This window comes from Podarcis filfolensis (genome assembly GCF_964270895.1).
Source record: "Podarcis filfolensis genome assembly, chromosome: 14".
In the NCBI taxonomy this organism is placed as follows: domain Eukaryota; kingdom Metazoa; phylum Chordata; class Lepidosauria; order Squamata; family Lacertidae; genus Podarcis; species Podarcis filfolensis.
Genome location: NC_139616.1, coordinates 30,476,626 through 30,593,168, shown reverse-complemented (window position 1 = coordinate 30,593,168; position 116,543 = coordinate 30,476,626). Strand labels below are relative to the sequence as shown.

Genomic DNA, 116,543 nt, shown 5'->3' with positions numbered 1-116,543 from the left:
CGGTGTGCCACGCCCCCGGGGTGTGCATCACGCCCACTGGAGGGGGTGCCAGCCACGCCCCTGCCTTCTCTCTGCCCCCAGTAGCAGAGCATGCACCTTCGCCATTGTCAGGAGGAAGAGGGGGAGGCGGTCTCCACTATTCCTCCTCAGTCCAGTCTGTTCCAGCTCTATAATTCTACGATTCAACGAACGTATAATAATAATAATAATTTAATAATTTATTATTTATACCCCGCCCATCTAGCTCAGTTTCCCCAGCCACTCTGGGCGGCTCCCAATCGAGTGTTAAAAGGTGCCTTAACCAGTCTGTCTAGCTTTACATGGTCTTACAGGGTTCTATCCAGGGTTGGCCAGAACGATAGCACCACCATGCCAATCTCCCAACAGAAGCGTGGCTGCCACTTAACAGGGTGGCAAGGTCAGAGTGGGTGTGGGGTCACCAGGGGACGCACCAGTTGGCCTTACTGGTGTCCCTGTGCTACCCTGGCCACCTTCCTCATCCTCCCCCTGCCCTATCCTGGTAAGTTACAGCAACACCACTGGACAGACAGTGGGACAGCCAACCGAGCAGGCACACAAGTCTTCTGTTCACCATCTTGTTCCCTCTTATGGTGAGATAGATTGGATTTCTATGGGTGCTTTCAGACATGGGGAATATTGTGTTAGTTTTCCTGATTATACGGTCAGGGCTTCTGTCCCGTTTCCTAATGTTCCTTCCATACTGCAGTGACTGCTGTGTTGTGGAACGGTGGCTTTTTGACCAAGATGCCAGCATTTTGTGCCAAATTTCATTCATACTAGTGGGCGTGGTGTGGCACAACAATAGCTGTCATTGACAAGATCGCTGCTTCCCCTCCCTTTCTGCACATGCCTACTTCTGTTTCCCCCTGATTCCCCCATGGACACAGCAAGAGACAACTGCATGCTGGTATATGGCCCCAAATTCCATCACTTCTACTAAGACAATTTTCTTAGTAGGGGCTGCAAATGGATTTTTTCTGGAATTAAAAAAATACACAGAAATGAGCTCCATATTCAGCTAGATCTCCAGAGGTTGCTTTGACACCATGTGAAAGCTCAGCTATAACATGGAAATTAGCGGCTAGGAAAACTTCAAAGAAACTGAATAAACTGTTGTGCAAATGCAGCCAATTTATATAAGATATACATATAGCAATTTGCTATACATATGCATCAGCATATGCCAAGTTTATGCAAGCCAGTGCCCTCCTTTGTACATTTGGGGGGCACTCCCTATTGCTCTGCGTCTTGATTGCCCCACTTCACTCACTCTGCTCTTGAAATCAGTGTGATCTGAAATGTCAGAATGGGCTGAATTGTGCTCCGTGGTTTTTTTTTACTTCTCTCTAAACAGAAGCTGAAAACTCAACCTGCAACATCCCCAAGAGGAATCAGCCCCGAAAGCACCAACCTGGGACTTGACAGCCTCCTTTCCTTTGGGGTTTGCCCACACCTCTTAACGGAACCTCCTTTCACAAGAGAAGAGCTGGTTTTGCCCAGGGCTTTCCCTGCACTTCTGCAAAGAAGTTCGGGCACAAAAGGCTCCCCATCCTTTGGGACACCGAGGAGAGGAGAGGCAGCTACTCTCTCCCTCTCTCTCTCCCTCTATCAAAATTTTAAGTCCTCCACTTCACCATTGAAATCCATGATTTGTTGCTTGTAAAACCGCAATGATTAACTGCGGTTCAGTCTCCCGGTTCCATGTCTTATCATGTTTCATCCTGCAACAAAGGAACATCCACCCTCTTATTTTTTTGGAGCGGGGGGGCACTTCAAAGCCAACGTCTGTTGCATGAGCAGCACTAAAACAAAGCAAATATTTAATCAAGGCCTGCACGGCATTAAACTCTCCTGATGACCCTCACTGGGTGAGGATGAATAGTCCCGGCCAGAAAGATATATATATTTTTGGGCCCTTTTATTGCTTTATAGACCATTGATTAATCTTTTACTTTCCCCATGCTATCAATTTGACACTCAGTATTGGGGTTTCTTTTTCTGTGCTCTCATCATCCTTTAAAAAGCCTGGCTTTTATGCTGTTCAATATAGGAGGTGTGACTTCAGATCTTATTGAATAGGGATGCTTCACCTGCATTCCTTAGAGAACTGAGCTCATCTTGAAGGTCTTTGAATCTCTGGGCTGGATTACCCAGCAGGCTAAGCTATCTACAAAGGAGGAGGCTGGCCTGGTCTGTGCCACTTTCTCTGGCATCATTATCTAGAAAGGCACTTGGCAATAGTTGACGCTGGACAACTTCCAAGGCTGCAAACTGTTGCTGGGGTAGGGGAAGTAATTTAGTGGTGGAGCATCTCCTTTGCATCCAGGTCGCTGTGATGGGAATTTTGAGGTCTTAGATATATGGTAATGTTCATAACCGCACATACATAGATCAGCACAGGAAGACCGACCTGAAGCCATTTTGATTCCTAAACTGAGCAAATGTTTTCTCTGCAAGGTCAAAGTGGAAAAGCCTCCCCATTGTCTTTTCCTTCACAAATCCTGTCTTAAGGGTATGTCTGTGTTTGAATAGGGTGTAAACCTGTGACCTGGTCCAGGAACTAAGTATTTATCATTACAAAAGATTGGCCAGGCTCCCCAGGCAATCCAATCAAGTAACCTGCCAGACAGGAGATAAACAAGGACAGGAGAAAAACAATATTCAAATTTCTGTTTAGACCGCCTTTTCTGTGATGTAGGTATGATGTATCTGAGGGGTGGTCTTAGGTTACACCCCTTCTGTGATATATGTATGATGTTTCTGGGTGTGGTCTTGATCTACAGGGTAGCAATTTCAAAAGTCTTTATAAAGGCCTTGTGCGCCATTTTTCTGGGTTCCTCCTCCTCTCCTGCGGGTGAGGGGAGCACCCTGTTGCAACAGATCAATAAAGATCAAGCTTACTAGCTGCTTTGCTTCTCAATATTCTCTGGTTGGACTCTGTTATTCTCTCCTACCAATAGGGAACCTATGTAAGGACTCTATATGGGCTCTTGGATACCCCATAAGGGAAAAGGGCAATTTTTGTTTACAACAGAGCCAAGGTCTCAGGTTCAATCCCCAGCATCTCCCAGTATGACCGAAGACCTGTTACTATTTCCACTGCAGGGTCCCAGCAGGGTCCCTGTCTCCAGTGTCCTAGAGCCTTCCAATAACAAAAAAAGAGGAGCTTTTTAGCCACTGGGAAGAAGTTGCTTTGGCCCTTTGTGTGGATTGGGGCCAATGAGAGTGAAAGGAGGTGATGCGCTCCGAGGGTCACTCTGGAGAAGGCACATGGGAAGAACACTGAGGAGGAGTTGTTGTGCATGCTCCAAACCTAAGCATTTAAGAACACTCAAAACACAAAGAGCTTCAGTTTCAAGAGGATGGTGCCCTAGTCATAGAATTTAACTTCGCACAACTTAAGTCGCTCTGAAAGGCGATACTGGAGCCCTCCAAATCATTTCCCCATGTATGTGCACAGATCTGGCTGAAAGGCAACACATGGAGATCTGCATTGATTGTTGCAATGCATCCCTACTTATTATTGTTGTTTAATTATAAGATCATTGTACGTTCTTAGAGAATTGCATCATCTTGGAAGGAATGTAGCTGTGGCTATGAGGGGCATGGCGGTGAATATTATGAAGGGACCCTGCACTTCTAAATTTGCCACTACATCACGGGGGTGTGCATGGGTGTGTTCAGATTTGGGAGTCTCTCCACTTGAGGCCATGGCCTCCATTTGCCAAATGGAAGAGCCAGTTCTATTCTCATATGTCTGTGGAACGATGGGTGAAGATGACTGAATTTTTCATGTTGACCCAAAATAACAAGCCCAGCTTTTTGTCTCCAAGTCTCTGAACTCATAATTCCCCTCACCCACCGCTAAACTGATATTGAATCTGTCTCCCACCGCCCCACCACCGCCATCTTCTGCTGTGGATCATGCATTACTCCCACACTGAGAGATAGCTCTGCGGCATCAATGACTCTGAAATAATATTGTGGCCTCCACTCCATAGGTTAAACCAAGTGGAATGTTTTTGATCATCACTGATGACATGACTTCATGTTTTGGGATTGCACTTAATTAAAAAACATCCCTCTGTAACTGACAGCAATCAAAGTGGAATACAGAAGAACGCCCCCTCTTCCATCACCCCCCGCGCTCTGTGGAGCAGTGGTAATAAGTAACCCAAGGTGGATCTGTTCCTTGCACCAACTGGTACCAACCGGATGCTTTCCAGACTAGAGAATAGGGTGTGTGTGTTTTTCGCGTGTGTAGTGCTGTTATATAAAACCATTTAGCACTAAAATGTCTGGGAGTGACATAACATGTGGGTAGCAATAAAACAAGCTGATTAAAATGAAAATCCATCTTCTCGGGATCTAAATTGTTCTGGCTAATTGCATGCTCACATTTGTCTCAAACTTCCTCCCCGATGGTCTGTTTTTGTAACTTCTCTCCTCCTTTTCACCCCATGGCAAATATTCTAAGTAAAGAGCCTGGGATTTAATTGTGCCTTCTTGCAAAGGGTTTCCAACTGCCGACAAGCAAGATTTGCCCCGTCGGGTTTCGTGCTGAAAGCAGGAGCTGTTCTGCCAGGGGGATTTCCATTCCACCTAGGAGTAATTTCTCAGATGGCAAACTTTCCTCACCTTCCCAAATTAAGAATGAAAACTTAAAACCAGCGGGCTAGTTGCAGGAGGAGCACAGAGCAAGATGGAAAGGGTTTGCTTGCACATTTCTGCCCCAGATACTTTGGTGCTTAGACAGGGGTGAAGCTAGGCTTTATTTCACCCAGGTCAAAGACCCAATTTGGCACCCCCCAAGCACATTTGTGTACACACACACACACACACACACACACACACACTGGCACCTATCTCAGGCTTCACCTGGGCAAAACACCTTGTGCCCCCCTACCGTAGCTCTGGCTCTGGCTTAGATCACCTATGTGAGGAGTAGCCAATCAGGTGCACTCCAGATGTTGGACTCTAACCAATATCGCCAATAATAGTACCTTGAGGACATCCAGACTATAACACCCAATAAAAGAAGTGTCCTCTCACACTTTCCAGGGCATTTCTCTGTCACTTTCCTTACTGCAAAATGTCTAGATTTGTTGTACAAAGCCTCCCAGTCAACTTGTATATTATTACGCAACCTGTATAAAATTATGCAACCTGAACTTGCCGGTATGTGATTGAATCCCACCCCCCCAAACAGTGACAGCTTGGAAGCTCCCTGTAAACACATCAGTAATAAATGTTAAACTTCCCAAGACCCAATTTTACAAGTCATGTTAGAGCCGCCTGCCTTCTTTCCTTCTTCTTCCTTCCTTCCTTCCTTCTTTCCTTCCTTCCTTCCTTCCTTCCTTCCTTCCTTCCTTCCTTCCTTCCTTTTACACATTTTGAGTACTTAAAAAAATAGTAATGAAAGAACAATGGCACTCTCATAAATGCTAGTAAATGTCAGGAATGAATTATCCTCTAATAGATGTAGTGACTGTACAGTACAGCAGTGTGACCTCCCTCCCCAAAGTCTGGGACATAAAGCAAGGAGAATATTGGGTAATATAACTCTCTGACATCCAATGGTGAAGATGCATTGCTAATGCTTTAATAAAGTAGAGGCTGGTGTCTAGTCGGTCCAAAGCTCTCTGAAGAGCCATAATTTCCAAACAAGATTTTGCAGGCAGGTTTGGTGATGGGACAGAAGTGTGAGGTGGGGCAGTGCAGGAGGGACAGTGTGTCTCCCACCCCACATACGGGACCTTCTAGACCGGTGGGTGGGGTTTCGGGTGTCTTCTGCGCTGGGTCATCAACTCAGTCAACTGCACTGACTGGCAGCAGTGTTCCTGGGTTTCAGACAGAGGACATTCCCAGGCCTCCCTGCAGATGCCAGGGATTGAACTTAGAACCTTTAAAGGCAAAGCTGGTGCATTGCTAGGGAACTATGGGCTTTCCCCAGTTCCAGAATCTGGAACTGCTATAGAAGGAAAGAATAGAAGACCTTTGCATTCTCTCTAGACCCTAGGACTAAACCTTCCCCTGGATTTCATTTCCACGACTGGAGATTAATTTTGTCGCTCCATTGAATGGCCAGGACAGGGCAGGTGGTGGAGAGGGTATTCCAAACTAGCCTTTATACATCTAATAACAACAAAATCTTTTCTGTTTCCTCCCTCCTGCAGCATGAGATCAAAGCATTGCATGTCAAGCCACATGAAAGCCTTTGTGGTTCTGATTTTCTGAAAAGCTGGGCAAATTAGCAGCTGATTAACAGTGAGCAGAGGCCGGCACATGTGGCGTCTCAGGATCACGCCAAGGATGGGGAAAGTACCTGCTTTTCACAGTAGGAAGCAAGAGCAAATGTTTCACTGTTATCATTGGCATGATTCGACCTTGCTTCCTACTGTGAAAAGCAGGTGCAGGTTGGTCCACCAGGGCGAGTGAGGCATTGCAACCACCATTCACTACCTGCCCTCAGCCAGCTGCCCCCCTCCTTACTTACAACCAGTCTAGAGGGTGGTAGTGGAGGTCAGCTTCCTCGTCCTCCTCCGTTTCAGTTGCCTTTGCAGCAGTTGGGTCTGGAGGAAGAGGATGGTTACAACACCAGATTGAGTTGGCTCCTCCTGCCATTGGCTCTGGCGCCACCTAGTGTTGGCCTCCCTGCCTTCCACCCCAGCAGTCCCACTGATAAAAGCTGCTTCTCACACACACACACACACACACACACACACACACAGGTACAAGGACTCAGTAGAATGTTCTTGGGCGCTATATGATGATCTCCAGCTCAATGATGTCAACACATCCAGCAGGTTGCTGCAGATTGTGGGAGAGTGTTTCCTACAAGTTGCAAAGATCTCTGAAGCCCATTCCCCAGTAACTGTGCAGGGCTTTTAGTATGGCTGCTCCTGTTCTGTGGAATAGCATCCCTATCAAGATACAACAGGCACCCACTGTTTTGTTTTTTAAAACGATGGTGCAAAAGTTTTGTTTGTTTTAAAGTACAGTTGCAACTTTTTTTTATTTTGTTGTTTCATATTCTTGCATGCAAGTAGCATACAAATGTTATGAAATAAATAAAAGTGGGCCACCCTAATAATCAGACAGGCCAGGGTGCATTCTGCTCAGTGATCAACCTTAGCTGACTGTTTGCATGCACTGCTAAGCTGAGCAATGACTGGAGCAGATGTAAATCTCCTGCTTTCAAATTCTCAAAAGTTGTCACTTGGCCAGGCAGGCCCCTGGTTGAATTGCAGGTCATAAATGGCCCAGCATACATGTTGCCCTTAATGCAAGACCTCAACATGTTTCTACTGCATAATGCCCTATTGTTTCCTGATTAAACACACTGTAAAAGGGCTTGTTGGGACTGCGAGAGTTTTCTGTTGCATATTCTCTGAAGGCCTTTGTTACCAGGAGGACTATCTCGATGTGCATCAGAAAAAGTTATCTTTTGTTTGTAGCAGAGAGGGTGCTTCCTCTTCCCTTGGAGAGTGGGGGGGGGGGTAAGTCCCCCACCCTCACACAGAGCAGAACTGTCTGTTAATGGAAGAAACAGCAACATCCTTCCTTATAGCAGCCGCAAGAGGAAACAAGCGTTAAGAATTCAATGGCCTTTTCTCACCCAACAGAGAAGAGACAGCAGGAAGCTCAAAACGTCTGAGTCCTGTCCACAGGTCTGTGTGATGTTAAGGACTTCAATAAATGAGAGTAACACTGAAATTAGTAGTTTGGTGTGTCTTTAGATGAATGGGCTAGGCTTGCAGGCTTCTGTATATAGAATCATAGAATTGTAGAGTTGGAAGGGACCCTGAGGATCATCTAGTCCAACCCCACTGCAGTGCAGGAATATGCAGCTGTAAATCGAATCTGCAACCTTGGCGTTATCAGCACCAAGCTCTAATCAACTGAGCTATCCAAGCTGAGGGACATAGGTTAAGCCTATGAATGCCTATGTAGGGCATGTGGATTCTAGTTTCTCATTTCTTCACTCTTATGTTCAATTCACCCCATAGCCACATGATTTTCCATTTTATTTATGCATTCATTCATGTTTTAGAAGGCCATGGAAAATTTTGCTCAGATTTCCATGCATTTTCTCCTAAGATATTTATCATTTGGCCAGTATACACATTTTTGCAAGCAAGTTCCCCTAATTTACTGGATTAACCCCCCCCACTAACATATGCATATATGTAGAGCGGATGAGCGGGATGTGTGTCTGTGTGTATGTTGTTGGCGGGTGGGTGTGTGCACATGCATGTGTGCGTGTGTACGTGCACGTGCATGTGAGAAAGTGCATATAGAGTATGAGGTGGTCATGCCCACTTTTAGCCATACCTGCCACTGGCATGTGGCCCTTGGAAGACCATCCAAGGGTTGGATGTGGCCCTCGCATCAAGAAAGTTAGTCACTCCTAGGGATGGATGAATCTGTCAACTTTCATTCTTCTCTGTTTCTCATTTTTTTCAGACTTAAATTCAGTTCTCCACATTTCTGCAGCAATTTTCAGTTTTTCTATTTAAAAAATCCTTGCAAAAATTTGTCAGCGTTATACCGCAAATTTCTCCTAATAGAAATATTTTTTGCATGCAGCTTTGAGTAACTACGATGTTTCTGCAAGCAAATTCCCTTTTTATAATGCATGGTTTTATGTAGCTTTTTTATGTGTGCATAGGCACAATTCAGCCTAAGATATGCATTTTTGAACACACTGTGTGGCTGGAGAATTGCAAAATTCAGAAAAGTGCGAATTTTGAAGAATGGCTATGTATGGTTTGTGTATTTTCTCCAAAAGTGCAGATTTCTTAAGTTTACCTTTAAACATGACCAGAATAGAAATTCTTGCCCATCCCCAGCTGCTCCCATCGTAAGAGAACCAAGCACCCATGCCCTTGTTCTTGAAATGGGCTGCATCTGAAATGGGCCACTACTGTCATTGTTTTGCTACGACGCAAGCTCTCTTTTCCTTGTAGAAAATTGTAGGGTCTTGCCAGTTTTTTAGGAAGAAGAAGGAAAGTGTCCAGGGGGATATGAATTATTCTCTGTCCTAAGACAGAGCTATCTTCTTGCCTGACTTGAAGGACCCAGAAAGGCCGTCCCTTCCTGCAAAGATCCTTGGAGGAATTTGATTTTCTACTTGTGTGATTAGATTCTGAGTTGTAAAGAAATGTCTGGTACTTCCCCATGTGCAAAAGAATGTCTTGAAGAGGGAGCCAGTTAAGAGCAAGAAAGAGGGTGGGTGGAGAAAGGGGGAAAGGGGGAATCTGGGTGGGGAGGGGGCAACAGAGAGCCTGCCAGAAGATGAAATCCATACAGCCAACAGTGCATCTTGATCCCATCTATCGAGGGTGCAGCTTGGAGTCTGCATGTGCATTAGTTTATCCCAGACTTCGTTCCGTGTCAGAAATTGTGGCATGAAATTGTATGGTGGCTGCCATGATGAATCGTACCCAGATGTTATCCCACGGGGTCCATGAGTGATTTCCCACACACACAAATGCAGGCATGCTCTCAAGAAACCTTAAGAGAGCAAAGGTTAAAAATGACCAGGCATGGGGGAGTTCAGATTAGCCTTTGGGTTGCAGCATATGCTTCCTGCCTTCCCTAGTTAAGGGGAGTGATTTCATTTGCTACACATAAATTTTTGCAAAATCTCGAGCCGGTAGCATTAGGTAAAGCAGGGGTGCCAAATGTGGCCCCCAAGCCTGGCCCTTGGGGGACTTTCCTCATCCCAATCCATCTAAGAATAGCATCTGAGAAGATCCAAAACAGGACTGTGTTGCAGAAAGCACATGTAACAGGAGCAGGCTAGAGGGAGGCTGCCAAGGAGGGCTGGTGGGTGGGGGAAATAATTCGTGGAGGGTGTGGGATAACAGCCCACATTTCCTCCTTGGAGGAAAAAGGTGGGATAGAAATGCAGTGAAATAAAATGAAAAATGAAAATGATCAGACATAACAACACTTACGGTATAATAATACTACTGCTCCCAATTCCACTCTTTCACACTGTGTCTGTTTGCAATGCTAAACCATGGTTCGGTGCCATCTGCATGAGCAGGAATGAATCTGAGCAAAAGCTGCCCTCCTGCAGGATTGGAAAAAGGGCCTAGCTAGTGTCTACAGTCATACCTCATGTTACGTCTGCTTCATGTTACGTTCTTTCAGGTTATGTCCTGCGGTGACCCGGAAGTACTGGAAAGGGTTACTTCCGGGTTTCGCCACTCGTGCATGCGCAGAAGCATGAAATGACATCACGTGCATACACAGAAGCAGCGAATCGCAGTGTGCAGACGCGCCGCTGCAGGTTGCGCTCTTTTTATGTTGCAAACTGGCCTCTGGAACAGATCCCGTTCGCAACCAGAGGTACCACTGTACTTTGATTTTCACCAAATCCCTTTTCCTAGCCACACAGAGCTCATTGCCCGCTGTATTTCATGGTGCCCTTCTCATTTTGAACACTAAATACAAAACATGCAGAAAACTGTGCTTAGCTTTAAGCTCTCAAGATCACACAACTTTGGATTGCCTCTCTAGGGTTAAAACTGAGGGCATTGTTTGAGAAGCTCAAAACTGAGGGAATTGTTGGTTTAGAGCACGGTGCTCACAACTCCAAGGTTGCAGGTTCAATCCCTGTATGGGCCACCTGAATATTCCTGCATTCCAGGAGGCTGGACTAGATGATCCTCAAGATCCCTTCCATTTCTATGATTCTATGATTTAAAAGCAAGCCCCAAACCCACAATTCTAATGAAATTCTCAACTTCCCTGAGAATAAGGAAGAAGGGTGGGAACTTCCTTTGCAGAGGAAGAAAACAACTGATGAAACCAGTTTTCATCATGGCGCTAGTTGAATTCTCTAGACTAATTTGAATCAGCCTGTCAGATCTAGGTCTGAAAGTCTGGAGTCTCCAGACACTATAAGTCCTGCAAACCATCTCCATAATCTGATGCTCTTTTCTCCTGCCACTAAATATTTGAGCCCAGGTTGAGGGAGATAATGTGCAAGGCAAGAGCCCCTATGAAGGATGTGGAGGCTGTCCGATGAGGAAGGGGAAAGGCGCTCACTGGCATACTGAACTCTTAATGGCACCCAGCCAGTTAAAAAATCCCCCCTCCACCCAAAATGCCTCTTTAGCTTTGATCTCACTGCTTTGGAATGCTTCTCAATGGGCTGGAAAGTTTAAGAGTCAGATAATAACCCCTTAATGCCGTCTCCTCGACATATCCCCCAGTCACAGGCCGACTGATCAAAACCACACAACCCAGCTCCCGACTTAATCCATCCTTTCCGCAGACAGAGATGGCTCGTCTTGAACTTGGAGGCAGAGGTGAGGCATCCCTGCATAGCAGATGGCCGAGAGGGTTTTGAATTAGTGGTGAGGAAGGTCAAAGAGGCACAGACCTCACAAGGGCTGAGAAATCAGGATCTTGCTGAACGCAAGCAGGCAAGGAAAACCTCTGGGTGCATTTGTCGTGTTCGGAGCCCTTTCTAAAAAGTCAGAGAGAACAGAAGTGTATAAAATTGTGCCAGGCAGAGAGGAAGTGGATAAAGAAAAGTTTTTCTCCCTCTCTCATAACACTAGAACTTGTGAACACGAAGATGAATGCTGGAAGATTCAGGAGAGACAAAAGAAATGACTTTTTCATGCAGCGTACAGTTAAATTGGGACGTGGGTGGCGCTGTGGGTTAAACCACAGAGCCTAGGACTTGCTGATCAGAAGGTCAGCGGTTTGAATCCCTGCGACATGGTGAGCTCCCGTTGCTCGGTCCCTGCTCCTGCCAACCTAGCAGTTCAAAAGCATGTCAAAGTGCAAGTAGATAAATAGGTACCGCTCCGGCGGGAAGGTAAACGTCATTTCCGTGCACTGCTGTGGTTCGCCAGAAGCGGCTTAGTCATGCTAGCCACATGACCCGGAAGCTGTACGCCGGCTCCTTCGGCCGATAAAGTGAGATGAGTGCTGCAACCCCAGAGTCGGCCACGACTGGACCCTTTACCTTTACCTTTACAGTTAAATTATGGAGCTTGTTCCCTCAGGGGGCAGCGATGGCCACCAACGTGGAAGGCTTTAAAAGAGGATTGGACAAATTCATGGACAGGAGGGCTATTGTGCTCAGGTTCTGCTTGCAGGATTCCCTCAGGCACCTGGTTGGCCACTGAGAGAACAGGAGTCTGGACTAGATGAGCCACTGGCCTTGTCCAAATGCTTTCTTAGGTTCCACCAACATTCCTCAGACAAAAATAGGGACATTTCTCACTCCCTGCCAACTGACCCTCCTCAATGCTCCATTTTTGTCATCCGTCTGTTCCCCCTGCTTAGGTCATTCCAAGCCTGGCTTGGAGACACCATAGAGGACTGAACCTGGGAGCTCTTGCATGCAAGCAGGTACTCTACCACTGAGGTGCAGCCAGCATGGTGTGGTGGTTAAGAGCTGTGGACTCATAATCTGGTGAAATAGGTTCGCTTCCCCGCTCCTCCACATGCAGCTGCTGGGTGACCTTGGGCCAGTCACTCTTCTCTGAAGTCTCTCAGCCCCACTCACCTCACAGAGTGTTTGTTGTGGGGGAGGAAGGGAAAGGAGATTGTTAGCCACTTTGAGACTCCTTAAAGTAAAGGTAAAGGTGACCCCTGACCATTAGGTCCAGTCATGCCCGACTCTGGGGTTGCGGCGCTCATCTCGCTTTATTGGCTGAAGTTGCTGGCATACAGCTTCCGGGTCATGTGGGGTAGTGATAAAGCGGGATATCAGATCCAAACTCCTCCTCCTCCTCCTCCTCCTCCTCCTCCTCCTCCTCCTCTTCTTCTTCTCCTCCTCCTCCTCCTCCATGAAAGGAGGAACCTCTGGGCCATGTCCCTGGCACATATGAGAAAGCCGCTGCCTGCATTCATCTGTGTTCCAAAAAAACAGATGTTAATGGCTGTTTCGCAGGTGAATCACTCAGTTAATGCCTATAAAGTAACAGCACAGGGATGCCCTCTGGGTGTGTGGGTAAGGGAGGGGTGAAATAAGTGGGGGGGGAGAGAGGAAGAACCTTAAACATTCTGTACTTTATTAACTCCGGCACTCTTGCTATTGATGGCCGTCCAGACAAGTGCCGGCAATCTCTCTCCTCCCCCCGCCCCCCACCACATCCCTTTTCTACATCCAACACCTGCCCTTGATCGGCGCAAAAGACAGAGCAGCCCCAGGGCTCAAGGAACCAAAATGTACTCTGCTCCCTCTCGTACCTGGAAAGGGTCCAAGGCTCTTTCTCGTGATTAATTTAGCATGTGCATCTCCTGGGATGGGAGCCATGAAACATCCTTCACTCTCTCTTTTTTGTTGTTTATTAAAAAAAATTAAATTAAAACAGGTACATGATCAACCCCTAAAGCGGTACACTGTTGCACACATGTGGAGCGTCCCTGCCCAGGGATTGCTTGGCAAGAGGTTGGCAGTCAATTTAGGGGAGAGGGAAGAAAAACTTGGAATATCACGTACGGTTCTGGCTGCTTAACTCAAAACGCTTTGGGATGGCTTCAAAGGAGGAAGAGGCAGATTCATGGAGGAGGAGGCTCTCAGAAGTTGCTGGCCATGATGGGAACCCATTACTGGGAAATACTGGTGGACAGAGTCCTGTTGCTCAGTTCCTACTTCGAGGTTTCCCACTGGCAGCTGTTTGGCCTCTGGGAGAACAGAATGCTGGACTCAGTGGGCCACTGGCCTGATTCAGCAGCTCTTTGTATGTTTTTTTTTTATATATAAAAAAAGAGAGATTGTAGAACTGGTAAAGTTACAGAAAGGGCCATTGTTAGTTAAACCTCGGAGTGTATGGATCAGGGCCTCAGCACTGGTCTCCATGAGATATTGCAGGCCCTGTTCCTGAACATTCAGGCCGTTGAAAATAAAGTCTCTGCCCATTTTCATTAGGGGAGCCTCACACCTGGAGCGGGGTCCAAATAAGGCCCTCCAATCCTCTTAACTGGCCCTTGGGGTTTTCTTCAGGCCACACCCCCTCTGTCCAGGCCATGCTCCTCACTTGCTCACGCTTCCCTCCTTCCTCAGATGTTTTGGGCCTGGCTAGAATGTGCCCTTGAACTCTGGTAATGGATTCTGCTTGCCTGTGTGGGTGTATTTATTTATTTTATTATTATTATTTATTGAATTTATATACCACCCTATACTCGGAGGTCTCAGGATGGTCCACAGAACAAAATCAAAATATAAAACCACAATATCATGTAGAAACTAGCTTACAGGACAAAGGTAAACTTTACATCCCTTGCAACATCCACTTTTGCCTCTGGCCCTCTTGGGCTGCAAAATGGCTTCCGGAAGGATCTAACTGGCCTCTCCTTCCAGAATTTCAGCCACTGGGATGGTAGACAAAGGAGTTTTCTCTTTTTAATTTGTGCTAAGCAAATGGGATAGACTAAAGCAATTTGGAGCAGGGCTTTGGAATAGCATTCCTGTTGAGATATGTCAGGCACCCCATATCTGCACTCTCTGGAAACATTTGGTGACATTTGGATAAACTAGTGACCACTTGTTAGGGATTTAATCTTGTTGTAAATGTATGTACAGGTTGTTTAGTGTGTTTAATTGTTTTAAATATCTTATTAGTAAATCACCTTGAAATGGTGCTTTAGAAGGCAATTAAGAAATCAAAGATGATGATGATGATGATGATGATGATGATGATAATAATAATAATAATGTATTTATTGTGTTTTTATCCCATCTTTTTCTCCAAGAAGCTCAAGGTGCTGTAAAAGGTTCTTCTCCCCACCCATATTTACATATTGAGCTTCTCAGGTAGAAAGTGGGATGAAGCTTGATTACCCTCTTCCTCCCAAGGTAAAGGGAAGTGACATCATGAAGCCTCACAAAACAGCTTACTCTATGGTATTAACCCCTTCGTGCATTAATTAAACTTAAGCATGTTGCTTATCCCACACTATTACTTCCTGCAACTGTGGAGGCCGAGCAATAGCCATCATGGCCTTTGATAGCCTAATCCTCCATGGATTTGTCCGATCTTCTTAAAGCCATCCAGGTTGGTGGCCATCACTGCCTCCTGTGGGAGTGAGTTCCACAGTTTAGCTCTGTGATGCGTGAAGAAGGACTTTCCTTTGTCAGTCCTGAATCTTCCAGCATTCAGCTTCACAGGATGTCTATGGGTTCCAGCATTATGGGTGAGGGAGAAAAAGCTTTCTCTATCCACTTTTTCCATTTCTCAGAGATGGGTGTTTGCACTAGAAGAAGCCACCATGAGCACGAGGGCCTCCCACCTTGTCCAGCTGCATCAGTTACATGCTGCAGTGGGCATCCCAGTCTTGAGAAGCTAATTCCCAGCTGCCAGGGAATCGTTTTGCCAATAATTCCAACTGCTCTGATTTAAGACCTTGCCACAAAGTATTCAACGATTCAGGGAAATTAGGATTTTTATCTAATTGCATTCATTACCTGCTTCATTATGTGTTCATTACCTGTTCTTAATGGGCCTTGTTTCCCCCCACCCACTCCATCGGTTGCAAAGTTGCATGAAGTGCATTTATTTATTTGTTTCTCCAAAGCCGAGAGTAGAATAGATGCAATCATTCATTCAGCCTTTTAAAGCCGGGCAGAAACTAACTTGAGAGCCCAGCTTCCAGCAATGAAGCAAAGTGTTCCATTGACTGCTAGTCCATGCTAAAAAGGTTAGATTCTCCTCAAAGATGAGCTGATTTTCACAAGCTGCTTAAATTGCCTGCATCAACTGGAGCTGAAACCCAGCAAAACAGAGCTAAGTGGTTCCCTTATCCAGGTAACTGATTATACAGCCTGCTCTAGATCAGGTTGCCCTCCCCCTGAAGGACCAGGTCTGATGCCAGGAGGTACTCCTGGCTCCAGCACAGTGACTTGAGATACAACAGGCCGCAGTGGCAAGGAGTGTCTATATAGTGCCAGGTAGGGCCATTTCTAAATTGGGGTATACTTGTCCTGCAATCATGACATCGTAATCTTAGGTTGAGACTACTGCAGTGTGCTCTACATTGGGCTGCCCTTGAAGGCTGTCGGAAATCGTATCTAGTGTGGAACATTGCTGCCCAGATAATAATGGGCACATCTGCACACTTTGATTATACAGTGGTACCTCGGGTTACAGATACTTCAGGTTACAGATGCTTCAGGTTACAGACTCTGCTAACCCAGAAATAGTATCTCGGGTTAAGAACTTTGCTTCAGGATGAGAACAGAAATTGTGTGACGGCGGTGCGGCAGCAGCGGGAGGCCCCATTAGCTAAAGTGGTACCTGAGGGTAAGAACAGTTTCAGGTTAAGAACGGACCTCCAGAATGAATTACCGTATTTTTTGCTCTGTAAGACACACCAGACCATAAGATGCACCTAGTTTTTGGAAGAGGAAAACAAGAAAAAAAAACTGAATCCCAGAAGCCAGGACAGCCAGCGGGATCGCAGCACAGCGATCCTGCTGGCTGTCCTGGCTTATGGGATAGCAGTGCTCAGCCTCTCCCGGGCAAGGGGAGCCTTCATCCCCTGCCCGGGAGAGGCTGCACGCGGCTAAGGCTCCCCCAAGAGCCGCGCTCCCTTTAAAGAGCGTGTGGAGTATGTGCCCTCCTTGGGGAAAAGCCCCCAAGAGCTGCACACACGCTCCACACGGCTCTTTAAAGGGAGCGCTGAGCAGAGCCTCCCGCTTGCATTTGCTCCATAAGACGCACACACATTTCCTCTTACTTTTTAGGAGGGGAAAAGTGCATCTTATAGAGCGAAAAATACGGTAAGTTCTTAACCCGAGGTACCACTGTAATACTGATTTTCCAGGCGCTATCCTGGCTGCATGTACTGTTGGGTCCAATTCAAGGTTGCAGTATGAGCGTTAAAGCCAAAGTGGAGTAGCTAGCCTTTCGGGCCACCCATGGGGTGGGGCAAGCCAGGGCAGGGTATGCTGCATGGAGCCAGAGGCTGCATGGAGTCCGCTCTGCCCCCCACCTCCCCCTCAGTTGCCACCCAAAAAGGCAATGTGGGACTCACACCCACTTCCCACCTCCCTCTCAGCTACAGGGCAGGCGGAAGAGAGCCCCATGCCACCTTTCTGGGTGATGCCTGCAGATGCCTGAACCGCCATGTCTCTTCCAGGAGAGACATGTGGCTCGGGAGCGCTGCAGGCACTGTGGTAAGTGCCGCCTCCGCAGTAAGTTGCTGCCCAGTATGCCCCCTGCCTCCTGGCTACGTCAGTACCCAGCTCTTTGTCAAAATGCCTGCTGCATGCCACCCCGATCTCCAAGCAGTGTTAGATTCCAGCTGCTTGCCTAGAGTTTGGTTTCCTTTGAATGAGGGGCAGCGTAGACTGTGGTGTCTTTATGATATATGGCTTCTTTACACATATATATATAAGCTGATCTTGCAATGGAGGGGCTCACAGCATTAACACCCAAAGAGGGTCTTGCTTCCCCATAGCCACAGTCTTGGATTCAAGCAGAAATCAGGCATGGTTATGCCTCTCCCAGCTGCCCAGTTTCCAACTTCAAGCGCACAGCATCCGACATCTGGCCTTTGTCTTTCTAACTACCAGCAAGGTGAGGGAGGGGACCCCACCCATTTGCTGTCTGGCACAGAGCCACTTCCTTTGTTTCCTTAATAGTCCATACTTAGAGGGCCATTACCTCACCAGGAAGCTAGCCTGGCTATGCCAGGAACTGGATTCGTGCGAGATCCAGGAATTAGAATGGGGCTCAGGCATACAGCCTACCTCCATCCATACTCATAACATGCCTCTCTCTGTGTTGTCCTTTTCAGGCTTTGGGGTCAACAGTTTCTGCTGATCAATCCTCTCCTCTCTGGCATTTGGAGTATATTAATAACCACTGTTTTGTCTTATGCTGTTGCTCTATTGCTTCTTTTTATATTTTTTTGTATTACTGTGCGTTCTTGGAAACTGTCCTGGGATTATGTTGTTATGTTGAAGGCTGTTCTACAAATTGGAGGAATTGAAGTATTTGCATGTGTTTGCATAACTTTATCTCTTTTCTGCATAACTCTGCATTCTCACAGTTTTGAGCGGTTTGAACAGCCAACAATTTGGATGGCTTTAAAAGAGGATTAGATAAATTCAAGGTGGATAACACTATCAATGGCTACAACAGCAATGGCTATGTTTATGCCTCCGCAGTTGAAACGCAATATCCTTCTGTTTATTAGTTGCTGAGTAGCAGATTATAGTGCCAATTCAGCCCTCATTTCCAAGTTATTTGCAAAGAGATATTGTTATTTGCAAATAGCAATATTTCACTATATTTCCAGAAGCGGAAAGTGAAAGCTTAAATATATTGCAGAAATTTGCAGTTAGGGAAACGTTGAGAAAATGGAATAAACTGGCATTTGAATGCAACCTAATTTTTGCAATGCGGTTCTTTTGACCCAAAGTGCATACAAAGATGCCTGCAGTAGTGCAAATGACACGCCAAACGACATTCCGCTAGTGAAAATTGCTTGCACGTTGCAGGCAACATCGTGTACAATGATGTGTACAAAAGCTGCGTGTGATTTTTTTGTGCAAACGTTTTTAAAGAAAAAATGGCAAAGGAAAAGGAAAGTACTCTCTTTGCGCAGGACTGAACAGAAGTCCCTTCATGTGGTCTTAACAGGCCAAAGGAGAGAGGGCTTCTCGCTTCCCCGAGACCCGGAGACAAAGCTTCTGTTGACACAACTGAAAACGATCTTGGGCCCATTGAGTGGAAAGGGTTGCGACTGGATTCAAACACAAATCCCGGGGATTTGGCTAAGCCTGTAAGTGGCAAAGGGAGCTGCAATTTTCTTAGCGTGGCAAAAGGGCAGAGGAGCCTGCCAACGTTAATGTTTAATCCTTTCACTATTCCATCCTTCCCACCACGCAAGCCCAATGACAACAAGCCTTCTTTCTTATTTCATCCCCCCCTCCCCCCCCCACCCGGCCTTGCAAAATAACCCAATAAATCAATAATAAACTGACATTTGGAACTCTGCCTTCTAACTGGCACCAGAAAGTGCTTTGAACTCTTGTCTTTCCCCCCACTTTTAACTTGGAAGGACAATCTTTGGAAGTGTGTGTGTGTGTGTGTGTCTGAATGTCAGGCTCAGGGCCAACGTTTAGATTGCGTGAACCCAGAGTCGGGCCACCCTCCACACCCTCCCTTCCAGTTGCATCTCCTTGCCTGGTGTACCATAGGCTGGATAGTCTCCCAGTGAGCAAATCAAAACCATCTTCCACAACGAATTAATACAAGGTGCTGAGTTGTTGGGTAAAGGCTGGAAAATGAGGCTCTTAAATACAGGTTTTGGCTAGGAGTTCAAGACGTGTGAAAGACAAGCATTGTCTTTCTACACACTTTCCCTTGCTTTGGCATTAGCAGAAATAGCCGAGAGTTTGAACATTTTCATCTGGTGCAGAGAGGTGAAACATCTCAATGTGCATTTTATTAACTTTTTTTTTTGTATTGTTGCCGTGCTCTTTTTCTTTTTTTTTAAAAAATGCTTTTTATATAAATAAATAAAATAAGTAAAAGTAACAAGCAGCAAAATTGAAACTAGTAATTAAGCCCCCACCACCTCAAAATAGGAACTGACTGAGGAGAACCAAGAATGCCACAACCCTGCAAGGGAACAGGAAGGAATTAATTAAAGGGGCAGAAGTGTTATGAAGGAAGCTATTAGTTAAAGGTACCATAGCCTCCCTGCTTTGCCAGTCCACACAGGGCAGTCTTCTTGGGAGTGACGAAGTGCGCACTGGCCCATAAATGCTGATGCCACCATACCTTTAAGGTGTTGTTTCACCCTGTAAAAATGGCAACAAATAAAGCTACTCCTTTACAAATCATTTTAATACAGTGGTACCTCAGGTTAAGTACTTAATTTGTTCTGGAGGTCCGTTCTTAACCTGAAACTGTTCTTAACCTGAAGCACCACTTTAGCTAATGGGGCCTGCTGCTGCTGCCGTGCCGCCGGAGCCCGATTTCTGTTCTCATCCTGAAGCAAAGTTCTTAACCTGAAGCACTATTTCTGGGCTAGCGGAGTCTATAACCTGAAGCGTATGTAACCTGAAGCGTATGTAACCCCAGGTACCACTGTATCAGCATCCCTAATGTTCACATCCCTAAATGCTTGTCAGAAAGAAGTATTCCATAGAATCATAGAATTGTAAAGTTGGAAAGGACCCAAAGAGTCATCTCGTCCAACGCCCTGCAATGCAGGAATCTCAGCTAAAGCATCCATTAAATATTATCTACTAGTTAAGCTTATTAGTCCCGTCCCTTTTTTTTTTTTTTTTTGCAAAAGCAGCTCAAAGCCACTTACAACAATAATTAAATAACATATACATTAAAACCAGCATAAAACAGAACAGATAAAAATCTAAAGCACATTTGTATTGTTATGAGGCAGGGTGAAAACACCTCACCCACTGAAAGAGGCCACAGATAATTAAATGCCAATAACCTGGCGGAAAAGAAATGTTTTGCCTGGCGCCTAAAGATATGTAATGGTGGCACCAGGTGAAGCTCCCTGGCAAGAGCATTCTGCAGGTGGGGAGCCACCTGTTCTCATGTTGGTACCCTCTGGACCTCCCGAGGACAGGGTGCATGGAGAAGGGTCTCTGATACTGATCACAAGTTCTGGGTCAATTTATACCGGGAGACGAGGTCCAGACTCCCCACTATTTATTGCCATATATATTTCAGACTCAACTCTTCTGTTTTCAAGAACCCCATTTTCAGGTTCTAATCGTGGATTCACAGCTGTCCTTGTGACTTTTACTTTGCTTCTCTGATGTGTGACAAATCCAGGGGTTCAGAGGTGCGCAATTGCATGCCAAAATCCCTTTACAACTTCCAGGAATCAGATTTGGATCTTTCTCGCCCTTGTAGTCTTCATATAGGATCCTTCTGCAGCTATTTTTCATTTATTCTTTGCAGAAGAGGGGAAGTGGATTTGGATTCTTCTCAGATTCCCCTCTGCGTTAATAGCATTTTCCATAGCGATTAAGCAAGGAGGTAAACCCGAGAGCAAAACCCCCCCAAAAACCCCTGAAAAATGCTTGCCCCCTGCTAATGTTCCTCGCTGATGTTGATTTATTCCTCGCCACGGGGCACAAAGTCTTTGTATAAAATAATGGAGTGTGTTTTACAGAGCCATTATTTTCTGGTTTTACCAATGGCCCAACAGCAGATGGTGTCTTTCAAAGACATCGTTTAAAAACATGACTGCTTGTGTTGAGAACTGGTTTCTTTCCATAGCCTCTTGGGACTTTGTAGTCTGTAACCCATTGCATTTGTTGCAATCCAGGGCCTGCTCTACCATTAGGTAAATGCTGGCAGGGAAAAGGGTGTAGAGCTCTTCCTCTGGCAGGAGATGCTATGGGGAAGGGAGAAGCTGGAAGCCAGAGCTGAGTGTGCCATCTGCTGTGCCCTGCACCCCTTCACGGGCAATGGAGGATGTTCTCCTGTTACTAGGAATGAAGGAATAAGATTCAACTGCCACGCTGGTCATCCTTAACAGGTCAAATTTCCCAAGAAGCCATGACAGTGATACTGCTTTAAATGTACAGTGGTACCTCGGGTTACATATGCTTCAGGTTACAGACACTTCAGGTTACAGACTCCGCTAACCCAGAAATAGTGCTTCAGGTTAAGAACTTTGCTTCAGGATGAGAACAGAAATCATGCGGTGGCGGCGCGGCAGCAGTGGGAGGCCTCATTAGCTAAAGTGGTGCTTCAGGTTAAGAAGAGTTTCAGGTTAAGAATGGACCTCTGGAACGAATTAAGTTCTTAACCCGAGGTACCACTGTATTTTACTTTTAAAAGACAACTTCCTGTTTAGGGAAGTTTTTAATGTCTGATGCTGTATTGTTTTTAATATTCGGTTGGAAGCTGCCCAGAGTGGCTGGGGAAACCCAGCCAGATGGGCGGGGTATAAATATATTATTATTATTATTATTATTATTATTATTATTATTATTGGCTACTGTGAGAATAGGATGCTGGACTGGATGAGCCACTGGCCTGATGCAACAGCTATGTCCTCCTGATACTCTCATGTGATGAAATTGTAGCACAGGGTAAGTTTTGCTAACCATTATGGAGAGGGGGATCTCAACATGGGTGGGGTGGGTTTGCCCTTCCTACCACAGTCTGGTATTATCTTGCCTGGTGGCAAGGGAACAAAGCAGCACAGCTAGCATAGCAACACACTCCCCAGTCTTTGGGGTTTCTGGCTTCCTGCTACCTCCTGGATCCAGCTTTCCATTATTCCACCCAGGCCTCATCCTTCCCACCCACCGAGGCAGCTTTGCAAAGGCATCAGCTTAAAAAAAAAGTGCATGTCTGTTTGCATCTGGAAGTCCAACTCTTTCTCCCCCCACCCGCTTTTATTAGTTTTTGTGGTTCGGCAATATTTCACCCAGCAAGACAGTCTGGCTACATTTTATTGCTCAGATTTCTTTGGGAAGGATGCTTTCTCAGCGGGAAACCCAACCTCCTCGCCTTGCAAGTGCCGTTATCAAGAGCTGGAGTCACTCCCTGAGGGTTTCCATCCATGCATGCGCACTCCTGGTCACGCACACACACAGAGAGATTCTGTGGCTGCTTGGAAATGGATGTCAGTGGATCTGAAAAGCAGGACTTCTCAGAAGACAGCATCTTGTGCAAATGGGCCCGGGGCCAAAGATTTGTGGAGCCCGGAGATCTGTGCCCACACCACGTCCCCCAAAATGCTGATGTGCCAGCAGGAGAAGACTTGCCTCCATCATGGGCTGAGAGAGATCCAGCTGTTCAGCCTCACTCCCTTGCTTCAGAGTGGTCATCAATGGCAGCTGCTGCCTAATGGGCAGAGACCAAAGGACAAGAGGTTACTTGATGGAAGTGTATGAAATTGTGCATGGCACAGGGGAGGCAGAGAAAAGTTCTTCTCCCTCTCTCATAACACTAGAATTTGTATACATCCATGTTGGAAGATTTGGGACAGATAAAAAGAAGTATTTCTTCCCATAGCGAATGATTAAACTCTATCCCGCAGGAGGCAGTGGTGGCCCCCAAGATAGCTGGATTTAAAAGAGGATTGGACATATTCATGGAGGAGGAGAAGGCTATCAGTGCCTCCTGGATGTAATGGTCATGTTCCACAGTTGGAGGCAGCAATGCTTCTGAATACCAGTTGATGGGAAGTGTAGTTTCCCACAGGCATCTGGGAACAAGATGCTAGACTAGATGGGCCATTGGCCTGATCCAGTAGGCTCTTCTGATGTTCCTATGTCAACATCAGTTGAGAAGTATGCGGGCAGGAAATGCTGCCCGAATAATCCTGGCACCATAGGAAGCTGCCATATACTGACTCCAACTATTGGTCCATTGAGCTCAGTATGGTCCACACACAGACTAGCAATGACTGTTTCTCCCAGCCGTAACTAAGGATGCCAGGAACTGAACCTGGGCCCTTCTGCATGCAGATGTTCTATCACTGAGCTACAGCATGCTCTCTCAAGGGAGGAAGTTCCATAGACTTCGGGCTACTGCTGAGAAGGTCTTGTCTCTCTTGCCTGCCAACCTGCTCTGCTGGGTCTTGGGACTCACAGGGGAAGATGAATCAAGAAACAAGTCCACCAAAAGATCAAAGCAAATCAGGACCCTGGTCAACTCCCTGTGAGTCCTGCTGGCAAAGGTTTGGAAGATGTTGTCTCAGCCAATGCCTTCTTCTCCTTGGATTTTAATGGCATTGCAGGACCGTAGGAGGGTTTCTATCCTGGCCACCTGATGGCTACATTTTTATTGCTTCTCAATTACAATCACTCCTCAAGTTTGGCTTCTTAATGATTTCCATAAAGCCACCAGAACAGCCACCTTCTCTTCATGCCCAGATATTTCTCAAGGTGCTGAGAAATATCAGACTATTCTCAACTGCCTCAATCCTCTGGGGCTAAGCATAATTGGGAAGATGCAAGGCAAGAGCGGTGCTTCGTACAGAGATGGTGTGACCACACTCCTCTGTGCATGGCTGCTTTCGGTTTCTCTTAGCACACCATTAAGGGAATGAGAGGCATGTACCCTGAGAAATCAGCGAATTGAGGAAAGGTTGCTGAAAACTCAAAGCAGCCATGCACGGAGGAGTATGCCCACTTCATCTCTGTACGAGTCACCGCTCTCACCTTGCCTCAACGTCTGGTAGTCTGGAAATGTCTGTCCATCCTGACCAGAAACGTTCCACTCCCCAAAGCAACCACAGCAGCTGATGTTTCTTCTATGAGAGAGACAGTTTAATCCACTTTCTCTGTCTTTGTGGTTAAAACCCTGCCTGTTAATATGGATCAAAGAGAAAGAACTCACATCCCAGAAACAGGTTTGAGCTCTCTGATGATTTCGTTTTACTTCTCACCACGTTCCTTTATAAAGCCATTTGTGATCTGACTCTGACAGATAGACCCACGAAATCCACAGGCGAGCATGGATGGCAGTTCTGCCCGTGAGGTTACAAAAGACTTCTCAGCATGGAATCTCTTGTTTGCACTTGCTCCAAACACATCTATCTCCAGAGGGCCAACGTCTTCCAGACTTCGCTGCTCCCTGAAGGGGGATTTCTCTGCTTTTATTTAAGAGACAAGATTTAAGTTCCCATCATCCACATTGTTTTGGGAATTCCAAGAGAGCATTGGTTTGACACAGAGCGTTTTCAACAGAAAGAAAATGGAAACGACAGCCATCAGTTTGGATGCCTTGAAAAATGGCTAGTAAAATTCAGGGAAGAGAAGGCTTTCAGCAGCTACTAGCTCTGATACCTTGACAGTCAGAGACACTAATATTGGGGCTCGCAGGTTGGGAGAGTGCTGTTGCACACATAGTGGGGCATGGCTGGAAGGGAAAGTGGAGTCTGTAAGCTTCATGAAGGAAGTTGATGAAGATTGAAAGGGAAGGGATAGGACATCATTCCAGCCTGAGGGCAACCTTCCTTTCTGGGCAACCTTCCATGGGCTACATGCCAGCGGTGGGCAGGGCTGGAGACAAAAGTGGGTGGAGCAACAAAGGCAGTTTTTCCTATGCATAGCAGTCTACATTCTTCACGTACCCCTTTTGTCAGGAGCAAGCCAACAGTATATTACACCGTGCTGCTTAATCTCCTCTCCAGGTCCCGTCCCCCCAACAATTGGAGACTGTGTCTGTGTGCAACTAATCTCTCCTCCACCCTTTTCAGGCCTCTTCTGGTTCTGGCAGACTAGAGGGGAGGGAAGTTTGTCGCAGCAGGAGGGAGAGACACTTGTGCCTCTTCAGCAGCCAGACTCATCTCTGTCTCTTGGCTTCCCTCCTCCCTCCTCTCCTGCTTCAGCCACTGCCTCTGATTTTGGGCTTCTCTCTATCACAGACTCTCCCAGCTCACTAAGCCCTGTTACCTCTTCTTCAGCTTCTGACACCACCTCCTCCCAGTCTTCTCCCTCTGAACACGCATTGTTGTCCTCCACCAATACCCAGGCAGCCGAAGCTTCTTCCCTTGGGAGTTCCCTAGCTCATTCCTCCCACCATGCCTCTGCATCCAACCAGTCCAGGACACCTCTCTATTGTACATCCAGGAAAGCAAGAGGCATGGTCAGGGTTTGTGGGCACATCCCAGGCAAAAACACTCAAGGACGGTACGAACCAAGGTCAGGGAGGGGTGGAGCCCTGGAAGAACCCTTGGGGCCTGGCAAAGAGGTCCAGAGAACTGCATTTTAGATTATTTCATCATTTATCAGCCTGCCGGGAGGAGCATCTTGTAATTACTGATCATATGGGAATTTTTTTTCAGCTGGAAAGTAAGATTCCTCTCCCCACAAATAAAACAAAGCAAAATAGGAATTGAGAGCAATGTTCACCTACGGCCAGGGAAGATGCAAGTTCAATTCACTTCTCCCATCACTGAAGCTCACTGGGAGGCCTGTGGCCAGTCACTATCTCCCAGGCCAGCCTACCTCACAGGGTTGTTGTGGAGACAGAATGGGAAAGAGTGAGGCTCTGTCAGCCAGCCTCAGGATGGTGGGAGTGGGCAACATTCTCCCACCCACCCACACTGCCCCTCCCCACACAATGCAACAGGTCTGTCCTTTTCACCATAGGCAATCTGTGTGGGTCTCTGGGATATCTCAGTTGGTAGAGCAGGGTTATGGGTTTGAGCCCCATGTTAGTCAAAATATTCCTACATTGCAGGGGGCTGGACTAGATTATACGCAACAAATCTATGATTCTATGATTCTGCTTGGACTCTCAGCATCATCAAAACACCCTCTGGATGCAGCAAAGATTGCTAATCGAATAAGGTAGTCTCCGTCCATTTCATTGATTAGGGGAGAGCTCTGGAGCCCATCTCTTTCATCCCCCACGTCAATGTGCAAGCCATATTTCCCCTTCTCACCTAATTGGATTGTTTGGAAAGAGCTGTTTGCCAATCAGCGGGAGAGCAGGGAGCTTCTTTGATCATAAAGTGCTTCTTTCCCTTGGGACCCCGACTCCTCTTTGCTCTACATAGAAAACATGACTTTAAAACAAAACACCCCAGAAAATCAAATGCTCCAGTGTGTCACCTCATCAGGCTGCAACTCGCAAAGGGAGTCTGCTCTGAAGGTGAATCCAGTGCAGGAGCCACAGGGAGAGGCATACTCTGGCTGGCTGGCTGGCTGGCTTTCATCTTCTTTATTGATTTCTAGTGGTCAAACATAAGGGAAGAAACAAACACTGAATTGTGGAAATCAGGGTACGGCATGGGACAACAGAGCTAAAGGTCTGCCCACCCACACCAGTTCCACTTCAGAACAAACTGTGCCTCACCTGAGACCCAGGAATGGAACTAGGGATGCTCAGGAAGGACCCAAGGGTGCTGTGCCTGAGAATGGCTTAACCTGTCCTTTTCAGTTTCATAGAATCATAGAGTTGTAGAGTTGGAAGGGATCTTAAGGGTCATCTAGTCCAACCCCTTGCAATGCAGGAATCTTTTGCCCAGCATGAGGCTTGAACCCACGACCCTGAGATTAAGAGTCTCGTGCTCCACCAGCTGAGCTGATAGGTAGGTTTCTCTTCATTTCCCCTTTCCCCCCAGTCCTAAGTTCGGTTCTCCACATCACTGCATCAGTTTGTGGTTTCCTTTTTAAATCATGAAAATTCATCTGCGTTTTAGTGGGAAAGGCTCAGTGAGTAGAGCACCTGCCTTGCATGCAGAAGTTCCCAGGTTCAGTCCCTGGCGTCACCAGGTAAGGCTGAGAGACCCTGCTTTTCTGAAACCCTGGAGAGCTGCTGCCAGTCAGTGTAGACAATACGTACTGAGCTAGATGAGCCAATGGTCTGACTCAGTATAAGGCCTGATACATTCATTTTTGCTACATAGTTCCATGAAACAAATGCATTTCTGCATGCTATTTTTCACTCATATGAACAGTTTTATCCACACACCCCAGCTTCTGCACTTCTGCACGCATCACTTGGCTGGAGAAATACACTGCAAAATTTGGAGAAATCTGTGAATTTTGAAGGGTGCCTGTCTTTCGCTTTGCAAAACACTGTTTCAGAAAGTGTGAATTAGGTAGATTCCTCTCTAAATGTGAACTGAATTGTGAATCCCCATTCACTAGACGCAAACTCTGGTAAATGTAGCACACAAGGTTCTCAGCACCTCTGCAGTTCCCAGCAATCCTCTTCAGGATTATGTAGATCATTGTCTTCATCTCTGATTAGTATTGTAAACATCACAGCTTCTGCTGGGGATTGGTGTGGGTGTTTAAGGTAGGATTTGGAGCTCTCAGGATCTGCAGACTAACTTCCTTTCCCCAATACTGTATTCCTTTTCTTCTCCTCAAGGCCCCAGTGAGCTGCGGACTTTAGCTAGTCCTGATGCAGTAGTTCCTATGTCTTCCTGTTGAAAACCTCCTGCGTACTTTTTTTTGCATTGTTAAGTCCCTCAGCAAATCCCAGCAGATAACTGGGTGTGTGTTCAAGCAAGCTTCTACTTGCCCACTGGGGGGAGCCGTTTCCCCCCTCTTCTCCCAGGACTGGGAAATGCAAGAGCTGTAAAAATGCCCTTTGGACGGATTGCCCAACGTACTGTTCCATATTTCTCAATCCTTGCTAATAATAATAATATCTCCACTTGGGTTTTATAATCTGCATTCCCAACCCAACGGACTCGCAAAGTGGCTAACGGCATGTAAAATCATGCCGTAAAATCAACACTGTCAATTAAACTAATGGAACAACAAGCCGAAGCATGAAGTTGCTGGAAAAGAAAGGAGAAGTCTGCCTCCAGTGAGTAGCCGGAAGACTTAAGCGCTCTCTTAAAAAAGTCCTGATGCAACTGGTCAGGTGGATTGGGAATTCAGGGGTGGGCAGGGCGAAGTAGTGCTGTAACTAGTAAGGCCTCGTCTCAACTCTTCCCTGCTCAGGAACTAGTACCAGGGTAAGTTCAGAATGGCTGTAGAGCAGGCATTTCCAAACTAGGGAATATCTTCCAACATTTCTTAGATGCAAACAGGGACATTCTCTTCCACATCAGGAGGCTTCTCCCACATTTGATCTACCCGTGCACATAGATGTCATTTACACATCTACATCTGTCACCTTGAGCCAACTGCAACCTCTCTGCCTAACCTACTTCACAGAATTGTTGAAAAGAAATAATGACCCTCAGCCATTTGCAAGTGGTCTGTTGAATGGCAGAAGTCTGGGAACCACAGTTGTAGGCTCCTAAGGTGCTGCCTCAAAAATCCCTAACTGCTCCTACAGATTATTCCTGCTCAGAAGCTGTTGCACAAAGCACACACACTTGTGCACCTGCTTGGTCACCTGCTGCCCAGTGGTCACCTGCTTTCCTTTCCCTCTTGTAGGATTTGGTTTCTGAATGCGCTTTGCTGCTTCAGGCTGTATGCACAGAGACCAGGGTGAAGCTGCCTGGCTGCCTTGCCTCACTAAGCCTTTTTGAGTGACAGAATGTTTATTCCTTTAATAACTGCAGTTTGCTAAGAGTGCTGGGAAGTGTAGTTCTGTGAGAGGTATACCACAGGTCCCAGGATTCTCTGGGAGAAGCCATGAGCTTTAACCATGCTTTAAATGTAGGGTGTGTGCGCACCCTTAAAGAGTATGATGTTGAGCATCTTCAAAGTATGAGATGGAAGCTGTCCAAGAACTACTTGGAAATAAAGTGGCCAAACAATCTGGGATCCAACTGCTTGAGGAATGGTATTAAAACACATTTTTAAAAAAGGACTTGGCAAAAAAAAGGGGCTGAAGACAGGAAGCATGGACAGTAGTGATTGATTTTTCAGAAACAGAATTTCTGAAGCCCCCTTTTGAGGTTGCAAGTAACCACATGGGAACTTTTAGGCCCCTTGTTCCTGTTTCTGATCCACCTCTGCCACAGACTCAATATTCAGGGAAGTTTTTAATGTGTGACATTTTAGTGTATTTTTGGTCTTTGTTGGAAGCCGCCGAGAGTGGCTGGGGAAACCCAGCCAGATGGGTGGGGTACAAATAATAAAATTATTATTATTATTATTATTATTATTATTATTATTATTAGTCCTTGGGCAAGTCACTTTCTCTTATTAAGATGGAGACATGCCAAAGATGAAGAGTTGTATCCAGCTAAATCCTACCAGATTGAATTCATGGGAATGAATGGGACAGCTTTTGTCACGTTCATTAATTTCAGTGGGTCTCTTCTAAGCATAGCCAGCAAGTGCTGAAGACAACCTAGAGAGCAAAGCAACCAGCTGACTTCAAAGTGCTTTACCGAAAAGTGAGACTGTTGTTGCCCCCTCCCCCCACATCCGCTCCATCTCTGGTCTCCATATTTGAAAGCACACTAGACTCTGCTCCCTTGCCATCTGCTGATAATGTCCGTTGCGGATCCTTTTACAGAGCTGTGGATTTGGAGCCAAGCAGCAAAACATAACTCTCCACCTACCATTAGGCAGAGTGAAGCAGTTGCTTCAGGCAGCAGATCAGGGTGGGGAGAGAGATGAATGGCAAGATGTTCCGTTCTGGTTGCCTCGCCTCAAAACAGATACTATTGTAGAGTTGGGAAAGGTTCAGAAAACGGCAGCCAAAATGATCAAGTTGGGTGGAGCAACTTCCCTATGTGAAAAGGTTGCAGCGTTTGGGACTTTTTCAGTTTAGAGAAAAGGGGAGTGAGAAGTGACATATGGAAGAAGTTTATATAAAATTATGCCTGGCATGGAGAAGGTAGAAAGAGAAAAGTTTTTCTGCCTCTCACCACTAGAACTCGTGGACATCCAATAAAGCCAAATGTTGGGATTCAGGGCAGAGAAAAGAGCATCCCTCTTCATGCAGCACTTAGTTGAAGGATGGAACTTGCAGCCAAAAGAGACAGGGATGGCCACCCACATGGGTGGTTTTAAAAGAGGATTAGATAAGTTCATGAAGGAGAAGTCTATCGGCAACTGCTAGCCGGGATGGCTACGCTCTGCCTTCAAGGTCAGAGGCAGGAATGCTTCTGAATCGCAGCTGCTCAGAAGTGCAGGAGGGGAGAGCGCTTTTGTGCCTGTGGGATTCCTTCAGGTATCTGGTTGGCCACTGTGACAACAGGATGCTGGACTAGATGCTGGTCTGATCCAGCAGCCAGGCTCTTCTTACTTTCTGAAGATATTTAAAGATGGAACTGTGTGTGCCATATGGCCTCGCCTATCTACACCCCTAAGCTAGTCTGCTCCCCTAAGGTATGGTGAATATACTGCCCCATTGCTGAGTGCCCCACTGGGTGGCTCATGTACAGTGGTACCTCGGGTTAAGAACTTAATTCGTTCTGGAGGTCTGTTCTTAACCTGAAACTGTTCTTAACCTGAGGTACCACTTTAGCTAATGGGGCCTCCCGCTGCTGCCGCTGTGCCACTGCTGCACAATTTCTGTTCTCATCCTGAAGCAAAGTTCTTAACCCGAGGTACTATTTCTGGGTTAGCGGAGTCTGTAACCTGAAGCGTATGTAACCCGAGGTACCACTGTACAAGCAATGAGAGCAGGCACCTCCTTCTCCTTCTCCTTCTCCTTCTCCTTCTCCTTCTCCTCCTTCCCCTTGAGTAGCCAAATGTTTTGGAACATCCCAGTCCTCCACATGAATAGACAAGATTCCCCTGAATGCCAGAGCTGGAGACTAACAGCAGACAACCATCACTCTCATATTTTGCTCCTGAGTGGCCAGAGTGCTGGGCTGGAAGGAACGTTTTCCAAACTGGCTCAGCAAGTCATCTGTTTTGGAATTGTTGCATAACATCAGAAGAGCCTGCTGGATCAGGTCCATCATAGTCCAGCATCTTGTTCCCCTGATACCCATGGCAAGCCTGCAAGCAGGACCTGTGTGCAGCAGCAACTCCCCCCTCTTGTGATTCTAGTGACTGCTTTGCAGAGGCCCCCTGCCTCCAACTGAGGAGGGAGAATGGATCCACTTGCTGCGTGGTGACAGAGACGCTCCCCTCCTCCCCCCCAAAGCCATACATCTTCTTCCCTCTATGCTATCACTTGGGAGGTTCAGAAGTCCTAATTATATTCAAAACAGATAATTATATTAATGGGCTAATTAACGCTTTTGCTGATTGTAGCTATAAAAAAGGACGGCACAAAATGGGGATTTGGTGCTGGGAAGCAGATGTACAGAAGCAAACAGATGCATTTCAATGAAGACGAGAGCGGACGGTGCTTTTGTAGAATATTGTTGCCCTCGTGTCCAGCTTGAAGGCTTTCCAGAAGAGGCATCTATCTGGTTGGCTCCTGGGAGAACATTCCTGGATGTTGAACTAGACAGCCTTTGGTCTGATCCAGCAGGCTCCTCTGGGATCTTTCTCAGACACAGAGACTTTCCGGACACAGTCCAGTGGGAATGTCTCGTGCACAAACCACAGTCATGATCTTGGTGTTGGACTTGTCCATGGGCATCTTCTACTGGATTTTACTCTCTGTACTCCACAGGCTTAAATTTCTAGTTTTGTGAAAGATAGAAATGGCTCCATGCTTCCATTCCCATGACTGGCGGGTTGTTTGGGGCAGCCTTTATTGGCTCAGTACCCTTCAGAAAAGGGAGTCCTGGAGACTCCTTGTGAAACACCAAGGTGTTTCAGATACGCAGCAGCAAGTGTACACCCTGCCAGTCCCACAACAATGTCAGCTGGATCCAGCTCCAACATTCCTGAGAGACCACCTCCTTCCCTACAGACCATCCCTGGTGTTAAAATCAGCTGAAGGAGACCCCTGGTTAGCTCCACCTCCCACAGAAGTTTGGAAAACCCAAGAGCATTCTCCCCTCCTGTGATTTCCAGCAACTGGTATTTAGAACTGAAATATACTCAGAGTCGAGTGTTGATTTCATGCTCTTTATTCAGCTCATAGTAGTGAAGAGGAATGGAAGTTCCCCCAAAATGTCTGCTTTATATACATTATTTACACAATGGGCCTCACGTGATTGGGTAATTCCGGGATTCTCCTGTAGGCCAATCAGGTTGCGGATTCACTTTCACCTGGAGTTGGATTGGGTGGCTCCTGTGGACCAATCAGACTGCTGCATTCTGAATCCTATTGTTCTAGGACCAATCAGACTGCTGCAGTTTGGATCCTATTCAACTCAGTACATAACAAGAACATAGCCATTGTGGCTAGCATTCTCCATGAATTGGTCCAGTCATCTTTTAAACCATCCAGGTTGGTAGCCATCACTGTTTCCTGCAAGAGTGAGTTCCATAGTTCAACTATATGCTGCATGCAGGACTTTATTCCCTTTGCTCTGAATATTCCAACATGCAGCTTCATTGGATGTGGACGACTTCTAGCAACATGAGGGAGAAAGAACTTTTCTCTAGCCACTGTCTCCAATCTTATGCACCATTTTAAAAAGCTTCTATCATGTTGCTTGTTACTTGCCTTTTCTCTAAGCTAAGAAGTCCCAGATGCTGCAACCTTTGCTCACAGGGTGGAACATTAGAGACTTGCGAAAGAACGTTTTTCTGACAGAATGTGTCCTTCCCCAGCAACTAACATTCTCCAGCTGAATGCCCCCCCACGAAACAAAAAATTGCTCCAGGTCAGCAGGCCTTTCCTTTAAACTCATTTTTAAATTGATGGTTGATAATGGAACTACACTCATTCAATCTGTATAATGCATGTATTTGTGTGTCTACGCGCACCTACACAAAAACTCCTGTACCTCTTTAATTAAAGCTGACATTTGTGAGGGCTAATTGTTAATTGCCCAGCATGTGGCTATCATCAAACTAATTGCTGTTTATTTATGACATGTTTCCCATCTTTGATTTAAAACTCGGCAGGGAAAAAGGCGGTCTTTTGTGGCAAATCACTTCCCATGAGGCAAGTGATTTGAAACAATAATTACAGTCCCCAAAATGTGGAGGTTGTTGTTGCTGGCGGTGGAAATCAGATGTGAAAATATTTGTTCATTGTATGTAGGCTGTAAAACATCCTCTCCCCCACCCCCTCTCAATTAACCTAGCAGTTCTTCTGCTCAAATCTTGTTTGATCTTCCTTTAATTCCAGTTTTGGGTGGGGGCAGGGAAGTCATAAAACTAGTAAAGACACATTTGTCTTTGATTTGTATCGTTCCCCATCCTGAAGGTTCAAGGCAGATTGTAAATTACATATTTTGTAACATGTTAAAATGATCACCTTTGTCTGTTCTCTAGAAATAGAAAACAACACACACACACAGAGTGGAGTTCCCCCTAAATTTTCAATGTGCTTTATGTTTACTTTCAGAGATCATGGGTCTTCATGGTATTGTGACAGATCATTCTGGAGACCTGCTGTTCGGTTGTTCTGCAAGATGGAAATAATATGGCAGTAGTCTCACCTTGACAGATGACTCCAGCCCCCAAACCTCAAAATTCACTTTGCAGTCCTCCGTGATCATAGAGAGCCATCTGGAGACTCCTAGACATACTAAAGGTCAGTAGGTGTTTAAATTTAAGAACATAAGATGCACCTCCTGGATCAGGCCAATGGCATCCTGTTTTCACGGTGGCCAACCAGATACACTAGTGGGAAACCTGCAAGCAGGAACTGAGCTGAACAGCACTCCAGCCTCCTGTGGTTTCCAGCAACTGGTATTGAGAAGCCTGACTGCCTCTGCCCATAGCGGCAGAGCATAGCCATTGCGGCTAGCAGCCACGGGTATCCCTCTCCTCCATGAATTTGTCCAATCCTCTTTTAACGCCATCCAAGTGGGTGGCCATCCTTGTCCCCTGCAGGACTAAGTTCCATAGCTGAACTATGTGCTGCCTGACACTGGAGCCAACTCCAGGGGGCCATGGGTGCTTTGGCACCCACAATAATATATTTGTGGGGCTGTGCCCCCCCAAGTCAACAGGCAACGTTGAAGCCCTTCATTGTGGGCACCCACAATCTTTGGTGCCAGATGGCACCTATGCTGCCTGAAGAAGTCTTTAATTTCTAGCTGATGGACCTGATACCAAAAGGCATCCAGGATACAGCTAAAGGCTGTGGAACCTGTGGCCCTCCAGATGTTGCTGGACTACAACTCCCATCATCCCCTGACCTTTGGCCATGGTGGCTGGGGTGGGGCTGTAGTCCAAAACATCCAGAGGGTTGAGGAAGACTGCACTGAGCTAGACTGTTGGTCTGTCTCAGGGCTGCAAAACCTGCGGTCCTTCAGATGTTGCTGGACTACAACTACAAACCCCATCATCCACTGACTTGGGCCATGCTGGGTGGGGTTGTCCAGCAATGTCTGGAGGGACCACACATCCACACCAACCTCAACTGAGCAAGAGGATAATTGTCATCAATCCTGAGCCTACATCCAGTTTCACTGAATGTCTAGTATCTGGGTCAAAGTAAGTGGGGAAGAGGGGGAAAGGCCCCTTCCCTAATTGGGGGTGGGGTGGTGGGTCAGTGGAGCTTTGCTTTATTGGCTTTTATTACTCCATCCTTCTCCAACCCGGTGCCCTCCAGATATTGCTGCACGACAACTCCCGTCACCCCAGTTCCAGTCCAACCCCATCTTGTGGCACCCCTAGTTAAGGAAGGTCGAGTTGTCCTCTTTAGCACCCTGCACGTCTCATGGTGATGCATTTTGAAATTATTCAACCCCACGAAAAATTTAAACAGTAAGTTCTTTCGCTGTGCTCTTTATGTTACAAATTTCCGATGTCGACGCTTCCGGACCACTCTCGGGGCTGCAAACCTGTATCTACTTGAGGGAAGGCGCCCCCATTGAAACCAACGAAGCCTGCCTCAGCTCGGGCTGAAACGCGCGTCTGTTTGGCGAGCTGACGAATTTGCAAAGTTTGAGGGGCCCGTTCCATACTTACTGGGAAGTAACCCCTCTTTAAAAATAGAATAAAAATCAGCGGTGTTTTATCCCCGCGCATGGAAACCCAGTCTCGCAGCACCCGATCCTGCGCGCGCGCGCGCACGCAGTTACTCAAGCAAGCGCCCAGGATCGCCCCTTTCAGCTCTTTGGGGTTCCCGGGGGGATGGCAGACGCTCCTGGCGCGCATCTCCGAGGGACTCTGGGCTAGTCCGTTTCCCGGCGCGGCGTCTTCCTCGGGAGCCGCACGAAGTGAAAGTGACCAGCCCTTCGAGGGGGCGGTGCCAGCGGTGGGTGTGAAAGTGACCGGAGCCTGCTGAATGGTGCCGGGAGGGAGAGAGGCGGGGGAGGGCGCAGCTGACTCTCCTCGCGGAGTAGGAGGGGGGGACTCCTCCGTTTGGTGAGGAAGGAGACGTGGGGGGGGGGAAGAAGAATTGGGGACCTTCTGGACGAGGACAGGCGGGCGCAGGCTCCACTTGGGCTGAGACTGAGAGCGAGAAGAAGGAGCCGGGGGAGCCGCGGGAGGGGGGACCTTTCCCGGGGCGGCGGCGGCGGCGGCTCCCCGAAGGAGCGATGTCCCCTCCGGGCCGCGCTCCTGCTCCTCCTGCTGCTGCCGCGGGTGGCGGCACCGTGGTCCCGCGTCCCCCGGGACCGGCCCCCCATGGGATGTAGCCGCGGCGGGCTTCTCCGGGCGCACGTCGGGGGGCTGCTGGGTGCGCGCGCCCCTCCCCGCGCCCCGCTGCTGCTCACCATGCTGCTGCTCTTCAGCTACTTCTTCTACTGCCTCACCGGCTCCTGCGAGTCCCTCCGTCCGGGGGGAGCGGGCCTGATCCGACAAGCGCAGCCGCACGACGAAGGGAACCCCCCGCACAAGCTCCTCTTGTTGCTCCCGGGACTGGTCGGGGACGCAGCCGCCGCCGCCGCCGCCGCCGCCGGGGAGGACGAGGAGTCGGCGGCCGGCGGGGCCAGGCTGGAAGAGGAGGACAACGACGGGGGGGACGGCCGGATCGGGAGCCCCTCGGCCGGAGGAGGCTTGCCCGTGGCCAATGGCTTTGGGAGTAAAAAGTTTCCGCAGGCCATCATCGTGGGCGTCAAGAAAGGCGGCACCCGAGCGCTGCTGGAGTTCCTGCGCATCCACCCGGACGTCCGAGCCGTCGGGGCCGAGCCGCATTTCTTCGACAGGTGCTACGAGAAAGGGCTGCTTTGGTACAGGTAAGGCAGGTGCCTCCGTCTCCACCTAATCCTTTCCCACGGTTTTAGGGGTCATCCGACACGTGCGTGCACAATTCACACACGAGGGTGCCAACTTGAATAAAATATTGGGGGCCCCAGGTATGTCACGCCCCATGTTTTATTTGGGGAGAGTGGCGAAGAAACCTCGGCCTCTAGGAGTTAGCTCCTATCGACACCCACACCAAGGGTGTCTCTCGGAGTCCCAGCACAGGCAGGCAGGCACATGTCCCTAAGCAGAGTCCGTTGCATTTCGTTTTTCTATCTATATATGAAGTCCTCTTTCCACTTTGCTACGACCAGATCAGAGTTTGTTCACAACTCTGGGGTGAGATGAAACAGACATTTTAAAGCAGCCCATTGTCTGGGGGGTGGAATAGATTGGCCTGAGTAACAGGATGGTCAGTTTCGCACCCTCTCAACCTCCCTCCTGAAATCAGAAAGAATGGAACCACAGAGTCAGGCCATCTAACTCAGAACTGTCTGCACTGACTGGCAGCAGTTGACCGTCGAGGGGCTCCAGGGAGGGAATGAACCGGAAGCTAGCTGTCATGGGTCAATCTTGAGTTCTGTCACTGAGCTACAGCCTCCCACCCAAAGGTCAGAAATGAATCTGAGCATGCTAGGCAGGCATCAACATTGGCACACCGGAAGCTGCCTTGCACTGAGTCAGACCGTTGGTCCACCTAGCTCAGTGCTGCCCACACTGGCAGGCAGCGGTTCTCCAATGTTTCAGACTGAAGTTTTTTTCCTAGCCCTACGTGGAGGGTTTAAACCCATGACCTTCTGCAAGCAAACTAGATGCTCTACCACTGAGCTACAGGTCTTCCCTTTATCTATTATTTCAGAATAGTGCATCAGTGTATTAATTAACTCGAAGTAATAGTCAGTCCTATTTCTGAGCTGGAAATGGCTACTTGGGGTTGATATTTCCTCTTTGCCAATAAGAATCATGGCTTGAATGGACATGGAATTTTGCCCCCAATTAACTAGATTGGAACACAAACTATTGATCTAACATTAGCCTTAAAAAAAAAAAATCTGCTTAAATCTCTGAGCTTTTGGGATGTGAGAGGCAGAAACTAAAAATAAATAAATATGGGATGTCCTTTTTTTGATCATTTGTTCCCCACCGTCACACAGAGCTTCCCCTGTTCAGCATACAAACTTATAAGTAGAAAGCAACCTCAAACAGACCCGAAGTGTTGTTTAACGATGGAGGTAAATTTTGGATCAACGTATTGGAGCTGGAAAACTGCTGGTACAATATGTATGTTAATCCAAATTAAAACACAACTGTTGTCCCCTCCCTCTAGGAATTCCGATAAATCCTTTCCATATTAGGGCTGCCTTTCCCGGATGGTGTACTCATCAAAATATTTCCCAAATGTTTGGGTCGCCATTGTCTCCAGAGTTTCCTTAAAAGCGTCTTCTTGTTCCGCGTAGTCAGTGCGCACAGGCCACAAATTTAACAGCCAACTGCACACTCCAAATTACGTGAGCAAGCCTCTTGTTTTTTACACCGGATGAACTCTCCGGTCTTTCTCCCTTCATGTTACCATCTCCCCACCTTTGTGCCTCTTTTATGAAACTTTCCATTATGGGATAAGGTATGAAAGACACTCTTAACTTTCCAAGTGGAAGGCTGTCTTCGTTTGAAGTCAATGGCGGAGACTCTGCCTTTATGGACTTCAAAGGGGTCTAGATTTCACAAAGACCAAGGTAACAAAAGCTGACCGACTATTGAAAATGCTTTTTTAAAAAAATCCCCAAAGCGATTTATCAGTGTTCAGGTGCTGCCCTTTCATGCAGGACTCCTGTGGGCTGGAAGGCAAATTGCAAACTTTAAAACAAATGAGCTGGGGTTTTTTCAGTGTCCTTAGACCAGGGTACCTGCCCAGCTCCCAAATGTTCAAATGTCTCTTTTGAATACGATGCAGAAAGTTTCTGTACTAGCTGATATTTCCCCCCTCAAACCGCAGTGAGACTGACATCACAAGCCCATCAAGGTTCCCCAGCTGACACTCTTTCTTCACCCCTCCTTCCTTTCTTCTCCTTCCTTTCTTCTTCTCTTTCCTCTTTCCCCCACTTTAAATTTTTGCATCTTTTGGGACTTTTGAGCAAAGCCTCCGATGGCAGCAACGGCATAGGAAACCACAGTTTAAGCTGAGTTTGGTGTCCCTCCTATCTTGAGAAAGACCATCACAATTAAGCAAATCTTCAAGATCTTTGGAGACGGGAGACTTAACAAAGCATCCTTTTTGGGAGACACAAGGATAGGACCTCCATGCTAGAATGAGCCTGATTAAAGTGTATCTAATTTTTCACATCCTTCCTTTGCACCCTCACTTTGTATATGTCTCTGGGGATAATAGGGTTTCCCACCCGCATTGCTTCCTCTTCACAGCCACTAAGATAGGCACAGAAACAGCCCATCTCCCAAGCAGAAAGTGAGTTCATGTGTGTAAAGGGGGCATCAGCTGCTTTTTGCATCCTCTGTGGTTAATGGCACTCTGACATGAGTCTTGCCAATGTACAAAGGCCATGATCCACTTTAAAATCTTCCAGCACAAGTCCCATTGATAAGGATTTCAAAAAAAATGGCATGCAAGAACGCATTAGTGGAATCACACAGTTCCTGGATCAAGTGGGGCATTTGCAAGAGACTGCCAAGAGAAGTGACTTGTTTCTGTTGTTTGGTATCCATTTGATTCTTTTTTTGCCAGCTGAGCTCCTTTCCTGTTGGGGTCGTGATGGGATCCCGGAGTTCATCTGGCTTTTTGGCAGGCTTGTGTTTCAAGAAATACAGATTAAAAATAGAAAATTAAATGCTGGGAGTTCTGTGTGTATGTGTTTAGCCTAGCTTTATTTATTTATGTATGTGTCCTGATCTATGTTGTCCATGGATGCTTGGAAGGGCAATGTTACACAACAAAGCAGGTCTCTGCCCCAAAGAGTCTACAATCTAAAGGCCAGCAAAAGGGGGTGGGTGGAAACAGTATGAAGGGGCAGATTTGGAAAGGGAAGCAAATGTGAGGCCATAAAGTTATGCTTCATTTTGGTTGGTGTGAGGGCTATGGGACTGCTATCCTGCCAGGCTGTTGGGAAGAAGCAATAATGATGCAGAAGCAGTTATCCTTGGGTGCTGCCCCCTCTACTTTAGCTTTGGAGTAGATGGCGAAGACCCTAATCTTTTGGGAGCATCCGCTGCACAAACCCCAAGAAAAGGACAATTGCATGCCCTTTCCTTTCAACGGAACACTGGGAGGCAACAATCTCATTTGACTTTACAGAAGGCCCTTGCAAAAAAACAAGAACCCTGGGTAATTCTGCGTTGAAATGCAGGTTTAACTGTTTACAGCTTTTTAATTTGTGGGGGGGGGGGGTTGGTAATGGTAAATGTAAGTGTTTTTTTTTAAAAAAAAGTGTCGCTTATTATTTTTATTTATTAAATATCTATTCCGCCCTATACCTGCAGATCTCAGGGCGGTTCACAACATAAAATGCCCAAGTCCATTTTGCCGGAGGTGCAAGATTTGCCTAAGTTACTGTGGACTAAAGACGCAGTCCTCATATTGTGTATTTGAAAGCAAGTTCCCTGGGACTCAATAGGTTGTGCCTCCTAGCAAACACGCAGCAGATCTTGCTGCAAGACATCTGGAGGGCGTGTAATGGAAAATTAACAAGATCTAAACTCTTCTCCTAAAAAAATTCTGACAACTAACCTTTGTAAAAAAACAAAACAAAAAAACCCTTCCCCACACGCAGTTCCCCCTGGTTTTGGTAAGCGTAACTATTATGTCATACTTGTGCATCTTATCAAGTGACATGAATGTGCATATGTTTTTCAAATTTATAGGAATTAATATAATTAGTGTCTGCATATGTTTGAACGGGTGCTCCAATACACATGGGGGGGTGTATTACTGGTTTTCATTTCTTAAGTATGAACCCTCAGTGTTTTAAAATATTTTTTAAAAGAAGTATTCCAAAACTTGGTATTTTCTAGCACCTGAAAACGTTAGTACAAGCCAGGAGATGGGCATTTTTCAAAATCTGAGTTGGGTCCCTTATGCAATTAAATTGCGATGAGGTGGAATTGATCCGGGAGATATAATGCTCTAATAGCACAAATGAACTCTCCTTAGGCAGCCCAGCTCTGAGAATGTCTGGCTACTGTTCATATGCTTAATATTAAACCTTCATCTCTTGGCCAGCTGGGTAAATGTCTGGAGCAGATTTATCTCTTCTTAGAAGTCAATTATTGTATCCGGTACATTATCTTAGAGGGGGCAGGGAATGGGGCAAAAAGCAAAGACTTTAAAATGGCTACCTTTTTAAGTGTCTGAACCCGTTTTCTTCCCAACCCGCCCAGTCTCCTCTGGAGCAAATCAGAGTAATGGGTCTGATCCATGTAAAGGCAATCGTTGACTAAATCCCGTGGGAAACAAGAGGTCTCATTTAAATTAGCTGTTAACTCAATCCCATTATTCCCAATCAAATATGCAGTAGCTAGATCCCCAAATTTACTCCAAGTAAGCCCCACTCATTTCAGTGGGACTCATCATTGCCAGCTAAGCATGTACGGCATGTAAGCCTTTAGCTGGTTAATGGCCAATATTTTTTTAATTGTACAAAACTAGGGTTTTAGTGTGATGACAGCTTACCCTAGGTCTTACAAATGGGTGGTGGTCTAATACCATCTGCAGGAATTGTTATTTTGAACATCTGTGGCTTTGCTGAGAAACTCTAACTTGGAAGTCAGTTGAACCATAGAGTTAAAGACACTTTCTGCACTACTCAGATTTTGCTTCTAAAAGTATCGCTGCAGTTTTCAAGGAAGTATAACTTGCATGCTTCTCTCTCCGCGTGTGTTCTAATGGATGGAACAAAAAATATTATGGTAATCTCTAATCTCACTCCTTAGATTTGTGCCTACCTGTAATGCTACAGGGACAAGTCTGATTAAAACAAAAACACAAATGACGAGGTTAATGTAATGGGCTTGGCTCATAATGATAATAGCATTTAATTAAAACCGCAGCATCATTTTAGTGCCTATGGGGCTATCCTAAGGTAAATGTTAAGAATGAGTATAAACCATTTGCTTGGCTTCTGGGTTGGCCTTATATTTTCATGGGCTATTGTTCATTGGGCCTAGCTGCACCTAGATCAATTAGACATGTAAGGTGGAGGTGGTGGTTGTGATGCAGCCAGCTGTTGCATTATTTTTGATGCAAAAGGCGGAGGGTTGAAAGGCAACAAACATTACCTACTTTTAAGGCTCCAGTCCTGTGTGTTCTGGGTATATGCCCTTTTTGAAACCAGTGGTCTTAGGACTGAGTAAGCATGCATAGGTCTGTGCTGAAAATCTGGCTGGTTTCATCAGGGAAAAGTTTAAGCAAAGACACGCTCAAATCTCTCGTTGAAATTGCTGAAAACTTCGGTTGGATTGAAATGTGTAGAAAGCAACCCCTTAAAAAAAAATAATAATAAGCAAAAATAGCCTTCCACATGATTATGCTTACTGAACTCCTGTTGTTTCACCCTTCTTCTTCCCCTCCTTTTTGGCAGAGAGAAAACAACATGTTTCTTAATTGGGGTGTATTTGAGATCACATATGATTGCAGGTGCTATTTAAATTTGGGGTGTGCGTGTGTATGTGTTGGGTGAAAGAACAAACGTTGAGCTCCTCTTTTTTGCTCCTGGGAATCTTTCGCAGCAGTGTCAACATTTCTGAAATAGTTGACTAAGCCAAGAAACCCCAAACCGGTGCCAATAGCTTTTAATTGCCAACATCTTGGGGCCCCGAGGCACCTGTGGAATTGTTCATCATCTTAAGTACATTTTTGTTTCTTCAAAAAAAGCGGGGAAATATGTCGAGCAACAAACTCCCTCTTTGCAATATAACCCTCTTTGTATTTTCTCATGCAGTGTTAATCCCAGTTGGAGTTTGGTGGCTCCGACTCTTAGATTTCGTATATCTTTGGCTTATGATTGGCACCTGGCATCCTTTCAAGCAGAAGTTATTTCAGTCGGTGAATATATAAAACCAACAAAAGCAAAATAGGAGCATCTCTTTTTTTTCTTCTGCGGACATGTTTTTGATTCCCGTTTCCCTGCCCTACCTCTACGGGAACTTGTGCTCTTTGTTAAATAACAAAAGAAACGGGTGGTTTAGAAAGCCAGAAGTAAATCTTCAGGTTGTGAAACCCTTTAACTCTTTAATGTAGAGGCAGGGGAAGAAGGAAGCTGGCTTTCAGGCAAAGGGTCATAGAGCATCTGCTTTGCATGTGGAAGGTCCCAGTCTCTCGAGATAGGGCTGGAAAGGGCCCTTGTCTGAAATCCCAGAAAACAGCTGCCAGTCAGTGTAGGCCATACTGAGCTTGGTGGACCAGTGGTTTGACTCTATATAAAGCAGCATCAAGGAAGGGCAGCAACTTGATGGAGAGCACATGGTTTGATTCATCCCTGGTATCTGCAGGTATGGCAGGGAATGTTGCCTGCCTGAAATCCTGCAGAGCTGGGGCCAGTCCATGCATAGGCAATATTGAGTCAGATAGACCATAAGGCAGCCTCTCATGTTCTTTTCTTTTCAATGCTTTAACAGGAATGACATAACTTAAGAATTTATACAAGAGAATTATTATTATTATCTCATTTCAAACTGCAGTTAAAGCAGTTAATGCAGCCCCAGTCATAACCCCCACAGCACATCGCAGGGGAGAAAGGAAACTCAATTCTTTAGAATTGTTTTCCAGGGTGAAGATGTGTGTCTCTCCAGCAGCTTTGAAAATATGGTGCCAGGAGCATCTCTGTGTGAAGAGAGCTTCTTGGGGCCATCATCAAGAAGGCACCCTCAAGAACCACCAGCTGTTTTGTAGCCCAAAACATCTGGAGGGCAGCAGGCTGGGTAAAGACTGGTGTAGGTGATCAATAATTGCATTTTAAAAATGGGTGGGGGTATAGTTGTTTGCCACTTGTACCCAGTTGAACAGGATGAAGCATATCTATTTATCATCTATCTATCTATCTATCTATCTATCTATCTATCATCTATCTATCTATCTATCTATCTATCTATCTATCTACCTATCTAAACTCACCTGCAACATAGGATTAAACTTGACCTTTGTGAAGTCTGAATTTTCTTTAACAAACATGCTGAGCTTTAATCATTGGTTCATCCAGCTCTGTATAGAGAACCTCAGAAGAGCCTGTTGGATCAGACCATTGGTCCGTCTAGTCCAGCATCCTCTATTCATAGCTGCCAACCAATAAAGTGGCATCACTTTGCCACCCTTGATAATTGGAAGAGCTTTCTCTAGTCCCGAGCTGCCATTTGATAAGTGAAGCAGCAGTGCATTGTGGGACCGTGATAAGAGTCTTCAGCTGCCATGCCCTGAACTAATCAATGATTGCTTTGTCTCCTTTGGCAAGGGCAAGGGACTCCCACCCAGGGGTGTGAACACTTGGATTTGGGCCAATGCATAGATTTCTATAGATACCAAGTCTTGGTATGCGCCGTTGAAATGTCATCAGCATTTAAGTTTTGCTCTTTGTACGCCATTGTCTGACGGTTGCCAGGATGTTTCTTTAGCAAACATATTAGGGCAACATTGCAAGGAAAGAGAACCAACTATCTTTAAACACACAATGCATTTGTCATCAAAATATCCTTGGAGGCTAGCCTTGGAGGCAATTGATGGAGGCTTGCCTCTTCCACGATGAGCATGAAAACTTTTCCAAGGGCTATCTTTTTTCCACCTTTTCTCAATCTCTTCAGCTGATGAACACAACACTGACATTCCATAATTGTTTTTCTTTTGTTTGAGTTTGGTGGCCGCTATCCTGGACATGTCCGTTTTATTTTAGAATCAACAAGTCCCATTTAAATCTGCTTGAGACCCCGCTGTTTGAATGAATATCTATTCATCTTGCACGGTGACACCACCTGTAGGGAAGGCCTTTGAAAATGGCCTGAGCCACTCGTATGCTGAAGTCATCTTCAAATGTGCTTCTGCATATCTCCCCATCACCTGCGATGAGGTAGGTGGCATTTAGGAAAGGGCCTTCTGTGCTGTAATACACAATTTATGAATTTCTCTCCCTAGATAGACTTGCCTGGTGCCGATATTAGTGCTGGATTATTATTTAAAATCCAGGTTTTTAACATCTGGTTTATTTGGGGTGGTTCATTGGCCCTGGCTCCACCTACTGCTGATCTCCCTGCCTTCATCCCTACCAATCACCATCAAACCTTTATTGGCATCACTTACAAACATTCAGAATGAATAGGCCAATGCAATCTCGTTGCCATTTCAACAGTACAGTCATTTGCCAAATGGAAGAAGAGGCGAGCTATCTATTTCACCTCTGTGGGACTCCAGCAAGGGCAGGGTCCTGTAGCGTACAGGAAATGTACAGGCGTACAGGCGGCAGAAAATCAAATAGAGGAACTTGGCTACTGTCTTGGTGAGCTCCTGGTCTCTCCCCTGTAATAAGAAGCGTATAACCTCTGTCTCTGGTTTCCATGTTGGGATACATAGGTGGTCTAAGAATTGTTGGTGGAGATCATATATTTTACTATTAAGGGCCATGTGAGCTAGAGTTTCCACCAGGTGGGCATCACATGGGCAGGTCCTATCTCCTTCTGCCATACCCACAAATCTACCCCAAAGGTGGGTTAGAAGGATTACAATTGAACCTAGCCAGCGAAAAAGCCCTTCTTTCTACCTACCATTGGCCCTAGGATATGAAAAATATTAAACGCAGGGCATGCCTGATTTCAGAGATATAGAGGTTTGGTTGTGCTTGACACTTCTACGTGAATTGAACCATGTGTGGTCTAAAAGTCTGCATAATCCTTTCCCAGCAGAACATAGCCCATTGCAAACTATCTTCACACCTGTGTGTGTATTTATTTTGTTTCACATAATAACTGTTTAAATATGTGATGCATACTGATGTGACCCTTAAGTTGATTCTCTGCTGGTGAAGAAACGAACACGTTCCCTCTCGAAACTCTTTCTCCAGCTTTCCTGGTATATGAGGTATCATAGTTTGCTTCTGTCCTTGGAGCCTTGGAGAACTTGTTTGTTTGTTTTGTAATTCCAAAGGAGGAGCGTGTTTTGCTTGTCTTTCCCTGCATGTCAGAGTTTGAACATCATTAGTCTGCAGAATGTTTCCTCTGCTATCATAAGGCATAAGCAAACAGCAGACAGGCCTTAACCTGTGCCATTTACCAGAAGCAGTTTCTCTCTCTAAAGCAAATCCAAAATTTGGATTTCTGTCTCAGGTGAAGCATATGTAGGATTTCTGGGGAGGTCTGAAGAATTTTGTAAGATTTAGCAAAAAAATAAAATAAAATATTTTAATTAAGTGGTTATTTGCATACCAACTTCATAATGAAGTCAGGAGTGAGCAGTGATGTAGCCAAATGTGTGAGTGCAGGTAGTGCCCATTTACTTAGGATACTGAAACCCAAAATGGACCAGCAAAATCTCTCCGAACTGAGCACACCAGCAGGAAAGTAGCAGATGAGAATTAATGTAACTGCAAAGTGGCACACCCTCAGAAAAATGAACCCTAACTTTTAGGGATGGGGGAGAAATTAAATTCAGTTTGCATTTTATGTTTAACCTACCTGATTCACACTTTCCAAAATGATACTTAAACCGACACACAGCCATCCTTTGAAATTTGCACTTCTCTGAATTTTGCAATTCAGTTCACCGGCAAAGTCATGTGTACAAAAATGCATATACTAGTGTAAAGTGTGCATGAAAAACTGCATATAATAGGGGAAATGATGCACAAAAGTGCACTATATTCAGGAAAATTGGTTTGCAAACATGTGTACGTTAGACAAAAATGCACTGAAAAATGGGTATATTGGGAGAAATTTGTGCTAAAATGTCGATGAATTTGCAAACTGATGTGGAAATGTGGAGAATGTAACACTGGGAAAGTGAGAAAATGAAACTGACAGATTCACCCTTCCCTATTCTGCATATTCATCAACAGTATCGGGTGTGCCTGGGGAAAAGAGATCGGGATTGTAGTAGCTGGCTCTCCCAAAAAGTCAATTCTTTGTGCAGTGGAAGGGATGAGGGGGAAAGCAACAAAACCATTAAGGCAGGGGGTTATAAATAAAACCTGGTGTTGTTGTGGGGTTTTTTAAACAAACAAACAAAAAAACCCACCCTGATGGGAGTTGTAGTCTAAAACATCTGGAGGGCATCTGGTTGGCAAAGGCTGATCTATTGTGTAGCCGAGTTTGGAATCCCATGTGCGTTGCTAGTGGCTCTGACTCAAAAAGGATATCTCAGAGCTAAGGGGGAAAGTGCAGAAAAGGGCAACCAAAATGATTAATGGGCTGGAACCCCTTCTGATGAGGGAAGGCCTTGCCAAACTTGGTGCGCCACCAGATGCTGCTGAACTACATCTCCCACAATCCCTGGCCACTGGCCATGCTGGCTGGGGCTGATGGGAGCTGTAGTCCAGCAGCAACTGGAAGACACCAGGGTTTTAGTTTTGGGGCAGGGATGGGAACATGGTAGGGGTTTTTATAAACATATGCTACGAGTGGATTGTGTGCATAGAGAAAGCTCTTTCTTCATCATGGCATTGCCCAGTTCAGTTCTCCTTGCTAAAGAACATAAGAACCTGCTTGACACCAACTCAGATCATTGGTTCATCTAGCTCAGTATTGTCTGCACTGGCTGGCAGTTGCTTTCCAAGATTTCAGGCAGGAGTCTCTCCCAGCCCTACCTGGAGATGGCAAGGGATCGAACCTAGGACCTTCTGCACACAAGGGTGATGCTGTACCACTGAGCTACGGCAGTTCCCCAAAGGAAGCACACACAGGGAAACTTGTGGAACACACAGTCATAGGTGGCATTGATTCCCACTTGTGTTAGAATGTGAAATTGTATCTCAATGGCTCTGGGTCATGATAGTGTGTTAGAACCTCCATGTGCCATGGCAGTGTACCTCTGAATACCAGATGCTGCTGGTGTGCAATGCTTGGTGTTTTTATGCCCTGCCTGTTTATTACTTCCTTGGAAGCATGTCAGTGGCTACTGTTGGAAGCAGGATATGATCCACCAGGGCTCTTTCCAGAGGCTCCCTGGGGTAACTGCCTGAGGCCGATCAGCAAATCCCCAACCCCCCCGCCGCCGTCAGTCAAGGTGCACAGTTGCCCTGAACTTGAACAGAATTGACTATAAAGTGTTTTATTTGTTGCATTTATATCTCACCTCCCCCCGCAGTCAAGATGGTGTCTGTGGTTCTTCCCCTCTGCCGTTAATCCCTACCACAACCCTGTGAGGTAGGCTACGCTGAGAGGTCATGACTGGCCCAAGGTGACCCAGCGCGCTTCATAACTGAGTGGGGATTACTGCCACAGAGTAATCACAGAGCCAGAGCATAGCCACAGTAGGCTAGTAGCCATGGGGGGGGGCGGGGAGCCAGGATTTTTGTTGGGGGAGAACAGGCCTTTTGTTATGGGGGCAGAACCAATGTGATTGGTCAGTTAGTTAAGTATTTCTATTGTCTTACTTGATATTGGGGGGGCAGTCTTTTCTTCCATGAATTTGTCTAGTCCAGGGGTCAGCAAACTTTTTCAGCAGGGGGCCGGTCCACTGTCCCTCAGACCTTGTGGGGGGCCGGACTATATTTTGGAGGGAAAAAATGAACGAATTCCTATGCCCCACAAATAACCCAGAGATGCATTTAAAATAAAAGGGCACATTCTACTCATGTAAAAACACGCTGATTCCCGGACCGTCCGTGGGCCAGATTTAGAAGACGATTGGGCCAGATCCAGCCCCCGGGCCTTAGTCTGCTTACCCATGGTCTAGTCCTCTTTTAAAGCCGTCCGAGTGGGTGGCCTTCGCTTCCTCCTGTGGGAGCGAGTTCCAGAGTTGAATTAGACATTGCATGAAGAAGTGCTTTCTCTTATGGAAGTCCATGAGTTGTAGTGTTATGGGAAAGGGAGAGGGGAGAGATGACTTCTGTCTATCCACTTCTCCAGGTTTCTGAAAAGCTGGGTCCATTTTCTCAGTGGGCTGATTGATTTCCCTATGGATGTGATGAAAGGATCTGGTCCTCTTGGCTGCGAGGACAGCACAATTGTCCAAACCCTGAGAGGTAGAAGAGGCACCTATTCATGTTCTGCTGCTTGGCTGATTCCTCTTCCCCCATCATCGCTTTCCCTCAAACCCTGGCAGCTTTGTAAGTTAAGAGATGTCAGGAGAGCAAGAGTCGCCGCTAATGGTGTTAGCTGCAGGCAAATGGGAAGCTCTTCCTGAAACATTTGTTCCAAACCTGCTGTGTGTGTGTGTGTGTGTGTGTGTGCGCGCGCGCATGCATGTGCGTTTAAATCATTATTTTAAAATAATAATTATGTCACATTTGCTCGGAGAAGGAAGTGGGTGACTTGGCGGAAGTTGGGCTGGGCCAGGGAGGCAGAAAAAGTTAATTGGAGAGGCGGCTTAAAAGCTTATGACTGACCTTTTGTCAAATGGGGAGGTGGGGGAGAGGGAGAGAGAACTTTTTTTTCAGTGTATTAAGCCTGGGTGGGGATTGAGAAGTTGGCTAATGAAAGGCTTGGTTTAATACCAGGATTTAAGCTCCTAAATGGCTTTTGAAAGCACTCTGGGAGAGCCCATCAGCAGTAGGTTGCGGTTGTCTGTTTCTTCCCCACCCACCTCCATTTCTGCCCCCTCCCCCAAACTGGAGGCCTCTCTCCAAATTTGAAACCAATTCGTTAAAGCCATCTTTGAAAGCAAGGTCACACTAGGGAGCCATCTCGTGTTCTCTTTCTATCTCCTCCTTCTCAAAGAATTTTAGAGACCCGATGGAAAGCGTAGCCATTTGCTTTTTGAGCTAAATGGGAGAGTTTGAGCTAAAAGAGATCAGAATAGCCTTGGTGGATGAGAGAATGTGCCCACCTGCCTAGAGTTAGGAAGGCCATGTCTGCATTGCTCCAAAAGCGGACACATGAAATCTGCAGCTCAAAAAGCAGCTGTCTATATTGACTGCTTCTTTATTGCCGCCTAATCTTCTTTCGTTCTCCTTTGGATACAAAATGTTTGGATATAACGGATGTTTATGTAATTGGGATTTTTAATGGGAAGTATGCCCCAATAACTTGGAGGTGGAGCGGACATTCAAAAATTTCCTTGAAAATGGATGCAGGTGGCGCTAGGGATGCGGATGGCACTGTGGGTTAAACCACAGAGCCTAGGACTTGCCGATCAGAAGGTCGGCGGTTCGAATCCCCGCTACAGGGTGAGCTCCCGTTGCTCGGTCCCTGCTCCTGCCAACCTAGCCGTTCGAAAGCATGTCAAAGTACAAGTAGATAAATAGGTACCGCTCTGGCGGGAAGGGAAATGGCGTTTCCGTGCGCTGCCCTGGTTCGCCAGAAGCGGCTTAGTCATGCTGGCCACATAACCTGGAAGCTGTACGCCGGCTCCCTCGGTCTATAGAGCAAGATGAGCGTCGCAACCCCAGAGTCGGCCACAACTGGGCATAATGGTCAGGGGTCCTTTACCTTTTTATGCCCCAATAACTTGGAGGTGGCGCGGACATTCAAAAATTTCCTTGAAAATGCTTATATTGAACCCACTTCCATTCTAATTTTAGAGTTCAACTCCAGGACAAACTGAACCCTGCATTTCTGCTAAAACTCTTGAACCCCCACGGTTTCAACAGCGAGGGATGAGGGGGTTGGCTTGTGTCAAAAAATTGTGGCCTTTATTGGAAAAGCTTTAGGGACAGCCCTTAAACTTTCCCTGGCATCCCCCTCCCCCAAAAAGAGCTGCAACTGTTCTACCAGAGCAAATTGATTACAAGCAAGAGGAGAATTACGTTAATATACTTGCTTGTCACTTGGGCCGTATTAGTAATCTCTTCTCATTAATCTGCGGAGAATACGGAGGTGACCTTGTTAAGCATCCTTGCAGATGGGGGAAGTCTGACCCGGCTGCTATTGATTTACTACCGTGAGACCCATAAATGCCCTCTTGGCGCTCCCTGCATTCCAGCCGCAGCAGGAGCATCTACAGCTATTTTGGGGGAAGAGCCAGGTCCTGACATGCCCCGCTTTGTGCTTGATGTGTGCAATTCAGACATCCCTTTTTGCACTTGCAGACTTTTTCTGCAACATTCAAACAGAGAAAAGAAAGTCCTTCCTCATGCAGAGCAAAGATCAACTGTGGAACTCTCTTCCACAGGAGGCAGTGATGGTCATCGACTTAGTGTTTTTTTTAAAAAAAATACTATCAAAATAAGTTTATTGTACTAGCCAAAGGCCACAACAATTCCATGCAATCACAATCAATTTAAAATATGACATCTGCAAATAAAAACAGTGACCATATAATGCAATGTATCCAATAACAAGGATGCCTCCATGTCTACATTGAGTTTTAATTTCTGCCCATTACAGTTTACAGCTATTTTATCCAGTTCCTGCTTCCTTATCTTTTCTTTTCTTTTTTGCCTCCAGAGCAAAAGGGCCCACCTTATGTGTCACTGAAGCCTCTCACTTGGGGAGAACCTGCTATTCTGTACAAATAGGGGTTTCAGAAAGCTCCTCCTAGGATCTGCACACAGGGGGACAAGTTAACATATAATGTGAAATACCTTCCACCTGGCGTTGCCAACAAATGCACAGCCTGCAACTTAGATGGCTTTTAAAGAGGAGTGGAAAATTCATGGAGAAGGCTTTCGACAGGGTCAGCCAGCCCATGAGGCAGACAGAAGCAGCTGCCTCGGGTGGCGGAATCCCATGGGGCTGCACTCTGGTGTGTGTTGGGGTCATGCGGCAGCAGCTTCCAATGATATATTGGTAAGCGAGACTTGCAGGGGGCAATGGCAGCAGTGGCACCATCCTGTATCTCCTTGGGCGGTGAAATGGGGCGGGCCATCCCTGGCTATCTATCCATGGCTACTAGCTATGATGGCTATGTTCTGCCTCCATAGTCAGAGGCAGTAATGTGTCTGAATAGCAATTGGTGGAAACCACAGGAAGGAAGGGTACTCTTGTGTCCAGGTTCTGCTTGAGGGTATCTTACAGGCATCTGGTTGGCCACTTTGAGAACAGGGTGCTGGGCCAGATGAACCACTGGCCTGATCCAGCAGGCTTTTCTTGTGTTTCACAATAGGCCCTGATGAGTGATATACTTGCTTCTCACTGGGCCAATACTTGGCACTTGGAAGAGATGGGATGGTTGAAAGCCAGCATGTACCCTCTTCCCTCCATCACCACCATCTTCTGAAGCTGTCTGATGCCAAGTCAGACCATTGGCTCATGAAGCTCAGTATGGTCTACACTGCCTGGCTGCAGAGTTCCAGGGTTTCAGACAGGCAGTCTTTTTCCAGCCCTAACTGGAAGTGCTGGGGATTGATCCTGGGAACGTCTGTATGCTGTGCAGTTGCCCTACATAGCCTAAAAATAAAGTAACATTCTAGTCCTCATGATTCTGAATCAGGGTAGAACTAAGTGACTGTAGAACACAGCAAGCTGCCTTCCACCAGCTCAGGCCACTGGTCTGTTTAACTCACTGCTGTTTATACTGACAATTCAGTATCTGACTACTCTGACCTTCTGCATGCATAGCAGCTGCACTATACCACTGAGCTACAGCCCCTGCCTGGCATATAAAATGATGGCAAACCTGCTTTTGAGTGTGAGGAGCTTGCTTTGGGAGCCCATCTCCCTTCCTTTCCCACTATGAAGCCTTATAGTCTAACTCTCTATTACCTCCCTCCCCAAAATGGAAATGTCTTGGGGAATGAAGGCGCCTGGGAGGGCTGGATTTAAAGCCACGGCCAAATGCTTTGCCGCTGAGCTCTTTTTGCAAGCTGAATTAGCCTTTCGTGCTGAGAACACAGTGCCTCTTCCAGCAAACTGCCAACGTTTGGGCTTTGAGCTAGAAGATGCTCCTGGGAAGTAGGAAAACAAGGAGAAAGCAGAACCCTTTTTCCCAATCAGGTGCTTTCCAGATGTTTTTGGACTGTGGCGCCCATCAAGCCCAGCCAGCTGTGGTCTACAACATCTGGTGGGCAAGACTCAAGTCTAGAGATCCTGGTTCATAGCCAGGCCCAGAAGTTTGAGTGATGGATGCAGAAAATTGGCATGGCTTCTTGTTCCATTAATTCCCAGTGGGATTTTCCCACAACGTGGCTTGGCTGGCTTTAAAAGAGGATTGGACAAATTCATGGAGGAAGAGAAGGCTATCAATGGCTACTAGTATGATGGCTATCCTCTGCCCCCACAGCTAGAGGCAGCAATGCTTCTGAATACCAATTGCTGGGAACCACAGAAGGGGAGAGAGTCCTCTTCTTCTCAGGTCCTGTTTGTGGGTTTCCCAACGGGACATCTGTTTGGCCCCTGTGACAACAGGATGCTGGACTAGATGGGCCGTTGACCCGATCCAGCAGGCCTCTTCTTATGTGATGCAGATGTGGAATCCAACTAGTCAATTCTGTGTGGCTCTCAGCCACCCTTGGTGATGCCCCACACTTGGTGATGCTCCTCCAAGCTCCTCGCCAGCCTCAGTCCTCAGCCAAGTGGCTTCTTAGATTGCAAGAGAGGAAGGGGAATAATATCTGCCGGATGGATCTGTAAGCATCCCCGTCTCATTGCCAAAGGGGACCCTTCTGCATTTAATTTGCACTGTAATTCTGAGTGACAAGTTGTCTTGGGTGACGTCCTGACAGAGTGAACATCAATAGCCCTGGAAATGAAATGAACCCCCCAATTACCGTCTCTCAAGGAGCAGGGTGGGGCCAGCCATCGGGGGATATGATGAGGGCTCAATAAACAACATTGATCCGAGCGTTGATGAGGCGTTCTCTGGGGGGTGTCAGCGTACCAACCCCCTCATTACTTACACTTGTCAATAGATCCTGGCTCAGATGCAGGAATTGGCAGCCGATTGACTCCCATGCCAATAGGACCACTGAGCTTCCTCTTTCTCTTTCTCTGTCTGGCTTGCTTCACAAGAAATGGCACACTCCACAGTTATCGATAGACAAGCAAGCCTTTGTGCCTCCGAGAGACCTCCTACCTCTTCCTGAAGTGACAGCTACTCCCTGGTTCAGATTTCTACTAAGCTCCATCATTTGGCTTCCCTTGAAATCTCCTGGTGCTTTGTCAGAGGAAAGCAATAGAGCATCACAGTTTGGGCAATGGAGCTGAAGAAGCTTGACTTAGAATCATGGAACTGTGGAGCTGGAAGGGGCCCAAGGGTCATCTAGTCCAACCCCAGCTTGTGATAGGTCAGTTCCAAGGATCAATGTTTTAAATGCCAACTCTCACTGTCATGCTGGATGGGGCTGATGGGTGTAGTTTGATGACTTTAAAGGAGGATAAGATAAATTCATGAGGCTTTCAGTGAGTACTAGCCAGGATGGCTCTGTTTTGTGTCCACTGAGTGAAGCAATATGCCTCCGAATAATAGTTTATGGGAATCACAGGTAGGCAGAGGGCACTTGTGCTGAGGTCCTGCTTGTGGGTTTTCCATGGGGGTATCTGCTTGGCCACTGTGAGAATAGGATGGTGGACTAGACAGGCCACTGGACTGATCCAAAAGCCAGGCTCTTCTTACAGTCAAACATTCTTACGTTCCAAAACATGGCCATGCTGGCTGGGGCTGATGGGAGTTGTAGTCCAAAACACCTGGAGGGCACCAGGTTGGCAAAGGGCAGGGCTTTTTTCAGCCAGAACTCCCTGGAGCTCAGTTCTGGCACCTCTCAAGTGGGCGCCATTTCCATTATAAGGGAACAAGGGAGGTATTTGTGTTGAGTTCCGGCACCTCTTTTTCTTGAAAAATAAGTAGATGATTTGGTCACCAAAGCCTAGCACAGCTTGTGCTCTCTGCAAGCCACTGGGGTTGATGAGCACATCCACCAACCATTTCTCTCAGCGCAAAATGGAGAGGGCTAAATTTGGCATGTTGACAGGTTGGTGGGCCGATCAAAGGAGAGGCATTTTCTGCATGTTGGGGTTATGCAAGCTGTTGACATCCCAATCCCCGGAGGGCGGCGTGTGAGTTGGTTACAGCTCAGCGAGAGGGAGGGAGGGAGGGAGGGAGGGAGGGAGGGAGGGAGGGAGGGAGAGGGAGTGCAGCTGGTTTGGTTCTTGTGAACACCTTGGGGAACAATCAAGTAGGGACCTATCCCGGCTGCGCCTCTTGTGCAAGTGTGCCAATGTGGTGAGATTGCCCATTGGCCTGACCCAACATTGGGCTTTTGATCTTGAACCAAGCAGGGAAAGAGAAGCGTAGCAGAGGCGGAGGCTGGTGGAGCTGCTCCCCTCCATTAAAGACCTGGGATAGAGGAATTACGAAGCCAGTTTGCTGTTCCATATTATTATTAGATTTATTACCCACCCCTCAACAGATGGTCCCAGGTTACAGCAATATAAAATGCAGCATTAAAAACACTTTACAACATATGTAGCCTCTTTGCTCTGCTTTTGTGACATTGGAGATACAGTGGTACCTCGGGTTACGTACGCTTCAGGTTACATACGCTTCAGGTTACAGACTCCGGCTAACCCAGAAATAGTGCTTCAGGATGAGAACAGAAATCGTGTTCCGGCGGCACGGCAGCAGCAAGAGGCCCCATTAGCTAAAGTGGTACTTCAGGTTAAGAACAGTTTCAGGTTAAGTACGGACCTCCGGAACGAATTAAGTACTTAACCCGAGGTACCACTGTATCTATCTATCTATCTGTCTATCTATCTTATCTGTCTATCTATCTATCTATCTATCTATCATCTATCTATCTATCATTTATCTATCTATCTATCATCTATCATCTATCATCTATCATCTATCATCTATCATCTATCATCTATCATCTATCATCTATCATCTATCATCTATCATCTATCTATTTTCCAAGGTTGCATACAAAACATATATTTAAAGCAGATTTAAAGCACTTCTACCTGCTTCTCCAAAGAATTATGGGCAGAGCTACAATTCCCAGCACCCCTAACAAACTACAGTTCCCAGAATTCTTTTTTAGGGGGAAACGGTCTCTAAATGTATGGTGTGTATGCAGCTTAGGAATGCAGAGGGTGAGTTCTTGGTCAAGATCGGTGACTCCAGCTTGCATCTCCCCCCACTTCCCAGTCTCCTCTGTATCATTTTCTTCCCCTTCCTTGTCTCTCTCCAGCCCCATAATGAGAGACACCTGAAGCACATTAGCCTGTGATGGAGATGGAGGGTTGTGTGTGTGTGTGTGTGTGTCCTTTTCAGAGCCAACCTGGAGTGCGCATGTGAGCTCCCATTTCCAAAGTTGTCTTCCCAGCAGGAAGGGAACTTGCCCTCGTGAGCTCCAAGCGGTGTCAGGGAAGGAGAACCCGGCCAAAGCATTTCAAAGGCCTCCGATAGGCGATTCCGCCCCAGCGAGAAGCGATGATGATTTATGGTGTGATTAAAAGGTCACAGGAGGAGAAAGGGGGAGTGAGAATGGTATAACATCAGTATCTAAAGTTCTTGGCATTGAACCGGTGGGGTGGGGGGGTGACCTGCAAAAGGGCCCAACAGGGACCAAGGCAGGTAGATGGCTCTGACAGAGCTCCCTGCCTCTCTTGCCCCCGGTCCGGCATCTGGCAACACTTGTCCTGAAACTTAAGACTCTGCTGATGAGGCCCCATTAAATGTTACCAGCAACCCAGCCCTGTCGGGAGACTTCCTCAGCTGCCTGTTGTCTTTTCGGAATATCCTGCAGAAGGTAGAAAGATCAGCCCAGCCGGTTCAAGTAACTGGTGAAAAGCTACTGGCTACGGTTTACTGTGGGCCTGGAAAATACAAGACCAGGTAGCACCAGGAGGACTAGCTACTTAGCTGCAGCATGTGAATTTCAGGAGGTATATGCACACACACACGCACAGAATGCGTCCTTGAATTCTGATCCTGCCTCTTGCTTTCTGGGATGGAGGACAGAGAAAGGGTGTGTGAGTGTGTGCAAAAAAAAAAAAATCCTACTGTACAACGTTAAGATTTACATTCCTGGCTCCGCCCACCACTGGCAGGCAGCCTTTGAAAGGCTGTCCAGACAAGAATGTAGCCCTGTTGTATTAATTGCAAAATAATTCCTTTCAAAACACATACAGTGGTACCTCGGCTTAAGTAATTAATTTGTTCTGGAGGTCCATACTTAACCTGAAACTGTTCTTAACCTGAAGCACCACTTTAGCTAATGGGGCCTCCTGCTGCCGCCGTGCCGCTGGAGCCCGATTTCTGTTCTTATCCTGAAGCAAAGTTCTTAACCTGAAGCACTATTTCTAGGTTAGCGGAGTGTGTAACCTGAAGCGTATGTAACCTGAAGCGCATGTAACAAGAGGTACCACTGTATTTTGATTGGGACATTTGTTTTCTCAAAATCCGTACAGTGGTAGCTTGGGTTACAGACGCTTCAGGTTACAGACACTTCAGGTTACAGACTCTGCTAACCCAGAAATAGTACCTCGAGTTAAGAACTTTGCTTCAGGATGAGAACAGAAATCGCATGGCGGCAGTGCGGCCAATTTTATTTTTTTTAAAAAATCAGGGCTTCTTGCTTTCTGCTCTGCTCCCACTTTCTTCCTGCCCAGGGTGGCCCTGCCCTGTGTCTGCCCCTCGAAGCTTGTGTGTGACACATGGGATTGGGCCACAGCGGCAGCAGCCTCTCTCCCCGCTTCTCCAACAGGAGGTTGGCATCAACCATGGAGAGGCAACAGGATGCTCCCTCACAGCCACCACTGCAGCTCAGAACAAGCACCAGCTCAACCTCCCCGAGGCAGCACTGCCAGGGGAAATAGGGACATTCCAGGATCAGAAGCCCAGATGGCAATTCTGGGACTGCCACTGGGAAATCAGGACACTTGGAGGATATGGTACTCTCCCCTGTTGCAATTTCCAGAAACTGGTATTCAGAAGCATTGCTGTCTTCAACCATCCCTGAATTCGTCTTAATATAAGAACAAGGAAGATATTCAGAGAATTGCAAAATCCAGTGGGAAGCAAAGCTATGATCTGGACATTGGCCCGAGAGGTGCTGATCAGGCCTTTTCACATAAGAATTGGCAGACCCGAATCCATCAAGCAGTTCCAGGAGCATTTTTAAACCTTTCCCATGCAGTCAAGCATGTGTGCTATTTGGTGTGTATTTTCTTTCTTTTTAAATGGGTCCCTGTAAAGCACAAAACTTCAGTTATGGAAAGGGAGGAAGGATAGGGGGGTTTTTTGACCAGAAGATCCAAAACCACAGTGAGGCATCAGGGAGGGAACGGCCAACCTTGGGATTTTTATTTGATCGTGAAGCGGGAAGTCAAAGCATTTGATGGCTCCAGAGTCTGCAGACCTGTAGCCACCCTGAAAGTTAATGTGGTTGGATTTCACAAGCCAAGTGGGATGTGGGGCGGCCTCATAGCTGGGCTAGGCAAAACCAGCTTAGACGAAGAAGAGGAGCTCCCATGAACTTTCACCTGTTTTTAAGAGTGGAAACTTCTGCACGGCTCAAAAACATTCCTTCTGGTTTCCAAGAAATTTGGGTGTCCCGTGGAAAAAGCCAAGCGTCAGAGTAAGCTCCTTCAGGGAGTGAAAACTTTAGTCTGTTCTTGGGGAATGTGTGAGTGCAGGAAATGAGAATGACTTCCTTTTAAAAAGCCATGGATTCTATCCCAGATTTTCCCTAACCTGGTGCCCTTCAGAGGTTTTTTGGATCCATTCACTTTTGGAATTGAGAGAGCCAAAATGGGCAGATCCTTCCATTTTTAATCTTGACAGCAACAAGGTTAATTAGGTAAAAAGGTGGGCCAGCAGGCCCATTTTTATCACCATATTGAATCCTGAAAACATAACATATGAACCCTCTCTGCTGTATTTCTTATTGAAACATAGTCCTTACAGTGGTACCTCAGGTTAGGTACTTAATTTGTTCCGGAGGTCCGTACTTAACCTGAAACTGTTCTTAACCTGCAGCACCACTTTAGCTAATGGGGCCTCCTGCTGCCACCGCGCCGCCGGAGCACGGTTTCTGTTCTTATCCTGAAGCAAAGTTCTTAACCTGAAGCACTATTTCTGGGTTAGTGGAGTCTGTAACCTGAAGCGTATGTAACCCGAGGTACCACTGTATTTCTATACAGTCATACCTTGGATCCCAAATGCCTTGGTACTCGGACGTTTTGGCTCCTGAATGCTGCAAACCCGGAAGTGATTGTTCCAGTTTGCAAACATTCTTTGGAACCCGAATGCCCTATGGGGCATCCGTGGCTTCTGATTGGCTGCAGCAGCTTCCTGCAGCCAATCAGAAGCTATGCTTTGTTTTCCGAACATTTTGGAAGTCGAACGGACTTCCAGAACAGATTCCGTTCGACTTCCAAGAAAGACTGTGCTTGAATCAGCATGTATACCTTGGCGTATGCAAATAAATGCCTTGGGTTTTGCCACCGCTTAAGTGGCCAAACCAGAAGGGAGAGTAGAGGAAGAAATTGGGGGGCGGGGAGTGAACCCTGCAGCTGGATCCCAGATGTCACCTCTTCCAGACTTCTTTTTGTGCCATGTTTCTAGGCACAGGTTGTGCTTTAAAGCTCCATGTCTGAGTGCTTTCCTCCACTTCCCCACAAAAACCTGTTCTGTACTGCTGAACTGGAGGAAACGGCAATCCATGGGAAACCAGAACTGCCATTTGTTCCAATTTAGCGCTAAAGAGCCAGTTTTCCTGGGAAAGCAGAAGAGGGTGGGGAAGTACTCAGACATTGAGCTTTAGATCTTAGACCTGTGCCTAGAAAGCATGGGGCAAAAGGTAATTGTGGATGAGCCCAAAGTTCATCAGTGGAAGAATTCATGAGCGGGAAAGACAGGGGACAATTCTGCCCAGTTCCAAGGATTAGGATGGGCAGCCTCATATTTTCTCAAGGGCCCCAAATGCTCTCAGCATCCCTGTCCTGATGGGATTCATTTTCTGAAGTTTGAACCAGCAGCTTGAAAAAGCTGCCCATTTAATTCTAGCCCCCCCCCCACCATCAAGTCTCCATTCAAGAATATGAGTTCCTAGGGAATTGCAGATGGAGACGTTTTCTGTGTTTGCTGGTAACAAATGTAAACTGTGGCCACTTAGAAATTTTCAGGAGCTGTTTCTGATTAATTTCTTTTGCTTTTGACAGTTTCCGTCCAGCATCTCTTGTTCTTTGAGAAGGAAAGAGAGATGTGGCTTGCTTTCCCCTTCCTCCCTTTATATTTTGGATAATGTTTCTAGGTTTGCAGTAAGGCTAAAATAATCCATCTTGCTTATTATTATTATTTTTTAAAGAGGCAAAAGGGGGAGGGAGGAATCTTGAGTGAATAATAAGTTCCACTGACCCAAGAATATCCGATTGCCACTGAGGACTGTAAGGGAATTTTTCAAATGGCTGCCTGATGAAGCTGTCAGGGCTGTCAGGGAGCAGAGCGTTCCAGCCGAAACCATTTTCTGCTGTAACTCTTTTTTAAAAACTATAATAAAAAGCAAAAGCCGAAAAGCTATAAAAGCAGAAAACTGGAGAGGAAGAGATACGGAGGGCTGAGGTGCCCAGAGAGATGCTGAGAAGTCTGATCATCCAAAACCTGGTTTGGCTTTCCTTTAGATTCTGTGGGCCAGCCCTTCTCAACTTAGTGCCCTCCAGATGTTCCGAACTACAACTCCCATCAGCCCCCCCCCAGCCAGCACAGGTGTACTGCCTGACCCATCTGGAGGGCACCAGGTTGGGGGAGCCTGCTTTGGATGCTTTTTTTCTGAGCCACATTCACGCCATACATTGAAAGGACTATGAGACCACTTAAATACTCACAGCTTCCCCCAAAGAATTCTGGGAGCTGCAGTTTCTTAAGGGCAGACTCCCAGAGCTGCAGTTCCCAGAGTTCCCTGGGAAGAGGGATTGACTGCTAAGCATTCTGGGAATTGTAGCTCTGGGAGCAGTGCAAGATTAAACCCTGTGGAGGCCCCCTAGGCTGTCAAAATTTCAGGGGTGGGGGGCCCTCACAAATTATCTCCTAAAGCTAAGAAAGCTTGATTGCAATTTTCTTTCAAGATCAATATTATTTTGATCCATTGTCATGGGGCCCCTAAAAGGCCTGGGGGGGCCATAGTCCAATGCCTACTCTGTCTATTTAGTAATCTGGCACTGCCTGGGAGGGGTCATGTGGCCTGATTCAGCAGCCAGGCTCTTCTGATGTCTTGTTGCTGGGAATCCTGAGTGGAAGAGTGATACTGTGCTCCTGTTGCATTTGCAGGCTTCCCACTGTGGCACCTGGTTTCCACTAGGATGCTGAGCTAGACTGGCCTGGTCCAGCAGAGCTTCTTCTTACTAAAAATGATAGCCGTTATCTATAAATGTGCATCTATGCAGAAGCGGATTCGCATATGCAACCCTGTGCCCTCTTTTCTTTCTTCTCGGTGATTCATTTCCTCTTTTGCAGCAAAGTGTATGATGTCAGAACTTGCACTGCCTGCTGTAGCCCTCTAACAAACGCTTTGAGTGTAAATGTATAAATAGATTAACTTCTTATTTTTCTTTTTTGCAAAGGCGCTCTAAGCAAGGTTATGTTGACTCTTTACACAGAACATGCACATCTCCGCTGGATGTCTTGAATACTTTAAGCTGCTTTTGCTTCACTTTCCTTGAGCCACAGAGAGGGAGAGAGGATGAAACTTTGCAACACAGCCTTGGCCTCTGATACTTTCCCTCCACCTCTCCTCGGCTCTTGATTTTTCACCAGGCATTCATTGGCCATGTAGCTTTGACCTTATTGGATATGACTGCTTAGCCATAGGCCTAGAACCTATTGCATTTTCAGAAGGAAAGCTGGGGTTCTAAAGTGACAGAACTCTGGATCAGATCCTTGCCTCTTACATTTGCATATGCAAGGAATTCACACCTTCTTTGTCATTGTCTCCGCCAAAGGTCTCCTGACCCAAGAAAGTTATTCTGAACAGCTTAGACTTATAGTTTGCTTGCAGTTGTGAGGTGGGGACAGGAGGGGGGGAGGAACTCCACCATATGTGAATAATGGACAAATCATGGAATTCAATATATAGGGTGAACTTCACATCAAACCTCTGCATTTTTTGCTTTTCTCGTGTCTTTCTGAGTCTGCGCAATGGAGTCTGAAACTGCTTTTGATTAGAAAAAGATGCTCTAATATTTTTTCTGGAACCCTTTGCACAAGTGGTTCCCAGGACCTGACAATGAACAGTGGATTTCTCTTCCTGCAGAAATGGTTTGGGCCCCACTGAAATAATTTCCTTTGGCTGTGCCTATAAACCAAGCCAAGTGGAAACGCCGGGATTTCAGATGCTTGACTCCAAAGCTGAGGGATCTAGTGTCCCCTTAATGGCTGATCCCTCGGAACTGGTACCTCCTGGAATAGGGAGAGTGAGGCTGGCAGTGGACAGGGCTGGAAAAGGGCAAGGGAGACGTCTGTGCTTTGAGCCCACACTATTTAAACCAGCTTTCCCCAATGTGGTGCCCTCTGGACATTTTGGACTGCTGGCTGGGGCCGATGGGCGTTGTCATCCAAAATAACTGGAGGGGAACCAGGTTGGGGGAGACTGGTTTAAAATGTGAGGGTTTTAGCAAATGGGATGGGTGAGCATGAGCTTCCAAGGCAACCCTCTTTCATCACCAGGAAAGATGAGCCACATACATTTAATACACTAAACCACTAAGAGAAACAGCAGAACGGATGAGCTTAGGAGCACGGAGGCACGGATGATGATGGGCTGCGTTCAGGAATAGCATCTGCCCCTGTTCCTTCTAATTAGGGTTTTGTGTCTCTCATTGTCTCCTCTGCCTGAAAGCTCCCCTCTCCCTTCGCCTCTCATCCTGAATCCAGCTCAAGCTCCTCTGCAGCTTTACTCCATGCCATCTCCCTGCTATCTCCCCTTATTTCACACAGGACCCATTGCCTCCTCTGTTCAGACTCCAGACACGGCTCTGCCATTAGGCAAAGTGAAACAGCAGCCTCAGGCAGCAGATGCCGGGGGTCAGCCACAGTCCCACCACTGCCACCTTTTCACCTGAATCCTGTAAACCGGTGGGCCACAAGTTTCGTTCAGGTTGCCCATGGCATGTCTGTGGATTTGTTCTCGGAGACAGGAGACGGCACATCTGTCGCAGTAAATATTCATATAGAATTGTATTTTTGTTGCATCTTTCATTTTTTATATCGTGTTACCGTTTGCATTCTACAGAATTCAGGTTGTAATACAATAAAATAAAACATGAGAAATAAAGGAAGCCATAAAAATCCAATTAAAAGGTAAAGGTAAAGGACCCCAGGATGGTTAAGCCCAGTCAAAGGTGACTATGGGGTTGTGGCACTCATCTTGCTTTAGGCCGAGGGAGCCAGTGTTTGTCCACAGACAGCTTTCCAGGTCATGTGGCCAGCAGGACTAAACCACTTCTGGCGCAACAGGACACCGTGATGGAAACCAGAGCGCACAGAAACACCATTTACCTTCCTGTCACAGCGATACCTATTTATCTACTTGCACTGGCATGCTTTCGAACTGCTAGGTTGGCAGGAGCTGGGACAGAGCAACAGGAGCTTGCCCCATTGTGCGGATTCAAACCGCCAACCTTCTGACTGGCAAACCCAAGAGGCTCAGTGGTTTAGACCACAGCGCCACCCACATCTCAATCAAAAACCACCCAGAATCTAGCACAGTGCATTGCAATAGCTACAATGGGCAGGAGAACCATTAAGTGGTCCACCAAGACCCTCAGCAATTTTCAAGTGGTCCAGAGAGTGGGGGGAGTTTGAGAACCAGTGCCCTAAACTAGTTTCTTTGCACCTTCTAAGCTAGCCTGGTGCGCTCAGGTGCTGTGGAGAATGTTGTCCCATCACCAATGTGGAAATACGATTTCATCTATCTTCACCCTTAGCATGTCGTCAGAACTAGGGCTAGAGAGAAATAATCAGTTCCCCAAAACACGCATGCAGACCCTTCAAAATCTGCACTTCTCCAAATTGTGAGATGCAGTTTTCCAACCAAAGAGGATGCCCAAGCATGCACAGATTAGTGAAAATAACTTATAAAAATTCACTGCGTCGGTGGAAGATGGCTTGCAATACTGGGGTGTATTAAGCGGCATTGTAGAAAATCACGTATATTAGTGCACACTGATGAGTTTTCACAATGACTTTTAAAATCATCAGCATCACCAGGCATCACAAACCGATGGAAAGCATTTCAACCACACTGGAAAAACGAGAAACCAAAATGGACAGATTTGCCCGTCCCTTGCCAGAACCGGCTGTGTTGTGTTGTGCATGCCGACAGTCCTCTGGGGTATAATTTCCCACTTTTCTGATGTGGGGGCTGGTTTCTGCAACTCTCCTTCTGTTGCTAATTTGAGTGGCTGAGATTTGGCAGCAGAGAGAAGGGTTGTTGTTCGGGGTTGTGCATCCAAGATTGCAGGCCCCTCGAGTGCTGTTCTTCCCCCCGCAGAGCTGTCATTACACTTGTTCATAGGAAAGCCTTTGACCACCACTGGAGAGCCCTTGCCAGGAGGGGAGAGCTGCAGAAGGGCAACGGGTTGCAGCTGAGCTGAGATCATATCCCACCCCCCACACCCTCTCTCTTTGCCTGGCTTAAAATAAAATAAGTAAGGTGAATGAAAGGCAGCAGGAAAAACATCTTGGGACTTATGCAGAATATGGACCATTCTGTGCAAGAGATGTGGGGTGTTAGGCACTAGTTTATTTTGGACTCTGTGCAAGTATTTTTGCAGCATTTTCATGACATAAGGACATAATAAGAACCCTTCTGGATCAGGCTAATGGACCATCTAGTCCAGCATCCTGTCCTATCAGTGGCCAACCAGATGTCCCAAAGGTGAAACCTGCAAGCAGGATCTGAGCATAAGAGCAACTCTCCCCTCCTGCAGTTTCCAGCAAGTGGTATTCAGAAGCATCGCTGCCTCCAACTGCAGAGGCAGAGCACAACCATCATGGCTTATAGCCATCAATAGCGGTCTCCTCCATGAATTGGTCCAACCGTCTTTTGAACCACCCAGGTTGGTAGTCATCACTGTTTCCTGCAAGAGTGAGTTCCATCGTTTAACTATGTGCTGCACAAATAAGGACTTTCTTTTATCTGCCCTGAATCCCACATTCACCTTCAATGGAGTTCTAGTACTATGGGAGACAGAGAAAGACTTTCATCTATCTACTTTCTCCAGTCCAAGCACATCTTTATAAACTTGCCTCTTATTTTCTCTAAACTACAAAATTCAAGACATTGCAGCATTTCCCCAGAGGGGAACCACTCCATCTCCTTAATAATTTTGGTTGTTCTTGTCTGAACTATCACCACCATCCAACTACCAGGCCAAACATTTTTCTTTCTGGGTTTTTTAAAAAAAAGATTTAACCTGCACTTCACATTACCAAAGAAAATCTGGTAAGTACAAAAACAGCCCATAATAGCAGGGGCTGGGACCACTTTAGCTGCCCTTTCGGGTGCTCCCAAAGCCACAGTCCTCACCTGCCCTGCTCTGCCCCTCTTGGAGTGTTGCTTTCTGAGGGGTGCAAGAGCATGTATAGCTACTAGCCTGCTGTACAAAGGTAACATTTACATTTCTTGCTCTCCCCACTTTTGCTGCTGACCATGCCCTCTACTGGTATGTGGCCCCTGGAAGGCTGTCCAGAAGGGAATGTGGCCCTCAGACTTAAAACAGGGTCCCTGTGGCAGGGACTGGCCCAAGGGCACCTAGTGGGGATTTGAACCCTGGTCTCCCAGGTCCTAGTCTGATACTCTTTCCACTACACTACACTACACTACCACCCATTATGTCCATTTGCTGCTCACCTGAGCTCAATCTGGCCATTTCCCTCCCCGCAGCCCTCCAGACCAAAAGGCATGATCTAGCGTTATTGTAGTTTATCGCCGTAATAAATTGACATTATAGCACCATAGCTCTCTTTTGTTCAAAACAGCCAGAAAAGTGTTTTTGCGATAATTAAAAAGATTGATTTCTTGAAAAGAAATAAATAGGGGGTCATAAAATGGCACTCACCCTTGGGGGCTGTAGCGAACACGTATGGAGAATCAAAGGGCTCCCTGCCTACGGGGGGTATGGGATGTGCAGAGCAGGAGGTGCAGAAAGAAAATTTGCACCACTTCCCATGGTAGTTTGGAGAGCTGGTTGCAATTTCACTTGGGCCTTGAAATGGAAGAGCAGGGGTTGGGAAGGGGCCATTTCCCCAGATCAGGAAGGCTGGCCCTTGATAGCAGGAGCTGGAGACGCCACCTTGCCTGGGAACATTGGAAGAAGCGTGATGCCAAAACAGGCTAATGGCCATTTAGCTCAGTCCAGCAGGGAGCTTTTCCTCTCCCCACCTGGAAATGCCAGAGCTTATTTTTTTAAAAAAAAATATTTATACTTTTCAGATATATACATTTCACTGATTTTACATTCATTTTGACATTTTAAAACTTGACTTCCTTCCCTCTCTTTCTGTGGTTCCTTCAGTTTATTTTTACTATCTTCTGCACATCCAAATTAACTTAACTTGCTCCTTTATTTATCTTCTTTTGGAAATGCCAGAGATGAAGGATGAGTGCATTTGCCCATTTTAGTTTTCTCATTTTTCTGCTCTTAACCTCAGTTCTCCATATTTCTGTATCACAATTTTTTTTAAAAAAATAATCATATAATTGTAGAATTGTAGAAGGGACCATGAGGGTCATCTAGTCCAACCCCCTACAATGCAGAAATCTTTTGCCCAACGTGAGGCTCAAACCCACAACCCTGAGATTAAGGGTCTCTTGAGCTCACTTGGCAATTTAGTGCCCATTTCCCTTAACAGAAGAACATAAGAAGAACCCTGAACTGGCAAAAATGACAGAAAGACTAAGAGAAAAAGACAACAGAGACTTTGAAAAAGAGTGGGAACCATTCGTATTATATTTGCAGAAACAAAGAAAGGCAATAGACTTGATGGCAGGATTTAAATAAACATTTGCATTATTAGCATCAGAAAATGTTTGGAAGATAGTGAAATAAGATGATGTATTTAATTTTATTTTTATGTTTTTAAGGTTTGATGTTATGTTATTAATAACTTTTTCTGTTAAGAGATAGCAAAGCAGGTGAAAATAGAAGCAAACCAGAAACGCAAGTTGGGGAAAGTCTTGGAGGGGAGGGAGGAATATATAGCAAATGTTAAGAATTTGAGATGCATGTAATGAACGAAAATGAAAAATGAATTTTTTAAAAGAAGAAGAAGGAGAAGGAGAAGGAGAAGGAGAAGGAGAAGGAGAAGGAGAAGGAGAAGGAGAAGGAGAAGGAGAAGAAGAACCCTGATGGATCTGGGCAAAGGCCTACCTAGTCCAGCATCCTGTTCTCACAGTGGCCAACCTGATGCCTTCATGGGAAACCTGCAAGCAGGATTCAAGCATGGCAGCACTCCTGTGTTTTCCAGCAACTGGATTTTAGAACCATTACTGCATCCAACTGTGGGGGCAGAGACTCCTCCTTCTCCACCATGAGTTTATCCAATCGTTTTTTAAAAGCCATCCAAGTTGATGCTCTCATTGCCTCCTGCGGGAGTGAGTTCCATAGTTGAACTATGCACAGTTTCAGTTAGAGAGCCAGTGTGGTGTAGTGGTTAAGAGCGGTAGACTCATAATCTAGTGAACCGGGTTCGCGTCTCCACTCCTCCACATGCAGCTGCTGGGTGACCTTGGGCTAGTCACACTTCTTTGAAGTCTCTCAGCCTCACTCACCTCACAGAGTGTTTGTTGTGGGGGAGGAAGGGAAAGGAGAATGTTAGCCGCTTTGAGACTCCTTTGGGTAGTGATAAAGCGGGATATCAAATACAAACTCTCTCTCTTATTCCTACTTAGAGGTGCCAGAGATTGAACCTGAGGTCTTCTGCATGCAAAGCAGTCGCTCTACTACTGAGCTTCGCTGCATATCCAGACATAGATACCAAACCTTCTGTGGATATTTATTGGCAGCAGTCTGAATTTTCAGACTCTTAAGCCTTTACGTTTGCTTGCTTTTTGACTTGGTGGTTCCTGGCTGGGATGAATGCAGGACCGGCCTACCCATGAGGCAAGGTTGAGAGGTCAGGATCACAAGCCTGTAGTTGTGTTGTTGCTGCTGCTGCCGCCGCCTCCTAAGCAAGATGCAACCCATTGCCTGGCTTTTCCAGCAGGCTCTGAAGAATGCATCAAGTCTCCAGCACCCCATCCTCCCTCTCCACAAATGCACACACCTCTCAAAGGGCGGCTTGTGTCGAGATTTCAGTCCTGCCTTGAAGATGGCTACGCTGCTTCAAGCCGTGCATGGAATGATCTGGTTCAGTTTAACACAGACGCAATCGGCCACAATGGGACGTGGGTGGCGCTGTAGGTTAAACTACAGAGCCTAGGACTTGCCGATCAGAAGGTCGGCGGTTCGAATCCCCGCAACGGGGTGAGCTCCCATTGCTCAGTCCCTGCTCCTGCACATCAAAGTACAAGTAGATAAATAGGTACCGCTCCAGCGGGAAGCTAAACGACGTTTCCGTGCGCTGCTCTGGTTCTCCAGAAGCGGCTTAGTCATGCTGGCCACATGACCCAGAAGCTGTACACCGGCTTCCTCGGCCAATAAAGCGAGATGAGCGCTGCAACCCCAGAGTCGGCCACGACTGGACCTAATGGTCAGGGGTCCCTTTACCTTTTATCAGCCACAATGGCTATGGGTCTGTCTCCACAGCCAAAGGCAATAATGCTTCTCAATACCAAGTTGCTGGAAAATGCAGCAGAGGAGAGCTCTTGTGCCTGAGTCCTGCTTGAAGGCTTCCCATGGAGGCATCTGGTTGGCTGCTGTGAGAACAAGATGCAGGACTAGATGGGCCACCAGCCTGTTGTCCTTAACAAACTTCACTGAATTTGTTCAAAAAATCTCAGGACTGTACCTGAATGTAGATCTCATAATTGCTGGAGGAACTGAATGTGAATTAAGCCCATCTTGTGGCAGTGAGTTCCCTAGTCTAACTATGTGCTGTGTGAAGAAGTACCTCCTTTGGTTTCTTCCCAAAAGTTCCAGCTTGCAGCTTCATGGAATGGCCTCATTAGGTTGCGGCATTATTGGAGAGCATTATGTGCATGAAGTGATGTGGCCTTCCCCAGAGAGAGTGCCACATATTAAAGTCTCTGTGTGGTCTCCCTGCTTCCAGCGATGGCAGCCTGGTGTTTGGTGATTGCTGGGCATGGAGTGCTTGCACCACAAAAATGTTTGCTTGGCCTTCCTCCCCCCCCCCCTTTTCCTTTTGGAGAAAGTCTGTTCTAATTCAAGATCTTTATTCTGGTGACCACCATTTTGCCATTGAACGTACCAAAGGCAAGCTATTCCCTGCTCCTTTTTCTCTTGGCTCAGCTGCCTGTCTGGAGAACTGTTTCTCCTGGCCCTTTTCTCCTGAGCCCATCCCAGAACTGGTAACCCAAAGCTGGGCCCAAACCACAAACATCATCCCAAAATCACCAACTGTAATTTACTCCCAGAGCGTGTGTGATTTTCTTTCCTGCCAGATTTGCAAGACAGAGCCGAGCTGACACATGGAAGCATTTTGCTGCTGATAAATTTAGGACGAGGAACAACACTCTCCGGAGCAGTTCAGAGGGGCTGAGGCGGGGAAAGTGACCCGTTTATCTCACCAGGGAGCAGGAGACATTGATTTGAAAAAGAGCTGCACTTCCTGGGATTGACCAGGTTACCTTTTCAGTTTATATTTGGCAACAGATGAAGCAGTTAATGTTTGCGAGGGGAGTGTGGGGTTGGGGAACTCTTGCAATCGGGTTGCTTTTGAATCACAATGAGCTTAACCTTTTGCAATTTGCTCACTAGGGATCACTCTGTCCCTAATTGCAGTGTGAAGTTTCCCCTTCCCCCCTTGCCAAATCTTTATATATATAATTTTTTATTAGTTTTTTTTAACATATCATTTTCAACAGTAATTAAACATACTTTTACATATTATTCAAATTTTTGACTTCCATCAATCCTGTCTGAAAATTTTCTAATCTCTCAGTATGCATTTCTTATCTTTCCTATTACATTTCAAACTCATAACCAATATCTCTTTTCTACTTCGTAACACTTCGTATATTTCTCCTTACAAAACTTCTTGTAGTCCTACTAGCGTAATTTGTTGATTACAGTTGCTGTTCAAATAATTCATATACTTCTTCCAATCTTCTGTAAAACTCTGGTCCCGCAGGTTTCAAATCCTTCCTGTCATTTTGTCCAATTCTGCATAGTCCATTAATTTCATCTGCCATTCTTCTTTTGCCAGAATTTCTTCTTGTTTCCATCCCCCCTTGCCAAATTGATTCCCCCACCCTCCCATCATCTATGCTGGTTTTCAGCGTTCACCATCAGTTAGAATATTAGGAACATTCCATGCCATCCCTGGGAGAACAACAGGTCTGGCACAGAAAGTGGTGGTCTTTTTTCAGGACAACATAGATAAAAGATAGCACCCCCCGGCCCCAGGTTCAAACCTGCAGGCTGCCTTTGCACGAGCCAGGTGCCAGTGTTCAAGAGTTAAGATTCCTGCATTGCAAGGGGTTGGACTAGATGATCCTTTTGAGTCCCTTCCAACTTTACAGTTCTATGATTCTGTGATTCTGCCATGGTGGTCTCAGCAAAGATGTGGCAGTTCGCAACTTCCTACTGAATAAAAATGAGGTTTAGGTTGTGGTTTCTACAAGGGATGGAAACTAGGGCTTGGGGAGAGATTTGCATTTAAATGTGAACCTGATTTTCGCTGAACTTGTGCCAAAAAAAACAACCAGGCAAAGTCATGTCAAAGTGACATTTTGGTCCACCATCTTGATTCAAAATGGCGGCCGGCAGCCAAACACCGATGGCTGCCAAACCCAACTCAGGAACCCTCGTGCCAAGTTTGGCAACAATATCTCGAGAGGGAGCCAAACCTATGGAGACCAGATGAAGAGACAGACAAACTACTTTCCAAAACATATAGTAGCTATAATATAATGTAATATCATTAATATAATACACACACAAACACAAATATCCCTCTTCTTTCTAAAAAGACTGCTAAAATTGGCGTCTGGAAATGGAAACGAAAGCAAAGTAGGTGTTCTAGACTTGTCCATTTGGCCAGAAAATGCTGAGACTCATCAAGTGTTATTTGGTCTGGGCGTCACAGTGGAGCGGATGTGGAAAGCCAGCAACAACTTTATTTTCTGGCAGGATTCTGGACTCTTGAGTTCCTGCACCTTGGCCAGGCTGTGACTTCTGAGGATGTAGCCTCTGCCCAAAATTCGCGATACAACATAGGATAACTCAGGGCCAAGTTCTGTAAAGCTTTGAACTCCTCCCCCCCTCGTATATATAAATATCATTGTATCCAGTTCTGAGTCTGGGGTGTGAACTAATGTGTTTTCCAGATTGTTGCAGGGAACGGGGAGAAATGGTTAAACTTTTAGTAGGCTCAGGGATTAAAAAATATATATCCTCTGCTTTCTCCTTGAGTTCTTCTTTTGCTTGGCTGCAAAGCTTTGTTGAAGTGCAATGCTTCTGGCTCTCCTAGAGGAAAGGGTGTGTGGTGTAGAAATCTCTTGTCCTTTCGTGGGGTTGGAGTGGCGCCCACTCGTGGCTTCTCCCAAAGAATCCTGGGAATTGTAGTTTGCTATGGCTGCTGTGAGTTGCTAGATCTTATTCCCCCTTGTAAAGCCACAGTTCCCAGAGTTCCCTGAGAAGAGGGGTTGCTGGTTGAGCTACTCTGTCTATGTTTTGCAGTAGGCTGACCTAATGCAACAGTTTCAAACGCATTTTTGGATTGGAACACAGTTCCCAATTGAATTATGCACTTTTCTAGATTTTGCTATGCAGTTTTGGTCTATACAAAACTACATACAGTGGCTCCTTGGTTCTCAAACTTAATCCGTTCTGGGAGTCTGTTCAACTCACAAAATCCTTCATAAACCAAGACACAGCTTCTGATTGGCTGCAGGAGCTTCCTGCACTCAAGCGGAAGCCGTGTCGGACATTCGGCTTCCGAAAAATGTACGCAAACCGGAACACTTACTTCTGGGTTTGCGGCATTCGGGAGCCAATTTGTTCGGCAGCTAAGCCGTTCAGGAACCAAGGTTTGACTGTAATATGCCTGCAAAATGCATACTTTAACACGCACACCTATATATATATATATATATATATATATATATATATATGCACAGAACATATGCAATTTGGGGAAAACACATTCAAAAATGTGCAGAGAATTTGAATGAGGACTTTTTGTGTGTTCAGACAATTTCTCAGAAACAGGACAGAGCTGTGTTTCCTGTCATTGAAACTGAAACGGGACAGAATTCGACAAGTTTCCTCTCCGGTTCAGAGCTTCAGCCTTTCACCCAATGGCTCTGGTGCTGGCAACTGGTTTTGAATTATCTGCACCGGCTGAAGGGTCCCTCCCAGGTGGGTTGTGGCCTGTTCACAGCTGATCTGCCCCCTCTTTAAAATTCCTTAAACAGCTGCTCAGCACAAAAGCGTTGATTCCCCACCGTGGTTGCAAGGGAACAGATGTTGCTTCCGCCATCCCCGGGAGTGCTGGTCGCAGTCAAAAGCTTCCGCGGTGGAAGGCCCTTGGGTTTTGAATCCTAATGTACATTGTTTGCATGACTGCTCCGGAAACCGAAATAAGCACCTGCACAGGGAGGAAAGGATAGGGATCCTCTCCTCCCCCCCACCCCCAATTCCATAAAGAAAAGTGAGCATTAGAGGCAACTTGTGTTCCACTCCCTTGCCTTTTTCTAAAGCAGATTGTTAAAACAGCTAAAATATGCATACGGGAGAAGGAATATTATAGTGATAATCCTGTGCTTCATTTAAGGAACTCGGGGAGCATAGTGCAGGATTTAACCATTACAACCTCATTACAACCCTGCAAGGTAGCTTAGACAGAGCAGCTAAAATACACATTTTTGTATGCAATTTATACACATTTTTGCAACGCATATTTGCTCTAATATACTTCACTTGATTTTGCTGTACAGTTCTCTAGCCAAGTACAAAAATGCATACGATAGGGTAAAGTGTGCACATAAATCCATATATTAGTGAAAAATAACACACATTATACTAGAGAAAATTGTTTTGCAGAAGTATGTGTGTGTTGCTTAAATCTGCTTACAAAACTGTGTCTATTAAGAGAAATTTGCACTAAGACCCTGGTGAATTTTTGCAACAGCTTTTTGAAAACGGAAATGTGGGGTGCTGCAAAAATGAGAAATGGAGAGAAAGCGTAATGAACAGATTCTGCCATCCCTGAGTGCAGCCAGTGGGGCAACTGAGTGCTTTGCCTTCAGACTTCTCAGCCAAGCATTAGCTTGGATGCTGATCTCGGTTTCTTCTTGTGGGGGCTGATGAAAGGCACATGGTGGCTTCTCTCATCTGCCTCGAATTAGGGGCTTGCATTGTGGTGTGGGGCTGGGGCCCCCTTTTCTCTTTTCCAAAGTGGGCTTTCTGGCCACTTGGTGGAGAGGAGATTAGTCTGGAACAGAAGTGCTAAGTGGCTTAAAAGGCATCTGCAGCAAGCCTTCACTTAAGCTGTCATCAGTTTCTTAATACGCTCCACTTCTAAGGCCCCAAAATTTGCACCGACTCACACTTTTCCTACTTCAAGGTTTCATCTAGAGGAGTCTGATGGACTGGAAGGTCTGGCGTCTTTTTGCTTTCCAAAATGCCTGCAGTCCTGAGTGCCTCCGCACATGTAAAGAATGCCATTTCCCCCCTCCTTTTTTAGTAGAGCATAAAAGCACACGCCCTGTCCCAACAGCTCAGAAAAGAAGCCTTCAGTACAAGATAAAAATAAAAGGAAGCACTTATTTACACTGCCTCTAGTTAAAACTATGGATTCCACAACCGCAAGAGGTAGTGATCAGCACCAGTTTGAAGGGCTTTAAAAGAGGATTAGATAAATTCATGGAGATGAAGGAGGCTAGCGATGGCTGCTAGGCAGGATGGCTGTTCTCTGCCTCCATGGTCAGAGGCAATAATGCTTCTGATGCCTTTAGACTGTAACTCCTGTCAGCCCCCACCAGCATGGCTCTGGGCACTGAGGCTGATGGAAGCTGTAGTTCAAAACCTGGCTGTGCTGGCTGCAGAACCGGCCTCCTGATGAGGCAGGGTGAAGCACCCACCTCAGGTGGCGGGAGCCCAAGAGCAGGTGTCCAATCCACACCCACCCCTGTTGTTTCCTTGTGGAATGCTCTTGCCGTGTTCGGTGAAAGGGGACAGCGTTCTGGCACGTGGCGGGGAAAAGGGGGAGAGCAGGGGCACATTCCCCTTTCGCCTCAGGTGGTGAAATGGGATGGGATGCCCCTGGCTGGCTGAGGCTGACGCGAGTTGTAGTCCAAACCATCTGGGAGGCACCAGTTTGCAGGCTGTATGTGAAGGTCTTATGTGTCTGTGAGTGATTTGGTAGCACCCGAGACAGTAGCACAACTTGAAGCTAAGAGGGCATAGATGAGACCTCCAGGACACACACACACCCATTTAAATTGCTTAGAGCTTTCTGAAGACTGTATAAAATGGATAATGAAATGCATAAATCCTAAATATTTCCTTTAATGAATCAGGTGCTGGGAGGAAAGGAGTCGCGACAGTTCAAGGGAGTTTTCGGATGCCTCATAGCAGCAGAAGTCATCCGCGTTGATGACTAAATTTGCATGCTACAAATTATCCAGTCAGCTCAATTAATTATCCCAGTTGGACCTGAGCCACTCTCCTTCATTGGATGCCTGTCATGCTGGCGAGAAGCTCAGTGGGAAGCTTAAAAGCAGGAGGAAGACTTGGGATAGCTTTTCAGAGACCTCGCTTTGCCCTGATCTTTTGCCACTGAGCCATTAAGCAATTCTTGTAAATAGCTATTATTCCAGCAGTTTGGCAGTGGGGGGTGGGGACACACACACACATACAGTGGTACCTCTGGTTACATACGCTTCAGGTTACATACGCTTCAGGTTACAGACTCCACTAACCCAGAAATAGTGCTTCAGGTTAAGAACTTTGCTTCAGGTTGAGAACAGAAATCGTGCTCAGGCGACGCAGCAGCAGCAGGAGGCCCCATTAGCTAAAGTGGTGCTTCAGGTTAAGAACAGTTTCAGGTTAAGAACAACCTCCGGAACGAATTAAGTACTTAACCTGAGGTACCACGGTACAAGAAATAAAGCTGAAAGCAGTTTGGATTCTTATCTGTTCTGAAATGTCCTGGAGGGACAATCAGTAGAAGTTTACCCAGGTGTGGTCTGACATCCAGGGTAATATTTAGGTTTCAAACAAGTTTGGCAGAATTTAATAAGGTTAGAAGAGCCCCGCTGGATCAGGCCTGTGGCTCATTTTAGCCCAGCATCCTGTTCTCACCATGGCCATCCAGATGTCTGTAGGAAACCTACAAGCAGGATCCGAACGTAAGAGCTACTCTCCCCTCCTGCGGTTTCCAGCAACCAGTAATCAGAAACATTGCTGTCTGACCAGAGAGGCAAATCCTCCCAATGCACACTTCCAGAACAAGACACAAAGCGAAAAAAAATTGAAATCCACATGTGTCCAAATTTTGTGATGTAGTTCTCCAGTCAAATAATTCAAGGGGGAGGTGTTTCCATTTGGAGAAGGTGTACATAAGCATGCATATATTGGTGGAAATAACATACAAAAATACATTCTCTTAGGGGACATTGCTTGCAAAATTTAAAAAATTGGTCGCGAACTATTGCAGATTTATGCCATGTTTCAGACTGCAGATTGGTTTGGAAAGTTCCCACTGAAGGTCAATTCACAGGGAAATACTAGAGCTCAACTTAGGTCCAGGGTACCTCAGGGATCACCTGAACTCTTTTATCCCAGCTCGATCACTGAGATCATCCGCAGGAGCATCATTAGTCGTTCTCTGAGTTGGCAAGGCTCATTTGACAACAACATGAAATGAAGCCTTGAGTGTCATCAGCTCTGCCTTGTGGAATACTCTGCCAACACAGGTTCAGCAGGTGTCTCCTTCTGTTTCAGTTTCTAAAAGCCTGCTGAAAACTTTTCCATCAGGCTTATGCAGGCCATTAAGAATACACCTTTCTTCAATAGTTGGCTGATTTCTGATTTTAGCTTTTAAAATATAGAATCATAGAACACAGAATCACGGAACTCTAGAGTTGGAAGGGACCAAGAGGGACATCTAGTCCAACCCCCTGCAATGCAGGAATCTTTTGCCCAATGTGGGGCTCTCATTATATGGTTTTGTGCACAGTTATTGTAAACTGCTTTGCTGTTTTCTTTATGAATTAGTGGCATAGAAATATTTTTATAAATAACAAAAATTTTAAAAATGCAAGCTGGGCAAATTTCTCCCCTCTCACTGTTAGGCGACTTTAAGAAAAAACCATTCAGGCTACAAACTTTTACAGACCATTCTTTGTGAGACCGTGCTAGAGGCAATGGCTGCCTGGGAGAAGCATCCACTCGCTTGCTTGCTTGCTTGCTCACTCGCTTGCTTGCTTGCTTGCTTGCTTGCTTGCTTGCTTGCTTGCAATTTCCCTTTGAGAGAGAGCAAGGGAGCCAGGCCCACCATGCACCCTTTTAATTGCGTGCAATGGAGGTTGACAGTGGGGGTGTCTGAAAAGTCTTTAAAGGGGAGAGCTGGGCCTTTAATTCCCGAATATATCATCTCCACACGGCTGCGCCTTCATCTGCAAGCTGTTTGGCGCTGCTCGACATCGTCATTGATGGCAAGGGTCACTGGGCGATCACAGCCTTCGCTTGACCCGGGTCACAGGCATGACACCTGTCACTGAGCTGCCCCCCTTTCTTCCTTCTTTTGCAACCCCCCCCCCAACCCTCCACCGCCCAGTGGCAATACAGACCTGTGAATCAAAGGGACTCCAGGGAGTGAATATCAATAAAAGGATTTCTAATTGCTGCTTTTCCAGACACAGTTCATGCTGGGGGCTGGGGAGGGTTTTGGTCCATCTCATTCTTCCTGCTTTCTCCCACCGCCGCCTCCTCCTCTCTCTTGCTCAGCTCTCCGTAAACATGCTCATTCTTTTCAAGATTTGGGGCTTGGAAATCAGCCCTTGGAAGAAGTTCTTATTTTGAAAAGGGAAAAAGACAGGAGCATTGGGAGGGGAGCATATCACCCTCTTCAGTTAAAAAGAATCTGTTGGTTGTTAGCAAAAAATAGAGGGTGATTTCTGCAGAAATAAACCACAGCACATCGCAGCCCCCACCCCACCCTGCCACACACAGCATGGAAAAGAGAATGTTAGGATTTGTGCTCACAAATGGAAAACCAAATCAGGACTGAAACAATAAAGTCCTCTGCAGAGTCAAAATAATCTAAGTCCTGGTTGCATCAAAGGGTGGCAGTCTTCCTTAACTGGGCAGCTCCAGATGTCTTTGGATTCTAACAACACAACCGGCATGCCCAATGGTCAAGGATGATGGGAGTCACAGTCCAACAATATTTTGAGAGACACAGGATCCACACCCCTGCCCTAAGCCAGGAGTAGCCAATGTGGTACCCTCCAGGTGTGGTTGGACTCCAGCTTCCATCAGCTCCAACCAGCATGGCCAGTGGTGATAAGAGTTGTAGTCCAATGGCAGCTGGATTACCCCTGGTCTACAGGGATGGAGAGACTTCACAGGAGTTTTTCTCCAAACCTCTGGTGGTTGGGTGAAACTGGGGTGGCAAAGCACATGGGCCAATTTTATGGAAGGAGAGATTTCTCATTAAGCTTTGGGTAAGGTGACCATATAGGTATTATCAAATCAGAGGAAGTGGATTGCCAAAAAGGAGGGCAAAAGAGAGCACAGGTTTGCATAAGATTTGTGCATGCAAATCAGTATGTGCAAATTTATTTATTATTGTTGTTTGGATTTCTTCACCAATGAAGTCCCAAGGCAGGTTTAATGGAAAAATAAATTTTCAAGTTCTTCTTTTGTGAGGATGACTGAAAGCATGATTTTAAAATTATTAAAAGCCATTTACAGTGGTACCTTGGGTTACATACGCTTCAGGTTACATACGCTTCAGGTTACAGACTCCACTAACCCAGAAATATTACCTCGGGTTAAGAACTTTGCTTCAGGATGAGAACAGAAATCGTGCTCCAGCAGCGCAGCAGCAGCAGGAGGCCCCATTAGCTAAAGTGGTGCTTCAGGTTAAGAACAGTTTCAGGTTAAGAACGGACCTCCGGAACGAATTAAGTACTTAACCCGAGGTACCACTGTATATACTACTTAATATTTCAAAAATCTATGTGTATACCGCTCAACCATCCTAATTTAAGCAAACACCCCAGAATTACAGAAGCCATTCCTTGCTTCTCATTGGATCCTGGAATGTCCCACTTTTTGGTCCGGCACTTTGGCACGAGTCAGCTTGTGCCAGAGCACCAGACCAAAAGACGTTCGTTTTTTTGTCTCACTCTAATGCAAAACAGCTGGCTCCCAAAAGAGCTCAGGACCAAAAAAAAACCTACCGTCCCAATCTGGAGCACCCAGATGTTGGAGGGTATCATGCAATGTACAGTCTAAAACAAACAACGTATTATTAAAACATAGAAACATAACTTTAACCAAAAAAAAAAGGGATATAAAAACACCTGCTTCATTTGGGTGGAAAACAGAGAGAAGCAGAGTGCCTATTTTGTAAAATTTAAGAGAACCCTGCCCACCACTAGGATGAAGTCCCCTGGAAAGCTGCTTGGAAGGGAATGCAGCCACCAGGCTGAAAATGGTTCACCATCCCTGGTTTGCATGGACTGGAGATGGCGGGGGTTGAACCCTAGACCCTCATTCATGGCAGTAGCAGCCTGAACTGTATCTGGGCCAATGATTTCTCCTTCCCCTGGCCTCAATCAGGCTGTGCATTGCCCTGATGCTGCTTGTAGGAGAAGCTCACAATTGATTCTCCAACGTGTTTGCGTAAAACGGCCTCTGCCCATAATGATCTCATGGAATCAAAGTCTGGCTTTGGGGGCCTAGAAAGCAAAACATTCTAATTCCTCCCCCAGGAGCCGAGCATTGCTCTTTATCGACTCCTCGCCAGCGTCTCCGGGGGCAGAAGCCAAGACTCACTCCACCCTCTGGGAACTTTCTCGTTTTCACAAGCAGAGATTAAAAGAGAGCACTCGGGGATTCCAGCGCCTAGGTCTGTGGCACTTGGGAAGCAACAGCAAAAGCAAATCAATAGGTTCGATTGGAGGTTTTTAAATTTTGCATGTACGTGTGCGCAATGCGTTTGGTTCAATGTGGAGGGTTTTGTATCGGTCAGTTTGTGAGACTATGCCCTCGGCTCAGCTAAGAGAAATTTCCAGAAGAGCTGGACCAAATTTGAAAAGCTGGGGTTTTCCTGGTCTTCTGACATTTTGGAACCATTTCCAACACTGATGGCTTGGATTGGATTGGACCAATTCATGGTGGAGAAGACTATCAATAGCTACTTGCCAGGATTGCTATGCTCTGCCTCTACATTTGGAGGCAGCAGTGCTTCTGAATACCAGTTGCTGGAAATCATAAGATGATTTATTTATTTATTTATTCATTCATTCATTCATTCATTCATTCATACATACATACATACATACCCCGCCCAACTGGCTGGGCTTCCCCAGCCATTCTGGGCAGCTTCCAACAAAATATTAAAATACAGTAATGCATCAAACATTAAAAGCTTCCCTAAACAGGGCTGCCTTCAGCTGTCTTCTAAAAGTCTGGTAGTTGTTCTTCTCTTTGACATCTGGTGGGAGGGCATTCCACAGGGAGGGCGCCACCACTGAGAAGGCCCTATGCCTGGTTCCCTGTAACTTGGCTTCTCGCAGTGAGGGAACTGCCAGAAGGCCCTCAGAGCTGGACCTCAGTGTCCGGGCAGAATGATGGGGGTGGAGACGCTCCTTCAGGTATACTGGGCCAAGGCCGTTTAGGGCTTTAAAGGTCAGCACCAACACTTTGAATTGTGCTCGGAAACATACTGGGAGCCAATGTAAGTCTTTCAAGACCGGTGCTATGTGGTCTCGGCGGCCACTCCCAGTCACCAGTCTGGCTGCCGCATTCTGGATTAGTTGTAGTTTCCGGGTCCTGCTTGTGGGTTTCCCATTGGGGTATCTGGTTGGCCACTGCTAGAACAGGACGCTGGACGAAATGGGCCATTAGCCTGACCCTGCAGACTCCCCTTGATTCCTACTTTCCTGTTGTTGTTGTTTAGTCATTTAGTCGTGTCCGACTCTTCATGACCCCATGGACCAGAGCACGCCAGGCACTTCTGTCTTCCACTGCCTCCCGCAGTTTGGTCAAACTCATGCTGGTAGCTTCAAGAACACTGTCCAACCATCTCGTCCTCTGTCGTTCCCTTCTCCTTGTGCCCTCCATCTTTCCCAACATCAGGGTCTTTTCCAGGGAGTCTTCTCTTCTCACGAGGTAGCCAAAGTATTGGAGCCTCAGCTTCAGGATCTGTCCTTCCAGTGAGCACTCAGGGCTGATTTCCTTAAGAATGGAGAGGTTTGATCTTCTTGCAGTCATGGGACTCTCAAGAGTCTCCTCCAGCACCATAATTCAAAAGCATCAATTCTTCGGCGATTCTTCCCTACTTTCCTAGGGAATAATAAAAACCAGAATCTCAGGGGAATTGCTTGAGGGATTGCACCCAAATTTGTCATCACCACCAAAGCATCTCCCAATGGCTCAAGTTCTCCAAGAGCAGTCCATCTCTCTCTCTTCAGTGTTTGCCGTGACACCGATTAACTTTTCCGTCTCACATGGGGCTGTTGCTACTTGACATTCAGGAGCTCAAGCCTCTTGTTATCTGAAGTTAATAACCAGGTCACTGAATCAAACTATTTAATTTAAGAGCAACTCCAGCTGGAAATAATGTTGGCTCTGAGTCAGGATTCGGAGAGTTCTGTCACTCCAAATCCCTCCAGATCTTTAAAGTAAATAGCTGGGAGAGAAAGAGAATCTCCCCCTCTCCCCCCCCCCCCGCCTGCTTGAGTGTTCACAGTTGTGATTAGACACTTCCAGGTTGTGACCTCCAGTAGTGATCGTTGACTTGTGTGTACTTTACAGCTCAGATTGTTTAAACTTCATTCACTTTGATTAGCACTGAAGCAAAGAGTGATTGAAGCAATGTCTGCTGCTTGGGCGATGCCCACAAATGCAACCCCCCTTTATGCACACACGCACACAGCATGTCGCTTTCAGAGGGGGCATCAAGGGGCTCACACAGCACCGATTAGGATAAATTTTGAAAAGGTCACTAGCATTTTCAGCCCAAAGTTCTCCAAAGAGATGCTGAATTGTTTGGTAGAGATGGTGGTCCAATGAGTCTGGTTCCTTGTCGCTTTTGTGTGTGTGACTCTTGTTCCGTTGGCCAGCGGATAGGGCCAGAGTTTCTTTTGCCCTCGCTTCTGCAGTCCCAAGCAAAACAAGGAGATGGAGTCAAGGGCTCTTTCTGGGTGGGGATGGCAACTCCCTGCAGCTGCTCCGTCTCTGGCCAATGAATGAGCCAGGCTAGTTTCCCCCTTGCCATTATATTGCCAATATCTATATTGCTGGGAGTCAGGGAGTGGAGTCTCTCAGTGGCCACTTGATATCATCCCATTTCTGCATTAATCTGCAGATTTGTTTTTTTAAAAAACCACACAAAATTGTGCATGGATTAGATATGCGTTTTCTCTCAAAATATGCTTTTCTAAGCATATTTTTCACTACGGCGATTGAATTCATCAAGCATCCATTCTTCTTAATATTTCTGGTGATCCTGCAAACTCAGCTTGTGGTTCTACATCCAGACATTCTCACTCGCTCTTTCTTCTTCTCTCCTCTCTTGTGTTTGGTTAGTGGTTTTCGGAAACTTCACTTCTCAAATTAGGATCTGTTTTAAATTTACCAAGGGAATCGAAATGGACCTTGTAATTTAGGTCAAAGAGGAGGAATCGAAATCTAAATTTCAAAACCTGGAAAAGAAATCCAGTGTTTAAATATTGGCCAGGAATCTGGATACAGCTTATTGTGGAGATTTTCATTTGTAGAGAAATGCTGATTGGGTCTGCAGTCCCTCCTCCTCTTTCTTGCATGAGAGAAAGGGCTGGTGCTTTGAAAGGTTCTTCCTCTGGCTCACAGCATGGACAAGAGATGTCAGAGGGCCCCATATTCCATTTTTCACTGTATTTGCTGCATGAAACCCTGTTTCTTTTCTGCTGCAGTCTTCTGCCAATAAATACATTGTCTGTCTTGCTGTCCACTGGCAAAATTACACAACTTATTTAATTATCATATTAATCACATTATTCCACGCAATTATTTTTCAATGCAAAGCGAAATGCAATGCAAGTTGGGGTGGAAGCATATTCAGTTGCATATCATTTCCAGACTGAGAGCAATGATGGCGACACTTGTCAATCATATTAACTGGGTTTATTTCCATTCTGAGCATGGAGTGAATAAGTGGGCACTGGCAATTTCTGCTCCCGATTCTGTCTTCGTAGGGATTCTGACCTCTAATGTGGACCCCACTGTATTTCCTTAGGCTCTTGTGCTCAGGTCCTGCTTGTCGGCTTCCATTTGGAGCATCCGGTTGATCACTGTGAGAACAGGATGCTGGACTAGGGCCGGATCTAGACACATAAAAAAAAAAGTTTCAGGAAAACACGTTGTAAACCTCATAATGGGAAATTACGTTGGCAAAGACGAACTCCACAGCACCATCTGGTGTCACAGTGTTATAACGCATTTAAAATGCTTTTTCTTTAGTAATGTAGCCGAGTCCTAAATGGGGCATTGATCCGATCCAGCAGGGATCTACCAGAGATAAAAAGATGTCATGTTTATTTTTGTTACTTCTGCTAATTCACAAATATATGGTACGGAAGCTGCGAAACACTGACATTGGCCTCCTTTACTGGCTCCCAAACCGTCTCTCTCCAGACTCCCAGAGGATTGGGAGTGCCGCAGTTTACCGTAGCTAGTAGCCACCAGCCATTAATGTTCATTTAAGCGAGCATCTTCTGTCCATTAAAACATCATCTTTAGCTATTAGCTAAACCAAAGGCTGGGAGGGCTGGGGAGGTTTATCGCTTCACATCATGCTACATAATAGCTTTTCTATTATGCTATTTAATTACAGTCAGGTTTAACTTCTCTAGAAGTTCCTGATCTTGATTGTAAGTCTAAGAAATGAAACAAAGCCCTTTGCTAGCCTGGTGAGGGTCTCCCAAGTCTTGCCAACCTTTTTTTGACCTTGGATTTGTGGTGAGTTTCTGGGGATACTTTCTTGTCTAAAACTCCGGAGAGCTGCTGCCAATCAGTGTGGACAATACTGAAGGCTGGGCTTCTGAAGGGAAGGTCCATAACTCAGTGTTGGAATGTCAGTCTTGCATTCAGTGAGCTGCATCCCAGACTCGTAAAATAAGAGGTTTCTGCACAGACACATGTCCATCCTCTCCTCTGCGGAAAGGCCTTGGCTCAGTGGTAGAACATCTGCCTTGCATGCAGAACGTCCCAGGTTCAATCCACAGTCGCATCTCCAGGTAGGGTTGGAAAGGACTCCTGCCTGAAGCCCTGGAGAGCGGCTGTCAGTCAGTGTGGACAATACTGAGCTACCGTATTTTTCGCTCTATAAGACGCACCAGACCATAAGATGCACCTAGTTTTGGAGGAGAAAAACAAGAAAAAAAATATTCTGAATCCCAGAAGCCAGAACAGCAAGAGGGATCTGGCTTCTGGGATAGCCTCTTGCTGTCCTGGCTTATGTGATAGCCATGCGCAGCCTCTCCCAGGCAGCGGGATGAAGGCTCCCCCAAGAGCCGTGCTCCATTTAAAGAGCTGTGTGGAACGTGTGTGCAGCTCCTGGGGGCTTTTCCCCGAGGTGGGAGAAGGGCAGCCCTTCTCCCTCCTCAGGGAAAAGCCCCCAAGATCCACACACACGCTCCACGTGGCTCTTTAAAGGGAGCACTGAGCAGAGCCTCCTGCTTGTAATCGCTCCATAAGATGCACACACATTTCCCCTTACTTTTTAGGAGGGGGAAAGTGTGTCTTATAGAGCAAAAAATACAGTATATGCGCCAATCATCCATCTCTGTATAAGGCGGAATCCCACAATCACACCCAAGAGCTGAATGGTAAGAAAAAGGCTCGGTAGACATGCTCAATAGGACTTCCGCATTTGCCAGGGCTTCCAGATGCTTCCGTCTCAGCATTCAAAGGGAGTTCTGGGGCTGAGCCTCCACTGATATTCAGCTCTCAAACTCACTGTTGTTTTGCTCGCCTGCCGGTCTCGGAGCAGGAAAGGGAGGGCATGAGGGGCGCAGTCCTCACTTGCCTCCGGGGTGTTTCTCTCCCACCCCCACCCCACCCCGATCTCTCTCCCTTGTATCAAACTCTAATTAGGTATAAAGGGCAAAGGATGGGGTTGGCAGAGGAGAGGGCAAGGGGTGCTAATAAATTATTCTCCTTCTTGTTAATTGTCATGTCTCAAAACTGGGAGGTTGTGCAGCCAAGAGAAGGAAGAGGCGTTCGTGCCAAGGACGGACGGGCCGTATCATAAGCTCACGTTGGCCTCCATTAGCATGTATGGGGTCCGGCCTCTCAAAGCCAATTAGCTCATGGACCGAGCTTGATTGGAAACCCACCAGCTTCATTGGCACGTTGGAATTGTTGAAAGAATAACAAACTCAGAGCGGGGGGGGGGGCGTTCTCAGTAAAGACGCCAGTGGGGGACTCGTTTCCGTAGCTGCTTTTGTGAGAAGAGGGGTGGGTGAATAGCTTGAGCCTTATGGAGGTGGGGGGGGGGGGAGAGAGAGAGAGAGAGAGAGAAAGAGAGAGAGAGAGAGTTAATTAGGAGGGTGGGAGGGAAATCCTGTGGCTGAAACTTTGAGCTGCCTGCTTGGACCGCATTCAAGCGTCTGGTGTGTTCCAACCTATGGACTGCTCCACCATCGAATCTGCATTTCCTCAGCCTACCCACCTGTTGCTGAAACCATCCACAGTCTCCCAGGCAGATCACTCAGACATCATTCTTGACTGGAGGGGCAAGCCTGCGGGCCACATCCCCTTGTGTCTGGCCTTCTAGGGTGAAAGAGCTTGAGGAGGGGCGTGGACCATTTGAGGTGTGGCCAAAGAAGAGGGTTGTTGCCTGGGGAGGAGGCGTGGTCTGTGGACAGTCCCTGGGGGCCAGATAGAGAGGCTTGGGGGCATCTTTGTTCCCTCAGACCTGAGCTTTCTCTTCCCTGTTGTAGAACAAGGGTGGGCTGTGATGGTGAAGGCTGCTATTCTTCTGAAGGTGGTCCTGGTATTTTGCTGCAGGAATGGACCTCTCATGGATAGCTAGGCACATTAGAGAGACAGCCTAGGGTAGGTGTCTGAATGTTGGCCTTGGAATGGCGGGACCCACATTCCCACTGGGCCATGGTGCTCAGAGCCCCCCCCCCATCTCAAATTAACCTACCATACAGGGTTATTGTAAGGATAAAGGAGGAGAGGGGTCCTGTCCTCCTCAGAGTGTCAAGCCCTGCCACCTTCCTGCCAGAACCAATCTGGATTCAGATGAGGCCTGCTCTGAAAGGTCAATCAGCTGTTATGGGGAATGGAGGGGTCAAGGGAGGATACAGCCCATCCTCCTGCTGCCCAGGGGTGTCAGGAGACTCCCATTGGAAATGAATATAGGAGCAGCGATTGCCCAAATTTGCATGTTCGCCTGAGGTCAAGAAGGAGGTGTAGAAGCAAGTACATAAGTATGAGCAGTATCAGCTGTCGCTAGCTTTTCTTTTTCTTTTCTCCAGTCTATGAACCTGACATAAATCACTGGGTTGTTTTCTGTGTCGTTTTTGACATTTCCCTTCCGTTGAAACGTGTTGGAGTTAATTATGTAATTGGCAACATAATTAATTATGTTAGTTTCGGCCATAGTGGATGGCGAGACAAATAATGTAGGTTTGAGCAGACGCCAAAACTGCTGTGGTATGGAAACAGCACTGATTGTGATGAAAACACAGAGCAGGAGGGAGAAACTGCTGCCTGCAGTGGCAGAGTTTGCTACTCGAGATGAGTCAGGGCAGGGCACATGGAACCTGCATGGAGTCTGCTCCGGCCACTGCCTCCCCCTCAACTACAGGCATGGTGCCTGCATGCACCCAAGCCACCATGTCACTCCAGGAGAGACACGTGGCTCAGGTGCGCTGCAAGCCCCCCGTGGTAAGTGCCGCCCCCTCAGCTGCCCTCGCCACCCCCCAGCTATGCTAGTGGCTGCCTGCTTACATCCCTAACTGCTCCCTCTCTGAAAGCACTTGTTACTGCTGCTGGGTAGACAGAATCATGGAACTGTAGAGTTGAAAGGGATACCAAGGGTCATCTAGTCCAACCCCACAATACAGGAATCAGAGCGCGCTGTGTGTGTGTAGGCAGTCAAGAGACTGTATGTATGTCATGCATTAGCTGAATAAAGCCCTCACGTAGGTTAGTCACATGGAATGCCTGCCTGCATCCCTTGCTGACTTGGGGTGCCACAGTCTCCTACAATCCCTCCCTGCAAAGAAACCCACTGATAAGACCACCCTCAAACTTCCTGCTGCCTATGAGGCATGGTTCCAGCACTGGAGAAATGCAACAGCCACATTCCCAGCAGGAAAGGCATTTGCAAATCCCCACCTCAGCCCATGAATGGCGACGCCTTCCTTGCGCAATAAAACTGCTGTCTGGAAAAGGCCATTTTAGCCCCAGTTGAGCCACTCTGGAGAGCTCTGTTTCCCCTTTCGACAAAGGCCTCCTTGTTCCTCCCTGATTTTATTCTCTCTCTCTTTTAAGAAAGAAATGGCAGATAGGCCTGCATATTGCAATTGATATGCAGATCTGGGAGGTTCTGCGTTTCCAGGCTGAGGGGATAAATCTACACGCATCTCCTCACTCTCCGCTCCCCTTTCTGCTCCCGTCCCCCGCATTTTTATTTTTTTTGTCATGGATCTCGCCTGCTTTACATTTTTATACAAAAAAGGTTCTGTCCCCTTTAATCTGCGTTCTGGGGGCAGCCTGTCACGCTGCCTTTTCAAAAGAGGTTGTGTCCGGACTTCATTGAGAATGTCACCCTTGCCGACCGTGTGAATTAACAGGGGTGGAGCAGGGGTGGGACAGAGGCTGAAACAGACACAGAAGTTAATCTACCTTTCCTTGCAAAGAGTTCGGTTGGAGTCCGTCCGTCCCCCCACCAAAAAAAAAATGGTTATGCAAAGTTATCCAAGTCTTACGGGTGGTGCTTCATAGCCCAGAAGGCTTCTATCAACCAAATCATAGTATTTTGCTTTTAATTTGCCTTGCCTTTCTTCAGTGTGTGAGTGTGTATATTCCCATGTCTCCTCATAATTCAAGACAGGTGGGTGTAGCAAGACATTTCTTGTGAATATTCCCCAATGGGAAAGAATATACTGTGTCTCCTTGATGGTAAAGTCACTTGCTCTGGCCCTTAGAATAATAGAATTTTAAATTTGGAAGGGACCCAAGGGTCATCTAGTCCAACCCCCTGCAATGCAGGAATAACAGTTAAAGAATTCCTGACAGATGGCCATCCAGCCTCTGTTTAAAAATCTCCGTTGAAGAAGAGTCCACTACCTTTCTGAGGGGGTGTGTTCCACTGTCAAACAGGCGGTGATTTAATCCTTGATTTCATCCAACCTCAAAGGGGGCAGGAGACGCTTTTCGGGCCATATCTGGCATTCTCTGTCCACCAGAGCAAGGGCTCTTGTGCTAGTGGGTGGTTGCGTTTTAATGTTGCATAGCATACCATAGGAATCCAATGCAACAGTTGTGCTCGTGGGAGTTTGTTTCACCTCAGATGGCTCAATCTATCACAAAGTTACGAGCAACCTGCTTATGCGTTCTCTTGCGTGACAATGTTCCACCGGCACAAAATATTTAGCCAGAGGAAGAACAACACCTCTAAAGGACTTTAAGGTCCCCACCCACACTATACATTCAACTTCAAACTGTTATGGGTCCCCCTTCCCCCCAAAATAATAATCCTGGGAGCTGTGGTTTGTTAAGGGTGCTGAGAATTGTTAGGTGACCTCCATTCTCTCTTGCAGAGCTAAAGTTTCCAGACTTCCCTGGGAAGAGGGATTGAATGTTAAACCACTCTGTATATTGTAGCTCTGCATACCCTCCAACATTTATCTGATGAAAATAGGGATGTCCCATTCCATAAGGATAATTTTACTATTTATACACCATACATCTTACTGGGTTGCCCCAGCCACTCTGGGCATCTTCCAACATATATAAAAACATAATAAAACATTAAACATTTAAAAAAACATTCCCTATACAGGATTGCCTTTAAACGGCTCAGGGGTCCGATAACTCCATACCCTCCAACATTTCACCAATGAAAATAGGGACCTCCTAAGGAAAAGCGAAGGGACGCAGGTTAGGCTGTGGGTTAAACCACAGAGCCTAGGACTTGCCGATCAGATGGTCAGCGGTTCAAATCCCCACGACAGGGTGAGCTCCCGTTGCTCAGTCCCAGATCCTGCCAACTAGCAGTTTGAAAGCACGTCAAAGTGCAAGTAGATAAATAGGTACCGCTCCGGCGGGAAGGTAAACGGCGTTTCCGTGCGCTGCTCTTGTTCGCCAGAAGCGGCTTAGTCATGCTGGCCACATGACCCGGAAGCTGTACGCCGGCTCCCTCGGCCAATAAAGCGAGATGAGCACTCACGACTGGACCTAATGGTCAGGGGTCCCTTTACTCTTTACCTTTTAAGGAAAAGCAGGACATTCCGGGATCAAATATGAAACCGGGATGGCTTCTCTAAATCAGGGATGTCCCTGGAAAATAGGGACACTGGGAGGGTCTGGCTCTGTGGGAGGAATAGGGGTCTCCCAGCAACTCTCAGCACCCTTTAACAAACTATAGTTCCCAGGATTATTTGTTATTCTTTGGCCAACTGGGGAAGCAGCTTGACAAACAAATATATTTTAGCCATTTGTTACATTTCTATTCCACCCTTTGAATGTGCTTATGGCTGCATACGTCATTCTTGCTCTCCATCACAACAACCCTGAGAGGTAAGCTAGTCTAAGGGAGAGGGACTCCGAGGACAGTCTAGGCTTGTGAACCTGGCGCTCCCTAGTTCCTTGTCTAGACACCACGTGGTCTGTTTTCCCCCAAATATGGATTATATTAACCATTCCAGCAATTTAGGAACATAGGAAGCTGCCTTATAATTAGTCAGACCCCTTGTCCATCCAGTTCAGTGTTGTCTACACTGACTGGCAGCTGCTCTCCAGAGTTTTGGAGAAGGGGTGTTCCCAGCCGTACTTGGAGACACCAGCCGATTGAACCCAGGAGCTTCAGCATGCAAAACAGATCCTCTGCCACTGAGCTACAACTCGTCCCCTATTTTGCTCAGGGGAAATACTTCTATATGACAGGTCAGCCAGTCTGTTGGACCTCCTGGGAAGGCATTAAGGTTCACTTTGCTCTTTTAATAACAAAGTAGCTGGGGGCGGGTGTGGATCAGTCACAGCCTCCATGGCCTATGGCTAGCTAGTTTTGGGTGGTTTTTCAAGCACCGGGGCTCAATGCTACTTGCAACCCAGCCTTCTTAGAGCTCGAAACACTTTGGGATTGGCTATTATAACTCTGCAATGGCTAGGAATGCAATATTTATTTTCCCCAGTGCCTCTGTCTCCAGGTAGTTCAAGGTGTGTGTGGTGCTAATTCACATTAGGCTTTCTTTCGGGCACCTGAGAGAACCCTGGGGGAAAAAGAAGTTTGCAAAGGAGTCCTGGGAGTGGCGAGGGCCTGATTTATGAGAAGAGATTAATAGTGGGAAATACGTTCCGCTTACCTAAGCGGTAATTCATTAGGAAGGATCAGGAGCTGGTGTGTGGAGGGTGTGGGGGGTGAGCATGTTAAATGTCTGGAAATATTTGAAGGATATAAACGCTGAAGTTGGTGAGAAGAATTATGGGAGCGATAAAAGGGGGCTTAACTGGGGCAAAATTAAGAGGAAATTCAGGCGTATATACACACACATGCACATCATGACACCAATGCCTGTTAATCTTCCAAAAAGATGCTGGAAATTATTGTCAGCTGAAGCCTTCAGACCAATAGACTGGGCCACATTACTGGCTGTTTTAATTCCACTCATCTTTCCCTCTACATTACAAAATCTGGGGCATCTGACTTTGTTCCTTGGGGTTGTCCAAAGCAAAATCTGGCAAATCCAAAATCATCCACAGGATACACTTGAGGCCCATTATATACTTTAAAAGCACATGACTTCTCCTAAAGAATAATGGGAACAGCAGTCCATTAAGGGTACAGGGATTTTTAGTGCCATGAGGGTAAATGACTGTTCCCAGGATTCTTGTGGGGGACCCATGTACTTCAAATGTGATTGAAATGTATGGTTTGAATGTGACCTTAGTCTTTGTTGGGATGAATGTGTTGTTGATGCCACAGATGCACAATAGTGCGGGGAGGGGGGGTGGAGCTAATGCATATCTAGGCTGCATCAACAGACGTACAGACCAAGGTTGGTTCTACACAGCTATTTAAAACTCTATGGGGGGGTGAGTTATAAACGTTCACAATGGAAATTATCATCACCATCATAATATATTTTATTTATATCATGGACTTTGGATTTCAGCTCTACAGCGTCATCTAGTGTCACATTGTTATAACGCATTTTTAACATTATAAATCCACTAATGTAGCTGAGTCCCAAGTACTACTCTATTCTGCCTTGGTCAGAACCCACCTGAAGTCCTGTGTCTACTTCTGTGCCCCATAGCTTAAGAAGGATATTGACAAACTGGGACATGTGCAGAGGAGGACGACCAAGAGGATCAAGGGTCTGGAAACCAAGCCTTGTGAGGAATGGTTGAGGGAGTTGGGTATGTTTTGCCTGGAGAAGAGGAGATTGAGAGGAGATATGAGAACCATCTTCAAAGATCTGAAGGGCTGCCACATGGAAGATGAAGCAAGCTTGTTTTCTGCTGCTGCAGAGGATGCAACCCAAACAGATGGATTCAAATGACAATAAAGGATATTCTGACCAAATATTAGGAAGACCTTTCTGAGGGTAGGAGCTGTTCAGCAGTGGAACAGACTCCCTCAGAAGGTCCTCTTTCACTGGACGTTCTTAAACCAAGTTTGGAGGGCCATCTGTCAGAGATTCTTTAACTGTGATTCCTGGGTTGTAGGGGGTTGGACTAGATTGGACCCTCGTACCTACGGGACCGCCTCTCCTGGTATGTCCCACGGAGGACCTTACAATCTTCAAATAAAAACATCTTGGAGGTCCCGGGCTAGAGGCTGGCCTCAACCAGAGCCAGGGCTTTTTCAGCTGTGGCCCCGATCTGGTGGAACGCTCTGTCACAAGAGACTAGGGCCCTGCGGGACCTGACATCTTTCCACAGGGCCTGCAAGACAGAGCTGTTCCACCAGGCCTTTGGCCAGGGCACATCCTGACCCCTCTCCTTTGGTAATCCTCACAGAACTCTAGCCCAATGGTTGCCATTAATCTGATTTTGAATTGATTTTAAAATGAATTGATTTTAGAATGCTGTGTTATTTTTATTGTTGTTAGCCGCTTTGAGCCCAGCTTCGGCTGGGGAGGGCGGGATATAAATAACATTTTATTATTTTTTATTATTATGAAACTCGGGATCCCTCCCAACTCTACAATTCTATTATTCTTAGGGTGCTTTTCAGCGGAGTTCCTAGGGGAAAGCCAGAGTTCTGGCGCAAGAAATTATGCCTCCTGAGGTGCAGCCACTGCAACCAACCCACATCCCTTCTCTTTATGGTGGTGGCTGTCCAACCCCCATTCCACTTTCTTATTTTCTGGGCTTCTGCTGCAGCGCCAGCAAAGTCCTCTGCCTCCTCCCTCCCTGTCTAGCTCTGGGAAGGGCCAAAGTCCTTTCTTAGAGCAAAGCATTCTGGGTGGGGTGGCCTGAGCCAATGGCATGATTTGCTTGGTGGCCATGATGTCTAAAATAATGGGTGTGTGTGTGTGGAGATGTTAAAGTTTCAGTAGCATTTAAACTTTGTTTCCTTATTGTAGGCGTCCTTTTTAGCCAACACAGCAAACCATGATGGTGTGCCGCAGGCACCCAGTTCGTTTGGCTCCATTGTAGATTTCTGGCTCATCAGAGTTTAAGCATACTGTCTCGTCCATGATCTTCAATGATCAATTGTTCCTCCTGTAATGGGGGCGGAGGGACTTAAGGTGTGCTTTGCCCCCAAGCAGATTCCATTATTTCATCTCAGTCGGTTCATTTGGATAGGGACAGGGGAGGCCTGTTTATCTTCCATAATTGAGCATCTTCCTGGAGAGCCATTAGGTGTCATTACAAACAGCCCTCGTGCATCCTAGCTCTAATGAGGGAGCCTGATGTGAAATCAATCCTGCCTCGTAATGAACCTGGACCTCTGGCCTCTCCAGAACTATAGCCACCGATGTTTCGGGAGAGAATAAAATTAGGTGCCCTCTCACGTTCTTTGCCAAACCTGCCCCTCCAGGCTGGTGGCATCAGATGGAAGCTTGGCAAGGCTGCTTGCCCAAATGCATCTGTCCAACTATTGAGAAGAGATGGTTGGATTTGAATGAGACCTTGCCCAGAGAGCCTTGAGGAAAACCAGGTTCCTCGGATTTCCACAGGATTATATTTTCAGTTCAAAATGGCAGAACTGACATGTTTCTATGTTTGTTCTGCAGTTCTAAAGATTCAGTCCTTTAGAGGGGCAGCACCTACTCTTTGGAACTCACTGCCCATTGATAGACAGCAGCCTTTGCTGTACTGTTTTTGGTTCCTGCTACAAACTCAGCAAGCTCCATGGTTCTCAGCAAAGTGGCGTGGCTTCTGCCATTTTGCACTTGTTACACACCCAGAGAGACATGCGTTGTGGCTTCACAGCCCATGTGCAGAGCCATCCAATATGGTGGGGTCCCTAATATCAAGCAGTTATGGGTGGGGACACTTTTAATCAAAAGCAGGATTGCAGAATTGTTGTTTGTGTTTTGCTTGCCCATTTGACTTCTTTGTGCACAATTCTCCTGTTAAAAAGCCCAGATTCTGGTTTGAGTATGCACCGCTTCCCATCGAAAAATAGAGACCTGAGTAGTATGATGAATCTTAAGCTTGGCCACTGACTTAATAGCTACAAGATTTACTTGCCTCTGTTATTCACACTGAGAGGGAGAAACCATAGGTCTCCACTAGTACTGCCCCATTCGCAAATGGAGAAGCAGATCTACATATATCCACAATCTAGGGGTGGGAATTGGCTAGCTTGCTTGCACTGAGGGCTTGTGCCTTGTGAGCATGGATCCAACCAGTTTTCTACTTGTCCCCTGCTCTCTAGGCAAGAGGTCCAAGTGGTTTTGCCTTTGCCCCACTGCTTTCCCCTGGAAAGCCCACTCTTTGACACTAAATCATAGAAAGCATCAATCAGGAGAAAACCTAATTGACATTTGCTCCAATTCAGCACTAAGCAGTGAGTTTTCCAGGGGAAAGTGATGGGTCAAGTGGAACTGCAGGTGTACCTTGAGTGAGGCAATGCATATACAGCAGAAAAGAGGTTAGGATCTGCATTGGGGAACATCTATTGGGTCGCCAATCTTTTTTTGCACCTGTGGACACATGGTAGTGTGAGAACCATGCACACATCACAACCACCCACAAATTGTACCCACACACACTTCTTCTCCCTCCCACCCCAGCAATTAGGCATGGGAAAAGCCATATATTGTCTACAATTTAAGGAGTCTTTCCAGCCTAATTTCAGCAGGGGAGCAGGACCCTGCAGATGCCCAGGCAGGAACCTTTGCAGGCACACGAGAGTTCATGGACAGCACGTTGGCAACCCACCATATAAACTTCTTTATTTGTTGTGAGTGAGAAGACAGTTCTGCAGTTGATCATATTGGGAACTTTACCGCCTAATCGATTTGTACAACCTTTGTCTCAGCTGATACAAAGAAGGTTCTTCATCCTTTCCTCCCCTCCATCTCTTTTTTTCTTGAAATCTAACATGGCTCCTTCATTTCAGTTGCTTGCCACCCTTTCTACCTGCAGGCAACGCTTAGCATTCCAAAGACATTCTCTTAAGGTCAATACAAATTAACGGGAAATTTAATTAAAGTTCCCAGTGCTTTTGCTTAAAGTGGTCTGTAATGGGTATCTTCTATCTGGCCTTCCCGCTACAGCACCCCGCCCACCCCCCACACCACCCCGGAAAAAGAACTTAACTCGAGCTCGAAGGGGGTTATCAATAATGAACAGAGGTAATTTCAGAGGGAGAATTAGAGACTTAATGAAAATGTGGGAAACGTGGAATTATCTTGCAGGTTGCCGGAAAGAGTGGATGGGGAAGTGAAGCTCTGCAGCATTTCAGCTGAGACTTGCCTTGAGAATGCTGTTCAGGCAGTGAAGAACAGCTGCTTTCGTTGCTCTGATGTGCATGGCTGTCATACTTGGGCCACCTTCACTCCATACATTTAAAGAATCCTGGGAGCTGTAGTTTGTTGAGAGTGCCAAGGGCTGTTAGGAGACCTCCTGTTCCCCTCCCAGAACTCCAATCCCCAGAATTCCCTGGGAACAGAGACTGATCATTCAGTCACTCTGGAAATTATGGGGGGAAGGGTTTTCCTAACAACCCTCAGCACACTTTACAAAATATAGTTCCTGGTATTTTTTGTGGGGAGATGCCATGACTATTTAAAGGGGTATGGTACTGCTTTAAATGGGGCCTAAATCTGCTAGGAGGCTGAACAGGGAACCTCAAACTTGAGTAAAACCTATAGGTACGTTCCCAATAGCACTTGCTTCAACAAGTATTTCCCATAATACTTCTGCCGTGTGGCTTGTTCACCATAGGAGCCAACTCCTAGGGGCCAGTGCCACTTTGCACTCCCCCCAATAAAATACTGAGCGGACTGGGCCCCCACAAAGTTGATGGGCATTGCCATTCAAATGGTATGCATGTGCTGCATCATGTGATCGATTATGCAGAGCGGGGCTTACATGACAACCCCCCCCCCGCCCAACATTTTATTCAAGTTGGCACCCCTGTTGTCTACCATATGCAGGTGTAAGTTTTTGGCACAGGCTCAGCGGTTCCAACTTCATAGCCTCATTTTGGAGGTACTACAGGCCATTGCATTGCCACATACAGTTCTCTCGATTTGAACACCATTAGATGCATCTGGACTCCTGGTGATGCCGCTTCCTGCAGTTTGTTTAACTGAATACGTAGGAGCATAAGAAGCTTCCTTCAGAGTGCCTTCCATCAGCTTTGGCTGGTGGTCCAGCTGTGCCCTTATCTGGACAGCGATAGTCTAACTTCTGTTGTCTATGGAGCCAGTGTGGTGTAGTGGTTAAGAGCGGTAGACTTGTAATCTGGTGAACCAGGTTCACGTCTCTGCTCCTCCACATGCAGCTGCTGGGTGACCTTGGGCCAGTCACACTCCTTTGAAATCTCTCAGCCCCACTCACCTCACAGAGTGTTTGTTGTGGGGGAGGAAGGGAAAGGAGAATGTTAGCTGCTTTGAGACTCCTTAGGGTAGTGAAAAAGCGGGATATCAAATCCAAACTACTACACTTCTTCTTCTTCTTCTTCTTCTTCTTCTTCTTCTTCTTCTTCTTCTTCTTCTCCTCCTCCTCCTCCTCCTCCTCCTCCTCCTCCTCCTCCTCCTCTCTGGTAAACTCTAAATTAGATTACAGTCGTACCTTGGATCTTGAACTTAATGCATTCAGGGAGTCCATTTGGCTCCTGGAACCGTTCGAAAACCAAGGCGCAGCTTCTGATTGCCTGCAGGAGCTTCCTGCACTCAATCGGAAGCCGCGGAAACCATGTAGGAAGTTCAGCTTCTGAAAAACGTTCGCAAACCGGAACACCTACTTCTGGGTTTGCAGCACTCAGGAGCTGATTTCTTCGGCTACTAAGCCATTCGAGATCCAAGGTACGACTGTACTGCAATGTGTTATATGTAGGGCTGCCTCTGAAGATGGTTCAGAAACTTTGGGTGGTACAAAATTAGGCAGCCCAGTTGCTCATCGTGCCAAGAAAGTTCGAGTATATTACAATGCCAGGCGAAAACGTTATTCTTCAACCAGGCCTTTGGCTTATTATATTCTACCGCCTTTTAAATGTGGTTGTGGAAGGGGGTCGTTGCTTTGTTGTTTCTGTTTTAACTATTTATTTGTGCTTTTATCTTGCATTTTTAACTGGTGAACCACCCTGAGATCTTTTGATGAGGGGCAGAATACAAATCTAACACCCTCATCTTCATCCAGCTCATGATTGTCTGCACTGATTGACAGTGGTTCTATAGGATTTCAGGCAGAAATCTTTTCCCTGCCCTACCTGGAGATGTCAGGGGTTGAAACTGGGGGCTTGCACATGCAAAATGGATGCTCTGCTACTGAGCTACATCCTGTCCCCTAAAGTCTGTTGATTTTAAGGTGTCCAGTGTGAATTTGGCTTATTCGGATGCTACTGCCCAGTTTTACTGCACAGCGCAGGAAGAGGCTGGCTGCACTGTATTGCTTCCGCTCCAGTGGTGCCCCGCAAGACGAATGCCTCGCAAGACGGAAAACTCGCTAGACGAAAGGGTTTTCCGTTTTTTGAGCTGCTTCGCAAGACGAATTTCCCTATGGGCTTGCTTCGCAAGACGAAAACGTCTTGCAAGTTTGTTTCCTTTTTCTTAACACCGTTAATACAGTTGCGACTTGACTTCGAGGAGCAACTCATAGAACGCAGTGTACATAGTAGCCTTTTTTGAGGTTTTAAAAGACTTTGGTGATTTTTGAAGCTTTTCCAAAACTTCTTTTGCAGCCATTTGGTAAGTTAAACTTTTAAAACTTTTTTGGGGGGTTTTGGATTTTGGGTTGGTGTGTTTGGAATTCAAGGACTTGGTGTTGGGGAGGGGTTTGCAAGAATCTGGAAGCTTGTTTTTTTTTCTCCATTTTTATGATTTTCTGTGACCATTGGGGCACTCTGCTGTTTTTTTAAAAAAAATCTGGATTTGAATTTCTGTGTGCTGGGTGGCTGGGGGAACAGTTGGGGGGGTTGCAAGAATCTGGAAGCTTGTTTTTTTTTCTCCTGCATTTTTATGATTTTCTGTGACCATTGGGGCACTCTGCTGTTTTTTAAAAAAAATTCTGGATTTGAATTTCTGTGTGCTGGGTGGCTGGGGGAACAGTTGGGGAGGGGTTTGCAAGAATCTGGAAGCTTGTGGTTTTTTTTCTGCATTTTTATGATTTTCTATGACCATTGGGCCACTCTGCTGTTTTTAAAAAAAATTTCTGGGTTTGAATTTTGAAATGCTCTTTACAGTATGTGTGACTTTAAAGAGCACTTAATAAACTCTTGTTGTACCAAATTTGGCTTTGTTTGGACTTTTTTTGACCATAGGAATGCATTAATTGATTTTCAATGCATTCCTATGGGATTTCGTGCTTCGCAAGACGAAAAATTCGCTAGACGAAAAAATTCGCAGAACGAATTAATTTCGTCTTGCGAGGCACCACTGTATTGCTGAAGATAACATGGAACAGAGACCTGTGAGATACAACTGAGTGCTGCTGGGCCGGGGGAGAAAGAGATTTGCAGAGAGGTGTTTCAAGCTCTTCTGACCACCCATGTTCATTCACTATTCTGGTAGTTCCTGGTTTTTATAAACAGAAGTTGGTCTCCAGTAGGCGACTTCTGTTGCTGAAGGAATTTAGTCTTCCAGCCAAGGTGTTACATTATATATGCAAAGTAGTTTTTTTCCTTGTGTGGGGAATTCTTAAAATCAGTTTTTAATCGGCCCACAGCATCAAAAAAGAGTGAGCGAGCGAGCTGCTTTTCCACAGCTACATTGGAAGAGGCAATTCCGAAAGCAAGGAGGGTTTCCCAGCTTGTTAGTGCATCTTGCGAGTTTCCCTCCTGAGTTTATTTGAAGCAAGAAATGTTATGGCGTATAAAATAAATCTGAAGTGGCGTGTTTTATTATTGAAAGAAAAAGGGAAAGAAGTCTGGGCAGAATATTACATTCCTCCACTTTTTGAGCTGAATGAATGCGCTCGTGTGTTTTCGAGATAGGCTGGAAGGATTTACTGGCCTGGTTTAATGCAGTCCTTTCCAGTATCTCAAATGACATCACAGCCTGGGGTTTTTTCCCCCTGCCCCCACTTGATAATGAACATTTTATTGCACGTTAAGCAGAATGATTGATTTAGTTCCTAAGCTTGTGTTTGCTGAGTGATATTTTTTTAACATTCGGAAGGAACACATGGAAAGAATCATTTTCCTATACTACTAAAAAAAAATTCAATGAGAAACTCAGAAAAACATTTGGAAAGGACATAAATTATTCCATAAATCGGCACACAGTAGCTGTGTGTAATATTATATCTAAAACTCTCTGCTTGGTCGGTAGAGTAGGGCAAAACTGTGGAGTTGAGGGGACTGTGGTTGTTCCCGTAGGCTAGGGGTGGGCAGCCTTTTCCAGCCCAATGTCTCATGGCCAACTTTTGGGGGGCCACATGCTGGGGGTGAGCAGGGCCAGAGGCAAAAGTGGGCAGGGCAACAGACGCGACTCACTTTTGTACATTGTACATTCTGTCCATGCCAAAGTCAGAGGTTTCGAACACAGATATCTCTCCACCTGGGCAAGCATGAAAGGTTGTTGTTTAGTTAATTCAATTTACACCCTGCCCTTCCTCACAAATGAGCCCAGGGCAGTCAACGACAAGCAATAAAACAGTAAAAACAGATTTAAAGCATCTTAAAAACAATTCCAATACAGCTGCAGAGTGGGCAAGATCTCTGTTTAAAAGTCTTCTTGAAAGAGGAAGGTCTTCGGCAGGCAGAGGAAAGACATAAGAGAAGGTGGCTGTCTAAGATTTAACAGGAGGGGATTCCAAAGGGTAGCAGCCACAGTTCTTACATTGTGCAGAACAGACCTCCTAATAACACGGTATTTGCAGGACGTGCCTATGCGATAATTTTCGCATTTTACATCTTTCACATGACGTAAAGGTCACTTCTGAAAATCTAGAGGAAGTTTAGCCCTCATTTACATCTTAATTGCTTCCAGGAAGAAGAAGAAAACTCCTTGCAACCCTGTTAGTTTGGAAAGTCAGAAGAGTTTTGCTCTGTAATTTTCCCACCGTTTTCGTGGATCATGTTATTTGGAGGGAAAATGGGGTAATATTTCAGCAAATAGGGTTTCCCCCCGGGGGAATCCTGGAGGAACAGAAGGGTGGCAACATGTCCAGTCAGGGCCGATGTTGTGTCAAACCACAGGTGTGAATGAAATTTAGTATGGCATGGCAGTATATCAAGCCAAAAGCTACACATTTCTATAATGCAACAGGTAAAGCCATGCAAAAGGATTGTTAGAAACCAGGACAGAACCACATTCACATCATGCATTTAAAACACCATGACACCACTTTAAATAATCATGGGTTCTTCCCACCCCCAAATAATTAATTCTCCTCCCAGAGCTATGATTCCCAGAGTTGCTTAACGATCAGTCCTTCGTCACAGGGAATTATGGAAATTGTAGCTCTTTTTGGGGAAAAGGAAGGCAAGTAAAAGAGTGAAATGAGCGCCCATAATGCTGAGAGTTGCTAGGAGACCTCCATTGCCCTTCCAGAACTACAGTTCCCAGAGTGGTTTAACAATCAAAACCTCTTTCCAGAGAATTGCAACTCTGGGAAGGGGAATATGAGGGTCTCCTAGCAACTCTCAGCACCTTAACAAACTTCAGATCCCAGGATTCTCTGGAGGAACCAATGAGTGTTTAAAGTGGTTTAAATGTATGGTGTGAATGTAACCTCTGTGTCACCATCTATGCACCCCCCACCTGCTTTCCTAACTCTCTATATTAGCTCTACAACTAATGTCAAACATGGCAAATGACAAAATTGTTATTCAAGGCAACCAGATAATCCATTTAAAGGCAAAGAATGAACCTTCTAAACCAGGAAAGAAGGAAACATTACTGACCCTACGTGCCAAAGGGATAAGGTGGGAAAGAAGCATAAACCCTAATAAATCTTTGCTGGGCAATGTTGAGCCTGTTGCTTAGTACAGCTGCCTGGGCAGCCACCTCCGTTCTCTGTGTGGGCAAGAGGCAAGATCAAAGGAGTTCAGAAGCAAAATTATTTTCTTCTGGCTGACTCATTCACTGGATGGCTCCTAAATTTCTCACCGCTTGTGATTTCCTTGCTGGTTCCGAAACTGTTACTCACAGCACAAAACCCTCACTCACCTCTAGCCTTTCGAAAGCTGTGCTGCCTGTTCACATCTGCAGTTCAACTTGTTCTTGAATAAGGCTGCAACTTTAAAGTCCATTCGAAGGACATTTCCCCCCCCCCCTCAAAGATTTCTGAGCACTGTAGTTTGTTAAGAATTACTGGGAATTGTAGGTCTGTAAAGGATCCGGCCACATGACCCGGAAGCTGTACGCCAGCTCCCTCGGCCAATAAAGCAAGATGAGCGCCACAACCCCAGAGTCGGTCACGATTGGACCTAATGATTACCTTTAAAGGATAAACTACAGTGCCCAGAATTCTTTGAGGGGGGATTTGCTTTCAGTGGGGTTTATGGGTATTGCGTGTATCAACCTATAAGGGCTCACCCTTTCCACTTGACCTGCCGCTATCCCACTGTTTACCACTAAATTGGAGCAAACATCCATCAGGTTTCCTCTGAAACGACGTTTGCTGTGATTCAGTACTAAAGAGCACGTTTTCTGGGGGAGAGCAGGGGGCAAAGGCAAAACTTCTTGGACCTGTGGTTAGAAAGCAGAAGTGTGGATGAGCCCTAAGATGACCTACAATAATCAAAAAGCATTTTTAAATGAAAGGGATGATGATGATGATGATGATGATGATGATGATGATGATGAAGAAAGAGATGAGGAGGAGGAGAATTTGTATACCATCCTATAGTCGCAGGTCTCAGGGTGGCTCACAAGATAAAGTCACAATATAAAAACACAAAATACATAATAGAAATAAAAACAAGAACAACCCTATAATTGTCCCCTCCCCAAAGCATTTTAATGTCAATCAGCCAAAGGCCTGGTTAAAGAGGAACATTTTCACCTGGCGCCTAAAGGTGTATATTGAAGGCACCAGCCAAACCTCCCTGGGGAGAGCATTTCACAAACAGAAAGCCACTACAGAAAAGGCCAGAAAAGGCCTTGTATTGCCACCCTCCAGACCTCTCATGGATGAAGCACACAAATAAGGGTCTCAGAAGGTGATATTTAATAATATTAAAGAGAAGAAACCAGTCATAGCAAAGGCCACTGCCACACTATGTATTTAAAGCAATATAATACCACTTTAAAAAGTCATGGCTTCCCCCAAAGACTTCTAGGAAGTATAGTTTGTTAATAGTGCTGAGAGTTCTTAGGAAATCCCTATCCCCCTTACAAAGCTACAGTTTTCAGAGTGGTTTATCATAGAATTGTAGAGTTGGAAGGGTCCCCGAGAGTCATCATCCAGTGATGGCCAAACTTGGCCCTCCTGCTGTTTTGGGACTACAGTTCCCATCATCCCTGACCACTGGTCCTGTTAGCTAGGGATGATGGGAGTTGTAGTCCCAAAACAGCTGGAGGGCCAAGTTTGGCCATCACTGATCTAGTCCAACCCCCTGAAATGCAGGAATCTCAACTATCACAGGGAACTCTGGGTGAAAACTTCCTTCATCTCCATCCAGTGCAGGTTATAGGATGCCAGGGAGTCATAGTCCAAAATCCCTGGAGAGCTGCAGGTTGGCTGTTCTAGGTCAGCCTTTGTGCTAATCGTGCAAGGCAGTTCTTAACTCCTTCTGCTAACGGGGAAATATTTAAGCATTGCAAAGCGGATGTTCCCAGAGAACAGGCTGAGAAAGGCCATCGGTGCTTGGCTGAGCTGCAACGAGATGTTGCCGCCCCCATTCGGATTTATGGCGTGCATCTCCCATTGCTTTGTACATCAAAGAAGTCTGCATATTGTACAGGCCGACATAATGAGACAGATTGGCTCCAGATCAAACTGCTGTGTGTGTGTGTTTTTTTACAAGTCATTATGATTATCCCATATTGCTTCTCAGGAAGAAGAAAAAGTAGTGATTAGCAGAGGCCTCCTGGGCAGCTGTTTAGCTCCGTTTCCTCTTCCTTGGCTTTGACCCAACAAAGCAACAGCTCCCCTGGCACAGGGGGAAGGGGATTCTGTGAGGCCAGGAGGTGCCAAAGACCACCTATGGGGTAAGGTGGGGTGGGGCCGTGGCAGAAGACAAACAATGCTTGCATTCAGCGTTGGGCTCCCGATTTCCCAAGGCAGTTGGTAAGCTGAAGCAAGAGTCAGAGGAGAGCAAGGAGGATCCTACAAAGGGATGAAAAATGTATCACCTAGAGTTGCCAATGAATTATCTATCTACCTATTGCATTTCTATCCCACCTTTTCCTCCAAGGTGCTCGAGGTGGTTTACATAGTTCTCCCCATGCTCATTTAATCCCCACAACAACCCTGTGAGGTAGGTTAGGTGGAGAGGCAGTGACTGGCCTAGGATCACCCAGTGAGCTTCATGGCTGAGTGAGGATTTGAACCCAGGTCTTCCATATCCTAGTCTGACACTCTGACCATTATGCCAGAGTGGAAGGTGCTGTATGACCCATTTTTTCCACAACCTCAGAGTTGGACTACTGTAACACGCTTCATGTGGGTCTGCCCTCAAGGTTGGCTCAGAAGGTGCAGCTGGTGCAGAATGGGGTATCTAAGTTGCTCAGTGGGACCTTCTATCACACCAGCAACTGTGTCATTTATTATGATGCCTTTACTGATGACCATTTTGTGAAGGGTTTAGGCAATCTGGACATTTCTGAATGATGTGCAAATTCTGGAGCATGCACACACCACTCTAAAACTTGATAATAAACTGAGATTTGGATATGATATCCCTATTTTGAAAATGTGTATGTGTTCTGTTTGGTTTTTAAAAAACCAGCTGTTAGTCATGTTCATGAATTTACATACTAACGTTTCTATTTGTGTATTTTTTTTTACTTTTTTAAATAAATAAGCAAATAAGTCCCTGGCTACTGGTCCATTTTCGGGAATAATTCAAAGTGCTGGTTGTGATCTATAAGGCCCTATATAGATTGGGCTAAGGCTACCGGAAATATCATATCTTCCTCTATGAACCTGCCTGGGCGCCATCTCTCAGTTCCCATCAACATCAGAAGCGCAGTTGGTGGTGACACGAGAGAGAGCCTTTTCTGTGGCTGCACCCAGAGTGTGGGATTCCCTCCCAGGAGGGGTTACACTGGCTCCCCCTCTTATCCTTCCAGCAGCAAGCTAAGACCTTCCTGCTCTGAAAGGCTTTGCGCGGGGAAGATGCAGATGATGCTGTCCACTGCGTTTTAATTGTTGCTTCCAAATGTGTTTTGCTGTATTTTAGTTATTGTTTTTAAATAGTTTGCTTTTATTACTTTGTGTTTTATAATGTGTTGGGAGAAACATAATAATAATAATAATAATAATTAATAATAATAATAATAATCCAGGAATCAGTGGCTTGGAGCTGGCACTGGGCCCATCTTAGTCAGCATTGTACCAGCCCTGATCACACTTATATTCTAGAGCCCCTATTTATTCAAGGGCTCTATCCTCCATCCTTCAATCCCTTGGGGTCTCAAACTGAAGGCAGCTAAGAATAAGGTGTCAAGGAACAAACTAGGTCTTAGCAGAAGGCGTAGAGGAGAGAATTAATAAAGGAATTAGAGCTCGGCCTGGCTTTATGTGGGGTGTTTTTGTTTCTTTGCTCTCAGCTCTGTGCCACTGGCAGCCTCAAGACCAGCCCTCGCTGGCCCCTTAACAGCCAGCATTGATTAAGCACTTAACACGGAGTGATTTACCCATCCATCATTAAGACAGGTGCTCTATAGTTGTGAAAATGCCTGGCTGGAGAAAAGAGCCCTTAACAGTTACACTTACAACTTGCATTTCGCTAAATGAAGAACAAAAGCCATTGAACGCTCAGTAAATATTTATTGGCGTAACAATAAAGTGATGATTGGAGAGTCTTTTGGGTGAAGGAGAAACAGGCTTGGCTGAGCTCAGATGCGATCCAGCCGAGAGGAAGCACAGGAGGAATCTGAAGAGGGCCTCTAACATTTAAAGGAGTCATATTTGTCTGTGTAGCATAACACTATAAGAACAGCTCTGCTGGATCAGGCCAGTGGCCTATCTAGTTCAGCATCCTGTTCTTACAGTGGCCAACCAGATGCCCGTGAGAAACTGGCAAGTAGGACCTGAGCACAAGAGCACAGCAGTTTCCAGCAACTGGTATTGAGAAACAATCACTGTTTCCAACAGTGGAGGAAGAGCATAGTCATTGTGGCTGGTAGCCATTGATAGCCTTCTCCATGAATTTGCCCAATCCTTTTTGAAAGCAATCCAAGCTGGTGACCATCACAGTCTCCTGGGGGAGCGAGTTCCATAGTTTAACTTTGCAATGTGTGAAAAAGGACTTTCTTTGATCAGTCCTGAATCTGTCTCGAAGGTGCTCAAATGAAACTGGAACAAGCTTTGATTTTAACCAGCGATCAATAAGCCCCCTTGATGGACTTCCCTTTCTTTTTGTACATTATTCTTTCCAAAAAGCACTGGTGTCCTTGAGATGTTCACTCTTGATCTGGGCTTCTGGTGGAATAGCTCATGTTATTATACCACTGTGTTATGATAGCTAACAAAATCCATGTCCATGTACAGTGGTAATACAGTCAAACTAGAGCCGGTCCCTACCGTTAGGCAGAGTGAGGCTGCTTCCTCAGGTGGCAGATGCATAGGGGTGGCAGTCATGGGACCCAGGCAGAGCTGTGTGTATTCCCTCCTACTCTCCCCTATGCTAGCCTGTCGGAAGACCCTGTCTAAACTGCTGGCCCGTTCAGCTTCAGTACATGGAATGGAGGGGCATCTTCTACCAACTTTAGCTGGTACACCAGCTGCTACCATTCCTGGACCTGTTTCACTGAACACAGCGGCTCATTCATGTCCTGGCTCCCAGTTGCTGTAGAACAAAGACCTGAAGAAGGATTCTTTCCAAAGGCTTTAATGCTTAGATCACTGCAGTGCAGATGCAAATTGCTGGCTTAAGGCACCCCAGGCAATGCACACGGTTAATCCCAAATTCAGCTGCAACAAAGGCAGGTGCTCCAACTGCCAAAGTTTTAGACGTTGATCCGACACTGTCACACCCCTTGGCATCCTATATATAGGAATGAGCCAGGCTCATTTTTGGGCAGTAAGCATTTCTGAAATCTCTCGCTACGCCTAGTAGGCTCTCTTCTCTTTTGGTTCCTCCTAGACCTAGGTGATGGAGAATGTGTCTCTGCCTCCTGAGATAGTGGCTGGGATGGGTGAACCTTTTCCCTTGAGGTAGGCAGAGCTACTCCCAGCAACAAGATGGGCAGTGCAATGAGCACCATAGGAGTGTCAGATGGAGAGGGCTGGGGATGGAGAGGGAGGCAGGACATGTGGCTCTCATTCTGGGAACGGATGAGACAAGAGAGCTGGTTGAGGGAAGCCTCACCCCCAGTCCTTGCTTAGCCGCCCAGGTTCTCGGCCAATCCGCAATCTGTATCATCCTGACTCAGACAGCCCATGACAATTCGCTCATTGCGTCAAGACTCAATTACTGTAACATGTGGGGCTGTCTAATTATGATGATTGCATCTCATGATTTCGGTTTCTCCTTTTTCAAATCTTTACGTTCAGTTTGCTACTTTTTCACACCAATTTTTGTGTGTGTGTGTTTTCTCATGAAATTTTGTCAGCGTCTTCAGTGCAGATTTCCTGCGTGAGTGTTTTTCCAAAGCATGGAAGAGAGCACAATCTTTTGCTGTTAATGTCTGCAAGTGGCTGGTGCTGGCAGAGTCACAAGACTCCTTTGGAAAAGCTAGCAACACCGAACTGAATAATATTGGTATATCTTATTATGTGGCTGCAGCTCTGCCTCTCCTGTCCCTCCAGCCCCCTCTTCTCCCTCTGCCTCTCCTGTCCCTCCAGCCCCACCCACAGGCACCCTCAAAATCAGAGAATATTTAGGGGTTCGCATGGGAAAGAGAAGAAGTTGTGTGAGTGGAACTCTGTGCAGCCCTGGATACAAATAAATAAATAAATAGCAGTATTACAGGAAAGGAGAAGCGTATTGTCTGAATGGGAATATCCTCCAGAAGTTTTTTTTTTCCAAACAGGAAAGTTTTTCGGACACATTTCACATATGTACATGCTAAACTTATTCCTTCTCACATACCCCTCTCTTCCCCAGATCTTTCCTAATTTCTGACATCTGATTGTCATTAAAATAATTGACATGCAACTGAACCGTTTGGTATTCCTTTTCCAGTGGGGGAAGGGGAACTTGGCTCCACTCCCGAAAGTCTCGTTGAAATGGGTTCATGGCCGTCCCCACCCCTCAGAAATGTCCTGTGACCAAAGCCCGGATCTGAAAGAACGCAGAGCGTTAATGTTTGACATGTGGAAGCCGTGGGCGTGGGATGTGGTGGGGGACGGCGAGGAAGAGAGCAGGAGCATGACTGATTTTTATTTTTATTTTAAGGCTCTGACCGTGTATGGAAAAGAGTATAATCTGCGAATATCAGTTGCAAGGGGAAGATTCCCCTTCAATATGGCTCTAGGGTTTTGGGGTGGTTAGGAATTGTGAATTTTTGATGAAATATTTTAATACACTAAATCCTGCCTGTCATTTGTCCACCATCTCCAGCTATTGGCAGAACTGCTGTGATGTCATGGTGTGTTCATGGATGTGCTGCTCACTTCCTGCATTGACAAAATTCGGACATGTCATTCAGATCCTTTCAGGGAAATAGTCTTATTTTTCCATATATATATATATATCACAGAGTCTTCAAATGGGAGAAAGCTTTGCACTGCTGATATATAGCAAGGGGGGTGCATTAAAAAATTTAATTAATCAAGGTGGCATCCACAGTTCTCCTCCTCCCCATGTTATCCTCATAACAACCCTTTGAGGTAGGTTAGGGTGAGAGTGAGTGACTGGCCCACGGTCACCCGGAGAGCTTCATGGCTAAGTGGGGATTTGAACCCTAGTTCAACACTCCAACCACAACATCAGCTCTCTAATCTGAATCTGAAGGGAAGAGGGTCCAGAAGCTGAAAGGTAGGGAATGATGTGAATGAACAGTAGGTCGATAATGGCAAGACAGAAGTAGAGGCATTGAGGTCAAAGAGGAACAATGGAATAGGAAGAGCCCAGGAAAAAACTACCGCTGAGCTGAGGTACATGGGAAGGAACACAAGCAGTTGCTTCATACTGGTCCAAGTAGCTCAGTATTGTCTACACTGCAGCAGCTCTCCAGGATTTCAGACAGGGGGCATTGCCAGCCCTACCTGGAGGTGCCATTGGGTATTGAACCTGTGACCTTCTGCATGCAAGGCAGGAGCTTTGCCGCCGAGTTATGACCCTCCAACTTTGCACCAGCCACCACACTTTGCTCCCTGTTGCTCGTCCCATGTTTTCTGCACTCCAGTCAGGGAGGCGCCAACATCTTGGGAAGGCTTTTAAGTGGGTCTCGTTTTCCTGAGGACGAGGCTGGCAGATAAGTCATGAAGTGACAGGAGAACAAACTGGTGTTTGGAGGCGCCGTGGAACGGAAGAACAATGGTCCCTTTTTTTAAACCTGCACCGTGCCAGAAACCTCAGCCAGTTAGCAAGAGCTGTCAGTGTTTGCTGATTGCCTGGTCTTGGAAGGGCAATTTGATTTGGTAGCTTGAGGACACGGCATTGTATCGCCTTGTGACCTGGCTCTTCAAACCGTGCCCAATTTGGAGTGCCCGCTCCCCTCTGTGTCCATGAAGTGTTATCTTTGCAGCTCCCAAGAGTATTACTCACTTCAAGGCTGCGGCTGAAACCCAGAGAGCTTGTTTTCAAGTTTATCAAGAATGCCCAACAGGTCATCGCAGCTTTCAAGCATGAATGCAGGTCTTGTTTTTTTGTTTGTAAAAGAGCCCCAGGTGGCAAGCCACACACAAACACAGGAGAGGGTTCTGTCCTTACAGCACCAAAAGGGAATATACACACAACAAAGACTCCAAGTCCTCTTTGTTGTTATGCTGCAACAGACTCACAACAGCTGGGGAAAGTTAATTGTTCCATAGCACTAATGCATGCTCTGGTAACTCCTGATTAGGCTACTGCAATGCAGTGTATCTGGTGTGAGGTGGGGAAGAAAAACCAAATTCTGTTCACATTTAATTTCTTTTTTTTCTTCTGAAACAATACAAAAAATGAAACACAGTTCCCCTGCGAAATCTGCCCATCTCTGAATTTTGCAATTCAGTTCTCCCATGCATATATCAGCAGGAAAGGAACATTAAAGTAAATATATTGGAGACAGTAACATACAAAAATGCATTATATTAGGGGGAATTCAAAATAAAATGACAGAAAATTTTCCTGCTGACTATATATATATACACATATATCCACAAATCGATGTGGAAATCTGTAGAACTTGAACAGATGATTCAACAAATAAGAAAACTGAGTGGACAGATTCTCTCATATTCATATATGTGCATTTTTTAAAAAAAATATGGCTTTAAAATAGTATTATTATTTGTTTTTCAGTATATATATTGTTCTGAAAATTTAAAAAAGTAAATTAAAAGCTCCTTGTTACAGTCTTGGTGCAATGCCAATATATTGGTAAAGCCACAGTCCACTCATAATACAACAGTCACTGCAGTGTGAAAGGAATGTTAGAAAACAGGACGGAAGCACTTGCATTATAATCAGGAAAACCAAAGCAGTGTGGAACTCACAGGTGGAGAATATTTATATTTTTGTATATCTTTATTATTTGTAAAGAGAATCTTTACATGAGTAAATATTATCCTGTCGGATCTGTGCTATATCTTTGTACTTTTGTCCTTCCAGGCTGCAGTGCTTTATGCTTTATATTTTTAATTTTTGGTTTTCTTAGGCTTGCACTTTTTGTGTCTGTGGACAAATCAATGATACACATAATTTAAAAAAGAAAAGAAAAAGGAAAAAGAAAGCCAATGCGATCTTATTTGTATCTGATTGGACCCATAGAGAGTTGGTGGGGCTCTGAAGGATGTAGAATTATCAAGGCAGGATCTTTACCAATGCCCTTTTATTTCCCCAGAAACTTGATGCCCCGCACCTTGGAGGGACAGATCACCATGGAGAAGACGCCGAGCTACTTTGTGACCAAGGAAGCCCCCCGGCGCATTTACAACATGTCCAGGGACACCAAGCTGATTGTGGTCGTGCGCAACCCGGTGACGCGGGCCATTTCAGACTACACTCAGACCCTTTCCAAGAACCCCACCATCCCTAGCTTCCAAGCCTTGGCCTTCAAGAACATCAGCACGGGCCTCATCGACACCACCTGGAGTGCCGTGCGGATCGGCATTTATGCCAAACACCTGGACAGCTGGCTGCGGTATTTCCCCCTGTCCAAGTTCCTCTTTGTCAGTGGGGAGAGGCTGGTGAGTGACCCAGCCGGGGAGATGGCCCGTGTCCAAGACTTTCTGGGGATCAAGCGGGTGGTGACGGACAAGCACTTCTACTTCAACGAGACTAAGGGCTTCCCTTGCTTGAAGAAGCCCGAAGGGAGCAGCCGACCCCGGTGCCTAGGGAAATCCAAAGGGAGGCCGCACCCCAAAATCGACCCGCAGGTCATCCGCCGCCTGCAGGAGTTCTACAGACCCTTTAACATGAAATTTTACCAGATGACAGGGCAGGACTTTGGCTGGGACTGATGGAGAGACCCCTTCACGTGACAGGGGGAAAGTTGAACTTGCTAGAGGGTGGAATGGCCGTATTCCCAGCAGCCTGTTGAATGCTGCAGGCCCCTCCCACACACAGTCGTAGGGCAAGGGACGTCTGAAATGGGTCTCGGGTCAGGGGGGGACGTCTCCTTTTCTTTATAATTTATATCACCTCTTGCCAGTAAGGAAGAAATGTACGCTTACCGAGTAGAGAGAAAGTATTTAAGTTTTGTTTTTGTTTCGTTTTTTAACCACCATCAGCAACAGAAGAGATCAAGTCCAGGAAACCCAGATCTGACAAAATATTCTGCTGAATAAACCTGGCTAATATAGACAAGACATGGAAGTTTTTGAAGGAGTGTGAGTGAATGAGAATGCGAGCAAGGGAGGAAGAACGCAGAACACAGCCTTGACTAATGGCACAGCCCACTATGTTCTTCTCCACACATCCTTTGGGATGAATCCAACTTTAGTCCTGCTCAGGGTCAGCCTTTTGATATTGATGGGCATAACTAATGTTGAGCCACTGATTTCAATTGATGTGCTCTGGGCAGAACTAAGGCCACATTCAAACCATACATTTAAAGCACTAGGGTCCCATAAACAGGCATAGCTCCCTCTCCAAAAGAATTCTGGGAGCTGTAATTTGTTAAAGGAGCTGAGAGTGATTAGGAGAACCCTGTTTCCCCCAGAACTAGTTTAAGAATCAGCCCCTCTCCCTGAGGAACACTGGGAATTGTAATTCTCTGAGTGGAATAAGAGTCTCCTAACGGCTCTCCCAGTTCATCCACCTGGGAGACGATCAGTGTTCTCCAAGTGGCATGTGAGAAGAGCCTCCTTTTGTGCTAATAATGTTCTAAGATGTGGAGCAAGCAGGCCAGCACGTTCTGGCCCACTTGACCACTGCAACAAGTAGATATCATAAGATGCACAACTACACACAAAGTTGCCCCACACATGCCCAGAATCTGCATCTATGATCAAAGAACACTGAGCAAGGAAGTGGTAGGTTCATAAAAGGCTCAGTGGTGGACTCTGAAGTCACTTCCACACCATATATTTTAAGCATTGTTATACCACTTTGAACAGTCATAGAATTGTGGGAACTGCAGGTTGTCAAGGGCACTGAAAGTTGTTCAGGGAGCCCTATTCCTGTCACAGAGCTACAGTTTCCAGAGGGGTTCAACAATCAGTCCTTCTTCCCTAGGAACTCTTGGAATTGAAGCCCTGTAAAGGGAATAGGGGGTCTCCTAACAACTTTTAAGCATGTGGGTGTTCATTTCACTCTTGCTTTGCAGGGTGAGGAGGTCTACATCGTAGGATAACATCCCCATGCAAACCTTTTAGAGAAGAGGCCTGTTGTTCTCTTTTTACAACAGGTCTGGCAAACGCTAACCCATTTTTTTATGGCCCCTCAAAACATTTCTGTGAGAAATATGAACTAATAAAAGGGAAAATACAAAAGCTCTGAATAGACTCCAAATGTTTAAGATCTCTTTTCTTCTTACGTGTCAGGCACTGTCCTGCATGTGCTGTGCAAACTCACGGATCAAGATGGATGCTTCTAGGAACAGGATCGAAAGGCAATACCCGAGACAAATAATTCCCTGGAGCGAAATCTAGAGAGGGTTGTATGAGCCTTAAGTGCCTGTAACAGGAGACTTAACAAGTCTTTGTTTTCTCAAACTATTTAGCCCTCCAGCAATTTAGTACAGGTGTTGCTTAAGGACTCTTCAGCCTTCTTTGAGGACTGCACACAGTCACAAGCCCTCTTCAGACAGCTAGTTAATCTGTTGACTGAAAAAGCAGAGAGCCATACTGACATGAATCAAATGTATGTCCGATTGGAGCCTCTACAACATGCCTAGTTTTCTGCTCAAGGGGGGGGGGGGGGCTTGCAAGTTTTATGCATACCCTCCAACATTTCTCCAATGAAACTAGGGTTGTCTAATTCAATAATAATAATAATAATAATAATAATAATAATAATAATAATAATAGGTTCCTCCAACCACTGGGTTCCCCCAACCACTCTGGGCGGCTTCCAACATACCGTATTTTTCGCTCTATAACACGCACCAGAACATAACACGCACGTAGTTTTTAGAGGAGGAAAACAAGAAAAAAAATATTCTAAACGAAATAGTGGATATATGATTTTTGTGGTTCATGCTGTGGCCACAGACATGTGATCTGACAGTGAGTTTGGAGTAGCCCAATGCAAAAATCCTGAGGATCCATGTGGCTCCATGCTTTGTAACCACGGAGGAGGGAAGGAAGGGGAACCATGGATCCTCTGCTCACGACTGCAGCAGATCCCCCCCGCCACCCGCAGGCATTCGCTCCATAACACGCACAGACATTTCCCCTTACTTTCTAGGAGGAAAAAAGTGAGTGTTGTGGTGCAAAAAATACAGTATATAAAAACATAATGAAACATTAAACATTTTTAAAGCTTGTATATACAGGGCTGCCTTCAGATGTCTTCTAAAGGTTGTATAGTTACTTATCTCCTTGGCTTGGGGATTGCATAACTGCATACCCTCCAACATTTCCCCAATGAAAATAGGGGCATCCTAAGAAAAAGTGGAACGTTCCAGGATCAAATCAGAAATTGGGATGGCTTCTGTAAATCTGGGACTGTCCCTGGAAAATAGGGACACTTGGAAGGTCTACTTTGTGTGCATGAACACCAAAAATAATACAGTGACATCAACAGGCAGGGAATTCCAAAGTGTAGGTGCCACCACGCGAAAGTACTGATTTCTTACAAGTGCAGAATGAGTATTATAAGTGCCTGTTCTGCAGATCAAAGTGGTCAAGCGGGCACATGCAGGGTAGAGCAATCCTGGAGTGATATGGTGCAGCCACAAAGGCCACCATAGGAAAAGGCCCCTTTGCCACAATGAGCCCCCCTGCCTCGATGGAAGCGCTGTGCCAGGTGCCCTGCCAGGGGTTGGATGTCAAAGCCGAGGGGACTCCGTTGTCACTTTTTGCCAACGCCCCCCCCCCAATGATGGACTGCCCCCTGCTTGTTTAGGTTTTGTTTCCAGCCATGACATTCGACCAAATTATTCTCCGGCAAGGGCTTTAAAGATTCCCAAGAGCCCGTGAATGCCGGGAAGTTCCGATAGTGATCCTATTTCTCAGCTGAGTGCCTGCATTCAGGCCGAGGCCCATTGATATGCAAAGCGCCCAAAGGGTCCCAGCTCTGAAAGATGGTTTGTGTCTCTGCCTTGTGAAAAAGGGGAGTTTGGGGCTCGAGGGTCTTTTTTCCTTCCCCCTCCCCAGCTCGACAAAGGGAAAGGCCTGAATCTCCAAAGCCACACAATGCCTTATAGAGTGGAGCTTTTCAAGCATCTGACGTGACCCCAAAACGCATTGAAAGCGAGCATTTGCCTTGCAGACTCATTAAGAGCTCTCAATGGGCTCTTGGCAGAGGCCAGGGCTGAGGCTGGCCGCCCGGATTAAGACTTTTGAAGTGTTACACGAACCCCCTGCTTAAACTAATTGCTGCCCCCACCGCTCAGGGGGTCAAGTATTTGCATTCATGGCATTGAACAGGCACCACTTGTGGGGTTGACCAGGTGAAACCGCTACTTCATTAGACGGGGACAATAAAAACAACCCCTCGTGGGGGGGGGGGAGGAAGAGGGGAAAGGTAGCTGAAAGGGGAAATGGTCAGATCTTTCCAGAGGATCCCCGCTGCATTCAGAAAAAGCCCTCTTGTTACTGCTGCGAGCTCGCTGGAGTTAAGAGTTGCAAAATGGAGCAAGCCATTTTTAAGTGGGGGACGGGACGGGCGCTTTTGTGGAAGATCTGTCAAGCTATTTGGTAAATCGCCCGCTGGGCCTGTTTCAAAGGCAATGTGTTTTTAATGGTTTGCCATCTATCCAGATCATTGTGACTGTTAGCCTGGGTTCTAATCTCCAAACAGCCAGGAGCGAGGACTGTGTTCTGCAGGAGGGCAACGTGGCACAGAACCCAGCCTCCTAAGAAGTGCAGTTTTCAAGGATGTGGAGTGTGTGTGCATCGTTTTTGTTTGTTTAAAAACAAGTTCCTAGTCCCTATGGATGCAAGGCTGCAGGGCAACTCCTGCTGAATCTCAGGTGCCAGAGTGTGACTGGTTAGATAAGATTCCCCAAGGTCAGAGGGAGGGGCTTCAGTGTGCTCCTCCCCATGACTGACAGAAGCAGCATAAATTATGCAAAACAGTAGAAACGAGACCATTATACGACATAAGAATAATTGTGCAATTGGCTTGATTTGCATAATGCACCACCCAGTTCAGCTCTTGATCTTACAGACTTTGGGTTGCTTGAAGGCAGAAGCGGCTGTGGAGAGCTGGCATACTGGAAGCAGTACAAGGCTTTCTGGAGCTTGAATTCCCACAAGCCGAACCAGACATTGCATCTCAGCCTAGCATAACTCATCCTAACGTATGTCACAGGATTGCTGAGAGAATGAAAGGGGGGAACTTGCCCTGCATTCCGTCCTAATGAAAGGTAGGATTAAAACAGCATTCTTCAACCTGGGGTCCTCCAGATATTATTGGACTACAAATCCCATCATCCCTGACCACTGGCCATGCTACCTGGGGCTGATGGGAGTTGCAGTCCAACAACATTTGAGGGGCACTAGGTTCCCTAGCCCTAGTATAGATTGCATGCAGAGCCCAGAGAGAAAAGAAACTGATAATACAGAACTGGATAAACTGTACAAAACCAGTCAGCGGTTTTCCTTTATTTGCAAGCCTTTTTCATAGCAGGGAGACATGCAACTACTCTTGCAGGGAGGGGAACTCCCTCAGAACTACCCAGCCAATCAGAGAACAAGCTACCTCAGCAAGAATCATGCAATTCTGACTGGTTGCTAGGCAACACCTCTAGTACCCTGTTGACTATCTGACTATCAACAAAATTAGACCTTAGGTACTAACTGAATGATTCTTGCTGTTGTACTTCCAGCATATATGGTTTCTTATTCCTTGGGCCTCGTTGTCTATTCCAGTCCTTGACAATATAGTGAACAGTTTATTTCAGCCCAAGATGTCAAAGGCTTTTTCTAGATCAGTTAACCCTAGTTGTGATCCTTCTTAATTTCTAGATATATCTTGGTCCCTATTTGGATTACAAGCATGGCTTCCCTGGATCCTCCTTGCCTCCTAAATCCAAATTGTATCTCAGTTGTTCATCAAATTTCATCCCAACCTTTCTCTGCATAATCTTTTGCTGGTATTTTGGAAGCACAGGTTAATAACTCTGAGGCTCTTTGCATTTGCCTTCTGCCTGTAAGAACAGTTATAGTGGTCCAAATTGACTGGCATGTTTTGCTACTCTCTGATTAATTTAAACAGATGTTCCTTGAAACCATCTCCTGCAACTTTCGTGAGTTCAACTAGGAAATTATTTGTTGTTGCTGTTGTTGTTATTCCTTCTCATGCTCCATTTAGTCTAAGGCCACTTCCAGGCTCATTATTTTGTGAGGATGATTCGGGAGAAAGTTTTTCTCCTGTCTATAACTTCCTCTGAATGCTATTTCCATATTTCTGCAGTCTTTTAATCTTCTGTCAACAAGATCCATTGCTCACTTCCGACAGTTCCATTCCTCTCACCACTTAACATTTGTTCACAATCTGATAAACCTTAAGAACAAGGGAGCTACCTTATAAGAATGTAAGAAGAACCTGCTGGATCAGACCAATGGCCACCCTTTCCTCACGTTGGCTGACCAGATGCCTTTGGGAAACCCGCAAGTAGAACCTGAGCAGAAGAGTCTTCTCCCCTCCTATGGTTCCCAGCAGCTGGTAGTCAGAAGCATTTCTGCCTCCAGCTGTGGAGGTAGAGCATAGCCATCATAGCTAGTAGCCATTGATAGTCTCCTCCTCCTCCTCCAAGAATTTGTCTAATCGTATTTTAAAGACATCTAGGTGGATTGCCTTCACTGCCTCCTGTGGCAGTGAGTTCCAGAGTTTAACTCAGTGCTGAGTAAAGAAGTACCTTCTTTTATCTTTCCAGAAGTGATAGCTCAGCTGGCAGCGCATGAGACTCTTAATCTCCAGATTGTGGCTCTGAGCCCCACGTTAGGCAAAAGATTTCTGAACTGCAGGGGGTTGGACTAGATGACCCTCAGGGTCCCTTCCAACTCTATGGTTCTATGAAAAATCTTCCAACATTCAGCCCACGAGTTTAGTGGCATGAGAGAGGGAGAAAACTTTTCTCCATCCACTTTCTCCATGCTGTGTATAATTTTATAAACTTCTATCATGTCGCATCTTACCAAAGTGTTGGTGTTGACCTTTAAAGCCCTAAACGGCCTCGGCCCAGTATACCTAAAGGAGCGTCTCCACCCCCATTGTTCTGCCTGGATGCTGAGGTCCAGCTCCGAGGGCCTTCTGGCAGTTCCCTCATTGCGAGAAGCAAAGCTACAGGGAACCAGGCAGAGGGCCTTCTCAGTAGTGGCGCCCACCCTGTGGAACGCCCTTCCATCAGGTGTCAAAGAGATAAACAACTGCCTGACTTTCAGAAGACATCTGAAGGCAGCCCTTTTTTTCAGGGAAGTTTTTAATGTGTGACATTTTAGTGTATTTTTGGTCTTTGTCGGAAGCCGCCCAGGATGGCTGGGGAAACCCAGCCAGATGGGTGGGGTACAAATAATAAATCATTATTTAAATATAAATTATTATTATTATAAATTATTATTCTGCAACCTTTATTCGTAGGGGAGTTGCCCCCACTCCCTTGATCATATCGCTTGCCCTTTTCTGAAACTTTTCCAATATCTTTTTTGAGGCAGCATAACCACAACTGTGTGCAGTACTCCCAATGCAGTCACAACATAGATGTGCAACTGGTGATGTGCAGTGGGAGGCATCTGGCTCTGACAACTCAAGGGAAGATGCCTGGGAGGGTGTGGGCTCCGGCCCTACAGGCTTTGGTGGTCTGGGAGCTTCCCCTGAGGACTCCTGTCCAATGGTCTCCCTGCCTTTGGCGGCCAGCTCTGAGCTCTGAACCTGATCCCACTCCCCATCTGGTGCTTCTGCAGCCTCCCACTCAGTGTCCCCATTACTGCTAGATTCAGGAGTCACAAGAGCTAGGACATCAGA

At 46.3% G+C, this 116,543-nt stretch overlaps 1 protein-coding gene and 1 long non-coding RNA gene across 3 annotated transcripts; one reads left to right on the top strand and one right to left on the bottom strand.

The window, feature by feature from the left end:
- Positions 1-22,435: 22,435 nt before the first annotated feature.
- LOC310748845 lies at positions 22,436-36,198 on the bottom strand. 2 transcript variants are annotated; one of them, XR_014541384.1, is made up of 3 exons: positions 36,070-36,198; positions 26,570-26,688; positions 22,436-22,847 (listed from the first exon to the last, which is right to left on the bottom strand). It is a non-coding gene; the product is annotated as an uncharacterized lncRNA (long non-coding RNA). The 2 variants fall into 2 exon arrangements; XR_014541385.1 differs by lacking the exon at positions 26,570-26,688.
- On the top strand, positions 34,495-110,914 carry HS3ST6 (heparan sulfate-glucosamine 3-sulfotransferase 6). The gene is made up of 2 exons (XM_083584822.1): positions 34,495-36,531; positions 108,811-110,914. The coding sequence occupies exons 1-2, from the start codon at positions 35,981-35,983 to the stop codon at positions 109,427-109,429; spliced, it is 1,170 nt and encodes a 389-aa protein (XP_083440948.1). The 5' UTR covers positions 34,495-35,980; the 3' UTR covers positions 109,430-110,914.
- The last annotated feature ends 5,629 nt before the right edge of the window (positions 110,915-116,543 follow it).

Bases quoted from the DNA above. Each gene is read 5' to 3' on its own strand.
- HS3ST6 (XM_083584822.1), top strand. From the start codon at position 35,981: ATGGGATGTAGCCGCGGCGGGCTTCTCCGGGCGCACGTCGGGGGGCTG. The intron at 36,532-108,810 runs GTAAGGCAGGTG...TTATTTCCCCAG, and splicing joins AAAGGGCTGCTTTGGTACAG to AAACTTGATGCCCCGCACCT.